The sequence below is a fragment of the Oncorhynchus gorbuscha genome, linkage group LG19, assembly GCF_021184085.1.
Source record: "Oncorhynchus gorbuscha isolate QuinsamMale2020 ecotype Even-year linkage group LG19, OgorEven_v1.0, whole genome shotgun sequence".
Lineage (NCBI taxonomy): Eukaryota > Metazoa > Chordata > Actinopteri > Salmoniformes > Salmonidae > Oncorhynchus > Oncorhynchus gorbuscha.
Genome location: NC_060191.1, coordinates 6,458,648 through 6,600,830, shown reverse-complemented (window position 1 = coordinate 6,600,830; position 142,183 = coordinate 6,458,648). Strand labels below are relative to the sequence as shown.

General features: G+C 44.8%; 8 protein-coding genes and 1 long non-coding RNA gene across 11 annotated transcripts in view; 4 read left to right on the top strand and 5 right to left on the bottom strand.

Annotated features, from left to right (window-relative positions):
- The window catches only part of LOC124004738 (polyhomeotic-like protein 1), a 9,524-nt gene extending 7,242 nt beyond the window's left edge, over nt 1-2,282 (bottom strand). Inside the window, exons 1-4 of the mRNA XM_046313466.1 lie at nt 2,105-2,282; nt 1,360-1,481; nt 828-941; nt 35-100 (exon numbers count right to left, since the gene is read on the bottom strand). Of these exons, the coding sequence (XP_046169422.1) occupies nt 35-100; nt 828-941; nt 1,360-1,476 (297 nt within the window). The 5' untranslated portion in view covers nt 1,477-1,481; nt 2,105-2,282. The remainder of the gene's footprint in view (nt 1-34; nt 101-827; nt 942-1,359; nt 1,482-2,104) is intronic.
- Nucleotides 2,283-3,370: 1,088 nt separating this feature from the next.
- Nucleotides 3,371-9,606, top strand: LOC124004744. Its single transcript, XR_006833520.1, has 3 exons — nt 3,371-3,624; nt 4,094-4,233; nt 8,606-9,606. It is a non-coding gene; the product is annotated as an uncharacterized LOC124004744 (long non-coding RNA).
- m6pr (mannose-6-phosphate receptor (cation dependent)) lies at nt 5,293-14,094 on the bottom strand. The gene is made up of 7 exons (XM_046313475.1): nt 13,714-14,094; nt 11,422-11,600; nt 10,886-11,052; nt 9,520-9,629; nt 9,229-9,359; nt 8,704-8,830; nt 5,293-7,668 (listed from the first exon to the last, which is right to left on the bottom strand). The coding sequence occupies exons 1-7, from the start codon at nt 13,717-13,719 to the stop codon at nt 7,546-7,548; spliced, it is 843 nt and encodes a 280-aa protein (XP_046169431.1). The 5' UTR covers nt 13,720-14,094; the 3' UTR covers nt 5,293-7,545.
- A 10,564-nt stretch (nt 14,095-24,658) lies between these two features.
- LOC124004737 (trichohyalin-like) lies at nt 24,659-47,528 on the top strand. 3 transcript variants are annotated; one of them, XM_046313462.1, is made up of 16 exons: nt 24,659-24,936; nt 25,135-25,251; nt 26,420-30,819; nt 32,647-32,695; nt 33,002-33,051; nt 43,594-43,994; nt 44,165-44,325; nt 44,469-44,621; nt 44,748-44,877; nt 45,008-45,082; nt 45,179-45,268; nt 45,395-45,537; nt 45,695-45,838; nt 45,952-46,022; nt 46,125-46,229; nt 46,419-47,528. In XM_046313462.1, exons 3-16 carry the CDS (start codon nt 26,442-26,444, stop codon nt 46,559-46,561), a joined length of 6,093 nt encoding a protein of 2,030 aa, XP_046169418.1. In that variant the 5' UTR covers nt 24,659-24,936; nt 25,135-25,251; nt 26,420-26,441; the 3' UTR covers nt 46,562-47,528. The 3 variants fall into 3 exon arrangements, with proteins under 3 accessions (XP_046169418.1, XP_046169419.1, XP_046169420.1); XM_046313463.1 differs by having other exon boundaries at nt 25,132-25,251; XM_046313464.1 differs by having other exon boundaries at nt 24,664-24,936; nt 26,420-30,030.
- Nucleotides 47,529-50,513: 2,985 nt separating this feature from the next.
- LOC124004743 (gamma-aminobutyric acid receptor-associated protein-like 1) lies at nt 50,514-53,344 on the top strand. Its single transcript, XM_046313476.1, has 5 exons — nt 50,514-50,733; nt 51,784-51,873; nt 52,192-52,270; nt 52,494-52,612; nt 52,879-53,344. Exons 2-5 carry the CDS (start codon nt 51,784-51,786, stop codon nt 52,942-52,944), a joined length of 354 nt encoding a protein of 117 aa, XP_046169432.1. The 5' UTR covers nt 50,514-50,733; the 3' UTR covers nt 52,945-53,344.
- A 3,435-nt stretch (nt 53,345-56,779) lies between these two features.
- si:dkey-26c10.5 (uncharacterized protein LOC563797 homolog) lies at nt 56,780-61,837 on the top strand. Its single transcript, XM_046315108.1, has 6 exons — nt 56,780-56,938; nt 59,674-59,778; nt 60,153-60,281; nt 60,501-60,652; nt 60,822-60,919; nt 61,050-61,837. The coding sequence occupies exons 1-6, from the start codon at nt 56,833-56,835 to the stop codon at nt 61,174-61,176; spliced, it is 717 nt and encodes a 238-aa protein (XP_046171064.1). The 5' UTR covers nt 56,780-56,832; the 3' UTR covers nt 61,177-61,837.
- Nucleotides 61,838-64,807: 2,970 nt separating this feature from the next.
- On the bottom strand, nt 64,808-78,464 carry LOC124006333 (transient receptor potential cation channel subfamily V member 6-like). The gene is made up of 16 exons (XM_046316296.1): nt 78,378-78,464; nt 73,442-73,488; nt 70,461-70,681; nt 67,938-68,078; nt 67,753-67,851; nt 67,485-67,660; nt 67,244-67,396; nt 67,084-67,163; nt 66,849-66,984; nt 66,652-66,738; nt 66,468-66,544; nt 66,187-66,352; nt 65,974-66,040; nt 65,455-65,720; nt 65,155-65,261; nt 64,808-65,018 (listed from the first exon to the last, which is right to left on the bottom strand). Exons 1-16 carry the CDS (start codon nt 78,462-78,464, stop codon nt 64,808-64,810), a joined length of 2,121 nt encoding a protein of 706 aa, XP_046172252.1.
- A 12,129-nt stretch (nt 78,465-90,593) lies between these two features.
- On the bottom strand, nt 90,594-98,484 carry LOC124006095 (transient receptor potential cation channel subfamily V member 6-like). Its single transcript, XM_046315867.1, has 16 exons — nt 98,400-98,484; nt 96,820-96,980; nt 96,080-96,300; nt 95,846-95,986; nt 95,660-95,758; nt 95,392-95,567; nt 95,025-95,177; nt 94,865-94,944; nt 94,630-94,765; nt 94,433-94,519; nt 94,249-94,325; nt 93,968-94,133; nt 93,761-93,827; nt 93,276-93,544; nt 91,396-91,502; nt 90,594-91,261 (listed from the first exon to the last, which is right to left on the bottom strand). Exons 2-16 carry the CDS (start codon nt 96,948-96,950, stop codon nt 90,988-90,990), a joined length of 2,184 nt encoding a protein of 727 aa, XP_046171823.1. The 5' UTR covers nt 96,951-96,980; nt 98,400-98,484; the 3' UTR covers nt 90,594-90,987.
- Nucleotides 98,485-112,601: 14,117 nt separating this feature from the next.
- LOC124005979 (ephrin type-B receptor 5-like) overlaps nt 112,602-142,183 on the bottom strand; it is an 88,149-nt gene continuing 58,567 nt past the window's right edge. Inside the window, exons 6-19 of the mRNA XM_046315627.1 lie at nt 127,316-127,471; nt 124,321-124,592; nt 124,012-124,093; nt 117,542-117,666; nt 117,285-117,447; nt 117,068-117,182; nt 116,768-116,823; nt 116,164-116,280; nt 115,761-116,008; nt 115,320-115,538; nt 115,013-115,162; nt 114,423-114,607; nt 114,089-114,244; nt 112,602-113,968 (exon numbers count right to left, since the gene is read on the bottom strand). Coding sequence (XP_046171583.1) covers nt 113,863-113,968; nt 114,089-114,244; nt 114,423-114,607; nt 115,013-115,162; nt 115,320-115,538; nt 115,761-116,008; nt 116,164-116,280; nt 116,768-116,823; nt 117,068-117,182; nt 117,285-117,447; nt 117,542-117,666; nt 124,012-124,093; nt 124,321-124,592; nt 127,316-127,471 — 2,150 coding nt within the window. The 3' untranslated portion in view covers nt 112,602-113,862. The remainder of the gene's footprint in view (nt 113,969-114,088; nt 114,245-114,422; nt 114,608-115,012; nt 115,163-115,319; nt 115,539-115,760; nt 116,009-116,163; nt 116,281-116,767; nt 116,824-117,067; nt 117,183-117,284; nt 117,448-117,541; nt 117,667-124,011; nt 124,094-124,320; nt 124,593-127,315; nt 127,472-142,183) is intronic.

Sequence of the window (142,183 nt, the reverse complement as noted above, 5' to 3'; positions counted from 1 at the left end):
ACGTTTTATTTGAATAATTGACTGTGAAACTTACAGTGGTGGTTGCTTGGGAGACACTGTGGTTGGGAGAGTTGGACTGGCGACTAGCAGCGAGGGTGGCCTGAGAGAGAAACACCAAATGAAAGAGGTCAAGAGAAAGTAAAAACTTTGAACGTTGTGGCAGTGCAGTGTATTCCTCTGCTTAGTGTTATTATTACCTGTTATTTAAGGGATAATTAACGAAGGGCTATGTGTTCTATGGAAAATAATGAATGGCGTGCAAGGTGTGTTCCACGACGCGCTAGCGAAGTGGAAGTGACGTTCCACGGGCGTTGCATTATTTTCCAGAGAACGTAAAGTGCCGAGTTGATTATCCCTTTTATAACATGGCTATAATTGAACACATTTTCCTCTAGAAATTTGTTAATTTGCCGGTAGAAAGGTGTTCAACATCTACTGAAGTGGCTAGCAAGTTTACTAGATAGCTACAGTCGTCTTAGTAAACAAACAGACTTGCAAGTTTAGCTAACCAAAACATCATGCCTAGCTTGCTGCTATGAACATCGAATTCAACAATACCAACGTTTTCAATTCAACTTTTTCTTTCAAGAGAAGCTCAAACAGAACATGTAAGAATGAACTATAGCCATTGAATTCTACCGTGTGTTATAGGGATATAATGCATGCTTTAGAATGCCATTCAAGCCAATCAGAAACAAGTATTTAACAATGCCATGGTATAATAGTGTTATTACATGTTGTGTCACCTGCAATTGTGTTATTACCTGTTCTGTTACCTTTCATTACGTTATTAGCTGTTGTGCTACCCGTTATTATTGTGTTATTACCTGTTGCACGGCAGCCAGGTTGTGAAGCTGCTGGGCACTGTTGATTTGCTGCTGCAGCATTAGCTGCTGGAAGTACTGGGCTGCGTTCGGCTGTCTCTGCAGCGCCTGAAGGGCCTAGAGAGTACAAATCACCAACATCATCCTCAACATCATATTCATTAAGATTATTATTATTATTAACATCACTTCATTGTTCAAATACACACAAGGTCCAAGCTAAATCTGACTTCCACTTTTAACCCAACCACTACAAAAGACACACATACAGGTATTTTTTGGAGAGGTGCGGGGGGCTGCGATACTGGGCGCCCGGGGAGCTGTTGTTGTGGGGGGGGTTAAGTGCCTTGCTCCAGGGCACAACTGCAGGCAATGGCATCTAGGATTTGATACCAGCAACCCTCCAGTATGCACATGCTCTTCTTGACTGGTCATTCCTAGGCAAGGCTAGTAGTTCAACATTCAGTGCAGACATTCGCCCTATTGTCAAAGATAATGATTCATGCAGCAGACTTAAAAATAATAAAATAATCACCTGCACAGCTTGCCTCTCATACAGAGACATGTGGGCTATCTGGGGAGGGCGGGAGTTCCCAGCAGACGGCGCATTCCCATTGGTAGAGCCCGTGTTCTGGTCATCCCCTGCATCCATGCTCTCTGCACAAAACACAGATATCAATCAAATCATGGACTGTAATATCTTACAGTACTGTCAAATAATACTTTTTTCTTTCTTATATGAAAATATATACCATAACAATTGCAAAGCAATTTTATTACCTAGAAATCTCTCTTCTCAGTAGCAGACATTTGACCTCAATAGACCCCTACCCAGTTATCACGTTCTAATCTAATCTATAAATTAACTGGCCATAACTGCTAAAGCTATATCTTGCTGTATGTTGTTGCAGTTCTTAGCTGTTCTTAGCTAGCAAGTGCAATGGGTGAAATTGTCATTGGCGGTAGGAGGCCGGCTGGCTGTCAACAACATGATCGATGACCGAAAGGGAAGCAGCCAGGAGGGAACATGGGCGGACAAGTGTGCTCTTCCAAACGTTTAAAACGTCCAATTAGACATTCAAAATTAAGGACAGACAATTGCGTTTGATATTAGATAGCTACTTTCAATGACTGGCAATGTTGAATTAGAACAATGTTGAATTAGAACAAAACCTAGGCGAGATCATTGCAGCAATAGTGCATCTGGCTAACGTTAGCATCTATCAAGATAGTGCTAGATCATAAGTTAATTGCTAGGCTTTGTGACATTTCTCTCTTACCTCAATCTCCTGGACCTTTATTTTCTTTAACCTTTTAAATATAAAATCCAGCTTTTATCCGTAAACGTTTTACGCAGTTGCTTTTGGAAGGAATCTTTGATGTTTTTCTGATTATTGCGTGAAGCAAACAACGGTGAGCCAGATGAGAGAAATCCCGCCCCCTCTCATTCTTTACCATTCCTTTTCCGGCGCCAAAAAATACGTCATTGAGACGCATCAGAGAGGGAACAGTAGCCCAATCTAAAATCGACCCCTAGACCCTACACCCCATGCACTTGTGGAGATTTAAGACGATTTGACAGGTGTTAGTAATATGGCAATAGCTCCACATTGCCCTCTGATAGTCGGGGTAGAGTTATTAATTATCTCTTATACATTAATAAGGCGGATGCTACCAGGATAGTCTTGAATGAATCGTGAATAATGATGAGTAAGAAGTTACAGACGCACAAATAGCATACCCCCAAGACATGCTAACTTCTCACATCATGACAATAAGGGGGAGGTTAGCATTTTTTGGGGGGGTATGATATTTGTGCGTCTGTAACTTTCTAAATCATCCTTATTCACGATTCATTCAGGAATATCCTTAATCATGGTAGTATCCACATTAATGTAGAAGTGTTGAGACATATTATATCATTATTTACAACAAAAGTGACTCCAAAATGACACATTACATTATTTAGCATTAATTTCAATTGGGCACAAAATGATCAGAAACACAACCAAAACAAACAGCAAATGCATCCAACAAGTTTGAAGAGTCACAAGCTTGATGTAATCATTGCGTGCTAGGAATATGGGACCAAATACTACACTTTTGACTACTTTAATACACATAAGTAAATTTGTCCCAATACTTTAGGTCTCCTAAAATGGGGAGACTATGAACAAAAAGTGTGGTAATTTCTAAACGGTTCACCCGATATGGATGAAAATACCCTCAAATTAAACCGGACAGTCTGCACTTTATTGTATCATTTCAAATCCAAATCCCCCCCCCCCCCCCACACTGTCCCAATACTTTTGAAACTCACTCTTTTATACTTGTGTGTCATTAAAGTTTGCCTACCTATTTCAGGGATTTAGAAGAATGTCTACTATTTGTTTCCTATTTTATTTCCTATTGCTATTTTATACAAAATAGAAGGGAAAATGTGTAATCTTCATCATTTAAAGAAACAGAGGGAGAATAAGAGGACTCACATGCTATAAAGTTCATGCACACCTGAAGACAACTCCAAATACAGGGCTGACATGAGAGCGAGCGAGAGCGAGAGTGTGTGACGTGCTCTCACACCAAACAGGACAATCCAGTTCAGGATGACACACAGCAGTGGAAACTAAGGTGGAGACTCCAGCAACAACAGTATCTGCCATTGACAAAGGCTAAATTGTACAGTACAACATATCACAACGACCTATCAACAGTAGTACATTTCAGAAAGGCTACTGTTCTCAGCAAGGGTCCAAATAAAAAGCCTGGAAGACTTGACTGAAGCCACTTGAAAACGACAGTAAGCCCATCTAATTATTTGTTGTAGAATAACAGATGCGTAATAAAGATTTTGTATAATTTCAGCCAGTAGTTTTGAAAGTAGAGCTCACAGGCCAAAACAGGTCCCCGAAAATTGTGCACAATTGTGTATAACTTCATCCATTTCGTATGATATTCTACGTCCTGCAAAAATATATTTTCCTGCAATTTGTGTGATGTTACACATACCAATTTCTACAATATGTTGCTAATTTGTAACTGCTTTGGGGCCTTTTCAATATCTTTAACTTTTAGGCATATGCCAATGATTACACCACTATCATGGAGAAAATAAACTGACAAGAATGAGAGAGGATATTGTGAAATAGTGGGCTGGCAGATCCCAGTCTTTTCTACTTTGAGGCATGTCTGATTGTGAGTCACTTCAACAAAGCACCAAACCACCCAACTGGTCTTTCTTTTCACTTTTCCATTTCCATCCACTACAGAGGCTAGATTCTCTGACCGCAACTCTGGACAACATGACAGGCTTTCACATGAGATCGTAGCTTTGGCAGAGGAGGAAGAACGGGAAACAGAGGATTGAAGGAGCGACAGACAAGGGGAAAAGGAGGTAGTACCGAAGGAGGTGAGGAATTAAGACCTCCAGCTCTAGGTCAGGAACATATTGGAGGAAAGGTTGCAAAGACCGGTGTTGGAAAGGGGGGAGGCAGAGTAGGAGCAGCATGGAGTAAATACAGAGGAAGGGGGTTGCAGGCGGAAGTACAGAGCTAGTAATCAAATCAGTTATAAGTGTCACAAATGTCAAAGGAACAAATGGAAAGGGGAATATTAGAGAGAATGGAAAGGGGAATATTAGAGAGAATGGAAAGGGGAATATTAGAGAGAATGGAAAGGGGAATATTAGAGAGAATGGAAAGGGGAATATTAGAGAGAATGGAAAGGGGAATATTAGAGAGAATGGAAAGGGGAATATTAGAGAGAATGGAAAGGGGAATATTAGAGAGAATGGAAAGGGGAATATTAGAGAGAATGGAAAGGGGAATATTAGAGAGAATGGAAAGGTCGAAGGGATAGAAAATGGAGGTCCAGGGAGACGAGGGAGAGGAAGGGGGGGAGGGGGGGGGCTGCAAATAGAGACGGTCTAGGCCAGGGAGATGTAGAACCAGTAGAACTGAAGATAGAGAAAAGAGGAAGAGTGAACAGAGGGGTGGGTGGGAGAGGTAATGGAAGTTTGGGTGTAAGAGGTGAAGGGGGAGCTGGATTGGGAAGAGGGGTGAGGATGAGGTAGGACAGAGAGGAGATGTTGAAGCAGGAGATAGCGCTGTGGTTGGTGGAAGACCAGGAGAAGACTCACATCTAACCCAGCAGGACTACCTCCAGCTGATGAAATCACTGAGCGTCAGGCTCCCTGAAGGTGTCCTAACCTCACAGATGATTGAGCTGGCTAACACAGAGAGCAGAATCCAGGATATCATCCCTGACCTGGAACACTTTAACATCCGGTTCAAAGCAGTTCCTCGACTGGGCTGCCGGGAGGTTCAAACTTTCTGGCCATGAAAAGGGATGGTCAGATCCTTCAAATCATAAAACTCCTCTTCTTTGACCAAGAGGATAATAAAGAGCAGAGTAGGAAACACTGGAGGGAGAACAAGACCAAAACAGGCCGAGGGTTCAGGCTGAGGAATAGGAATTTGTTTTAAAAATATATTTATTATGTTTTACATCGTGTTGCTTAGGGAGTTAATTGCCCCTGCTAACACGCCAGCACACTAAAACGTGTCATACATGACAGATTCAGAACTGTAATCAAACACTTTATTCATATTTAATTGATGCAAAAGCGCAAAACAAACTAAACAAATTATCTTTTACTCTTCCCCTCATTTGCAAGTACAAATAGCATCACAAACTAATTTCAAAGTCCGAACTGGCCAAAACCATCGAACCCAGACCTGGTTTGGTTCTGATCCATTTCGCCACATCTCATTGGGGCCTGTTGTCCTGGGCCGGGTCAAACTAATGCCATCTTTCAGGTCTTGATTGAACTAAGTTTTTTTGTTTTAAAAACACCACAAACAAGCAAAAACAAAATTAAAAAACAACATTCACCCACATGTCACAGATAGTACATGTGTATTTTTCTTGATTATATAAATTACTTAAGTTCCTCCATTTTACTGTTGAACACAAAGTGCCTTCTGTTGCCTTATGAAGGGAAGGACCTGTTCAATCAAAGCATGACATTAGAAAATCATCATCAATGTCCTCAGTATCATTAATGCTGCATTCATAACCAAGTGGGAAGGTGGTATTTACCACATATGACTGAGATTTATCCACTTGAACACCCTTCCAACTGGTAATTACTAGTGGGAAAATTGTCTATGATCCCTGTGCTCCGACTTCCCCCTCATGGAGACCTCTGACATCACCTATAAGAAAATTACCTCGATAACAGCATTTGTTGGCTGTTAAATGCAACAAAACATAATTTATAAAAATCCATTAATATGGTTTTTTAACACTATAATCTGTTTACAAGTGTGAAAGCTGTACTTTTAATTTACAGTTGACGCTGCATGTTGGCCATTAGCCAATCAGTGTTTCTCAACGATTTCAAAGAACGTAAAATGCATCCAACTGGTATTAACAACTTCACAACTGGTAATTACCACTTTCCCACTTGGTTATGAACACAGCATAACAGTAGGCTACTACTCAGTACCATGGTTTGGGTCAATGCCATTTCAATTTTGTCAACATAGGAAGTGAACTGATGGGAACAGAATTAAAATGGAATAGGTTCCAACCCTACTCTTCAAATAGCTAAGGAAAAGGTAGAACGGGTCAGAAGTACATTTTGGTCAAGGCCCAGTCAGCATCCTACTCTAAAACAGCAACACAGACTAAATGTGTGTCTAGCAGTGCATTGGTTGGAATGGCTCTGTACTATATTGTGGTCCAACTTAATTTGAAGGTCGTTATTAAATGTTTTTACCCATTCAAAAACTTTAGGCTAAGAGTGTTTATTATTTCTTAACAATCGTAAATATATCTAACCATTTTAAATGTATAAACCACTTAATTACAATGACCTGTAAGCATATAAATCATGAACAAAAGCCTGCTTATTCACTTACTGTAATATTACCATGGAAAAATTATTCTAAGCAGTGTATAAGCAGACCTTCAAATAAAGTGTGACCTACGAGTCAGTACACAGCCATCAGCTACTGAAACAAACTGGATGGGAGTCACATGTTAGAAGCTGTTCCTATGGTTGCATTGTGTCAGCACTAACACGTCGGAAAGTCCTTACGGTTTCCACTAGATTAGACAGCCACAAAGTCTAAATTGGCTCAATCATGAAAATGAATGAAATTTTATTTAAAAGTCAGGCTTAGGCATCAGGTTCAGTGTGGTTAAGGTTAGTTAGGTTTAAAAATCAGATTTTAAATTGTAGAAATAGATGGGGTTCATGACTTTGTGGCAGTGTTAACTAGTAACGACACCTATTGTGCCAGATGAACCAGATGTAACAGAGTGTCTGAGACGTCACTCTCTGTCCAGAGGTGGCCACTCCAGTTCATGAAAAAAAAAGGGTATCCAGGTTTTTGTTGCCACCTCCAAATAAGGACGCCTGGACCATGCAAACCAGGGCAGGTGACTTACCATCTAATATAACAAACTAAGTGTTTAGGAGTCATAGATCCTCCAGCCTTCCATAAACTAGTGTGCCCACCTCTAAACTCATCCCTGAAACTGTCAAAATGAACTAGGATGAAGTTGCGCCTAGACACTGAACTGAGGTCAGTTTTATGTTTCTCCGGACTTGGAGAGAGTAAGTGATGATCCTAGATCTCTGCCTAAGGGCAATATCTATCCGAAGTGTCAAAAGCTTCACACGGGATAGATCCCTCCCACTACTGACATCAGATCACATGGGAAGCAAGTGGTCATCCCTCTCTTCTGGCTGCTCCTTTGGCTCTGTGGACACACCCCTGTATGTGGGAGGTTCCTCTTCGGGGCCCTGTGTCCTACACACAAAATTACATCCATCCTGAGGGTGAGAGAGTGAGAAGAATTATGACTGACCAGCCAATCCCAGCCCTCAAAAGAACAGCGAAATGCCCTCAAGTAATGCATAAATGTGGCCTTCAACATAGACACAATCCCAAATCAACCCATTTAACCTCCCAACATTTTATTTTTATTTAAAATGTATTTAACTAGGCAAGTCAGTTAAGAACTCATTCTTATTTACAATGACGGCCTAGGAACTGCCTTGTTCAGGAGCAGAACGACAGTTTTTTTTTATCGTGTCAGCTCAGGGATTCGAGCCAGCAACCTTTCTGGCCCAATGCTCTAATCACTAGGCTACCTGCCACCCCAAACATAGACACTAAAATACCAAATCAACCCATATACCCTCCTTCAACAGACCCTGAATCCCAAATCAACCCATATAACCTCTTCCAACCTAAAACACTCGTAGGGGATAGGGTTTGGTATCAATCCATATGAAATGAAAGGCAGGAATGTTAATAATGCCAGTTCACACACTCCATGCTGAATACTCCCTCTAGCTAGCTAGTGTAGTGAAGTTCCAGCTAATGGACAAATGAGTTTATGATATCTGTTCTGCCGTGATTAGCAGCAGAGTTCTAAGGCACAGATGACTGCTCTCTGGGACATTATCACGTTGGCCAAATGTTCCAAAGTAGCGAAGCACAGTGCTATCTGTCCAAGTCAGATACACGCTGATTTCTGAGAACAGTCCCAGAACTTTGCTGCCGTACCTCATCAATAAGCTGACAAATTAGCTACTGTATCGCCATTCAAACACCTTGCACTGGGCAGCTAGCTGGAGCAAGTTTGCTCAACTGAGCGAGCAGGATATGCCGTAGTAGCCAGTACGTCATAGCTACCAAGAGAGGAGCGATTATCGGAATTAGTGTTAGGCGGATGAACAAAAACTAGATTTTTTTCCCGATTAGGTCCTCGTCCTACAAGACAGAATGGTTGAGGGACGAGCTTCACGTAGTAGTGACGCCGCCTGACGTGAGACAGTGATGTGACTTCTACAAACACTCACCGCTGCCAGGTTGCCAACCTGCGTCCAGAAGACATAGTTGGGGAACTGCTGCAACCCTTTGGCCCCGACAATCAACCGCTGGTAGAGGAATCCACAAATGAGGTACACTGACAAGAGGACGAACCCACTGGGACAGAGGAATGAATAAACATTTTAAAAAGGTGTCGAATCCCCAGTTGGAAACCCATCCCATTAATTGACACATGAACAAACATCACAATGATTCACAGTGATAATTATTCTGCTGTTCTGTTTTGTTAAGCGTTGAGGAAATAAGAGACCATTATCATAATTGAATACCAATAAATATGTAAATATGATCTGTTTTGCTTGGTCTTGTAGGTTTGTTTGCTGTGCGCAAATGACAAGTCCATTTCATAGGGTATTGGGTATTTGTTGGAGAGAGAAATGGAGAGCTTTGGTTGCTACCCTGCGTTCCAGCCAGCAGGTTGGGGATAAGTCTGAGTATTTCTGTAGTCACCGGAATGTGTGTAATCAGGAAGGATGCATAATCTTAGTACTAACATGATGAGTATTATGGAGCCTGCACTGAGCTGGGATGGCAGAGCGGGACAGACCGCACTGGAGTCCAGTTCAAACAGATAGAAACAGTCCCTGTCCCTCTCCCTCTCCTCCAACACCACTTCCAGCTTCCCCTAAGAGACACATGGGGAGAGAGAGAGAAAGAGAGAGGTTTGAGCAAGAGGGAGGACGATAGGAGGGGATGTAGAGAGGTGTGCGTCAATGTGTGACAGGGAGAGAGGCATGTCAAATCACCACACCACAGTGATCCAAACCCTCCCTTCCCTCTCTCACCATTTCCACTCCTCTGTTGCAGGAGATCATGACAATGGCTTTCCTCATCTCCTTGGAACAGTGGCCATCATACTTGGTGCCATTGCTGTAGATCAACATCACCCAGTCACCTGTAGGGGGTGATGGGTAGCAGAGAGCGAGAGAGAAAGAGTGAGAGAGAGAGAGATGGAAGGGGAGAGAGAAAGTGAGAGAGAGAGATGGAAGGGGAGAGAGAAAGTGAGAGAGAGAGAGAGTGAGAGAGAAAGTGAGAGAGAGAGAGAGAGAGAGAGAGAGAGAGAGTGAGAGAGAGAGAGAGAGAGAGAGTGAGAGAGCAAGAGATGGAAGGGGAGAGAGAAAGTGAGAGAGAGAGAGAGAGATGGAAGGGGAGAGAGAAAGTGAGAGAGAGAGAGAGAGATGGAAGGGGAGAGAGAAAGTGAGAGAGAGAGAGAGAGATGGAAGGGGAGAGAGAAAGTGAGAGAGAGAGAGAGATGGAAGGGGAGAGAGAAAGTGAGAGAGAGAGAGAGAGAGATGGAAGGAGAGAGAGATGGAAGGGGAGAGAGAAAGATGGAAGGGGAGAGAGAAAGATGGAAGGGGAGAGAGAAAGATGGAAGGGGAGAGAGAAATAGTGAGAGAGAGAGAGAGATGGAAGGGGAGAGAGAAATAGTGAGAGAGAGAGAGAGATGGAAGGGGAGAGAGAAATAGTGAGAGAGAGAGAGAGATGGAAGGGGAGAGAGAAATAGTGAGAGAGAGAGAGAGATGGAAGGGGAGAGAGAAATAGTGAGAGAGAGAGAGATGGAAGGGGAGAGAGAAATAGTGAGAGAGATGGAAGGGGAGAGAGAAATAGTGAGAGAGATGGAAGGGGAGAGAGAAATAGTGAGAGAGATGGAAGGGGAGAGAGAAATAGTGAGAGAGAGAGAGATGGAAGGGGAGAGAGAAATAGTGAGAGAGAGAGATGGAAGGGGAGAGAGAAATAGTGAGAGAGAGAGATGGAAGGGGAGAGAGAAATAGTGAGAGAGAGAGATGGAAGGGGAGAGAGAAATAGTGAGAGAGAGAGATGGAAGGGGAGAGAGAAATAGTGAGAGAGAGAGAGATGGAAGGGGAGAGAGAAATAGTGAGAGAGAGAGAGATGGAAGGGGAGAGAGAAATAGTGAGAGAGAGAGAGATGGAAGGGGAGAGAGAAAGATGGAAGGGGAGAGAGAAATAGTGAGAGAGAGAGAGAGAGAGATGGAAGGGGAGAGAGAAAGATGGAAGGGGAGAGAGAAAGGGCATCACTATATCTGGTCACACTAGAGCTGACTTACAAAGATACTATAATATACCGTAACACACTGATAAGACCGGCACATGACATTCTCAAAGGAAAAGAGAAAGAACCGGACATTCTTACTTCCTCCGATAGCCTGTGTTGCAGTGTACAGGCCAAGCACGGTCTCACTTTCTTTTTCCGTATGGTCGATCTGAACGAGTCCCGCTCCTACCGTTTTCCCTGCATCCCCACACACCTGGAACTGGTACGTGTAGCTCTCCTTGCCGCTTGTCGTCGCCACAGAGAAACTGTAACCAAGGGAACCGTGGAAAAAAAACTGTGGTAACGTTACCTTGTATAAGTGTTACGTGTGATGTTACATGAGTGATGAAGACTAAAATGAACAATCTCTGGAAAATTAAAACTAAGGGATTTTCCAAGCTTAATGTGGCCTCCTGACTGCTGAACAATAACCTTCTTATACCATCATGCAAAGCTAATTTCTGTGACAGCTGACAAAGTGTAATTTCACCTCCCCATGCAATGGACGTCAGTGTGTGTGGAGTCTTACTTTTTGGCTGATAAACAGATTGCTTTGATACCCCTCACCTGGTAAAGCAATAGGATATACCACAGATATTTTTATGTTTTCCATTTCTAAAACGGTAATTCCTTACGTCTTGTTAGTGAGCGGTTCTAGAAGACTGAGGACCTTCCGTTCTGCCGGGGACTCAGAGAACAGCTTACACCTCTTGGTGTCGTCACTGGCCTGGCTTCCACACACCAACAGGACCAGCTGAACAGCCAGAACTAACAGCCGCCCAGACGTCGCTGTGTGTGGGGTGGACATGGACACCTGGGGAAAATATATAATGGAAAACGATTAAAATACTATACTTTGTAAGGCTTATTTGGTCTGTTTCACTGCATGACTGATTCATTGCCTAACCAATTGATTGGACACAATGACACGGATAAAAAGCAGTAAACGAGTGCTGCTCTTTTAACGCTGTAGTAGAGTCCTGTCAGTGTGTAGAGTCCTGTCAGTGTGTAGAGTCCTGTGAGTGTGTAGAGTCCTGTGAGTGTGTAGAGTCCTGTGAGTGTGTAGAGTCCTGTCAGTGTGTAGAGTCCTGTCAGTGTGTAGAGTCCTGTCAGTGTGTAGAGTCCTGTCAGTGTGTAGAGTCCTGTCAGTGTGTAGAGTCCTGTCAGTGTGTAGAGTCCTGTCAGTGTGTAGAGTCCTGTCAGGACTACTGAGAAAAAACACCTGCCTTGTGATATTTACAATGATTGTACAAAACATTAGGAACACGCGCTCTTTCCATTACATACTGACCAGGTGAAAGCTATGATCCCTTATTGATGTCATCTGTTAAATCCACTTCAATTAATATAGATGAAGGGGATAAGACAGGTTAAAGAAGGATTTTTAAGCACATTTTATTTTATTTCACCTTTATTTAACCAGGTAGGCTAGTTGAGAACAAGTTCTCATTTGCAACTGCGACCTTGCCAAGATAAAGCATAGCAGTGTGAACAGACAACAACACAGAGTTACACATGGAGTAAACAATTAACAAGTCAATAACACAGTAGAAAAAAAAGAGAGTCTATATACATTGTGTGCAAAAGGCATGAGGAGGTAGGCGAATAATTACAATTTTGCAGATTAATGTACAGGTAGAGATGTACAGGTAGAGATATTGGTGTGCAAAAGAGCAGAAAAGTAAATAAATATAAACAATATGGGGAAGATGGATTGTATGAGTGCGCCATTCAGATTGTATGTGTGCGCCATTCAGAGAGTAAATGGGCAAGACAAAAGATTTAAGTGCCTTTGAAGGAGGTATGGTAGTAAGTGCCCAGGCGCAACGGTTTGAATGTCAACAACTGCAGCGCTGCTGGCTTTTTCCAAGCTCAACAGTTTCCTGTGTGTATCATGAATGGTCCATCACCCAAAAGGACATCCAGCCAACTTGACACAACTGCAGGAAGCATTGAAGTCAACATGGGCCAGCATCCCCGTGGAAAGCTTTAGAGTCCATGCCCCAATGAATTGAGGCTGTTCTGAGGGGAAAGCAGGGTGCAACTCAATATTAGGAAGGTGTTCCTAATGTTTGTACACCGTCACCATTTGTGATTCCCAAGACACGAGATACATATCAGACAAAACTCTGCTACAACAGCGAGTCAGACAATATGAAAGTAAAATTACGCAGCAAAGCGGTTTACAAGAATGGTGCGTTCAAGAGAACTCGGAAAAATACGAGGTCAAATCATGACGTCACTGATTTATAGCTCGGAAAGTCGGAGCTCTCGAGGCCGGCGTTAGAATTAGGAGTAGGACTTATTTTAATGATCGGAGCTCGTTTCTTCGAGTTTCGTATTGTCTTGAACACTCGGAAGTTTAATTATTATTTTTTTTACCTTTAACTAGGCAAGTCAGTTAAGAACAAATGCTTATTTTCAATGACGACCTAGGAACAGTGAGTTTAACTGCCTGTTCAAGGGCAGAACGACAGATTTGTACCATGTCAGCTCGGGGATATGAATTTGCAACCTTTCGGTTACTAGTCCAACGCTCTAACCACTAGGCTACGCTGCCGAGATTTCTGAGGTCAGTTATTTTGTACGCGGCATAACATCTCTGTTTGCAGAAGGAAATTAAACTATCCCGCCATCTTGACTTGCACACCCCTGACCTAAAGTGCATTCATGATGGTTGCTGCAACGTTCCGTGAGTGCTCAAGGCAAAACTGTCGAACATAAACTGTGTTGAATTGAACGTTCAATTACAGAAACGAGCTTGACATGAACACCGTGGTAGATGTCGTATGTCATTGCGAAATAGGTAAGGCCGTAATTAACAAAGCAGCTGTCATGCAATTTTTGAAACGTTGTAGAACGTTACGCATCCTGAATACACCCCTAGCCTCAGCTGATACTGTAACATAAACAACTTTTAGACATACCTTCATTCTGAAAATATGTAGCCAGCTATTCCGTTAGCGTAGTGTAGGTTGTAGTGTAGGTTGAAGTGGCTACAATCTATCTAGCTGGTCTGGTCAAGTAGCTAGCAAAAGCAAGCTAAGCTAGCTAAATAGCACACCGTGTCTCCTGTTTTGTCATGCAAATGCAACAGACTACGCACAATTACAAAACCATGTTCGTTAACAGTCCGCTATAAAATGTACTTTAATACAATCTATTTATGCTATAAAATCATTATACAGCGTCTAGCGTTACTTTATGTCAGATGCGGAAGTGGAATTAAATAAGGAAACGCATTTGACTGTAGCAAAGATTTAACTAAATCAAGACACACCACAAGCTTGTCGTTTCCAATGGTATCAAATGAGTCGTAGAGGGCAGAGCTAAGCACGTGCTAGCGATATCCTATTGGCGCGTTCTAGTATACATGTGCATATTTACGTTAGGGCACGCCTACTATTTACGTTAGGGCACGCCTACTCTGTGAAGTGTGTGCAATAACTAAATTCTCATTTGCACTCCTAAACAGCGCGATTAAAAAAATAAAACAAAATTATGACATAGGGTGAAGTCTACAAAACTTAGTCCATTCTGTTCATAACAGATTCTAGTTTTGGGAACAGAAAAATGTATTGAGATCAAATGTTTAATTGATGATAATATTTGCAGGATCTCGGCAAAAATCCATATCGTTCCATCTTCTCTCAGTGGGTTTCCTCTCACCGAGAGGAAGCGGATTTTTCACATTTACACAGCCAGTGAAATAACTGTCTCATTGTTCTAACCATTCAATTCATGGGGAATTATTGGCATGGGAAACATTTATTATTTTATTTTTTATCAACAACAAATCAATACATGAAGTACATGTGGGAACACAAGTATATATAAATAATATCCAATAGACAATTGAGCTGGGGGCGGGGCTAGAGGGTACAATATCACATTACACAAGGACGTTAAGGGACAAGCATACACTTATAATTCTAACAGCTTTTTTGTTAGTAGAGTATTTCATTGTCTTAAAATACAGTTTAGTTTCTTTTTGTAAGGTAAGAAAATGTGGTGTTTTGTTTTGTAAATTTACATTTGTGAATATGAAATAATGAAATGAATTACATTAAAATGTTTCAGGTTATTTTATTTCTATCGTAGGTAAAGAATCCAAGCAGTACATCTCTCCACAATAGTGTAAGCTCTTCATAAATGTGTTCAAATATAAATCTACTGATGTTTTGCCACAATTTTCTTACATGAATACAATGCCCAAAAAGATGCAACAGTGTTTCTGGGTGGTCATTACAAAAGGAACAATTTGAGCTGATGTTTTCCTTAAACTTCTTCATATAGTGGTTGGCAGGATAATATTTATGAATAATTTTAAAGGAAACTTCCTTAATTTTGTTAACTAGTAGGTATGTGTGTGGCAACATCCAAACTTTTTCCCAACAGATATTATCAATAAATCCATTCCAATAAGGCATGACATAAGGTATAGATACAACATCCTGCTGAAACAAGGATCGTATCGCTCTGTTGTTGAATGGACCAAAAGAGAAAAATCTTTCCTACTGATGAGTCAACAGGGTCAATGGAAGGTAGGCTAAGGGTCAGGTCTTGACACGTTCCTGAATAATAAAGCAACTACTGAGAGAATGGCTTCTAAAACAATTGCGAAATCTTTAGGTGTTACAGGGACCTTGTAAAGTGATAAGAATTCCTTATAACTAAGTAAAAGACCCTCTGCATTTACCAGTTGGCTCACCAATAGGATATTATTTCAGAAACCAATATTCTAAAAACAAAAGTATTTTTATACAATATATCATGATTATTCCATATATAATATCTGCGTGAAGAAAAATGATATATAGAAATTAAGGACCATGACAAGAAAACCTGCTGATGAAAAGCAGAAAGTTTCACTGGAACTTTGTCAATATTATAATTGCAAACCAACATGAAGTTAAGGCCACCAAAAGTAGAGAAGATATGACGAGGAATACAATTCCAGATAGAAGTGGGTCTTCTTAGGAATTGTTTTATCCAATTGATCTTATAAGTATTATTTAGGGTAGTAACGTCCAGAAAATTCAGCCCACCATTCTCATAAGTGTTCATTACAACAGTTTTCCTAATGTAATGGTACGGATTCTCCACAGAAAGTTGAAAAGCATCTGGTCTATCTCCTTGCTTATTTTACCATCACGATATAAAGATAGAGCACCATATGTTAGTCTATAGATACCTTCAGCCTTGCTTATTAGGACTTTTTCTTCCTTTTAAAGATAAGTCCCTCTGTAGCCGTTGATTTAGCTTCTTCTGTTTTGTTTTTTTTAAATAAGAGTTCAAATTTAGTAAGCCTCTAGACTTCTGATCCTTGGTAATGGTTATGCGTAAATATGTAAGTTCTGCTTTTACTGAAATACCATAATATAAAGGTGTCACACAATCTTTGACATCTATGAGTTCACATTTATTCATGTTAAAATATAGACCAGATGCTTTGGAAAAGGATTGCATCACATTGATCGATATGGGAATATGGTTAGCGTCTTTCAGAAAAAGTGTAGTATCGCCAGCCTACTGGCTTATAATAATTTCTTTACCAGCTATGGAAATACCTTGTACAGGACTATTGTTTAAAGAATTTGTACGAAGTTGGGTGATTAATAAAAACAGGTACGGAGAGATAGGACAACCTTGCCTAATTCCTCCCTTTAACTCAAATCTCGGTGAGGTGCCCTTATAGAGCTGTTACCATTTGTATAGAGAGTCTTAATAGACTTACAGGAAAAAATCCCCAAAGCCAAGTCGTTCAAGGGAGTGGAAGATGAACTGATGCTCTGTGTCAAATGCTTCATAAAAATCTAAAAAATAATATGAATCTATCCTCAGTTATTAGGTCTGAGTAGTCAAGTATGTCTAATACTAGTCTGACATTGTTAGAAATATGTCTGTTCCTCATAAAGCCAGACTGTGTTTCATCAATGATTGCATCCAGGACTTCTTTAATTATTTTTGCAAGTAGGCTAATATCTTATAGTCATTACTAAGAAGACAAATTGGACGCCAGTTATCGATGAGCAGCATTTCTTTTTTAGGCTCAGTGTTATTAACACCTGACTCGTTGTAGGAGGGAGAACATTGTTTTTAATACTCTCTGAACACACTTCAAATAGGAAGGGAGCTACTTGTTCAGAAAATAATTTGTAAAATGCTGATGTAATTCCATCAACACCTGGTGATTTATTGTTCTTTAGATGTTTGATAGACTCTATAATCTCTTCAACTTTGATGGGTTCATCACACTGTTTAGATTCTATATCACCGATAGTGAACATTATTCAGTGAGTTAAAAAAACATATCTGTGGATTCCTGACAGTACGTAGAGCAATACAATTTTCAGTAAAAATTGCTACAGTATTTAGCGATACATTTTTGCTAATCTGTATTAACACCATCAATGTTTAACTTATGGATAGTGTTATTTTTAGAGTGAAATTTCACAAGTCTAAAGAAATAGGATGAATTCTGTTCTCCCTCCTCAATCCATTTTCCCAAGATCTAATAAAGGCTCCTTCTGTTTTAATCTATATATATAGATTAATGGAACTGATTGAGTTATTTTGTAACTCAATCAGTTCCATCTTCTCCCCGAAAGGCTGGCTGGGGACCTCTGAGAAAGGGAAGTTATCTTAATGAATCACCTTTTCCTCCTCAGCTCTTCTGGTCTCAGCAAGATTACTACCATATTTTCTAAGGTATTTGGACACCTCAAATTTAAAGAGCTCCCAGTTCTTTTTTTATAATATTTTTTTTAAACCCTTTTTCTCCCCAATTTCATGGTATCCAATTGTTTTAGTGGCTACTATCTTTTCTCATCGCTACAACTCCCGTACGGGCTCTGGAGAGACGAAGGTTGAAAGTCATGCGTCCTCCCGATACACAACCCAACCAAGCCGCACTGCTTCTTAACACAGCGCCCTCCAACCCGGAAGCCAGCCGCACCAATGTGTCGGTGGAAACACCATGCATCTGGCAACCTTGGTTAGCGTGCACTGCACCCGGCCCGCCACAGGAGTCGCTGGTGCGCGATGAGACAAGGACAAGGATTTCCCTACCAGCCAAACCCTCCCTAAACCGGACGACGCTAGGCCAATTGTGCGTCGCCCCCACGGACCTCCCGGTCGTGGCCGGTTACGACAGAGCCTGGGCGAGAACCCAGAGTCTCTGGTGGCGCAGCTGGCACTGCAGTACAGCGCCCTTAACCACTGCGCCACCCGGGAGGCAGCTCCCAGTTCTTGAAATAAGATTTTTCTTCACAAGCCCTTTCCCAAAAGTGTGAAAGCAGATCTTTAAACTCAAACTTAACTATATCATTATTTAATAACGAGCTATTTAGCTTCCAGTAGGATGCTCTACCAAGGTTAGTATCAGGGGTAAATATTTTGATATCAGTGTAAATGGCCCTATGGTCTCTGAGGGGAGTAGTACAAATATTTCTCCTAACACACTCACTATCAATACATTTGGATATAAGCCAAAAATCTATTCTGGATTGTCTGGAACCTGTTTTGTTACGCCAAGTGAATGATCTGTCGGCCGGAAACCTCTCTCTCCGTATATCAGTAAGATCAAACATTTCCATAAAAATAATTAAACCCAAATTCTGATTGGTTGGCCTACCTGGGGGCCATCTATCAGTTGAATTATCTATAGTAATGTTAAAGTCCCCTCCTATCAATAATAACGAATTCAGAAATTTAGATAACCAATGAAGTCTATGTTTCTCTATAGATCCAAGCAACTCATCATTCTCATGTTTGGTGTTGTACCCGTAGAGGTTTACAGTAATGAGTGTAATGTCATTGTAACTGATCATTCTCATGTTTGGTGTTGTACCTGTAGAAGTTTACAGTAAAGAGTGTAATGTCATTGTAACTGATCATTCTCATGTTTGGTGTTGTACCTGTGGAAGTTTACAGTAAAGAGTGTAATGTCATTGTAACTGATCATTCTCATGTTTGGTGTTGTACCCGTAGAGGTTTACAGTAATGAGTGTAATGTCATTGTAACTGATCACAAGACAAATAAAGTGACCAAAGGGGTCACATTCCAAGTGTAGAATATTACCACCAAAAGGTATTTTTCAATGTAGTGACACCAGCGGAGCATTCAGATCCATGGGAAAGCCAAATATCGTTGCCCCACTGTGACCTCCAGAAGTTGGCATCAGCCGAAATCGAGTGAGACTCTTGAAAAAAGCAGAAATCTGTTTGAAACTGTTTAGAAAATAAAAATAAGGCCTTGCGCTTCACATTGTTTCATAACCCCCTAGCATTAAGAGAAACTATAGACAAAGACAAAACAACAAAGATGATATAAAACTATAAACTGTAGTAGGATGAGAAATAAAATACAAAATAATAATTTAAATAAAAGGGTACCTACTAATTTAGCGCATGTGAAAACTGATAATTTAAAAAATGAATAAAAAATGTTACATGTTCCTAAGACATTTTTCACTTGGAAATAAGTATTAATAACTAAATAGAACAATAACTGTGTAAAGTCAGAGCAGACCTGTATGCCCTTCAAAACAGAATCTTAGTTACTGTATACATACAAAATAAATACAACTTTCAGTCGTCTTCGTAAGTTACTAAACAAAATAGGCCTTCTGGCCATACAAGAACAAGCTAATACAAATAGTCACCTGATGCTTGTTAGGTAACGTCAATCAATACAAGGCAAATTAGAATACCATGGCCGAAACCATCAATCTGTTCCTTCTGGTGAGATTCTAGGGAGGAATATGGATTTCTGAACCGTTGATGAAGCCTCGTCCTCCGACGAAGTAAGCAGCCTTTCCCTCATTTCGTGCTATCTTGATCATTGGCCACAACTTGTTCCTTCTTTCTATGTCCTCCGGGCTGAGATGCTCGGCGAAACGCATACCATGGCTCTGAAGGAAGAAGTTCTTCCTAGCAGCTTTCCAGACAGCATCCCTGTAGAATCTGGCAGTGAAGAGGATGATGATACCCCTGGGTCTTGAATCGTTTTGCTGTTGCTTCTTGCCGAGGCGATGCACAACGTCGATGGCATCACCAACTTTGTTCTTCTCTGCATAACTTCTTGGCAGATGCGGATAACCACTCCTCACACATCTTCATTCTCCACCTCTGGCAAGCCGTAGAGTCTCAGGTTCCATCTTCTTGTGTATTGTTCCAGATTAGTGAGACGTCTATGGTAGACATTGTTATTATTTTTCTACACTTTTTTCAACTTTTGTCACTCTCGTTTTCACATCCTTGATTTCACCACATGCAAACTCCAGTCTTTTTCAAGCCTTCGATAACCATGGTGTTCGCGCCTACCATTTTCTCAATGGTGTCAGGCCTGGAGTTGATGAGTAAGGAGATTGTAGCCACGATGTCAGAGTTCATGTTGGGTTTTTTGGAGGGTGAAGGTTTGCATGGAGTAACTGGTAAACGGGAATTCGTCATCTTCAACAGCATGATATTATCCATAGGCCAAGTGTAGTTATGGCAGTTGTCTATAAGCACGTTTCTCTTGTTGATTAGCAATAGAACGGCTAACTTCTTCCTTTCTTTTTTTGTCACGATTTCACATGGACATGCCAAAATAAATGATCCAATTCTTATTCCAGTCACAGGAAAGTTTGTATATCTTGAACAAATAAAAACAGTAATAGTAGTGACTGTAAACTTTTTTTATTTATTTTTACAATCTTTTTGAAGTCTGGTGCGGAGCTCTGTAAAAAAGCGTCTGTACAAAGCCACCATCTTGGCCTTCGTCGGCATGGGAAATATAAGTTAACATTGCCAAAGCAAGTGACTGTAGTTGTAACGAGCGGAACTAGTTGATTCTTCACTACCCTGTTCTTCATCGATTAAGTTTAACAGCGGTTGGCATCCAATAAATGTTGCATTTCTGCCATCTACTACACTGGAGTATAAACTCCTTTATACTTTGCCTGGGGAAAAAAAAAACCTACCATCTAACATTAAACTCACAAAAAAAAGTACTACATTTTTTCTCTAAAAATTCCATTCTCCACTATTTAAATATATTTAGTCATACTTCAAGCCAACAGCCTGAAAGGATGGGACACCAACACTTAACACACCCTGTAACTATTCTGACATCAAACCTTGCACACCCAAATAGCTCTCTGCAGCTGCCACCACAACCTCAATTTTCTGCGATATACATCCCATCCCTGCAGTACAGTTGATAACCATTGCTGTAAAATCACCAACATCCAATCTTACTGAAACATATCACTTGTTGGTTTATCCCTCTGTACAGGTACAGATCTTCTACTCAGAACCACTCCTCTTAGGATCCCTCCCACTTGACCCATCTTCCTCTACAGTACTTTCTTCACTGCCTCAGCATATAACAACATGACATTTCTTATTCCCAGCCCCATGGGCACCCCTACAATTAACACATACCACTACTTTCCCCAATGTTACACATTCCTTTGTCTCATGCCCTTCTGCACTCTTCTCACACCTAGGAACCTTCCTCCTACACAATGTTGTCACATGCCCATAAGCTTGATACCTGTAACAACGTAATGTATTTCAAATAAAAGCTCGTACAGGATAACTTATATATCCTAACGTCACTTTGTCGGGCAAAGACTCAACATCAAAACAAAATAAGTTTACACCATTTTTAACCGACTCAAGCTCACCATCTTTCTCCCTCCCTCTCTTAGACCTCCTCTACCTCTCTTTTTCCCTCCATTCCTCCTCTGTATTCCAAGTATAAGTCTCCTTACGGTGACGCAATCTCAATCGCACTCCACACTGCCCATCCCCACCTGGACAAAAGGAACACCTATGTGAGAATACTGTTCATGACTACATCTCAGCGTTCAACACCACAGTGCCCTCAAAGCTCATCACTAAGCTAAGTACCCTGGGACTAAACACCTCTCTCTGCAACTGGATCCTGGAGTTCCTGACAGGCCACCCCCAGGTGGTAAGGGTAGGCAATAACACATCTGCCACACTGATCCTCAACACCGGGGCCCCTTAAGGGTGCGTGCTTAGGCCCCTCCTGTACTCCCACGACTGCGTGGCCAAGCACGACTCCAACACCATCATTAAGTTTGCTGATGACACAACAGTAGACCTGATCACCAACAATGATGAGACAGCCTATAGGGAGGTCAGAGGCCTGGCAGTGTGATACCAGGACAACAACCTCTTCCTCAATGTGAGCAAAACAAAGGAGATGATCATGTATTACAGGAAATATCGACGGGGCTGTAGTGGAGCGTGTTGAGAGTTTCAAGTTCCTTGGTGTCCACATCACCAACACACTATCATGGTCCAAACACACCAAGGCAGTCATGAAGAGGGCACGACAACACCTTTTCCCCCTCAGGAGACTGAAAAGATTTGGCATGGGACCCAGATCCATCTAGGACCTATATACTAGGCGGTGTCAGAGGAAGGCAGAAAAAAATTGTCAAAGACTCCAGCCACCCAAGTCAGACTGTTCTCTCTGCTACCACACAGCAAGCAGTAGCAGAGTGCCAAGTCTAGGTCCAAAAGGATTCTACCCCCAAGCCATAAGACTGCTGAACAATTAATCAAAGGCCACCTGGACTATTTACATGGACCCCATCTGTTTTTACACTGCTGCTACTAGCTGTCTATTATGAAACTATCTTGACGAACTGTACCCCTGCACATTGACTCGGTACTGGTACCCCCTGTATATAGCCTCGTTATTGTTGTGTACTTTTATTGTCCTACTATTTACTGAAGTTAATTTAGTAAATATTTTCTAAGCTCTATTTCTTGAACTGCATTGTTGGTTAAGGGCTTTTAAGTAAGCATTTCACGGCAAGGTAACAGCTGTTGTATTCGGCCCATGTGACAAATGATTGATTTGATTCGATAATACTACACTTCTGACATACATCTTGTTCTTGCCTTGTCGAGGTACGCCATTTAACTGTCTGTAACGATCTCTGAACATTCAGCACAACCCCCTCTGGATGTAGCACTCAACAGTGCCTCCCGCTTTGTGAAGCAGCTGTTTTGTCTTGCTGTTCTTCTTTATCAAAGCTACCGCAACGCTTTTCCATTTCAAACAAACACGCTCTCTTTCTCCCGATTCCTTGTTTCGCTTGCTGTGAAACAGCACAGTAGTGGTCATGTTCCTCCCTTGACGGCTTCACAACCCTGTCAGCTGATTTGGGAATTTGTAGTTGGGAAGTGCTTGGTAAGGGTGGCAAGAACGAACGAACATCACGCAGTAAGTGATGTTCTGAATTGAAACCCTCGCCATTCTCTCGTGTTTTCCCATGACTTTAGCCAGTGTAAATCAGTGAAACGACATTGATGGCTTCAGCAATGCACAGCTTTCAAATCAAATCACATTGTATTTGTCAAATGCGCCGAATACAACAGGTGTAGACCTTACAGTGAAATGCTTACTTACAAGCCCTTCACCAACAATGCAGTTTTAAGAAGAATAGGTGTTAAGTAAAAAATAGATAAGTAAAAAATAAATGTAGCAAATAATTAAAGCGCAGCAGTAAAATAACAATAGCGAGGCGATATAAAGGGGGCACTTGCACAGAGTCAATGTGAGGGGCACCGGTTAGTCGAGGTAATTGAGGTAATATTTACATGTAGGTAGAGTTAAAGTGACCAAGCATAGATAATAAACAAGAGTAGCAGACGCTTAAAAGATGATATAGGTGTAGGATGATATAGTTGATATAGGATCTAAAATACAATAAGGCTGTCTGTCTGTATTTATAAATAATATGTTTAAGGCCTGAATGGACCAGTCATGTGCATCATCACGCAGATCAGAGGTCTGATACCAAACACACAGTTTAAAACAGGAGAGATGTTTGATGTAGGGGGAAGTCACATGGATGTCTACCATAGCTGAATGTGTCACTAAATTCATCATGATGACCATTCTTCCCACTCTTCAGAGGAAACTCAACTCAGCTGACAGTGAAATAACTACATCAAGCTCACAATGATATAGACAAAAGTATGTTTGAGGATCAACAATGTTTCTTCACTGATCACTGTGTGGAGTGGTGATGGAGATATAGACCAAACCTGTTTTCTCTGTCTGATTGTCACTAACCTAATTGGCATCCTCCTTCATGCATTTACGTGAAAGGGTTAGAGGTAGCCCACCACTTCATTTATTGGTTTAAACAGAGTGCATGCACTCCAGGTATGTTTGATCCTGGGATGAGGGTACAATTGGATTATCTACAGGTGGAACGGACAGATGTGAAAATACAGTTTTTCATCATTCAATTGCCATTGATTGCTGTCTCCCATCCGGAGGGGTGTAGCTTCCCTCCACTCTGACACCCCACCCTCGTTGAACCCCAGGCCTGAAAATACCAGAGGAAAGGAGCATTACAATACATCTATCTGACACGTTTTCTTATGGATTTACATGATTTAGTAATCTTATAGATTCCAGTAATTCCTCATGGTTAATAAAAATACTCTGTTTACATACTTAAATCATTGGTATTTGTAATGACTCGGGCTCCAAGGTTTCCTAATTAGGTCACATGGTCAGGGTAAACTCCTGGCCCTAGCAGCGCTGACGGTACAGCTGACATATATATAAGTCCTTCTTCCTTTTCTGTCATTGCCCAATCCTGTTACTGTGATCTGAAGAACTAGCTTTCCTTTCCCAATTTACTACTTCTCCAGGAAATGTTAGGGAAGTGTTTATAAGCCTGCTGTCGGCTGTGTTGGTGGTTTGTTTGCTGAATCACTGTGTGAGTGTGTTCTCACTCCTCTTTGCCTCCCCTCCCCCTTCCTTGATTCTAGAATCTACAACCCTTACCTGCCTTAAGTGTGCTATGCAGACACACCCGGCAATCCTGCATCAACCAATCACAGACAAGGGAGAGACACCCAGGAGGTGTACTTCCTGTATTTGGTGAGAGAGGAATGGAGCAGGAGAGTGAGAGGGATAGTGATAGTGAGTCAGCGAGCTTTATCTCGGGGTCAACAGTAACTGATCACGTCAGTGTTGGAGGAAGGAGAACAGATTGATTTGTGAGATACAGTCCGCAGCCTTTCATTTGCTTTGTCCAGATTCCTCTGTTCATTAACAGTGGCTGTGATGACAAGACAGAGACAAAAAGAGGAGGGGGAAGGTAAGTGTCAATCTGTTCAGACTTGTTAGGGAATTTGAGCAGGGAAGGAGGGAGGAGGGGTGAAACAGCAAGAGGGAGAAGAGCAGAGGGGAGAGGTTGACAGACAGACCAAGAAGGAAACAGAGAGAGACAGAGGGTCAGGATTGGATTAAAGTTTAAATAGAACTTTGTTCGCCATTCTGACCCCCCCCCCAGCAGATCTGGAGAGGAAGGAGGATTGCTTGTGTTGTGCAATCGTTGTTAGTTCACACTACTAAACTAACTGAGAGCTGCAGAGAGAAGGGAGACTGGACATCTCTAGCGTTCTAAACTCAGGTGAGACCCTTAGATCTCTTTACTGTGTTTCTCTGCTGATCTACCAGTCATTCTACAGTTCTAACATTGATTCATGGCTAATTTGTCTAGTGGTTTATGTGTCACATGTGTTTTCATTGTGTGTAAGAGTCCTGTTTTAGGGTTAGTTGGTGTGTTGAGCGTTGTTATGTGGACTGTGCTATGCAGACGTGTGTTGAGCGTTGTTATGTGGACTGTGCTATGCAGACGTGTGCTGAGCGATGTTATGTGGACTGTGCTATGCAGACGTGTGTTGAGCGTTGTTATGTGGACTGTGCTATGCAGACGTGTGTTGAGCGTTGTTATGTGGACTGTGCTATGCAGACGTGTGCTGAGCGATGTTATGTGGACTGTGCTATGCAGACGTGTGCTGAGCGATGTTATGTGGACTGTGCTATGCAGACGTGTGCTGAGCTTTGTTATGTGGACTGTGCTATGCAGACGTGTGCTGAGCTTTGTTATGTGGACTGTGCTATGCAGACGTGTGCTGAGCGTTGTTATGTGGACTGTGCTATGCAGACGTGTGCTGAGTGTTCCCAGGTGTCACATAATCTGCTAGGCTGTTTCTGTCATTATCTACAACACTTTACTGTTGGCTCTATTGTTGTATATATACTTGGTGCTTATTAAAGGGAAAAGATTGTTTTTGAGTGGATCTTCCCTTTAAATGAACTCAAGCAGTTAGCAGTAGAATCCATTGAGTTAAAGTGTATTGAATTACAGGGTTGGCTATTAATTGTTGTCTGACTATAGGTTGTGATGCTGTGGTCTCAAACTGATTGTTTGATTGTTGCCTGTGATTCTTATCATCATAATACCTACAGTTATAACACATTGGACTTGTGTTGTATTATAGTTAGTATTTTCACCTTTTTGTAATTTACATTTGTTTTACTACCTATTTGAATAAATGAATAGTGAAGCATTGGTCAGGGCTGGTAAAGACACTATTCAGCTTCAGTGTTTGAGGACCACAATAGACCTAATGCTGTTGTTAACCTTCCATTTTCATTGATCTCAACATTCCTTTATCTCCATTTCGTGATTGAAAGTGTTTCTACTTCAAGTGATTCTATTGGTTGTGGCAGTATCCTTGCAGAATGTCCAGATTGTGATGAATTATACATTAATGAATATTACCGTCTTTCAGGTTCTGAAAAAAGTATGTTACCATGGGGACCAAACGTCCCAGTCTGACTCCCTTTGACACATCTGATCCATCCAATCAAAGCGCTTCCTACCAGAACCCTCAGCCAATCAGCCAGATCTGCCGCGAAACAAGTCCCAGACCTGGAACTGTGGCCCGGACCGACAGAGAGAGGGAGAGGATCCGAGAGGAGGAATGGAGGAGAGAAAGAGAAATGGAGAGACTGAAGGACAAAACAAGAAATAGAAGAAAAGAGATGGAATCCGGACCAAGAGAGAGGAACAGAGAGAAGGACTGTTCCCCCATATCCAGAGGGAGGGAGGAGGAAAGGGAATGGAGAGAGAGAGAAAGGGGGGGAGCGGGAGAGAGACGTGCCAATGGAAGACCTACTTCAAATCTAGAGATCAGGAACCACAGAGACAGAGAAAAGGAGAGAAGGAAAGGAGACACGTTTCCTAGAATGGTAAAACATAGCGAAGAGAGAGACAGAAGAATGAGTGCATTTGTGGAGGAAGATGTGGGGAAAGAAGGAATGAGACAATTGGAGAGACCGAAGGGAACAGAGATGGACGACTGGGAGAGAGAACGAGAGACAGCAGCAAAGATACAGCGGTATCGAGATGCAGAGAGGGACTTCCAAAGCCACAGAGAGAGGGAGAGGGAGAAGGAGAGAATCAGGGCACAGGAGGACAGAGAGAAGAATGGAGGAAAGCCCATGGAGGATAAGACCGTGAGACGGAGGGAGAGAGCGAGGGAAGCGGAGCCAGATTTCAGAGAGAGGAGAAGAGAGAGGGATTCAAAGGGTGATGACCTATGGAGCAAAAGAGAGAGGTATATGGATGGAGAGAGAGAGAGGTCAAAACTCCGGCAGGGAGAAAGAGAGGATGGAAGAAGAGAGGGAGATTCACAGAACTATTCGGATAGAGAGGGCAGGGGTGGAAGGAAGGAAGGAAATACCGAGGGACAGAGGGACACTAGGAGTGAGGGAGACAGTGATGGAGAGAAGAGGAACGAGAGAGTGAGAGATGACAACAGAAGAGAACTGAAACATCTGCATAGTAAAAGTGAGGGGGACACTGAGGGGAACGCAGCATGGGATAGAGTGAGGGAGAAAGAGAAGGAGAGACAGAAATGGAGAGGGGGGGAGATATACAGAGAGAGGGATGGAAGGAGAGATGCTTATAGACAGAGAGTTAGAGAAGGGGACAGGGATGGAAGGAGAGATGCTTATAGACAGAGAGTTAGGGAAGGGGACAGGGATGGAAGGAGAGATGCTTATAGACAGAGAGTTAGGGAAAGGGACAGGGATGGAAAGAGTGACATGGAGAGATACAGAGAGAGAGACAGGAGAAAAGTGAGGGAAGTGGAGAGAGAGAGGGATGAGGTGAGAGAAGGGGGCAGGCGAGAGGACAGACCAAGGGAAAGGAGGGACCTAGAGAAAGTGAGGGTGGGAACACAGCCCAATGTAACAGGAGAGAGAGGGAAGCGGATGGATGGAGAGAGATTCAGAGAGAGGGAGAGATATTCCAAGGGGGAGGATGAAGAGAGGAGGTGCAGGGAGAAGAGGGACAGAGAGACAGATCCCAAAAGGGAGGGAGGAGCAGACGGAGCTAGTCGTTCGCTGAGCGAAACAGATCCCAAAAGGGAGGGAGAAGCAGATGGAGCTAGTCGTTCGCTGAGCGAGACAGCCCCAAGGGTGCCACCACGAGTCCAGAGCAGCGGAGAATGGAGCAGTGACATAGAGAGGGAAAGACAATGGAGAAGAGGAAGAGAAAGTCATGAAGAGAAGGAGTCAGAGGGAGATGTGGACAGGGGGCAGAGAGAGTGTAGTGAAAGAGAGAGACCAGATAGAGTGAGGGGGAGAGAAGAAGGAAAGGAAGAGACGATACCAAAGCGCCCTGAGCAGAGGAAGATGTGGTTATTACCACAGAAGGTCAGATATAACAAAGACTCCTCTTTAGAGGATGATGTTATAGAGCGAGAAAGAGATAGGCACACTAACAGATGGAGAGAGAGAAGTGAAGAAGAGGACAGATCCGTGGAACAAAGGACAGTCAGAGATAAAGAGAGGAAGACAGAGGGAGAAGGACAAGAGGATAGGTCAGTGGAACAAAGAAAGTCCATAGGCGAAGAGAGAGAAGCTGAGAGGGAGGGAGGGAGGGAGAGGTATTTGGAGAGAGGGTTAAATGTAGATGAAGACGATGAGACAGAAGACTGGAGGAGTTATAGCAGAGGAGAGGAACACCAGACTTACAGCGATGGAGAGAGAGAGGAACGCTGGCAGAGGGACAGGGAGACGGAGAGAGAGAATGTGACAGATAAGACAGAAGGTGACAGAGAGGAAGAAGGAGGAAGTGATAGATATACACTCTTCGAGAGCGATGGAGGAAGTGATAGAGAGTGGGAAGGAGGGAGGGATAGAATCCCTTCCTCTGAGGACGGCTTTATCACTGTGTCCAGTGGTGGAGAAGAGGAGTTTGAGGACTGCAAGGAATTCTTGGAAGTTGGGGTTGCTATTCATGTTACCAGGCAACCTGTTAGCTTTCAGGGGAGCGAGGGAGAGACGAAGAGAGGTGGAGGGAGAAGACATGAAAGAGAGAGAGAAAGAGCAGAAGAGCGGACAGAGCAAAAAGATGATGCATTGGAGGGAGAGGTGAATGATGGAAAGGGGAAGAAGCAACCCACCTATGTATTCTGTGTGATTGGACAAACACTGCCCAGGTCAAAACCCAATCAGACAGCAGTCTTGGGTGACATGGAATCAGAGCGGACCAATCAAAATCCTGGATATGGTCATAGGGACAGTGATGACATCACACACCTCCTTCATGAGAACCCTTCCAGAGATGGAGACCAAGGGGCAGAGGATGAGAGAAAAATAGTGAGGGATGAGATCCATGTGCCAAAGGAGGAGAGAACAGACACAGAAGAGAGCTCCATTGTGGATGTCAGTCACACCACCCTAGAACGAGAGAGCGGAGAACGACTGAAGGTCATGGAGGAGAACCCATACGCTGAGATAGAGCGAAGAAGGAACTCTGAGACTGAAAAACTCCTCAAAGAGTGGAGAGAAAGACATGAAGAGTACACAGAAACAAGAGAGAGGGACCCAACAGACAGGAGGAGGACAGAACCAGAGATCGGTCCATCTTCACATCCCAGTGGAGAGTACCACCACCATGGGATCCCTGTAGTTGACCAAGCCACCTCTGACCAGAATAACCCTGTAGTGATGAGCCCAGAGGAAGCTGTGGACATCCAAATCTGTATAAGGGGAGCCTGGAGCACAGAAGAGGAGGCCAAGCGCCACTCCCAGGCCTCACACATGAAGTGGGCCAAGAACGTATTGAGCGAGATCCTTGGCAGCTCGGAGGAACCAGCCCTCGGCAACCCCCAGCCAGAGTCACAGGGAGGTCAAGTGGTCAGCCAGACTACGAGAGGGACCGAGAGGGTAGAAGAGGAGCTAGAGGAAGAAAAGGATGAGACGCTAGAGGGGGGAGGAGCCTCACCCGTCTACGCCACGGTTCAGAAGAGGAAGAAGCGTGGGAGGAAGTCGGTGGAGGAGAGGTTGGCTGAACTGGAGGCAGAGCCAGGGAAGCTGGAGGATGAGAGAGGTACAGGGGAGAAACTAACAGACGTGCATGCTGAGGCTTTCACAACTATGCTTGGTGTTGGCAAACCCATAGACATGCATGCTGCCCTGACCCTACACAATACTCATGGTGACACACCTACAGACACACAGGGAGAGGAGGTGGAGGGTAACAATGTGTGTGCGGACAGACAAACAGACAGTCATATACATATCCAGGTAGAGATGGTGACAGAGGATGAGGGTGAGATGGAGAAAGGGGTCGAAGTTGGGGACGAGGTTCATATACTGGATGCAGAGAAAGAAGTGAATGCCCAGAAAGAGGAAGATCTGTTTCTCTCTGTGAGCAACACCCTGTACAAACCAACCAGCTGCCCCAGCCTTATATACAACCCTGATTCAGAACAACCTATCACCACCATAGAGGAAAAGACAGAGGAAGAAGGGGAGAAAGAGAGGACTGTGGGAGAGGGGGAAGAGAATAGTGTGGTAGAGAGGAAGCAGGAAAGGAGCATAGAAGATGGGACCATGGACAGGGGTAAAGTGGGAGAGGCGACTGAGGAGAGGAAAGTGGAAAGGGAGGAGGAGAAGAGGGTAGGAGGGGAAGAGGAGAGGATGAGGGAGGGCAAGGAAGAGAGTAAAAAAACGGGGGAAGGGGGGGTGAAGAGCACTTGTAGCTTCCAAGATTTGGGCACCGATGTTCGGTATAGGAGGCGGGGGTTCCGCAAGACAACCGAAAGAAGAAACGAGGAAGAAGAAGAAGGAAGAGGAGATGCGAGGGATCGCAGAACAAGAATATTCCAGGTGTCAGGTGAGACAGACAGAAAGAGAAGGAGGAATAAATCAAGAGAAAAGCAGCTCAACACCTCACACAGATTAACATTAGAACATCCTAATTATGATCTTAATACTCAACACCTCACACAGATTAACATTAGAACATCCTAATTATGATCTTAATACTCAACACCTCACACAGATTAACATTAGAACATCCTAATTATGATCTTAATACTCAACACCTCACACAGATTAACATTAGAACATCCTAATTATGATCTTAATACTCAACACCTCACACAGATTAACATTAGAATATCCTAATTATGATCTTAATACTCAACACCTCACACAGATTAACATTAGAATATCCTAATTATGATCTTAATACTCAACACCTCACACAGATTAACATTAGAATATCCTAATTATGATCTTAATACTGAACACCTCACACAGATTAACATTAGAACAGCCTAATTATGATCTTATTACTCAACACCTCACACAGATTAACATTAGAACATCCTAATTATGATCTTATTACTCAACACCTCACACAGATTAACATTAGAACATCCTAATTATGATCTTATTACACAACTAATTTCATGATCATCTCAAATCATCTCATTTTGTCAACCTAACCAAACCTTTTAGAACGCCAGACAGTTATATAAACAAATGTTAATTATTAGTTATTGATGCCCACATGAAAAAATACTATAGTATACTATTGTATAAATACTATATTATAAACCAGGTGCTTCGAGCCCTGAACGCTGATTGTCTGAAAGACGTGGTATAACAGACTGTCTAACACTGGTATGACAAAACAGTACTTTTTACTGTTCTAATTACGTTGGTTACCAGTTTATAATAGCAATAAGGTACCTCAGGGGTTTGTGGTATATGGCCAATATACCACAGCTAAGGATTGTATCCAGGCACTCCTCGATGCGTTGTACATAAGAACAGCCCTTAGCCGTGGTATATTAGCCATATACCACTACCCATCGGGCCTATTTGCTTAAGTATTCGCTGTATTGTTTTTGCAGAATACTGTAATATTTACGGTAGTATACTGTAGTATTTACAGTTAACTCTAGTATAAATACTGTAGTAAAATAACTGTAGTATATACAAAAGTAATTAATGTAGTGTTTTTGCGAATTGTAATATACTGTAGTATTTACTGGAGTGTTTTTGCTGACTGTAGTGTTTTTGTGGACATTACTGTAGTATTTACTGTAGTATGTTACAGTATATTACAACATTGTAATATTCTATAGTAAACTGTAGTATTTTTTTCATATGGGATCTCACAAAAATCTTAATGAGATCCAACCTCTGATGCTAACTAACCCAACCTTACCACAACTGTGGAATTCTGTTTTGCTGTTTAAATGTCCTTATCTTGAGGTGTGAATTTCATCATCAGTTCATTGAAGATATTTTATACGGATACTTACAAGAAACTGCCATCAGCTGAGTCACTGAAATGGGGGAAGGAGGTGGGGGAAATGGAGGATGACAGTGGAGGTGGGGACAGAGTGGCAATCACAGAATCTCACAATAAATAGGCAGGGTTAGACTGTCTGGAACCAGAACTCATTCCTGCTCCATGACTCTTCTAGCCATTCTATCCCAGCTCTGTTGTCAGTTCAGTAGTTCTGTTTAGAGAACAGCACCTAGAGTTGAGCACAGCCAGGGGAGTTCTGCAAACAACCCCAAACAGCTCTGCCTGTTCTGTAGGCCATATTGGGCTGAGCTGTTCTCAGCCACAGTATATTACATTATTGGGTTAAGTTGCTCTACCTCTCTGGACGACACTGGAACCAATATGTTCTGCTTCCAGATGAGGAGGAGGAGGAGGTGAGCTTCAACTGGGGAGACATGGACCTGAGGTGAGTAGAAGATAGCAGGGGGAAGGAGGGGGCACATGTAATGTAGGTGCACTGGGCTACCACAGTGACTGCGTGTTTTTATTACATTGTCATATTTTATGGCCACTTGCCATGTAGAGTGTCAGTCTTTTGATGTCATGCATGCAATAAGTACAGTTAGATCTGTTGCCTGCAATTTAACCCTAACACTAGGCTGTGTTAGTTAGTGCCTGAGTTAAAATAGTAGAGATAAAATGTACCACACTACTTCTGTAGATGAAGTGGGAACGATTCCCTGACTTGACTCCTTTCTCTCCCTCTGTCCAGGAATGTCACGGATACCATCAGAATGGCTAGGAGGAACTCCAAATTTTACAGTGAGTATCTCTGCTCTACCTCTACTGCACTACTTCAACTGCTCTGCCTCTACTGCTCTACCTCTACTGCACTACTTCTACTGCACTACCTCTACTGCACTACTTCTACTGCTCTACTTCTACTGCACTACCTCTACTGCACTACTTCTACTGCACTACCTCTACTGCACTACTTCTACTGCTCTACCTCTACTGCACTACTTCTACTGCTCTACCTCTACTGCACTACTTCTACTGCTCTACCTCTACTGCACTACTTCTACTGCTCTACTTCTACTGCACTACCTCTACTGCACCACTTCTACTGCTCTGCCTCTACTGCACTACCTCTACTGCTCTACTTCTACTGCACTACCTCTACTGCACTACCTCTACTGCACTACCTCTACTGCACTACTTCTACTGCACTGCCTCTCCTGCACTACCTCTACTGCTCTACTTCTACTGCACTACCTCTACTGCACTACCTCTACTGCACTACTTCTACTGCTCTGCCTCTACTGCACTACCTCTACTGCACTACTTCTACTGCTCTGCCTCTACTGCACTACCTCTACTGCACTACTTCTACTGCACTAATTCTACTGCTCTACTTCTACTGCACTACTTCTACTGCTCTGCCTCTACTGCACTACTTCTACTGCACTACTTCTACTGCTCTGCCTCTACTGCACTACTTCTACTGCTCTGCCTCTAATGCACTACCTCAACTGCACTACTTCTACTGCTCTGCCTCTACTGCTCTGCCTCTACTGCACTACCTCTACTGCACTACTTCTACTGCTCTATCTCTACTGCACTACTTCTACTGCACTACCTCTACTGCACTACCTCTATTGCACTACTTCTACTGCTCTACTTCTACTGCACTACCTCTACTGCACTACTTCTACTGCTCTGCCTCTACTGCACTACCTCTACTGCTCTACTTCTACTGCACTACCTCTACTGCACTACCTCTACTGCACTACTTCTACTGCTCTGCCTCTACTGCACTACTTCTACTGCTCTGCCTCTACTGCACTACCTCTACTGCACTACTTCTACTGCTCTGCCTCTACTGCACTACTTCTACTGCTCTACTTCTACTGCACTACCTCTACTGCACTACCTCTACTGCACTACCTCTACTGCTCTGCCTCTACTGCACTACCTCTACTGCACTACTTCTACTGCTCTGCCTCTACTGCACTACCTCTACTGCACTACTTCTACTGCTCTACTTCTACTGCACTACCTCTACTGCACTACCTCTACTGCACTACTTCTACCGCTCTACTTCTACTGCACTACCTCTACTGCACTACTTCTACTGCACTACCTCTACTGCACTACCTCTACTGCACTACTTCTACTGCTCTGCCTCTACTGCACTACTTCTACTGCTCTACTTCTACTGCACTACCTCTACTGCACTACTTCTACTGCACTACCTCTACTGCACTACCTCTACTGCACTACTTCTACTGCTCTACTTCTACTGCACTACCTCTACTGCACTACTTCTACTGCTCTACCTCTACTGCACTACTTCTACTGCTCTACTTCTACTGCACTACCTCTACTGCACCACTTCTACTGCTCTGCCTCTACTGCACTACCTCTACTGCTCTACTTCTACTGCACTACCTCTACTGCACTACTTCTACTGCACTACCTCTACTGCACTAATTCTACTGCTCTACCTCTACTGCACTACCTCTACTGCACTACCTCTACTGCACTACTTCTACTGCTCTACTTCTACTGCACTACCTCTACTGCACTACTTCTACTGCTCTGCCTCTACTGCACTACCTCTACTGCTCTACTTCTACTGCACTACCTCTACTGCACTACCTCTACTGCACTACTTCTACTGCTCTGCCTCTACTGCACTACTTCTACTGCTCTGCCTCTACTGCACTACCTCTACTGCACTACTTCTACTGCTCTGCCTCTACTGCACTACTTCTACTGCTCTACTTCTACTGCACTACTCATACTGCTCTGCCTCTACTGCACTACTTCTACTGCTCTGCCTCTACTGCACTACCTCTACTGCACTACTTCTACTGCTCTGCCTCTACTGCTCTGCCTCTACTGCACTACCTCTACTGCACTACTTCTACTGCTCTACTTCTACTGCACTACCTCTACTGCACTACCTCTACTGCACTACTTCTACTGCTCTACTTCTACTGCACTACCTCTACTGCACTACTTCTACTGCACTACCTCTACTGCACTACCTCTACTGCACTACTTCTACTGCTCTGCCTCTACTGCACTACTTCTACTGCTCTGCCTCTACTGCACTACCTCTACTGCACTACTTCTACTGCTCTGCCTCTACTGCACTACCTCTACTGCACTACTTCTACTGCTCTACTTCTACTGCACTACCTCTACTGCACTACCTCTACTGCACTACTTCTACTGCTCTACTTCTACTGCACTACCTCTACTGCACTACTTCTACTGCACTACCTCTACTGCACTACCTCTACTGCACTACTTCTACTGCTCTGCCTCTACTGCACTACTTCTACTGCTCTACTTCTACTGCACTACCTCTACTGCACTACTTCTACTGCACTACCTCTACTGCACTACCTCTACTGCACTACCTCTACTGCACTACTTCTACTGCTCTACTTCTACTGCACTACCTCTACTGCACTACTTCTACTGCTCTACCTCTACTGCACTACTTCTACTGCACTACCTCTACTGCACCACTTCTACTGCTCTGCCTCTACTGCACTACCTCTACTGCTCTACTTCTACTGCACTACCTCTACTGCACTACTTCTACTGCACTACCTCTACTGCACTAATTCTACTGCTCTACCTCTACTGCACTACCTCTACTGCACTACCTCTACTGCACTACATCTACTGCTCTACTTCTACTGCACTACCTCTACTGCACTACTTCTACTGCTCTGCCTCTACTGCACTACCTCTACTGCTCTACTTCTACTGCACTACCTCTACTGCACTACCTCTACTGCACTACTTCTACTGCTCTGCCTCTACTGCACTACTTCTACTGCTCTGCCTCTACTGCACTACCTCTACTGCACTACTTCTACTGCTCTGCCTCTACTGCACTACTTCTACTGCTCTACTTCTACTGCACTACTCATACTGCTCTGCCTCTACTGCACTACTTCTACTGCTCTGCCTCTACTGCACTACCTCTACTGCACTACTTCTACTGCTCTGCCTCTACTGCTCTGCCTCTACTGCACTACCTCTACTGCACTACTTCTACTGCTCTACTTCTACTGCACTACCTCTACTGCACTACCTCTACTGCACTACTTCTACTGCTCTACTTCTACTGCACTACCTCTACTGCACTACCTCTACTGCACTACTTCTACTGCTCTGCCTCTACTGCACTACTTCTACTGCTCTACTTCTACTGCACTACCTCTACTGCACTACCTCTACTGCACTACTTCTACTGCACTACCTCTACTGCACTACCTCTACTGCACTACCTCTACTGCACTACTTCTACTGCTCTACCTCTACTGCACTACCTCTACTGCACTACTTCTACTGCTCTACCTCTACTGCACTACTTCTACTGCACTACCTCTACTGCACTACCTCTACTGCACTACTTCTACTGCTCTACCTCTACTGCACTACCTCTACTGCTCTACCTCTACTGCTCTACCTCTACTGCACTACCTCTACTGCACTACTTCTACTGCACTACTTCTACTGCACTACTTCTACTGCTCTGCCTCTACTGCACTACTTCTACTGCTCTGCCTCTACTGCACTACTTCTACTGCTCTACTTCTACTGCACTACCTCTACTGCACTACCTCTACTGCACTACTTCTACTGCACTACCTCTACTGCACTACCTCTACTGCACTACCTCTACTGCACTACTTCTACTGCTCTACTTCTACTGCACTACCTCTACTGCACTACTTCTACTGCTCTACCTCTACTGCTCTACCTCTACTGCACTACTTCTACTGCTCTACTTCTACTGCACTACCTCTACTGCACTACTTCTACTGCACTACCTCTACTGCACCACTTCTACTGCTCTGCCTCTACTGCACTACCTCTACTGCTCTACTTCTACTGCACTACCTCTACTGCACTACTTCTACTGCACTACCTCTACTGCACTAATTCTACTGCTCTACCTCTACTGCACTACCTCTACTGCACTACCTCTACTGCACTACTTCTACTGCTCTACTTCTACTGCACTACCTCTACTGCACTACTTCTACTGCTCTGCCTCTACTGCACTACCTCTACTGCTCTACTTCTACTGCACTACCTCTACTGCACTACCTCTACTGCACTACTTCTACTGCTCTGTCTCTACTGCACTACTTCTACTGCTCTGCCTCTACTGCACTACTTCTACTGCTCTGCCTCTACTGCACTACTTCTACTGCACTACTCATACTGCTCTGCCTCTACTGCACTACTTCTACTGCTCTGCCTCTACTGCACTACCTCTACTGCACTACTTCTACTGCTCTGCCTCTACTGCACTACCTCTACTGCACTACTTCTACTGCTCTACTTCTACTGCACTACCTCTACTGCACTACCTCTACTGCACTACTTCTACTGCTCTACTTCTACTGCACTACCTCTACTGCACTACTTCTACTGCACTACCTCTACTGCACTACTTCTACTGCTCTGCCTCTACTGCACTACTTCTACTGCTCTACTTCTACTGCACTACCTCTACTGCACTACCTCTACTGCACTACCTCTACTGCACTACCTCTACTGCACTACCTCTACTGCACTACCTCTACTGCACTACTTCTACTGCACTACTCATACTGCTCTGCCTCTACTGCACTACTTCTACTGCTCTACCTCTACTGCACTACCTCTACTGCACTACTTCTACTGCTCTACCTCTACTGCACTACCTCTACTGCACTACCTCTACTGCACTACCTCTACTGCACTACCTCTACTGCACTACCTCTACTGCACTACTTCTACTGCTCTACCTCTACTGCACTACCTCTACTGCTCTACCTCTACTGCACTACCTCTACTGCACTACCTCTACTGCACTACCTCTACTGCTCTACCATCCTGAGACAAGGCTGAGTATAGCCCACAATGATCTCCGCCACGGCACAACCCAAGGGGGGCCGCCAACCCAGACAGGATGACCACAACAGTGAATCAACCCACTCAGGTGACGCACCCCCTCCAGGGACGGCATGAGAGAGCCCCAGTATAAGCCAGTGACTCAGCCCCTGTAATAGGGTTAGAGGCAGAGAATCCCGGTGGAAAGAGGGGAACCGGCCAGGCAGAGACAGCAAGGGCGGTTCGTTGCTCCAGAGCCTTTCCGTTCACCTTCCCACTCCTGGGCCAGACTACACTCAATCATATGACCCACTGAAGAGATGAGTCTTCAGTAAAGACTTAAAGGTTGAGACCGAGTTTGCGTCTCTGACATGGGTAGGCAGACCGTTCCATAAAAATTGAGCTCTATAGGAGAAAGCCCCGTCTCCAGCTGTTTGCTTAGAAATTCTAGGGACAATTAGGAGGCCTGCGTCTTGTGACCGTAGCGTATGTGTAGGTATGTACGGCAGGACCTCTACTGCATTACTTCTACTGCTCTACTTCTACTGCACTACCTCTACTGCTCTACCTCTACTGCTCTACCTCTACTGCTCTACCTCTACTGCTCTACCTCTACTGCTCTACCTCTACTGCACTACCTCTTCCTCTACTGCACTACCTCTTCCTCTACTGCACTACCTCTACTGCACTACCTCTACTGCTCTACCTCTACTGCTCTACCTCTACTTCTCTACCTCTACTGCACTACCTCTACGTCTTCCTCTACTGCTCTACCTCTTCCTCTACTGCTCTACCTCTTCCTCTACTGCTCTACCTCTTCCTCTACTGCACTACTTCTACTGCTCTGCCTCTACTGCACTACTTCTACTGCTCTGCCTCTACTGCACTACTTCTACTGCTCTACTTCTACTGCTCTACCTCTACTGCACTACTTGTACTGTATTACCTCTACTGCACTACTTCTACTGCTCTACCTCTACTGCACTACTTGTACTGTATTACCTCTTCCTCTACTGCTCTACCTCTTCCTCTACTGCACAACTTCTACTGCACTACCTCTACTGCACTACTTCTACTGCACTACCTCTACTGCACAACTTCTACTGCACTACCTCTACTGCACAACTTCTACTGCACTACCTCTACTGCACTACTTCTACTGCACTACTTCTACTGCTCTACCTCTACTGCACTACCTCTACTGCTCAACCTCTACTGCACTACCTCTACTGCTCTACCTCTACTGCTCTACCTCTACTGCTCTACCTCTACTGCACTACCTCTACTGCATTACCTCTTCCTCTACTGCTCTACCTCTACTGCACTACCTCTACTGCATGACCTCTTCCTCTACTGCTCTACCTCTACTGCATTACCTCTTCCTCTACTGCTCTACCTCTACTGCACTACCTCTACTGCTCTACCTCTACTGCACTACCTCTACTGCATTACCTCTTCCTCTACTGCTCTACCTCTTCCTCTACTGCACAACTTCTACTGCACTACCTATACTGCACAACTTCTACTGCACTACCTCTACTGCGCTACCTCAACTGCACTACCTCTACTACTCTACCTCTACTGCACTACCTCTACTGCTCTACCTCTACTGCACTACCTCTACTGCTCTACCTCTACTGCACTACCTCTACTGCACTACCTCTACGTCTTCCTCTACTGCACTACTTCCACTGCACTACCTCTACTGCTCTACCTCTACTGCTCTACCTCTACCTCTACTGCACTACCTCTACGTCTTCCTCTACTGCACTACCTCTTCAAATCAAATCAAATCAAATGTATTTATATAGCCTTTCGTACATCAGCTGATATCTCAAAGTGCTGTACAGATACCCAGCCTGAAACCCCAAACAGCAAGCAATGCAGGTGTAGAAGCACGGTGGCTAGGAAAAACTCCCTAGAAAGGCCAAAACCTAGGAAGAAACCTAGAGAGGAACCAGGCTATGTGGGGTGGCCAGTCCTCTTCTGGCTGTGCTGGGTGGAGATTGTAACAGAACATGGCCAAGATGTTCAAATGTTCATAAATGACCAGCATGGTCGAATAATAATAAGGCAGAACAGTTGAAACTGGAGCAGCAGCACAGTCAGGTGGACTGGGGACGAGCAAGGAGTCATCATGTCAGGTAGTTCTGGGACATGGTCCTAGGGCTTAGGTCAGTTGAAACTGGAGCAGCAGCATGGCCAGGTGGACTGGGGACAGCAAGGGGTCATCATGTCAGGTAGTCCTGGGGCATGGTCCTAGGGCTCAGGTCCTCCGAGAGAGAGAAGGAAAGAGAAAAGGAGAGAATTAGAGAACGCACACTTAGATTCACACAGGACACCGAATAGGACAGGAGAGGTACTCCAGATATAACAAACTGACCCTAGCCCCCCGACACATAAACTACTGCAGCATAAATACTGGAGGCTGAGACAGGAGGGGTCAGGAGACACACTGTGGCTCCATCCGAGGACACCCCCGGACAGGGCCAAACAGGAAGGATATAACCCCACCCACTTTGCCAAAGCACAGCCCCCACACCACGAGAGGGATATTCAACCACCAACTTACCATCCTGAGACAAGGCTGAGTGTAGCCCACAATGATCTCCGCCACGGCACAACCCAAGGTGGGGGGCGCCAACCCAGACAGGATGACCACAACAGTGAATCAACCCACTCAGGTGACGCACCCCCTCCAGGGACGGCATGAGAGAGCCCCAGTAAGACAGTGACTCAGCCCCTGTAATAGGGTTAGAGGCAGAGAGTCCCAGTGGAAAGAGGGGAACTGGCCAGGCAGAGACAGCAAGGGCGGTTCGTTGCTCCAGAGCCTTTCCGTTCACCTTCCCACTCCTGGGCCAGACTACACTCAATCATATGACCCACTGAAGAGATGAGTCTTCAGTAAAGACTTAAAGGTTGAGACCGAGTTTGCGTCTCTGACATGGGTAGGCAGACCGTTCCATAAAAATGGAGCTCTATAGGAGAAAGCCCTGCTTCCAGCTGTTTGCTTAGAAATTCTAGGGACAATTAGGAGGCCTACGTCTTGTGACCGTAGCGTACGTGTAGGTATGTACGGCAGGACCAAATCAGAGAGACACACTTTGACAGGAAGCCAGTGTAGAGATGCTCGCACTACTCTACTGCTCTACCTCTTCCTCTACTGCCCTACCTCTACTGCTCTACCGCACTACTTTTACTGCTCTACCTCTTCCTCTACTGCACTACTTCTATTGCTCTACCTCTTCCTCTACTGCACTACCTCTTCCTCTACTGCTCTACCTCTTCTTCTACTGCTCTACCTCTTCCTCTACTGCACTACCTCTTCCTCTACTGCTCTACCTCTTCCTCTACTGCACTACCTCTTCCTCTACTGCTCTACCTCTTCCTCTACTGCACTACCTCTTCCTCTACTGCTCTACCTCTTCCTCTACTGCACTACTTCGACTGTTCTACCTCTTCTGCACTACCTCTTCGTCTACTGCTCTACCTCTACTGCACTACTTCTACTGCTCTACCTCTTCCTCTACTGCACTACTTCTAGTGCTCTACCTCTTCTACACTACCTCTTCCTCTAGTGCTCTACCTCTTCCTCTACTGCACTACCTCTACTGCACTACTTCTACTGCTCTACCTCTTCTGCACTACCTCTTTCTCTACTGCTCTACCTCTTCCTCTACTGCACTACCTCTACTTCTACTGCACTACCTCTACCTCTACTGCTCTGCCACTTCCTCTACTGCACTACCTCTTCCTCTATGGCTCTACCTCTACTTCTACTGCACTACCTCTACCTCTACTGCACTTCTTCTACTGCTCTGCCACTTCCTCTACTGCTCTGCCTCTACTGCACTTCTTCTACTGCTCTGCCTCTACCTCTACTGCTCTACCTCTACTGCTCTGCCTCTACTGCTCTACCTCTACTGCTCTACCTCTACTGCTCTACCTCTACTGCACTACGTCTATTGCTCTGCCACTTCCTCTACTGCTCTGCCTCTACTGCACTACGTCTACTGCTCTGCCACTTCCTCTACTGCTCTGCCTCTTCCTCTACTGCTCTGCCACTTCCTCTACTGCTCTGCCTCTACTGCTCTACCTCTACTGCACTACGTCTACTGCTCTGCCACTTCCTCTACTGCTCTGCCTCTACTGCTCTACCTCTACTGCTCTACCTCTACTGCACTACGTCTACTGCTCTACCTCTACTGCACTACGTCTACTGCTCTGCCACTTCCTCTACTGCTCTACCTCTACTGCACTACGTCTACTGCTCTGCCACTTCCTCTACTGCTCTGCCACTTCCTCTACTGCTCTGCCTCTTCCTCTACTGCTCTTCCTCTACTGCTCTGCCACTTCCTCTACTGCTCTGCCTCTACTGCTCTACCTCTACTGCACTACGTCTACTGCTCTGCCACTTCCTCTACTGCTCTACCTCTACTGCTTTGCCTCTATTTTCACTCCTTCATCCCTGAGGCACTCACATCCACTTCTCTGAAATGTATTTTTATGTAATAATATGATAGTAATGTTAGTTCAATAGCACCTTTTATGCTACAATGAGCAGAGAGAGCTAGTCTTGTGTTTATGGCTATGTAGGTATGGAATCTGTGAAGGCACATGTATTTCTAGGTTGACTACGCTCCTTGTAATTTGAAATTAAAAAGTCACTAAAATCATTCAAGATATTTCCACAGACAGATATCATCTGCCAGTGAAGGTACTGTTAAACAAACGTGTCCACAGACAGATTGAATCTGAGACTAGATATGACTGTATAGCAGTGTACTATGAGTCCCAAGACAGACTTCTTCCTGTGGATGGCTTAATCATGTATACAGTGTGTGCTTGATCCCTTTATGTATTTTCCCAGATTGTTTTCCAGCTCAAACATGTTGTAGGTTTCTTCCACGGAACCTATAAACTGTAGGATTTGATTTTCAGTTCTACTTTCCAACCCAATCGTTTAAACATACCAATATGGCAGCAGGTTTGCAGGTCTATGAGTCATGGTGAAATTGCATGAAATGGGGAAGTCGTGCGTGTGTGTGTGTGTGTGTGTGCGCTCCAGGGCCACAGGCAGGTTTGTGCAGGTATTCATATTCATATCTCTTAACGCCAATTAATATCAACTGTTGCTGCTACATCATGGCATTCCAAGAAGTGTAAAATGCAAAACATACACTCTGGCTAACCCACTTCTCTGTCTCTCTCTACCTTTCCCTCTCTTGATATTTCTCCCCCAAACTTTTTCTTCTCACTGTCCTCTTACTGTCTTCCACTTTCTCCTTTGCTTTCTTTCTCTGCCTCTCTCTCACTTGTCTTCTTCATCAACACCCATTCTGTCCCTGTCTAACTTTTCTCTCTCTCTTACTCTACTCATCTCTCTCGTCACCTCTTTGCCTCCCCTCGTTTCTCTCTCTTCCATCTCCCCTCCTCTCCCTCACCACCTCTCAGATTCCCAGCTCTACCAGCAGTACAGTGAGACGGCTCAGAACAGGGAGATCCTCAGTCAGTCTTGCTCTGACGCCCTCTCCATCTACGAGGAGCTCCCTGTCCCCCTGTCCCCCGTACCCTCCTCTCTGGCCCCCTCGCTCCCTCCGGCTCGCAGGCCCTTACCCTGTCTCCCCCCAGTCATCCACCCCCACTCTCTGTCCCACTCTGGCTCTACCTCCAGTGGCACCAGTGCCAAGTTCCTTTCCGTACCACAGCCGCCCCAGCCCCCCCCGGCCAGGCCTTCCTCTCCCCGCCTCTCCATCTCCCTCACCCAGTCCCCCAGCCTGTGGCAGGAGATCCCTGAGGTCAGGAACAGTGCTGCGTTTGGGGAGCTGACTAACGACCAGAGACGCCTGCAGGAGGTAAACAAAAACAAACAGTTGACCCTTCAACCAGCGATGTCGATGATGACATTTGCCAGGGGCCTAGTAGCTAATGTTGATTTCCTAGAGCCTGGATCTATGGGTCCTTGGGGTAGTTGGAACAGTGCCTGTAATCTCCCCCTCTCCTCTTCCTTTCTTCTTCCTGTCAGGTGCAGTTTGAGGTTGTAACTTCAGAAGCGTCGTACTGTCGTAGTCTGGATATTGTGGTGGATCACTTTGTCAAGTCTAAGCAGCTTGGGGAGCTGTTGACTACTCAGGACAGGAGCTGGCTGTTCTCCAGGCTGGCTGATGTCCGAGCCATCAGCCACAGGTGAGAGGACTGGGACTTATTTGTTTGTTCCTCAAACTAGCAAACCCACAGGCTGAATGTCACGGGCCTCTCTATGCCCCTCTTTATCTTGTTTCTGTCAACGTTTAGCACATAGTCCTTCTCTGTATTTGTTGTTCTCGTAGTTTTCTGTCGAAGCTGGAAGAGAGGGTAGAATCTGATATGATGCACTTCACCGTGTGTGACATCATCGCTCGCCACTGTCAACGCTTCAAGAAGGTCTACGTGCCCTACCTCACCAACCAATCATATCAGGATGCCACTTACCAGAGACTCATGTGAGTCCTCCCCCAGGGTTCACTGACTGGACAGACTCTTTCTGACACTTTTTGTATTACTGCACATTTATATGTGTTTACGTTGACTTACAAACAGCATCTTCTTTCTCTCTGTCTGCCTTGCAGGGATGAGAACCAAGGGTTCAGGCGGGTAGTGGAGAAGTTGGAACGCAGTCCAGTGTGTCAGCGCCTTCCTCTTCGCTCCTTCCTCATCCTCCCCTTCCAGAGGATCACACGAATCAAACTCCTTGTGCAGGTGTGTTTGTGTGACTGTGTGTATGTTTTAAGTGCACAATCAAAGTATGCGACTCCTTATAATCCTCTCTTCGACTCGATCTCACTCTCCCCTTCTCATTCTCCCCATTTCTCTGTTTTTTTTGCCTCAGAACATTGTGAAGAGAACAGCCCAAGGAACAGAAGAGGAGGTCCAGGCCATCAAAGCTATGAAGCTACTGGAGAGGGTATGTTACACCCCCCTCCTTCTGGTGGTGCACTGTTACGTGATGTAGCCAAGAGATAACTGTTAACCATCTCTCTTCTCTCCCTCTGTCCTTCAGTTGATCCAGGAGAGCAATGACAGTATTACTCAGATGAAGAGCATTGAGTCGCTTGTCTCTCTCAGTGCCAGAGTGGACTTTGAATGCAGGGTGTGTAATAAACTACATCTCCCACGATCCCCTGCTTTACATGCTGTCCCTTGAACATGTGTTGAACTGATCACAATAAAAAGATACAATACAAGTACAAGTTTAACCTATGTGTGTGTGTTGTAGACTCTCCCCCTGGTCAGTCAGTCTCGTAGACTGGTGAGAGAGGGACCGGTGACTGAGATGATGGATTTCTCTCTGAAGGAGACAGAGAGGAGTGTCTACCTTCACCTCTTCAATGACTACCTGCTGCTGTCGCTGAACAAAGAGTGAGTCCCTTCAGACAAATACACTCACACAACGAACCAAAGCGAACCAAGCATTAGGAAATCTAGACCGATAGGACTTTCTATTGACGTTGAAGTTGTTTAATGTTCTCATCATTGGGCATTATTTACTCTCCACTCTTCTCCTCCCTCGCTCTAGAGGGGGCAGGTTCACGGTGATAGACCATGCTCCGGTGTCAGAACTGCGAGCTGAGAACTGTCGGGTCAAACTGCACTCTCTAGAGAAGAACCTTTTCCGCCTCCACCTTAACAAGAAAGCCCTGCTACTTAGCACCGACACACAGTAAGACAGAGAGGGTTGTGTGCCTGTGTGTGTGTTACAAAGAATGAGAGTAGTTTAATCCACAGGTGTGTGTTATTGTGTGTAAAAAAGTGTGTTTTCTTGTGATCTTTCAGAGGTGATAAACTGCGTTGGATCTCAGCTGTCTCCAGGCCCCATCCTGTTATTGACTACTCTGCAGAACAAGGTGGGTTGAAAATTGCTATATTGCCATCCAGCCTAGCAAGGCCAGACAATGGGGACATCTTGACCCTGTTGTATTTGACCTCTGACCCTCTCCCATTCACAGACTTCACACAGATGCAGTGCGTCCGAGCCTTCGTTGCCCACCAACCAGATGAGCTGTCCCTGGAGAAGGCTGAGGTCATTTTCGTCCACCAGCAGAGCAGCGACGGTAAGGAAGACAGAACCACCCACTTCCTGATTGGTTGTGGGAATACACAACATCTCCATACCTCAGCATTATTGAGTGCTTAAAATGTGTTGCTTTTTTAGTTGCTTTTTGTTAAAACTCTTTCCCTTCTGTCCCTCTTTCCTCTCCCCCTCCCTGCTTCTCTCTCCCTCTACCTCTGTCATTCCTCAGGTTGGGTGGAGGGGACCAGGCTGTCAGACAGACACAGAGGATGGACTCCTGAGTCCCATTTGGAAACCATAGCCAGCCTCAGGGTCCGACAGCGCAACCTGCAGGATGCTCTAAAGATTACCACAGCCACGGCTGCAGTATGACAAGCCAACCACTGCCTGACTGCGCTGGGGGAATCCTAGTCACTGTGTATCAATGTGGTGGAGTTACTGTGGACCTGTGGATTTGGACAGTGGATGAAACATAGTGTTTCAGACTGGAGTTGTCCTTCCCGGCCTCAGCCTGCTTATTGGGGATGAATGGCTTTAGGGGGAGTGCCTTAGAGAGAGGCACTGGACTGACATGAATACCTGTAACACTTACAGGAGTGTCAACGTGAATTATTGGAAGGGTTTTGGAGGTGTCTGGGAGTGTCTAGGGTAGCCTTGTAAATCCAACCTTGCGAATGAATGCCGATGGACTGTTACAGGATGTATTGGAAATCAGCCATCTAAGAACATCAGTGGATTGAGGACCTGTGGCCCCGGAGAAGGACAGAAGTTTCTCCATAACTACTTTACTTGGGGACTTTAAAAAGACATGGTTTGGGGCCTCCTGAGTGGCGCAGCGGTCTAAGGCCGCTACAGGTCACTACAGACCTGGGTTCGATCCAGGCTCTGTCACAGCCGGCCGCGACCCGGGAGACCCATGAGGCGGCATACAATTGGCCCAGCGTCGTCCGGGTTAGGGGAAGGTTTGGCCGGCTGGGATGTCCTCGTCCCATTGTGCTCTAGTGACTCCTGCACGCTGACTTTGTTTGCCAATTGTACAGTGTTTCCTCCACATTGGCTGGCTTCTGGGTTAAGCAAGCAGTTTTGGAAGACGCCTGGCTCTCGACCTTCGCCTCTCCCGAGTCCGTACAGGAGTTGCAGCGATGAGACAAGACTGTAACTACCAATTGGATATCACAAAAAAAGGGGTAAAAAGTACAAAAACTAAACATGGTATGATACACCTTGGCAGAGTTTTGCAATAGAGGTTATTGTATTTGAACAAAATGTTTCTACATATTCAGGGAAATGTATTATTTGTGTATATTAGAAATATTTAATAAATGACTTATGGGGAGTACTTATTGGTTGACGGCTCAAATTGAATAGTTCCGCTGCTCTATGTTCACTACATACTTCAGGATAAGACTGCCATCGTTGAAGTCGTTTGTGGTCTAAATGAGGGGTGTTGTACAAAACAAATTAATCAGCGACTTGATCATCTTTAACCAATCAGAGTATCAAAGCCAATGACAAATGTTTTAAACGCCCCTTTACTGACGTGTCCTCTGGATCTGGCCCAACCCATTGGTTTCTGGGACCAATCAGAATGGTTAGAATGTGTTTGCTTTCTAGAAATCGTCAGGGAGGTACTCAGATTCAGATCCGGAGAAGAGACTAATGTCTGTGGGCATGGCCTAGCATTTGGCTGGAGAAAAGAGTTTGAGTAGCCTGGCAAGGATACTTAATCCCATTTGAGATACAGAAGACTATGAGATAAAGAGAGTTTGCATGCACATTGTTAAGAATGTTGAAAGGGCTGTAAGTGCAATACATTTCCAGGACTGTGTATGTAGCCTACACAATTAGATTTTATGAAAAAGAGGTGCAATGATCAAAATAAGCAGTTCTGTCTGTGTTGAGGAGACTGAGAAAGTATGCTATGGAAATAAATGACGATACTCATGAATATTACTTGTCCTCCACCTGTAAATCAATGTAGGCTTATGTGAAATACATTTATCCTTTTCTGACTTTTGTTTTTGATAGCAAATAGTGAAATTGGAACAGCAGGAGAACTTGGCCTACGCCACAGACTTTAGGGCTAAAATCAATCGTAGACCCTGGTCAAAGGACTGAACACAACTACGTTTACAACCCTTCTTCTATGAGGCTTAACGGCGGGGGGCATCCAATTTGTTGCATTACCGCCACCTACTAGACTGGAGTACAACTCCCTTATACTTTGCTTGAAAAATACAAATTTACTAATTAAATCTAACACTACACTCCCTAACAACTCACTAATTTCAAAAGTATAAATTGTGTTGGACCTCAGCTGTCTCCGGGCCCCATCCTGTTATTGACTACTCTGCAGAACAAGGTGGGTTGAAAATTGCTATATTGCCATCCAGCCTAGCATGGCCAGACAATGGGGACATCTTGACCCTGCTGTATTTGACCTCTGACCCTCTCTCCCACTCAGACGCAGTGCATCCGAGCCTTCGTTGCCCACCAACCAGATGAGCTGTCCCTGGAGAAGGCTGAGGTCATTCTCGTCCACCAGCAGAGCAGCGACGGTAAGGAAGACAGAACCACCCACTTCCTGATTGGTTGTGGGAATACACAACATACCTTAGTCTTATTGTGTTGCTTTTTCCCCCAACACTACACACTAACAGTTCACTAATTTCAAAATGATATCAAATAAAATTGACACCCACCTACTTCACTAATTATATTTATTAATTCCTACCTCATGCCATTGTCATGAAAGGATGGGGCATTACCACTTAACACACCCTGTAACTCTTCTGATGTCAAACCTTGCACACCCAATTACCTCTCTCCAGCTGCCACCACAACCTCAATTTTCTGTGACTTACATTCCATCCCTGCAGTACAGTTGATAACCATTGCTATAAATGCTAAAAATCCAATCTTACTGAAATGTATTTAACTTTTTGGTCTATCCCCCTGTACTGGTATGTCTCTAGTACTCTCACCATTCCTCCCCCTTAACCCATCTTCCTCTACTTTCTTCACTGCCTCAGCATATGACAACTTCTGCACTACTCTAACCCTGGAAACCTCAACCTGCCTCTATCGCACGGGGCATTTCTGATTCCCAGGCCCATGGGCACCCCTTCAATTAACACATACCACTACTTTCCCCAATGTTACACATTCCTTTGTCTCATGCCCTTTGGCTCATTTTTCCACACCTTGGACCCACCCTCCTACACACTGCTGCCACATGCCCATAAGCTTGACACCTGTAACATTGTAATGTATTAGGCACATACGCTTGCACAGGATAACTAACTTAACCTTTTCGAGCGAAGACTCGTCTTCAAAACGCAAAAGAACAGAAAATGACTCCCCACTCTTGCCAACCTGTCTGCTTCGCATCAAATGACGAGCATCACATACACCGGAAATCTTTCCCCTCAGCTGGTCAACTTTTACTGCTACCCCAGGAATCACTCCTTTCATTGGTGCCCTTTTCTTGAGAGTTAAACTATTCACTTTTCTTGCTCTCATTTGTTTTATTCCAAGCGCATTTCCCCTCTGACCAACAGAAACACAAACAATTATCACTAGACCACTTCTGGTTCCCCTCACCGATTCCACATTACCCAACTCTTTTTTTTCAACCACTGTTAAACCACAAATGGAACTGCCAAAAGGAAAGAGTCCACTTTTTCCATAAACTTCACTCCTGTACCAAACTCCTCTTTTTCCTGATCCTTTGTGCATACTTCGGTCTCTGATAACTTCACCACACCTACAACCTCCGATACTTCATCCTCATTCACTTCCATTTCTCCTCCTGTCTTCAGCTCCCTCTGCTTACACTTTCTACCATTCTTTAACAAACAATCTCCCTTTTCCCCACCATTTTTATCCGACTCAAGCTCACCCTCCTCTCCCTCTCTTTATCCCTCCATTCCTCCGCCGTATTCCAAGTATACGTCTCCTTATGATAATACTGCACTACTCCTGACAACCATGTTGTTCTTGCTTTCTCTAGGGACTCCATTTCAACTGAAAGAGTTCGCTTCGATCCGTTTACAGCTCTGATTTAAGGTGTACTTTTTACAGGACAAGTTGAATGCATCGTCTGGCACGTAGAGGAAACAGCTCCTGGCCCAGTTTTCCAACAATTTAATTGGTTGACTAAAACGTAATTCAAGCAAAAACCGAGTCAGGGAGGCGGGAAACAGCACTATTACTCCAATGGGAGCATTGTAAACAAACTTAAACGCCGTCCCCCTACTCAGCCCAAGTGGTTAAAAACGTTGTCCATCAACGCGAAGGACGTTCGTTGGTCTAAATAACTCAAATTGGGCGTGACTGTATTTGTTGTTGTTTCTGGGTCAAGAAGTAGCTAGCTAGTTAGAACAGTCGGCTATTTAAGAATATATTTCGTTTAAATAATTTAATACAAAAGTAATGTTCGTCGTACTCATTATATGAAAACGTTGATTACGTGAAGAGTCGGCGGGAAAGATCGGTGTGGAATTTTCACTTGTATTTGTTTTTATTACGTTTTTCCAAAGAAGGTGAGTGTCTTGACTGTTTACTATTCCTTGTATTCGCTTTGACATCGTGCAGCATATTCCTCAATCTCGCAAAAATATCTCATTGGCTTCGAAAGATTTGTTGGCAGGTATTGGCTCTCTTTTGGATGCCATTGTGAATACGTTTTTCACCCAGCGATAAGGATTCGCCATAACATCCGCTTGCAACGTAAACTAGCTACTGGAGGCAGCTGACGTTACCCTTCGCCTACTCAGCTGACCAAGCCCAAAACTGTAAATAATGACGTGGCCACCTTGCCATTGTCTGAAAAACCACAACAGTAGGCTACTGTAGTTGGCTGTGATTGAAACAGGGCTATGCAGAATTCAACCTGTAGCTATTATGATAATACATTTTTAGCTAACGTTACCTTGTTTGTAAATAAGCTGTGTAGCTAATTAATGTATCCACTAGAAAGCAAGCCAGTGCGTTCACGTAATGTAGACTAAATTGTACAATTTCATATCTAATCTCAATATTTAGTTTACCAACAAGAGCAAATATAAGCCTATATATGGATATCACATTTATAAAGTTGAAAGAAAATAGAGAAACGTTATAAACATTGTAGGCCCGTCTACATACAATACATTATTTAAATGATTGAGTTGTCAAGACCTAATAAAATAGCCTATCTGACTCTCCCTGACGAGTTTGCTTTTGTGTACCTGATCCATTATCTCATCATGGTCATGTGTACCTTCATATCAAGACAGGGTGGTGTTTACAGCTGATAGGTGGCTCCAGTCTTCACACATACAGTCAGAGCTGGCTAGGCTATATTATACTTTTTAATTGACTATACACATTAGAATAGGTGTTGTTTTAAGAACATTTAAGTCATTTAGCAGACGCTCTTATCCAGAGCGACTTACAGAACATCAATTAACATATTTTATATGGCATTATTATATGCACAACTGCAAATAACAACAATATACAGATACAGTGTTGTTGCAATGATATAACGGTGCTTATGATGTATTATCAAATGTTAACCACTGTTGACCCGTCCCTGTGTGTCTCTGTAGATGGACAGTCAGTACCAGCGCTCTGTACCACTGGAGGTGAGGAGGGCAGAGGGTGAGAGGGTGCGAGCCAAGCATCCTGACAAGATACCGGTGAGTGTGAACAGAATAAATGCCAGTAGTGTTGAATAGCTTCCTCTCCTTAACTCCTTTCTCTTATGACCATTCGCCACTGATCTTAAAGGACATCACACTCATGTGATTGTGAATTAATTTTCAGGGCCTAAAAACCCTGTCCATCCTTTTTATCAGCTGATAAGTGATCCTGGCATAGGATGAAGGGAAATGAAGCTAGTAAGGTATTATTAAGGTCAGATAGGTTACATGCCAAGATTCTTGGCTCCAGTTGAATGGGACATGATGGTGCAGTGTGTAATTACTGATCAAGTACTGTGTTCCCTCCTAAACCAGATCATTGTGGAGAGGGCTGCCAGGTCAAGAGCTCCTGACCTGGACAAGAAGAAGTACCTCGTACCCTCTGACCTCACAGGTGAAACTGACGAGATGTCTGTCTTTCTCACAATTATTAACTCTCTCCCAACTCATGACCTTGTTCTCACCCTCTTCCCTTCCCTCTCTTCCTTCTCTCCACCTTCCCTATTTTCTCCACTATAGCGCCACTCTTCCTCTTCTTTTGAAATGAAAGTCTATATAATGTGTTAGTTTTGTTCTGTAAGTGTCTGCCTGAGCATCTCTCTATTTTTCTCTCTCAGTGGGTCAACTGTGCTTCCTGATCCGACAGCGTGTGTCTATGAGACCTGAGGAGGCTCTCTTCTTTTTCGTCAACAACTCCCTTCCCCCATCCAGTTCTCCTCTCTCCGCTGTCTATGAGGTAAACACACATGCACACTGACACAACCTTGTATCCTATCCCCATGGCCCCCTAACGCCAGATCCAGATGCCAGGCATTCCCTCACTATCAGTGACACAACTCCATTACATTGAGATTGTGTTGCGTGGGTTTTGCCTATGTTATAAACGATTACAATATCATGTTTTATTCAGTGTACATACTTCAGTTATTATCAACAGTTCTGCTTTTGCCATTTTAAATCCTTACTTCTCTCCCTGTCCGTGTCCTCCCTGGTCCCTCACAGGAGCACCATGAAGAGGACCTGTTCCTATACATGACCTACAGTAACGAGAGTGTCTACGGTGCCTGAGACGGGACAAAAAGGAGGAAAGAGAGAGAAAGACAGGAGATGAAGAGAGCTCTTTGTAATATTTCACCACTTATTCTTAACTATTTAGGAGATGGCTGTGGGGAGGACAGTTAGTGGGTAAGGTTTTTATAAATTTTGTCAGTATTTTTGGGGTGATTACATTCTGTGTCAGTATACTCTAAACCATGGTAAGCCATTCTGAATTTGAAAAATAACGGGGTAGTTGGAAATAGGGGGAGTGAAAAAGATTTCAGTAAAAGAAGAGTGTTAAGTGGAAAGCTCTTGATTTCCATATTTTTTTTCTCAGCCAGTCATCTGTATTTAATGCAAATTGTATTTTTTTGTAAATTAATATCATGAGTTTTTGTGGAAAATAAAATAAAAAATGCATGGTTTGCTAGTTCTGCAGTTTGTCATTTAATTTTTTTTGTTTTATTCGAGCAAGTTTGTGTGCGCATATGTGTTTTCACATCACAATATCACTTCACAAACTGTCCCCATCTCATCCCATCTCAAGTTGTGAATGTAAGACATGTATTTCTAAGTTTTCTAAATGTAATATGTTACATTTGGATATACTGTGCAATTAATTTTGTCAATCTCATTTCCCATAAATATCCCAATTAAAATCAATTGCTGACACTCAGTAATGGCGAATGGGAATGACGAATCATCTTTTATAAAAAAAAAAAGAGTGAGTGAGCCAAATATAAATCAGTGAGGAAGTGTAACCTTTAAATGACAGGAGGGATCACTTTGCACATGGTTTATTTTGTATTCAAGTGACACTAGCTACAGAGACTAAGGGAGATAATTTAAATAGACATATTTGGTTTGTGTGTGGGAGACTTGCTACACAAGTAACTTTCTGGAGTTTTTGCTGAACAGGCTTATAGGCTTTCCAGGGAAATAGAAAGTTCTAGACCCAGACAGAAAACGAGAGAATCATGGAGATACAAGAAAACCCAGAGAGAAGGAAAGAGTCGTGGAAGTGGACGAGAGTCAGACAGAAAACGAGAGAATCATGGAGATACAAGAAGGCCCCGAGAGGAGGAAAGAGTCGTGGAAGTGGACGAGAGTCAGACAGAAAACGAGAGAATCATGGAGATACAAGAAGGCCCCGAGAGGAGGAAAGAGTCGTGGAAGTGGACGAGAGTCAGACAGAAAACGAGAGAATCATGGAGATACAAGAAGGCCCCGAGAGGAGGAAAGAGTCGTGGAAGTGGACGAGAGTCAGACAGAAAACGAGAGAATCATGGAGATACAAGAAGCCCCCGAGAGGAGGAAAGAGTCGTGGAAGTGGACGAGAGTCAGACAGAAAACGAGAGAATCATGGAGATACAAGAAGGCCCCGAGAGGAGGAAAGAGTCGTGGAAGTGGACGAGAGTCAGACAGAAAACGAGAGAATCATGGAGATACAAGAAGGCCCCGAGAGGAGGAAAGAGTCGTGGAAGTGGACGAGAGTCAGACAGAAAACGAGAGAATCATGGAGATACAAGAAGGCCCCGAGAGGAGGAAAGAGTCGTGGAAGTGGACGAGAGTCAGAGAATTCTGGAGACCTCAGGTAAAGAAAGAGAACATTTTCAGCACCAAACTTCAGCTACTGGGGTAAACCACTTTCCTCTGAATACATCAGCATATTTTAATTTCTCTTACTGTAGGTTTAATCCTTTAAAAAAAATGTCTTAGGCTATATGCAATTTTTGGTTGTGTTCTGAGATGATTAATTTGGTCCTAAGCTTCCACATATTTGTATGTCTGCATGTCTGTCAGTCGAGGAAGCTGAATCTACAGTCTACTCCAAACTGAAGAGTTCATCTGAGGACATTTATGCTGAAGCTTCTCCTGGCCAGCCCTGTGCCAAAGACAGACCAGGTACATCAGATACAGGTGGCTACAGCACAGTTATTATATTATTCATCAAATTTGATCAATTAAATACATTTTATAAATCCCTTTATTACATAAGCAAATGTCACAAAGTGCTTTACAGATGCCTGGCCTAAACCCCAAATATTATTATAATTAATAGCGAAAACTGTTCGCTGCTCTAGCCCCCCAATGGTGGAACAAACTCCCTCACGACGCCAGGACAGCGGAGTCAATCACCACCTTCCGGAGACACCTGAAACCCCACCTCTTTAAGGAATACCTAGGATAGGATAAGTAATCCCTCTCACCCCCCCCCCTTTAAGATTTAGATGCACTATTGTAAAGTGACTGTTCCACTGGATGTCATAAGGTGAATGCACCAATTTGTAAGTCGCTCTGGATAAGAGCGTCTGCTAAATGACTTAAATGTAAATGTAAAAATGTAATTACATGATTATTACATATGTCTGAACTAATCCTAAATAAATGGAGGTCTTAAATGTCCTATTAAAGTGAAATACATTATTTCTACTTTTAATACGCAAGAGAGGAAGAATAGAGGAACACGAGGAATATAGAGAGACTGAAAGATTGTGTGTGAGTGAGAAAAATAGTGGTCAGTACTACAGTGAAAGTACAGTTTTCGCATTTCCAAATTTTGATTGACACATTTCCTTGGTCTAGCCTACTATTAATGTTGGGTGTGGAGTGCAGCTTGCAGTTTGCATGTTACAGGTGAGGTTGTTATAACAAAAACAGAATGTCAATGTTCCAAAATGTCTCATTTTAGGGGAGAATATTATCTAGCTTGTAACATAATGAAAGCCATCTGGCAGGGAAGGACCTGTTTGTCTGTCTGACAATCAAGGCTGAGACATGATAATAGCAGACCTCCAAGCAGAAGCCCAATCTATTGTTGAGAAACACTGCAGGGCTGAATGGACATCTCTCCAAGGAATGGATATCTCTCCAAGGACTAGATATCTCTCCAAGGACTAGATATCTCTCCAAGGACTAGATATCTCTCCAAGGACTAGATATCTCTCCAAGAACTGGATATCTCTCCAAGGACTAGATATCTCTCCAAGGACTGGATATCTCTCCAAGGACTAGATATCGCTCCAAGGACTAGATATCTCTCCAAGGACTAGATATCTCTCCAAGGACTAGATATCTCTCCAAGGACTAGATATCTCTCCAAGGACTAGATATCTCTCCAAGGACTGGATATCTCTCCAAGGACTAGATATCTCTCCAAGGACTAGATATCTCTCCAAGGACTGGATATCTCTCCAAGGACTAGATATCTCTCCAAGGACTGGATATCTCTCCAAGGATTAGATATCTCTCCAAGGACTGGATATCTCTCCAAGGACTGGATATCTCTCCAAGGACTAGATATCTCTCCAAGGACTAGATATCTCTCCAAGGACTAGATATCTCTCCAAGGACTGGATATCTCTCCAAGGACTAGATATCTCTCCAAGGACTAGATATCTCTCCAAGGACTGGATATCTCTCCAAGGACTAGATATCTCTCCAAGGACTGGATATCTCTCCAAGGACTAGATATCTCTCCAAGGACTGGATATCTCTCCAAGGACTGGATATCTCTCCAAGGACTAGATATCTCTCCAAGGACTAGATATCTCTCCAAGGACTAGATATCTCTCCAAGGACTAGATATCTCTACAAGGACTAGCTATCTCTCCAAGGACTAGCTATCTCTCCAAGGACTAGCTATCTCTCCAAGGACTAGATATCTCTCCAAGGACTAGATATCTCTCCAAGGACTAGATATCTCTCCAGACAGTTGTTCAGAACTCTGTCTTATCACACACACAGCAGAGATAGAGAGTAGCAGCAGCAGCAAACAGATTTTGGGACAGACTGAGTATTGTGTTACAGGAATTAATTATAAATCTAAAAGGGGCACGTTGCTATAGAGACGGAGAGGGAGGTTTTTTAAAGCCACAGTGCTTTATAGTCACAGTCGGTGGGTCAGGAACAGCAGCAATGTATATCAAGTTTTGCCGTATTGTAGGAAGTGGAGGGAATCACAAATTACCAGATGAGGCAAACGCAAAGTTTTCGGTTGAAGTGAAGAAGCAGCAAGGGGAAGGTAAGCAGGATTTCAATTGTTGCTCGTAGTGATTGCTTATAAAATGTCTGATTGTGCCATATGCCACATAACAAAGCCAGGGCCGTCCAAGAACGATACCGATAACGAACTATAACATCAAACAATTAAAATCGTTCTAATTCAAGTGAACAGGAGCGTTCACACTACAACGATAACTACAAAAGCAGTGGATAACGAGATCTATCGTTAGCGGTCACTTTCAGAGCGATTTCCCCCTGTCCCCTGACGATAAAACATCAACAAACAATCAACAATGCGTTCTTGGTTCTAGCTGCGTGAGGCTGCTCATAGAGGAGGGAACAGATAACTTGCCTTAAGAAAATAATTAACTTTTTACTTCGTACATTTTCGTGACACCCAAAAGTACTCGTTACATTTTGACAGGAAAATGGTCCAAGTCAAGCACTTATCAAGAGAACATCCCGGGTCATCCCTACTGCCTCTGATCTGGCGGACTACCTAAACACAAATGCTTCATTTGTAAATTCATGTTGGTGTGTGCCTCTGGCTATCCGTAAATAAAAAATGTAATACAAATTGTGCCGTCTGGTTTGATTAATTTAAGGAATTAGGCATTATTAATACTTTTAATTTGATACTTAAGTACGTTTATAACAATACTATTTGACTTTTACTCAGGTAGTATTTTACTGGATTAACTTTCACTTTTAATTGAGTCATTTTCTATTAAGGTATCTTTACTTTTATTCAAGTATGATATTTCAGTACTTTTTTCACCACTGCTGATATAGGACGACTTGGGAGAATGATGATCCATGACAAACAGCCCATATCATTATAAGGCCATATTTTCACACCTTCTCATTCAAGGGTTTTTCTTTATGTTTTACTATTTTCTATATTGTATAATAATAGTGAAGACATCAATTATGAAATAACACATATGGAATCATGTAGTAACCAAAAAAGGTTTAAAAAAATCTAAATATATTTGATATTTGAGATTCTTCAAAGTAGCCACCCTTTGCCTTGATGACAGCTTTGCACACTCTTGGCATTCTCTCAGCCAGCTTCATGAGGAATGCTTTTCCAACAGTTTTGAACGAGTTCCCACATATGCTGAGCACCTTTTGGCTGGAGGTGTGTTGGGTCACTATTCTAAAATGTGGAAAATAGTACAAATAAAGAAAAACCCTTGAATGAGTAGGTGTGTCCAAACTTTTGACAGGTACTGTATATGTTAATGCCAATACATCCGGACAAATAAACACTCTGACTGGCCTGCTAATGTGCCTTTTGGGAACCTTGTAAACTGTCGAGAAAATATCCATTACTGATTAAAATGGCCTAGACTAGATTATTATTATTTCAAAATGAAACTGGCATTCAAAATGCAAGGCTTAATAGCGGTTATTGAAGTTATATATACATTTTTATACACAGCGTACAAAACATTAGGAACACCTGCTCTTTCCAAATCGGGCACTAGAATTACTTAAAACATATGTATGCTTACATGACTTATTTTATTGATTTCCCATAGTTTTATAAGTCAGAAGACAAAGCTTCATATGACCTTGTCAACATCTTCTGTCGAATAAACTGGTATTTGCCTCCCTCTTGTGTTTGGCTGCATCATTACATCAATTTATATCACTACGCTGCAACATTAGGTCAAAGGGGCGGTCCTTAGGAAAACATTTATCCAGTTTGACTGCTTCATGGCACAGACATGGCAAAGCAATCGCTGAATTTGTCTTGAGTAGGCGGATCTAAATACATAGCTTTATGTACTTTACTTTCATAGCTTTATGATAAATATTGCAACCTACACACTTCCTTAAACCTAAAATAAGTAAAGAAGTAATTTTGTGTGGAAGTCAAAAATTTAGTATTGGAGGCAGACACATTGCATATGTTCAGAATGACAAAATCGAGCCCTTTACATGGCTCTTCTCCCCTTGTCTATAGGAGAGACGCAAGCTGTTTAAATGGCCCAAATGTTGATTTAGACGTTCACAAATTTACCATATTTAGACTATCATTAATGTAACAAAGAAGGTGAAATGTTTTGGGTAGATGTTTCTAAAACAGATTATAACTATATATTGACATATTATAAAATATAAAAGGCTTATTCAATTCCAGGTGAAAGCCAAAGATCATAGATTTCTAGGGGGAGAAACACTACTACATTAATAAAATATTGACCTCTTGCTAGATTGATGACTAAAACCACAGTGAAACAGTGCAGAACGGCTGTCAGCTTTGAAAGGTTTTTAAGCTTTGAGACAATTGAGACATGGATTGTGTATGTGTGTCATTCAGAGGGTGAATGGGCAAGACAAAACATTTAAGTGTCTTTGATCGGGGTATGGTAGGTAGTAGATGCCAGGCGTCCCAGTTTGAGTGTGTCTGGAACTGCAACGCTGCTGAGTTTTTCACGCTCAACAGTTTCCTTTGTGTGTCAAGAATGGTCCAGCACCCAAAGGACATCCAGCTAACTTGACACAACTGTGGGAAGCATTGGAGTCAACATGGGCCAGCATCCCAGTGGAATCTTTTCAACACCTTGTAGAGTCCATGTCCTGACGAATTCAGGCCCTTCACAAAGGGGGGTTTAAAGGGGGTCCAACTCAATATTAGGAAGGTGTTCCTAATGCTTTGTACACTCAGTGTATAATGTTATTGTTATCGTTATAGTTATCGTCTTTGGTGTGGATGGCCCTTAAGACTATTCTTTCCTTGTCTAGACCCGCAGGTCCTGGGGAACGTTGGTCTGTACCGCGCAGTGTGTTTACTACTGTCTGTCATCTGTCTGGTTCTACTGCTCGTCATCATCATCCTCTGTGTCAAATGTGAGTATCATATACATTCTATTCTAGAATAGTGATTTAGAAACAGGCAATACTCCTTTTAGGGATGGCAGGTAGCCTAGTGGTTAGAGCGTTGGGCCAGTAACCAAAAAGTTGCTCGATCAATTCCCCGAGCTGACAAGGTAAAAATCTGTTGTTCTGCCCTTGAACAAGGCAGTTAACCCACTGTTCCTAGGCCGTCATTGTAAATAAGAATTTGTTCTTAACTGACTTGCCTGGTTAAATAAAATTGTTTTATTTTATTTTGATAGAATATCCAGCATGTTGGTTTAAACTTCCTTCTATGCAAGAAAGAACAAAACAAATGTGTAATATGATTCCATTCTCTTATTCTTTCTTTCTTCATTATTCTCTAGTTCCATCCCAGCCTCAGGTCTGTCATGGGACTGAAAAAGGGATTGAGGCTAAAGAGGGGGGGTTCCAGTCCACTGAGGTGTGCAGCCTGCAGACATGCCAAGCACAATACTTCCAACAACAGAGCCAGGGTGAGTCCACTACTGTGGTGTGTTAGTCTAATGTAACCTATTCAACTATATCGCTCTACATATTGTCGATGTATCGATCTAATGCTTTGAGATGTATTGTACCACTACAATGTTTTCTCTTTGACTTCATACCATGCTAATAATAATAATAATTGAACCTACATGTATTAATTGAACTGCATGTTGTACTTGAAGAGTAATTTCCCTCCTTTCCTCCAGTCCCGGCCTGCCACATGTGTGATGAAGGCTGGCTGCACTTTGAGAGCTCCTGCTACTTCCTCTCCAGAGACAGAATGAACTGGGACGAGAGCAGGGACGAGTGTAAGAAGAGAGGGGCAGATCTGGCTGTCATAACAAACAGAACAGTGCAGGTGGTTCTACTACAATTGTTACTCCTCTCTACCTCTTGTTTCTCGTCTTTGTATACCAGTGACCATACAGTGATGATAGCAACGCACCAGTGATTGTATGACAACCATACATAACAGTTGGATTGACGAAGGTTACTAATAGTCCAATAAAAACTGTGCATTCTCCCAGACCTTTCTAACGAAGAAGGGGAACCTGATGTACTGGATCGGCCTGAGACAGAGAACCAGGAACTGGGTTTGGGTCAACAACACTGCACTGGGACAGAGGTGAGACAACCGATGATGATGTTTATTGGCCTTCAAGATGGCAAACAGACTTTGTTATACAGAAATTAAAACAAGTAATATTTTAGTATGGACAGTACTGAGCTGTTGTTCCCTTTCCTCTCATTGGTAGTTACTGGTCAGGATCCAACAGACAAGGGGATTGTGGGTTACTGACAGGAAGGGATCCTCCTGAGAGAAGCTGGAGCTCCACATCATGTGACCAGTACAGCTTCTACATCTGCCAAAGGGGGCGCTAAAGGACAGACTTCACCATCTGCCAGTAGTCACCAACCCTGATCCTGGAGAGCTATACGATGTACAGGCTTTTGTTCCAGCCCAGCAGTAAGACACATGATTTAGCTAGTCAATGAATCACCTTGATTAGCTGAATCATTTAAGTGTTGTACACCATGTAGGTCAGCAGGGTTTAGTGGCCACTGCCATATTCCAACTAAGAAACCTGTCAATACGGATTCTCTTTAGACTTCTATCATTCAGTCCTATTCCATAGCCTTTTGTCCCATGATTACACATCTATATCAACAGCCTTTTAAACCTTAATTATACACTGTATGACCTAAGTCTATGTTATAATTCATTCATTAGACATCCAGGTATAACCAATGATGGTAAATAAAATCACATTACAGTTAGTTATGCCTTGTGAAGAACAATCAAGTCGGCCTGCCAGTTTCAGTTAGAATCTGCACTAATGTAAAAGATTAACACTGTATATTGCACTCATTTGCTTGTTCTGCTGAGATGTTTTCTATATGTGTTCTCAATGCCTTTGAATGTGATAATGAGCGACATGATTATGTGCATTAATCAATCATTAGGTTTTAAGTACTGATTCACAATCCTGAAAGAAACAAACGTTTAATATCATTTGTCCATGTAATAAAGAATCAGTTATTATACTGTCTCATCAAATCTTTCATAAAACGTGTTCATGTGCTTTACTTGGAATGATAAAGTAACATATATGGTCCAAGAAAATTGAAAATGGATCTAGTCTACATTTCAACCCAGTCATACCCATGTACAAATATTTTGTTTTTGACATGTAAAACTGCATAAACACAGTACCTGTCAAAAGTTTGGACACACCTACTCATCCAAGGGTTTTTCTTTATTCTTACTCTTTTCTACATTGTAGAATAGTAGAGAAGACGTCAAAACTATGAAATAACACATATGGAATCATGTAGTAACCTAAAAAGTGTTAAACAAATCAAAATAGATTTTATATTCTTCAAAGTAGCCACCCTTTGCCTTTATGACAGCTTTGCACACTCTTGGCATTTCTCAAACAGCAACATGAGGAATGCTTTTCCAACTGTCTCGAATGAGTTCCCACATATGCTGAGCACTTGTTGGCTGCTTTTCTTTCAATCTGCAGTCCAAATCATCCCAAACCATCTCAATTGGGTTGAGGTCGGGTGATTGTGGAGCCGAGATCATGTGATGCAGCACTCCATCACTTTCCTCCTTGGTCAAATAGCCCTTACACATCCTGGAGGTGTGTTGGGTCATTGTCCTGTTGAAAAACAAATGATAGTCCCACTAAGCGCAAACCAGATGGAATGGCATATCGCTGCAGAATGCTGTGGTAGCCATGCTGGTTAAGGGTGCCTTGAATTCTAAATAAATCACAGACAGTGTCACCAGCAAAGCACCATCACACCTTCACCATGCTTCACGGTGGGAACCACACATGTGGAGATCATCTGTTCACCTACTCTGCGTCTCACAAAGAAAAGGCGGTTGGAACCAATAATCTCAAATATGGACTCATCAGACCAAGGACAGATTTCCTCCTGTTTGTGTTTCTTGGCCCAAGCAAGTCTCTTCTTCTTATTGGTGTCCTTTAGTCTCCTCTGATCAGTTGATGTTGAGATGTGTCTGTTACTTGAACCCTGTGAAGCATTTATTTGGGCTGCAATTTCTGAGGCTGGTAACTCTAATGAACTTATCCTTTGCAGCAGTGGTAACTCTTGGTCTTCATTTCTTGTGACGGTCCTCATGAGAGACAGTTTCATATCGCGCTTGATTGCTTTTGTGATTGCACTTGAAGAAGCTTTCAAAGTTCTTGAAATTTTCCGGATTGACCAACCTTCATATCTTCAACTAATGATGGATTGTAATTTCTCTTTGCTTATTTGAGCTGTTCTTGCCATAATATGGACTTGGTCTTTTACCAAATAGGGCTATCTTCTGTATACCACCCCTACCTTAACACAACACAACTGATAGGCTCATACGCATTAAGAAGTAAAGAAATTCCAAATAAAAATTTTCAACAAGGCACACCTGTTAATTGAAATGCATTGCAGGTGACTATCTCATGAAGCTGGATGAGAAAATGACAAGAGTGTGCAATGCTGTCATCAAGGCAAAGGGTGAATACTTGAAAAATCTCAAACAGATATTTTGATTTGAACACCTTTTTGGTTACTACATGATTCCATATGTGTTATTTCATATTTTTGATGTCTTCACTATCATTATACAATGTATAAAATAGTAAAAATAAAGAAAAACCCTTGAATGAGTAGGTGTATCCAAACCTTTGAATGGTACTGTACAGTGCCTTGCGAAAGTATTCGGCCCCCTTGAACTTTGCGTTAGCGACCTTTTGCCACATTTCAGGCTTCAAACATAAAGATCATTAGTCATTTAGGTCAACATTGGATCATTCAGAGATCCTCACTGAACTTCTGGAGAGAGTTTGCTGCACTGAAAGTAAAGGGGCTGAATAATTTTGCACGCCCAATTTTTCAGTTTTTGATTTGTTAAAAAAGTTTGAAATATCCAATAAATGTCGTTCCACTTCATGATTGTGTCCCACTTGTTGTTGATTCTTCACAAACAAATACAGTTTTATATCTTTATGTTTGTGGATTCTTCATCGATCTTTTATACTTTTCGGAACATGAAATGTGTTCTTACCTCAAGTTCTGTGAGGTGGAAGGATTTCCTTTGTCCTCTATGAAAATTTACTCTCTCTATACTTGTTACTGTAATTTAGTTATTCCAATATGTTTTCATTAATTGAATTCCCTTAATCTATTTTATGAGAATTTGTAAGATTCGTATTTGCATAAAATAGACGGAGACCAGTCTTTTCAATAATAGGTAACAGAATTTATTCTCGGAGCACGCTGCCACGTTACCACGAGCAACAGTTTATATACAACAACATGACGTCATTTCATTGCTTAAAAAATGAATCTCCTCCTCCAGCCCGGGACAAAGGGAACTTTAAAAGTTCATTCAAAGTTCATTCTGACCCCCTAGCACATACACAGGACACACAACAAAACTTAATTAACTTTTGACTCCTCACCATTATCGATCACCACTTAGCTGACAGTTCTAATTAACAGAAAACCTAGGAATGCATTCACTGCCTTATCTAAAACACCCCAGAGCTCAGTTTCGTAGGTTCAACCATAGGTTAACTACCTTATCTGTTTACTTAATCCACAAACCATTCCTTTCTTCCTAGTTGGAATGGTGTTCATTAACTTTAATTACTCCTTGTCCGTGTCACACAATCCCTTCTTATGAAATCATATTGTTAATCAGATATAATAAAACTGAGTATAAGTTTACTTAGTTACAGTTCCATTTAAAATGATTTGTTCATTTAATTAATCATTTAATCATAATTCTCCTAACAATACTGTTTGTCCATGAGGAGATCCTTAGGAATTTACAAAGTCTCTCTGACCACAGCAACCTAGTTGAAAGAGGAAAGGGGGAAACAGGGAGAGGGGGATGGGGCTTGCTATACCCAAAGAGGCCAACGTCATGACACTTGCATCACACATACTCTATATAATAACAATATAATGATCTGTTTTACTGTCTTAAACCTCAGATCTATCTTACTACCTGGTCATCCACTTCCTGTTCCATGTCTAAACCCAGAGAGTTGTGGTGAATCATCTGCCAGAATGCCAGGTTTCCAGGTCCTTTTGACATGTCAGTGTTCTCCATCTCCTCCCGCTCCTTGCTCTGGTCCTCATCCTTAGAGAAGGCTTGCACGTAGCGACGCATCTTTTGCACCAGTGGGTCGTTGCGATCCTCAACCCTGCAATGGAGACATTAAGAAAGCCATTATAATACAAAGCCTGTATATGACGGGATGGGGAAACACTGTTAACACCACCACACCTAAGACAGAGAGTACAGTAGTAGGCCAGTTAGATGACGTGTTGTTGTCTTACCGGAGGTACCAACGCTCCCCCAGGCCATAGAGCAGTCCACACACCCCCAGCCGGGGCCACAGGCAGCGGGGCAACCTCCTCTCCAACATCAGGGTAGTGGCCACCACCTACACACAGTGAGCAGGGACAAAGGATGTAAGGATCATTAGAATGGCACTGATTGGGATGCTGTATACACTTTCATCATGGTTTTAAGCTATTTTTATGGAGTATGTCCATTTTTTATTTGATATAGGAGAGACTGTGTGTGTGTGTTCCTGAGTCTGTGTGTGTGTCAAAATGTGTGTGTGTGTGGCACACCTGTATCCTCCAGAGCTCATCCCTCTCCTGGGCAACGCTCCGTTGTGTATCAATCATCATGGCTATGAGCAGGTTGAGCAGCAGCATGCAGGCCACAGAGAAGGTACAGTGCAGCACATGGACAATAGGGGGCGTTGTGATGGTGTGGTCCACTGGCAGGTCTATCAGACCCACACTCAGCTCAAACTGGGAGAACAGAGTGATGGGGAAGGAGCGGTACGCAGGTAGAGAGTCTGGGTCCTGAGTCATGTAAACCATCCACAGGGCTGGGAGGGAGGGAGGGAGGGAGAGAGGGAGGGAGGGAGGGAGGCCAGTTAGAGGGAGGGAGGGAGGGAGGGAGGAGGGAGGGAGGGAGGCCAGTTAGAGGGAGGGAGGGAGGGAGGGAGGGAGGGAGGGAGGGAGGGACAACAACAACCAGGGTATAAAAATAGGATTTTTATTTATACACTTGTTGGAAATTTGCTTATTTGAAACGTCAAGATCTGCTAATGCAGTTTCTCTTAAACAGAATGTACTTACAGGTAGAAAACCCCATGAGCACGATGAAGCTCAGCCACATGAACTTGGTCAGGTCTCCAAATATAATCTAGGAGGAAATTAGACAAAACACCACAACAGTTTAATATGGGAATCAAAACAGCAAAACCATACGTTCTACAGTAACGTCATGCTAATGCTTGTGTGTGTGTGTGTGTGTGCATTCACATGTGTGTGTCTGCTTCCCTTACATACCTTCTGTATCATGATGACGTAAGGCCCCAGCATCTGAAAGCCTCGGGCGAAGAACATGACATTGCTCCAGCCCAGCACCAGACACACAGCCATGACAACTGCCTCCCCCTGCACCCCACTGACCCTGAACACACACAGCAGCACCACCAGGAACGCATAGGCAATACTGGGGAGGAAACATAGGTTGTTACACAGATTATAAATGCTACATAGACATGACATAACACAACAACATCACTAGGCAGGTAATAAAGGCTACATAGGCACCAAGGTTGACTTACAGAATGACATGGAAGGGTCCCCCCAGGGCCGTCTGTCCAAAGTACTGCTTGGCCCCCACTCTCAGCATATCTGGGATCTTAGGGATTGGGAAGAACACAGATTATATTGACAGCCAATAATGTGATCTAATCTACAGTGTAAATATAAGTGACATGTAAAACTATTGGGTGATGTATGTTTTACCTCCAGTAGCAGAATAACCAGGGCACCCAGGACACTGATCATCTCTCCTGCCAGACGCAAGTTGTCCCCATAGGTCACATAACTCTCCTACAGGGACAGAGAACAGGGCACGTGGATCACAAAGGGTTCATATGAACACCTCTGATTGAGGTTTGCACACAGGCTGTCATATGAAGATGCCTTCATGTCTCCCGCACCTTCAGAGTTTTCTGCACGCGGATGGTTTTGTCCATGTCAGATACAGTGTAATTCTCGGGAGCGTCCTTTAGAGGGCGATACACACAACACAGTGTGAAGGTCCCAATGTACAGGAGGTACAGCAGCAGCAACAATCTGTACACAACACAATAATAAAATTACAATAGTAGACATAAACAAATGACAGCATCTCAAACACAACATCAGAACATGATCCACTGTATGTGTGGTTACCTAAAGTAGTATTTTCCATAGAGGTTCCACTTGAGACTGACAAATTGCCTAACAGGAGTCACTTCCAGTATCCTTCTTGCCTGAGAGAAGAGATCACCCTCATCATCAGTTTCCCTGTAGTGTATATTAGACCGTATCATGTTTGTGTTCTGTAATGTACCTCTCTCCTCTGGCTGCCCACGATGAGCTCCAGCACAGAGAGGTTGTCGTCGGCGACCAAGGAGTCGATCTCTGTGAGGTCATAAAGGTTAGAGGTCAAGAGTCCCAGGTTCCACTGGACGACTCGCCTCCGGTTGACCAGGTGCTGGAAGGCCTGGGAGAGACAGATTATTATTTTGTATTTTTTACTGTTCCCATGTCTCCCACTGTCCCCTTCGTTCTATCCCTCTATCCATCCTCACCACAAGGTTGCCCTCCTTGGCAGCCAGTTTGAAGGGCGTTAAGCCACGATAGTTGGGCACCATGTCCAGTGGCACAGTCTGGTCCAGCTCAACGTCGTGGGCCAACAACAGATCCAACGCCAGGCATGCTAAAGTCTTATTGGGCTGCAGGACCAGAATATGGAGCACTGTGTTACCTAGGGGAGAGAGATGGAGATATTAAACTGCTGAAAACGGGAGAAGTGAGAAGAGGGGGAGCGGGAGGAGATGAAAGAGGAATGTTTCATACCAATGGAGTCCTGGGCCCTGGTGCTGGCTCCTGCGTTGATCACCATGGAGATGATGTCCTGATTCCCCACACAGGCCGCAAATGCCAGGATGTGCTCACCTAAAGTAAAGCAAACGGAATAAAATACCCACATCTCCCAGAATGCATTTTTCTACACCTTACAGACCACAAACAGTCATAGTTACCATAGTAGAGCAGCCCTCCTCTTCTCTTCCTGAAGTACAGGCCTGTGACTCTGGGCGTGGCCACATCCGCCCCTTTACCAATCAGACTGCGGATCAGGTTAATGTTCTGATTCACCACAGCAATGTGGAGAGGTGTCATGCCTGATTGAGAGTGAGTAAGAGAGAGAATATATTATTATGTGATTAAATATCTGTGTGAGTTTTATGATATTATAGTGTATTTGTCCATTGTGAGTGAGACTATATGTACTGGAGGTCGACCGATTAATCGGAATGGCCGATTAATTAGGGCCGATTTCAAGTTTTCATAACAATCGGAAATTTGTAATTTTGGACGCCGATTTTGCTAATTTTTTAATTTAAAAAAAATCTTTATTTAACTAGGCAAGTCAGTTAAGAACACATTCTTATTTTCAATGACGGCCTAGGAACGGTTGGTTAACTGCCTTGTTCAGGGGCAGAACGACAGATTTTTACCTTGTCAGCTCAGGGATTCAATCTTGCAACCTTACGGTTAACTAGTCCAACGCTCTAACCACCTGCCTCACGAGGAGCCTGCCTGTTACGCGAATGCAGTAAGAAGCCAAGGTAAGTTGCTAGCTAGCATTAAACTTAATCAATCATAATCACTAGTTACACATGGTTGAGGATATTACTAGTTTATCTAACGTGTCCTGCGTTGCATATAATCGATGCAGTGCGCATTCTCGTAAAAGGACAGTCGTTGCTCCAACGTGTACCTAACCATAAACACCCATGCCGTTCTTAAATACACAGAAGTATATATTTTTAAACCTGCATATTTAGCTTAATGAAATCCAGGTTAGCAGGCAATATTAACCAGGTGAAATTGTATCACTTCTCTTGCGTTCATTGCACGCAGAGTCAGGGTATATGCAACAGTTTGGGCTGTCTGGCTCATTGCGAACTAATTTGCCAGAATTTTACGTAATTATGACATAACATTGAAGGTTGTGCAATGTAACAGCAATATTTAGACTGATGGATGCCACCCGTTAGATAAAATACGGAACGGTTCCGTATTTCACTGAAATAATAAACGTCTTGTTTTCGAGATGATAGTTTCCGGATTCGACCATATTAATGACCCAAGGCTCGCATTTCTGTGTGTTATTATGTTATAATTAAGTCTATGATTTGATAGAGCAGTCTGACTGATCAATGGTAGGCACCAGCAGGCTCATATGTCAGGATTTGGCCAGGGTTGTTCCGGTTTTTGGTCACTAGATGCACCCATTGTGCCTTTTGACATTTTGTTTTCCCTTGATCCCCATTATTATTTGCACCTGTGCCTCGTTTCCCCTGATTGTATTTAAACCCTTTGTTTTCCTCTGTTCTTTGCTCTGTGTTTGTATGTTAGCACCCAGCCCTAGTACTCTGAGAACTCTTGTTGATCCCGGTGGACTCTCTTGTGGAATTCTGTTTTTTGTTCTTGTTTGTTTGTTTTTTGAGTATCTTTTGAGGCTTTTTGTGCTTTTCCTTCCACATTGTGGATTTACCATTTTTTGTCTTGGAGGATTTCCTTTGTTCTTGTAGGATTCCTTTTGAGGTTGTGGAGTTACATGTTTTCCTGAAGAACTTCATTTTTTACTTCATTAAATACACCGTCTCAAGTACTGCTGTGCCTGCCTCATCTTCTGGATTCTGCCGACTATTCGTGGCTCAGTTGGTTAAGTGACTGTTTCTCACTCCGGAGACCCGGGTTCGTAACCGGGTCCTGACATCATAAGCATTCATTCAAACAGCACTTTCGTGCATTTCGCCAGCAGCTCTGCTGTTTATGATTTCAAGCCTATCAACTCAAGGGGATTAGGCTGGTGCAACGATGCGATGTGAAATGGCTAGCTAGTTAGCGGGGTGCGCACCAATAGCATTTCAAACGTCACTCGCTCTGAGACTTAGAGTAGTTGTTCCCCTTGTTCTGCATGGGTAACGCTGCTTCGAGGGTGGCTGTTGTCGTTGTGTTCCTGTTTCGAGCCCAGGGAGGAGCGAGGAGAGGGATGGAAGCTATACTGTTACACTGGCAATAGTAAAGTGCCTATAAGAACATCCAGTAGTATATGAAATACAAATGGTATAGAGGGAAATAGTCCTGTAATTCCTATAATAATTACAACCTAAAACTTCCTACCTGGAAATATTGAAGACTCATGTTAAAAGGAACCACCAGCTTTCATATGTTGTCATGTTCTGAGCAAGGAACTGAAACGTTAGCTTTCTTACATGGCACATATTGCACTTTTACTTTGTTCTCCATCACTTTGTTTTTGCATTATTTAAACCAAATTAAACATGATTCATTATTTATTTGAGGCTAAATTGATTTTATTGATGTATTATATTAAGTTAAAATAAGTGTTCATTCATATTGTTGTAATTGTCATTATTACAAATACATTGTAAAAATTGGCCGATTAATCGGTATTGGCTTTTTTTGTCCTCCAATAATCAGTATCGGTATCAGCGTTGAAAAATCCTAATCGGGCGACCTCTAATATGTACCAAGGAAGAGGTCAGAGGTCATGGGCTCATTGATGAGTTCAGGTGCTCCATCCATCAGAGCTATGGCAGCATTCATGTTATCATTCAGAACTGCCACATGCAGCGCTGTCTCCCCCAGAGCACCTCTCTCAAAGATGTTAGTGGATGCACAGTCCAGAAGTTTCTTAATGCAACCTGCACTGTTCTCTTTGGCCGCAAAGAAGAGAGGGATGTCATTTGTCCTATGGGAGAGAGAGTGTGTTTGCAAGTTAGAATTCAAACACTGCATTCATAAAATATATCACTAGCCACTTTAAACAATGCTACTGTCACGTTCTGACCTCAGTTCTTTTGTTATGTCTTTGTTTTAGTATGGTCAGGGCGTGAGTTGGGTGGGTTGTCTATGTTTGTTTTTATATGATTTGTTATTTCTGTGTTTGGCCTGGTATGGTTCTCAATCAGAGGCAGCTGTCAATCATGTTCCCTGATTGAGAACCATGTTTAGGTAACCTGTTTTCTATTGTGTTTCGTGGGTGATTGTTTTCTGTTTTGTGTCTACAGCAGATAGGACTGTTTCGTTTCGTTCATTCTCCTTTGTTATTTTGTTTAGTGTTCTCGTGATAATAAATTATGGACACTTACCACGCTGCGCATTGGTCCGATCTCTCCTACTCCTCCTCAGAGGAAGAAGACGAGCGTTACAGAATCACCCACCACCAAAGGACCAAGCAGCAGCAGCAGTGATCTCCAGACTCCTGGACATGGGAGGAGGTCTTGGATGGCAAGGGACCCTGGGCACAGCTGGGAGAATATCGCCGCTGGAGGCAGCGAAAGCCGAGAGGCGGTGGTATGAGGAGGCAGCACGGCAGCGCGGTTGGAAGCCCGAGAGGCAGCCCCAAACATTTCTTGAGGGGGGCACACGGGAAGTGTGGCTAAGTCAGGTAGGAGACCTGAGCCAACTCCCCCGTGCTTACCGTGGAGAGAGGGGGGCCGGGCAGGCACCGTGTTATGCCGTGAGGTCCACGGTGTCCCCGGTGCGCAGGCATAGCCCGGGACCTCGTATTGGCCGGGCTTGAGTGGGCATCGAGCCAGGTGCCATGAAGCCGGCTCAGCGCATCTGGTCTCCAGTGTGTCTCCTCGGGCCAGGGTACATTGCACCAGCCCTACGCATGGTGTCCCCGGTTCGCCAGCACAGCCCGGTACGGGCTATTCCACCTCGCCGCACTGGCCTGGCTACGGGGAGCATCAAGCCAGGTAGGGTTGGGCAGGCTCAGTGCTCGAGACCTCCAGTGCGCCTTCACGGTCCGGTCTATCCGGTGCTATCTCCACGCACCAGCCCTCCAGTGGCAGCCCCCCGCACCAGGCTGTCTCTCCGTCTCCTCCCTACAGGTGCTCCCGCCTGTCCAGCGCTGCCAGAGTCTTCCTCCTGCCCAGCGCTGCCAGAGTCTCCCGTCTGTCCTGAGCTGCCAGAGTCTCCCGTCTGTCCTGAGCTGCCAGAGTCTCCCATCTGTCCTGAGCAGCCAGAGTCTCCCGTCTGTCCTGAGCTTCCAGAGTCGCCCGTCTGTCCTGAGCAGCCAGAGTCTCCCGTCTGTCCTGAGCTTCCAGAGTCGCCCGTCTGTCCTGAGCTGCCAGAGTCGCCCGTCTGTCCTGAGCTGCCAGAGTTGCCCATCTGTCCTGAGCTGCCAGAGTCGCTCGTCTGTCCTGAGCTGCCAGAGTCGCCCATCTGTCCTGAGCTGCCGGAATCGCCCTTCACTCCGGAGCTACCGGAGTCTCCCGCCTGTCCTGTGCTGCCGGAATCTCCCGTTTGTTCGGTGCTGCTGGAATCTCGCGTCCATTTGGGACCCATTGCTAGGGTCCCCAGTCCGGCTCGAAAGAGGCCACGGAGGCGGTTGAGGAGGCGGACAAAGACTATGGTGGAGTGGGGTCCACGTCTCGCGCCATAGCCGCCACCGCGGACAGACACCCACCCAGACCCACCCCTACAGGTTCAGGTTTTGCGGCCGGAGTCCGCACCTTTGGGGGGGAGGGGGGGGGGGGGGTACTGTCACGTTCTGACCTCAGTTCTTTTGTGATGTCTTTGTTTTAGTATGGTCAGGGCGTGAGTTGGGTGGGTTGTCTATGTTAGTTTTTTTATGATTTGTTATTTCTGTGTTTGGCCTGGTATGGTTCTCAATCAGAGGCAGCTGTCAATCATGTTCCCTGATTGAGAACCATGTTTAGGTAACCTGTTTTCTATTGTGTTTCGTGGGTGATTGTTTTCTGTTTTGTGTCTACACCAGATAGGACTGTTTCATTTCGTTCATTCTCCTTTGTTATTTTGTTTAGTGTTCTCGTGATAATAAATTATCAATATGGACACTTACCATGCTGCACATTGGTCCGATCTCTCCTACTCCTCCTCAGAGGAAGAAGATGAGCGTTACAGCTACTTAATATAATGTTTACATACCCTACATTACTCATCTCATATGTATATGTATATACTGTACTCTATATCATCTACATGTAATACATGTATCACTAGCCACTTTAAACTATGCCACTTTATTTACATACCTACATTGTCGGAACTAGAAGCACAAGCATTTCGCTACACTCGCATTAACATCTGCTAACCAGGTGTATGTGACAAATACATTTGATTTGATTTGATGTCGTAATTATCAGCATACGACTGGGAAAAATCCACTTGAACGCCCCTCCAGCTGGTAATTACTACATGCTGAGCTCTGATGTCACATTCCAGTGGGCACAGACATCAGTTCAAAGTCTAATTTTGATTTACATTTGGTTTAGTTGTCAACTATTGTGAATTCAACAGGAAATCAACAAGAAATGTTGCCATGTCATTGGATTTAGTTAGGTTAAAAGACGAAAGGCCCTTATGTTGATGACTTTTTCCCAATCCAATAAGTTTTTCATGTGGATTCAATGTCATCACATAGATTTATTGGGTTGAAATGAAGTGGAACCTATAGGAAACTCACCCATAGGAAACTCACCTTTTGTTCTGCAACAAAAAAGTTTCATCCAGCGTCTCGTTCCACCCCTTTGTCATGTTTGTCATTTATTATCATGTCTTGTCCCTGTGCTCCCCATTCTATTCGTTTCCCTCTGCTGGTCTTATTAGGTTCTTTCCCTCTTTCTATCCCTCTCTCTCCCCCTCCCTCTCTCACTCTCTCGCTCTCTCTTCTCTCTATCGTTCCGTTCCTGCTCCCAGCTGTTCCTATTCCCCTAATCATCATTTAGTCTTCCCACACCTGTTCCCGATCCTTTCCCCTGATTAGAGTCCCTATTTCTTCCTTTGTGTTCCGTTCCTGTCCTGTCGGTTCCTTGTTTAGAATTCACCGTGCTGTGATTGTGTATCGCCCTGTCCTGTCGTGTTTTTGCCTTCATCAGATGCTGCGTGTGAGCAGGTGTCTCTGTCAGCTACGGCCTGCGCCTACCCGAAGCGACCTGCAGTCTGTGGCCGCTTCTCCTGTTATTCCCCTCTACAGACTAGAGGATTTCTGTTATTCCCTGTTTGGACATTTCCTGTTAAGGATTCAGGATTTGTCGTTTTCTGTTTGGACTTGAATAAACTCTGTTTCTGTTAAGTCGCTTTTGGGTCCTCTTTCACCTGCATGACAGAAGGAACCGACCAAGGAATGGACCCAGCGACTTCAGACGCTCGTTACACTGCCGTCGAGATCCAAGGAGCCATGCTCGGCAGACACGAGCAGGAATTGTCTGCTGCTCGCCATGCCGTGGAGAACCTGGCCGCTCAGGTTTCCGACCTCTCTGGACAGTTCCAGAGTCTACGTCTCGTGCCACCTGTTACTTCCTGGCCTGCCGAGCCTCCAGAACCTAGGGTTAATAACCCACCTTGCTACTCCGGGCAGCCCACTGAGTGCCGCTCCTTTCTCACGCAGTGTGAGATTGTGTTCTCTCTCCAACCCAACACATACTCTAGAGAGAGAGCTCGGGTTGCTTACGTCATTTCACTCCTTACTGGCCGGGCTCGAGAATGGGGCACAGCTATCTGGGAGGCAAGGGCTGATTGCTCTAACAAGTTCCAGAACTTTAAAGAGGAGATGATTCGGGTTTTTGACCGTTCAGTTTTTGGTAGGGAGGCTTCTAGGGCCCTGGCTTCCTTATGCCAAGGTGAACGGTCCATAACGGATTATTCTATTGAGTTTCGCACTCTTGCTGCCTCTAGTGAGTGGAACGAGCCGGCGCTGCTCGCTCGTTTTCTGGAGGGACTCCACGCAGTGGTTAAGGATGAGATTCTCTCCCGGGAGGTTCCTTCAGATGTGGACTCTTTGATTGCTCTCGCCATCCGCATAGAACGACGGGTAGATCTTCGTCACCGGGCTCGTGGAAGAGAGCTCGCATCAACGGTGTTTCCCTGCTCCGCATCGCAACCATCTCCCTCCTCTGGCTTTGAGACTGAGCCCATGCAGCTGGGAGGGATTCGCATCTCGACTAAGGAGAGGGAACGGAGGATCACCAACCGCCTGTGCCTCTATTGCGGAGTTGCTGGACATTTTGTTAATTCATGTCCAGTAAGAGGCCAGAGCCCATCAGTAAGCGGAGGGCTACTGGTGAGCGCTACTACTCAGGTCTCTTCATCTAGATCTTGTACTACTATGTCGGTCCATCTACGCTGGACCGGTTCGGGTGCTACATGCAGTGCCTTGATTGACTCTGGGGCTGAGGGTTGTTTCATGGACGAAGCATGGGTTCGGAAACATAACATTCCTTTCAGACCGTTAGACAAGCCTACGCCCATGTTTGCCTTAGATGGTAGTCATCTTCCCAGTATCAAATTTGAGACACTACCTTTAACTCTCACAGTATCTGGTAACCACAGTGAGACTATTTCTTTTTGATTTTCCGTTCACCGTTTACACCTGTTGTTTTGGGTCATCCCTGGCTAGTATGTCATAATCCTTCTATTAATTGGTCTAGTAATTCTATCCTATCCTGGAACGTTTCTTGTCATGTGAAGTGTTTAATGTCTGCCATCCCTCCCGTTTCTTCTGTCCCTACTTCTCAGGAGGAACCTGGCGATTTGACAGGAGTGCCGGAGGAATATCATGATCTGCGCACGGTCTTCAGTCGGTCCCGAGCCAACTCCCTTCCTCCTCACCGGTCGTATGATTGTAGTATTGATCTCCTTCCGGGGACCACTCCTCCTCGAGGTAGACTATACTCTCTGTCGGCTCCCGAACGTAAGGCTCTCGAGGATTATTTGTCTGTGTCTCTTGACGCCGGTACCATAGTGCCTTCTTCTTCTCCGGCCGGGGCGGGGTTCTTTTTGTTAAGAAGAAGGACGGTACTCTGCGCCCCTGCGTGGATTATCGAGGGCTGAATGACATAACGGTTAAGAATCGTTATCCGCTTCCCCTTATGTCATCAGCCTTCGAGATTCTGCAGGGAGCCAGGTGCTTTACTAAGTTGGACCTTCGTAACGCTTACCATCTCGTGCGCATCAGAGAGGGGGACGAGTGGAAAACGGCGTTTAACACTCCGTTAGGGCATTTTGAGTACCGGGTTCTGCCGTTCGGTCTCGCCAATGCGCCAGCTGTTTTTCAGGCATTAGTTAATGATGTTCTGAGAGACATGCTGAACATCTTTGTTTTTGTCTATCTTGACGATATCCTGATTTTTTCTCCGTCACTCGAGATTCATGTTCAGCACGTTCGACGTGTTCTACAGCGCCTTTTAGAGAATTGTCTCTACGTAAAGGCTGAGAAGTGCTCTTTTCATGTCTCCTCCGTTACTTTTCTCGGTTCCGTTATTTCCGCTGAAGGCATTCAGATGGATTCCGCTAAGGTCCAAGCTGTCAGTGATTGGCCCGTTCAAGGTCACGTGTCGAGTTGCAGCGCTTTTTAGGTTTCGCTAATTTCTATCGGCGTTTCATTCGTAATTTCGGTCAAGTTGCTGCCCCTCTCACAGCTCTTACTTCTGTCAAGACGTGTTTTAAGTGGTCCGGTTCCGCCCAGGGAGCTTTTGATCTTCTAAAAGAACGTTTTACGTCCGCTCCTATCCTCGTTACTCCTGACGTCACTAGACAATTCATTGTCGAGGTTGACGCTTCAGAGGTAGGCGTGGGAGCCATTCTATCCCAGCGCTTCCAGTCTGACGATAAGGTTCATCCTTGCGCTTATTTTTCTCATCGCCTGTCGCCATCTGAGCGCAACTATGATGTGGGTAACCGTGAACTGCTCGCCATCCGCTTAGCCCTAGGCGAATGGCGACAGTGGTTGGAGGGGGCGACCGTTCCTTTTGTCGTTTGGACAGACCATAAGAACCTTGAGTACATCCGTTCTGCCAAACGACTTAATGCCCGTCAAGCTCGTTGGGCGTTGTTTTTCGCTCGTTTCGAGTTTGTGATTTCTTACCGTCCGGGTAGCAAGAACACCAAGCCTGATGCCTTATCCCGTCTGTTTAGTTCTTCTGTGGCTTCTACTGATCCCGAGGGGATTCTTCCTTATGGGCGTGTTGTCGGGTTAACAGTCTGGGGAATTGAAAGACAGGTTAAGCAAGCACTCACGCACACTGCGTCGCCGCGCGCTTGTCCTAGTAACCTCCTTTTCGTTCCTGTTTCCACTCGTCTGGCTGTTCTTCAGTGGGCTCACTCTGCCAAGTTAGCTGGTCATCCCGGTGTTCGAGGCACTCTTGCGTCTATTCGCCAGCGTTTTGGTGGCCGACTCAGGAGCGTGACACGCGCCGTTTCGTGGCTGCTTGTTCGGACTGCGCGCAGACTAAGTCGGGTAACTCTCCTCCTGCCGGTCGTCTCAGACCGCTCCCATTCCTTCTCGACCATGGTCTCACATCGCCTTAGACTTCATTACCGGTCTGCCTTTGTCTGCGGGGAAGACTGTGAGAGCCGCCAATAAACGCAGGATTAAGAGTCCAAGGTATTGTTGCGGCCAGAGAGTGTGGCTTTCCACTCGCAACCTTCCTCTTACGACAGCTTCTCGTAAGTTGACTCCGCGGTTCATTGGTCCGTTCCGTGTCTCCCAGGTCGTCAATCCTGTCGCTGTGCGACTGCTTCTTCCGCGACATCTTCGTCGCGTCCATCCTGTCTTCCATGTCTCCTGTGTTAAGCCCTTTCTTCGCACCCCCGTTCGTCTTCCCTCCCCCTCCCGTCCTTGTCGAGAGCGCACCTATTTACAAGGTACATAAGATCATGGACATGCGTTCTCGGGGACGGGGTCACCAATACTTAGTGGATTGGGAGGGTTACGGTCCTGAGGAGAGGAGTTGGGTTCCGTCTCGGGACGTGCTGGACCGTTCACTCATCGATGATTTCCTCCGTTGCCGCCAGGATTCCTCCTCGAGTGCGCCAGGAGGCGCTCGGTGAGTGGGGGGTACTGTCATGTTTGTCATTTATTATCATGTCTTGTCCCTGTGCTCCCCATTCTATTCGTTTCCCTCTGCTGGTCTTATTAGGTTCTTTCCCTCTTTCTATCCCTCTCTCTCCCCCTCCCTCTCTCACTCTCTCGCTCTCTCTTCTCTCTATCGTTCCGTTCCTGCTCCCAGCTGTTCCTATTCCCCTAATCATCATTTAGTCTTCCCACACCTGTTCCCGATCCTTTCCCCTGATTAGAGTCCCTATTTCTTCCTTTGTGTTCCGTTCCTGTCCTGTCGGTTCCTTGTTTAGAATTCACCGTGCTGTGATTGTGTATCGCCCTGTCCTGTCGTGTTTTTGCCTTCATCAGATGCTGCGTGTGAGCAGGTGTCTCTGTCAGCTACGGCCTGCGCCTACCCGAAGCGACCTGCAGTCTGTGGCCGCTTCTCCTGTTATTCCCCTCTACAGACTAGAGGATTTCTGTTATTCCCTGTTTGGACATTTCCTGTTAAGGATTCAGGATTTGTCGTTTTCTGTTTGGACTTGAATAAACTCTGTTTCTGTTAAGTCGCTTTTGGGTCCTCTTTCACCTGCATGACACCCTTCCTGTTCTGGTGGCGGAACCTAAGCTGGCTCCACCAATGGTTGAGCTCACCTGGAGCAGATCTTGCCAAAGGTGGGGCCATCCTCTCAGATGGTGAGTCTATTTGAAACGGCTGGGAGGAGAGAGACGTGCATGTGTGTGAGAGAAATTTATTGTCAGAAACAGAGATATGTTCTACCGTCAGACTTAACGCATAAATAAATATATCCTTCTCCTTATGTACTCGGGACTCAAATCAAATCTGGAATGTGAGAGTCAGCAAACTAACTGACAAATTGTTCAGGTCAGCACCATCCCACAGACCAGAGCTGAACCAGATACAGACCTACACATTCCAGTCAGGTCCACAATAATGTGGTTTTTCTCTATTCTATCCTGTTCTAGACAGTTCTGTAAAACGTAAAAGGTAAATACTTATCGTTCCACAAAAAGAGCCTTTTGCGTCCCTTCGACATTTCAAGTAGAAATTGTGCACCAATATTGCATTTTAAGAGCCTGTTATATTAAATGAAGTGCCTTTGACATCTAAAAACATGTTTTTTAAAACATTTTATTCGTTTTAGCAGACACTTTTATCCAGAGCAAATTAAAGTAGTCATTTTGTACTGAATTCCCCCCATGGGAATCGAACCCACAGCAACCCTGACGTTGCAAGCGCCATGTACTACCAACTGAGCAACACACAAAATTAACTGACACACTTCGAGAAAACAACCGCTCACATATCCAAGATTGTGTCCCAAATGTCACCCCATAGCCTATGTAATACACGACTCCTGACCAGAGCCCTATGGCCCCTGGTCTAAAGTGGTGCTCTTTAACAGGGAATAGGGTGCCATCTGGGACACAGCCTTAGAAAGGCCATTCTCTCCTTCTCTTATCGCTTTAATACATACCACATGGAGAATTCAATAAATCAGATTTTTTATATGAACAAAGACTTGCTAAAGTGCCCAAATTCACTATTTTGACATGTCCCTCTGTGGCCCCCTATGTGACTTGTAGTTAGTAGCTACCCACTTAACCCAAACATTTCTCTACGTTTTCGCCATGACTGCAGTCATGACAAAGTCATTTCTGAAAATGATTATTTATTTAATGTCTGTCCCTCATTTTAAGGTCCACCCTGTTGTGTGAACTGAATTCAAAATTGTGAACTGTTCCTTTTAAATATTTTTTTTTTCTGAAGAAACATTGTACATCTAATAGCCAAATCATAGTGTAATAGCAGGTGAGCTGGTTCTACTCTTTTTGGCCATTTTATGTTGTTTTGTGGTGGAACACTAAGCGGGTCAAGCTCAACACACCAACACTATTACCCCTAGGTAGACAGGCTAGAAATGTTTGAACAATTACACTTTTATTGTGAAGCTTGTATTCAATTGCAACTCCCTGTTGCAAATAACAAGCTTCAATTATGCCTGTCACAAGGGGATTCATGGCTGATTTAAGATGAAATCATCAACCCTGTTACTTTATTTGACACTTAGTGTAGTATTTTTTATTTAATATTACCACCTGAGATGGGAAAAAAATACTATGACAGAATGTTAACATTTTGTGAAATATATATTGTTTTTATCAAGTTACACTTCTCAAAAGACACCGAATTGGTGGAACGACCTACTTACCTTTATGAAAGAAAACAGTTAGTCCTTTACTCCTAATTGACAGTCAGGTACTACGACAACATGTTGATTTGAGAAAGAGAAGGGGGATTCACAGGTGGGGATCTATATATATGCAGACAAGACAGATAAGAGAGGGTGGAGATAAAGGAGAGGAGGTCAAGAGGAGGATGGATGGATGAGAGAGGAGGGAGGAGAGAGGACGGGACAAATGGTGGAAAGGAGTAGTAGTTCAATTGAGCATTATCTTTTGGAAAGATCCATAATTTTATTGGAATAATTTACTGCAGTATACCAAGGCCATTTGACATTTTGCTAAAACGTCTGGAACACTAAAGAGTGCTCTGGCCTTGCGCTTGACCGCCACACTCAGTTTATGTCATGTTTGTCATTTATTATCATGTCTTGTCCCTGTGCTCCCCATGCTATTCGTTTCCCTCTGCTGGTCTTATTTGGTTCTTTCCCTCCTTCTATCCCTCTCTCTCCCCCTCCCTCTCTCACTCTCTCGCTCTCTCTTCTCTCTATCGTTCCGTTCCTGCTCCCAGCTGTTCCTATTCCCCTAATCATCATTTAGTCTTCCCACACCTGTTCCCGATCCTTTCCCCTGATTAGAGTCCCTATTTATTCCTTTGTGATCCGTTCCTGTCCCGTCGGTTCCTTGTATTGTATTCACCATGCTGTGATTGCGTTTCGCCCTGTCCTGTCGTGTTTTTGCTGTGATTGTGTATCGCCCTGTCCTGTCGTGTTTTTTTGCCTTCATCAGATGCTGCGTGTGAGCAGGTGTCTCTGTCGACTACGGCCTGCGCCTACCCGAAGCGACCTGCAGTCTGTGGCCGCTTCTCCAGTTGTTTCCCCTCTACAAGTCTAGAGGATTTCTGTTATTCCGTTTTGGACTTAAATAAACTCTGTTTCTGTTAAGTCGCTTTTGGGTCCTCTTTCACCTGCATGACAGAAGGAACCGACCAAGGAATGGACCCAGCGACTTCAGACGCTCGTTACACTGCCGTCGAGATCCAAGGAGCCATGCTCGGCAGACACGAGCAGGAATTGTCCGCTGCTCGCCATGCCGTGGAGAACCTGGCCGCTCAGGTTTCCGACCTCTCTGGACAGTTCCAGAGTCTACGTCTCGTGCCACCTGTTACTTCCTGGCCTGCCGAGCCTCCAGAACCTAGGGTTAATAACCCACCTTGCTACTCCGGGCAGCCCACTGAGTGCCGCTCCTTTCTCACGCAGTGTGAGATTGTGTTCTCTCTCCAACCCAACACATACTCTAGAGAGAGAGCTCGGGTTGCTTACGTCATTTCACTCCTTACTGGCCGGGCTCGAGAATGGGGCACAGCTATCTGGGAGGCAAGGGCTGATTGCTCTAACAAATTCCAGAACTTTAAAGAGGAGATGATTCGGGTTTTTGACCGTTCAGTTTTTGGTGGGGAGGCTTCTAGGGCCCTGGCTTCCTTATGCCAAGGTGAACGGTCCATAACGGATTATTCCATTGAGTTTCGCACTCTTGCTGCCTCTAGTGAGTGGAACGAGCCGGCGCTGCTCGCTCGTTTTCTGGAGGGACTCCACGCAGTGGTTAAGGATGAGATTCTCTCCCGGGAGGTTCCTTCAGATGTGGACTCTTTGATTGCTCTCGCCATCCGCATAGAACGACGGGTAGATCTTCGTCACCGGGCTCGTGGAAGAGAGCTCGCATCAACGGTGTTTCCCTGCTCCGCATCGCAACCATCTCCCTCCTCTGGCTTTGAGACTGAGCCCATGCAGCTGGGAGGGATTCGCATCTCGAATAAGGAGAGGGAACGGAGGATCACCAACCGCCTGTGCCTCTATTGCGGAGTTGCTGGACATTTTGTTAATTCATGTCCAGTAAAAGCCAGAGCTCATCTGTAAGCGGAGGGCTACAGGTGAGCGCAACTACTCAAGTCTCTCCATCAAGGTCCTGTACTACTTTGTCGGTCCACCTACGCTGGACCGGTTCGGGTGCTACATGTAGTGCCTTGATAGACTCTGGGGCTGAGGGTTGTTTCATGGACGAAGCATGGGTTCGGAAACATGACATTCCTTTCAGAGAGTTAGATAAGCCTACGCCCATGTTCGCCTTAGATGGTAGTCATCTTCCCAGTATCAGATTTGAGACACTACCTTTAACCCTCACAGTATCTGGTAACCACAGTGAGACTATTTCTTTTTTGATTTTCCGTTCACCGTTTACACCTGTTGTTTTGGGTCATCCCTGGCTAGTATGTCATAATCCTTCTATTAATTGGTCTAGTAATTCTATCCTATCCTGGAACGTTTCTTGTCATGTGAAGTGTTTAATGTCTGCCATCCCTCCCGTTTCTTCTGTCCCTACTTCTCAGGAGGAACCTGGCGATTTGACAGGAGTGCCGGAGGAATATCATGATCTGCGCACGGTCTTCAGTCGGTCCCGAGCCAACTCCCTTCCTCCTCACCGGTCGTATGATTGTAGTATTGATCTCCTTCCGGGGACCACTCCTCCTCGAGGTAGACTATACTCTCTGTCGGCTCCCGAACGTAAGGCTCTCGAGGATTATTTGTCTGTGTCTCTTGACGCCGGTACCATAGTGCCTTCTTCTTCTCCGGCCGGGGCGGGGTTCTTTTTGTTAAGAAGAAGGACGGTACTCTGCGCCCTGCGTGGATTATCGAGGGCTGAATGACATAACGGTTAAGAATCGTTATCCGCTTCCCCTTATGTCATCAGCCTTCGAGATTCTGCAGGGAGCCAGGTGCTTTACTAAGTTGGACCTTCGTAACGCTTACCATCTCGTGCGCATCAGAGAGGGGGACGAGTGGAAAACGGCGTTTAACACTCCGTTAGGGCATTTTGAGTACCGGGTTCTGCCGTTCGGTCTCGCCAATGCGCCAGCTGTTTTTCAGGCATTAGTTAATGATGTTCTGAGAGACATGCTGAACATTTTTGTTTTTGTCTATCTTGACGATATCCTGATTTTTTCTCCGTCACTCGAGATTCATGTTCAGCACGTTCGACGTGTTCTACAGCGCCTTTTAGAGAATTGTCTCTACGTAAAGGCTGAGAAGTGCTCTTTTCATGTCTCCTCCGTTACTTTTCTCGGTTCCGTTATTTCCGCTGAAGGCATTCAGATGGATTCCGCTAAGGTCCAAGCTGTCAGTGATTGGCCCGTTCCAAGGTCACGTGTCGAGTTGCAGCGCTTTTTAGGTTTCGCTAATTTCTATCGGCGTTTCATTCGTAATTTCGGTCAAGTTGCTGCCCCTCTCACAGCTCTTACTTCTGTCAAGACGTGTTTTAAGTGGTCCGGTTCCGCCCAGGGAGCTTTTGATCTTCTAAAAGAACGTTTTACGTCCGCTCCTATCCTCGTTACTCCTGACGTCACTAGACAATTCATTGTCGAGGTTGACGCTTCAGAGGTAGGCGTGGGAGCCATTCTATCCCAGCGCTTCCAGTCTGACGATAAGGTTCATCCTTGCGCTTATTTTTCTCATCGCCTGTCGCCATCTGAGCGCAACTATGATGTGGGTAACCGTGAACTGCTCGCCATCCGCTTAGCCCTAGGCGAATGGCGACAGTGGTTGGAGGGGGCGACCGTTCCTTTTGTCGTTTGGACAGACCATAAGAACCTTGAGTACATCCGTTCTGCCAAACGACTTAATGCCCGTCAAGCTCGTTGGGCGTTGTTTTTCGCTCGTTTCGAGTTTGTGATTTCTTACCGTCCGGGTAGCAAGAACACCAAGCCTGATGCCTTATCCCGTCTGTTTAGTTCTTCTGTGGCTTCTACTGATCCCGAGGGGATTCTTCCTTATGGGCGTGTTGTCGGGTTAACAGTCTGGGGAATTGAAAGACAGGTTAAGCAAGCACTCACGCACACTGCGTCGCCGCGCGCTTGTCCTAGTAACCTCCTTTTCGTTCCTGTTTCCACTCGTCTGGCTGTTCTTCAGTGGGCTCACTCTGCCAAGTTAGCTGGTCATCCCGGTGTTCGAGGCACTCTTGCGTCTATTCGCCAGCGCTTTTGGTGGCCGACTCAGGAGCGTGACACGCGCCGTTTCGTGGCTGCTTGTTCGGACTGCGCGCAGACTAAGTCGGGTAACTCTCCTCCTGCCGGTCGTCTCAGACCGCTCCCCATTCCTTCTCGACCATGGTCTCACATTGCCTTAGACTTCATTACCGGTCTGCCTTTGTCTGCGGGGAAGACTGTGATTCTGACGGTTGTCGATAGGTTCTCTAAGGCGGCACATTTCATTCCCCTCGCTAAACTTCCTTCCGCTAAGGAGACGGCACAAATCATTATTGAGAATGTATTCAGAATTCATGGCCTCCCGTTAGACGCCGTTTCAGACAGAGGCCCGCAATTCACGTCACAGTTTTGGAGGGAGTTCTGTCGTTTGATTGGTGCGTCCGTCAGTCTCTCTTCCGGGTTTCATCCCCAGTCTAACGGTCAAGCAGAGAGGGCCAATCAGACGATTGGTCGCATACTACGCAGCCTTTCTTTCAGAAACCCTGCGTCTTGGGCAGAACAGCTCCCCTGGGCAGAATACGCTCACAATTCGCTTCCTTCGTCTGCTACCGGGTTATCTCCGTTTCAGAGTAGTCTGGGTTACCAGCCTCCTCTGTTCTCATCCCAGCTTGCCGAGTCCAGCGTTCCCTCCGCTCAAGCGTTTGTCCAACGTTGTGAGCGCACCTGGAGGAGGGTGAGGTCTGCACTTTGCCGTTACAGGGCACAGACGGTGAGAGCCGCCAATAAACGCAGGATTAAGAGTCCAAGGTATTGTTGCGGCCAGAGAGTGTGGCTTTCCACTCGCAACCTTCCTCTTACGACAGCTTCTCGTAAGTTGACTCCGCGGTTCATTGGTCCGTTCCGTGTCTCCCAGGTCGTCAATCCTGTCGCTGTGCGACTGCTTCTTCCGCGACATCTTCGTCGCGTCCATCCTGTCTTCCATGTCTCCTGTGTTAAGCCCTTTCTTCGCACCCCCGTTCGTCTTCCCTCCCCCTCCCGTCCTTGTCGAGAGCGCACCTATTTACAAGGTACATAAGATCATGGACATGCGTTCTCGGGGACGGGGTCACCAATACCTAGTGGATTGGGAGGGTTACGGTCCTGAGGAGAGGAGTTGGGTTCCGTCTCGGGACGTGCTGGACCGTTCACTCATCGATGATTTCCTCCGTTGCCGCCAGGATTCCTCCTCGAGTGCGCCAGGAGGCGCTCGGTGAGTGGGGGTACTGTCATGTTTGTCATTTATTATCATGTCTTGTCCCTGTGCTCCCCATGCTATTCGTTTCCCTCTGCTGGTCTTATTTGGTTCTTTCCCTCCTTCTATCCCTCTCTCTCCCCCTCCCTCTCTCACTCTCTCGCTCTCTCTTCTCTCTATCGTTCCGTTCCTGCTCCCAGCTGTTCCTATTCCCCTAATCATCATTTAGTCTTCCCACACCTGTTCCCGATCCTTTCCCCTGATTAGAGTCCCTATTTATTCCTTTGTGATCCGTTCCTGTCCCGTCGGTTCCTTGTATTGTATTCACCATGCTGTGATTGCGTTTCGCCCTGTCCTGTCGTGTTTTTGCTGTGATTGTGTATCGCCCTGTCCTGTCGTGTTTTTTTGCCTTCATCAGATGCTGCGTGTGAGCAGGTGTCTCTGTCGACTACGGCCTGCGCCTACCCGAAGCGACCTGCAGTCTGTGGCCGCTTCTCCAGTTGTTTCCCCTCTACAAGTCTAGAGGATTTCTGTTATTCCGTTTTGGACTTAAATAAACTCTGTTTCTGTTAAGTCGCTTTTGGGTCCTCTTTCACCTGCATGACAGTTTACCTGGCAGATGTCCTGAGACTGGTCCACGGTCCATAGGTCTCCCCCTTGGCTCATTTTCAGCCCCTGCATCACCCCCATGTAAAAATGTCAACATCATGACAGTCAACACTTTTTGGTCTTTATTCTCAGTGAACCGTTCAGATAACTGGTTCAAAAGTCGCCTACCTTTCAATTGTCTCAATGCTGGTGTGTAATCAAAAATCTCATATTGAGGTGAGCTTGTCTACCTGGACAAGTATCTGCTGATTCCGCTCTACGATCCTATAGACACCTTACCTGTCAAGTCTATAGAAACTACTTTTGACTGGCTGTGATCTAGTTCAATCTACACTGAAACAAATAAATGTTCTTAAATGGTTCTTCTTTAGCTCCTAAGGTTCCTTAGAGAACTCTTGCCCGATAAAGAATCTTTGAGTTAAGTGTGGGGTTCTTGACATGGCATCTACAGTTCTTCAGAATTCTAAAAGGTTCTTGAAATGTATGGAAACCTGCAGATGTGTCCCTTTCATAGCACACAGCAAATTGGCCAGTGTTAACTAGTGTTGATTGTTCAGTGTCACATTTCTAGTGTTGATTCAAAAGTTAACATAACATTGTAAAGAGTAGAGTTAAATTAACACTCAGTTGTGTAAAAGAGCCCCAGTGTTTGTGTTAATAACCAGAGTTGAACCATAACCACGCCCATCATTATCATATTTTCCAGCATGCTCTATTGAAGGTGGATTTAATTTTAATAGTTTTTTCAAAATGTATGTTTTTCACATACATTGATTGATTAATTCATCTTATGCTACTCAAATATAAATAACATACATTTTTCTAAATGATTCCAATCTGTTACTTGGATTTATTGCACCCATTACTGAAATTGTTGTCCCAGTTTAGATGTCTAAGGTAGTCTCATATCTTAGTCTTCCCAACCCTAGCACTGTCAGTCATTCTGAATGCAGGTTGTGGGTGACTAAAATATTCCAATTGTTGTATATCCCCACTCTGGCTGGATTTCAATAGGAATTACACATCACTTTGCAAGCCAGCATAATGTGAGTTTCAGGCCTTATGAAATATGTCATGTATTTTCTTAAACAATGACAACATATTTAGAATCTCACTTGGTGTAGGCCACAGAACTGAACATGAATGAATGCAACAACCATGTCTCGGTCACCAGCAAACACGGCCCTGGGCGGTACTGGTAAGTAGTGATGTTACGTTTAAAACTGGAGCTCTGAGGCAAGCTTCAAAATCGCTAAGCAGCTACCTTCAAAGCGGTGTACCGATGCTTGTATCACTTTATCAGAAGTACTTTATCAAAGACACCCGAAGCTTTGTTTGGTCACGTGTTTTTTCAACCCATGCGAGATCCCACTGATTTCTCGGTGGTTTGGGCGCTTTCTTTGATTCCAAGCTGCTTTCAAACACTGACCTCTTCTGGACACCGTACTTGCAAATATAGTTAGGATTTTGTACCAAAATGTTCAGCTAATCGGTAGCTTAGCAAGTAGAGTAGGGAACTATGGAACATTCATGGATGTGAGGATATGAGGTTGAATCCTGTTGTAGGCACCTTACTTAGAAAATAGTTTTATTTATGTGAAACCACACTTTCTGCACTGTTATTCAAATCATGTTCAAAATGTGTTTTATTAATATATATAAGCTTCTGTCTTAATCATTCTAAATAAAGCCTTAGATTCAGTTTGTTTTTATTTTTTAGATTCAGTTTTTGAAAACAGGGAACCATAATGTTAGATGCAGACCAACTCAATTGATTATAGGCTACTAACGCCAATGACTTACCGCTAGGGTGGCTGCTTTGAAGAGAATGCCAAGAGTGTGCAAAGCTGCCATCAAGGTAAAGGGTGGCTACTTTGAAGAATCTCAAATATAACATATATTTTGATATGTTTAACAGTATATTGGTTACTACATGATTCCATATGTGTTATTTCACAGTTTGACCACCTGACTGTGCTGCTGCTCCAGTTTCAACTGTTCTGCCTTATTATTATTTGACCATGCTGGTCATTTATGAACATTTGAACATCTTGGTCATGTTCTGTTATAATCTCTACCCGGCACAGCCAGAAGAGGACTGGCCACCCCACATAGCCCGGTTCCTCTCTAGGTTTCTTCCTAGGTTTTGGCCTTTCTAGGGAGTTTTTCCTAGCCACCGTGCTTTTACACCTGCATTGTTTGCTGTTTGGGGTTTTAGGCTGGGTTTCTGTACAGCACTTTGAGATATCAGCTGATGTACGAAGGGCTATATAAATAAATTTGATTTGATTTGATTTGATGTCTTCACTATTATTTTACAATATAGAAAATAGTAAAAATAAAGAAAAACACAGAAATGAGTAAGTATGTTCAAACTTTTGACTGGTACATTTGGTGATGTTTTTGTTCGTTTTGGACTTTGGTGAGTTTATTTTTAGCAGTTCGGGCACGCCAAACATTTCTGAAGGCAAGTTGAAGTCCGGAGCCGAAGTTTACGCCCTTTCATTGGTGATTGGTCCACAGTAGGGATTCTTTAATAAAGTCTTGGTTGCCATTCAACATGAACCTTTAGCTCCCACTTCCCTATTGTGTGATAGTTATTTGTAATGGCTGTCAATGGTTTTACATTTGTTGTCTTAGGTCTGTTAGGTCTTAGGTCCCTCTGTATGTAGTGTTGTGTTGTCTCTCTTGTCGTGATGTGTGTTTTGTCCTATATTTTTATTTAATTTATTGACATTTTTAATCTCAGCCCCCATCCCCGCAGGAGGCCTTTTGGCTTTTGGTAGGCCGTCATTGAAAATAAGAATTTGTTTTTAACTGACTTGCCTAGTTAAAGAAAGGTTAAATAAAAAATAAACAAATTAAATAAAACATGCCTACATGCCTCCCCCACATATATTTTTTATTCTAAAATACTTAGAATAATAAAGAAACATTTTAATAGTAAAATGTTTAGCCCCCAAATGTAGGAGTGTAGGGGGGTAAAAAATAAAACAAACACAAATATACTGTAGACTGAAACAACCTCATCTGAGGGCTGAGAGCATGTCACGACTTCTACCAAAGTCGATGCCTCTCCTTGTTCGGGCGATGCTCGGCGGTCGACGTCACCGGTCTTCAAGCCATCATTGATCCATTTTTCATTTTCCATTGGTTTTGTCTTGTCTTCCTACACACCTGGTTTCAATCCCATTCATTACCTGTTGTGTATTTAACCCTCTGTTTCCCCTCATGTCCTTGTCAGATATTGTTTGTTGTTCAGTATTCGTGTTGTTTGTATTGGTGCGCGACGGGTCCTCGTATGCACTTTGTTTTTTTGTATTCATAGTTTGAGTTATGTTTGTTTTGAAGTTATTAAACAACTCCATTCCACTCAGTTTGATTCTCCTGCGCCTAACTTCCCTGCCACCTATACACATGACTCTGACAGAGCATTTGATGTAAAATAGGAATTAGAACAAGTAGTGAATAATTGAGAATACACTGTTACAATCAGTGGAGTTAAATAAAAATACTTTAAAGAACTACTTAAGTTGTTTTTGGGGGTGTCTGTACTTTACTTAACTATTTATATTTTTGACAACTTTTACTTTTACTTCACTACATTCCTAAAGAAAATAATGTACTTTTTACTCCATACATTTTCTCTGACACCCAAAAGTACTCGTTACATTTTGAATGCTTAGCAGGACAGGAAAATGGTCCAATTCATTTACATTTACATTTAAGTCATTTAGCAGACGCTCTTATCCAGAGCGACTTACAAATTGGTGCATTCACCTTATGACATCCAGTGGAACAGTCACTTTACACACACTTATCAAGAGAACATCCCTGCCTCTGATCTGGTGGACTCACTAAAAACACATGCTTTGTTTGTAAATGATGTCTGAGTGTTGCAGTCTGCCCCTGGCTATCCATTAATTTTTTTAAATATATAATGATGCCGTCGGGTTTTGTAACGATCGTCGTAGGTGGAAGAAGAGGAGGACCAAACGAACAGTCCTGTGTGGTGCTGAAAAATCACTGAACAGAAAATAATCACCCACAACTCAAGGGTGAAAACAGGCTGCCTAAGTATAGTTCTCAATCAGGGACAACGATTGACAGCTGCCTCTGATTGGGAACCATACCAGGCCAAACACAGAAATACCAAATCATAGAAAAAATAACCTAGACAACCCACCCCAACTCACGCCCTGACCAAACTAAAACAAATACAAAAAAACAAAGGAACTAAGGTCAGAACGTGACAGGTTTGCTTTGTTGGCAAATTTTTTGTCGGCAGATTTTGTCAAAGTTCTCTGGATTTAAGGTGCTTTCAAAACAACTGGGAACTTGGAAAAAAACAAGGTTGAATCATGGTGGCGTCATTGATCTTCAGGCCGTAGCTCTAGAAAGAGGCTGAATTTACAATCCGAGTTGGATGACCGTTGAAAACATATTTTCCCATTCAGAGCTCATTTATTCCTGCCTCCGAGTTAACAGTTGTCAATCAATTAAAATCAGGCTTCATTGACAGCATGGCCAATGTTGAATGTTTATCATTTTAAACTGGGAAAAGAGCCTCTTAAACTATGATTACACATCTATATCAATAGCCTTTTAAATCAGTATTATACACTGTATGACCTAATTCTATTTGATAATTCATTAGACATCCAGGTATAACCAATGATGGTAAATAAAATCACATTACAGATAGTTATGCCTTGTGAAGAACAATCAAGTCGGCCTGCCAGTTTCAGTTAGAATCTGCACTAATGTAAAAGATTCATAATATCTTGCACTTATTTGCTTGTTTTGGTGAGATATTTTTTTAATGACTTTGAATGTAATAATGATCTACATTATTATTTGCATTAACCAATCATTTGGTTTTCTGTTTGGATTTACAATCCTGAACAAAAAGGTTCCAGTAAAAAGTAAAGTTTATTATACTGTCTTGTAAAATCTTTAATACAAAAATATTGATGTGCTTTACTTGGAATGGTAAAGTGACATACATGGTCCAAAAACACTGAACATGAATCGAGTCTACATTTCAACCCAGTCTTGTCCATATACACTTGCTACTACAATACAATCATTTGTTTTCGACAAATAATACTGCATACATACATAATTGCATCACACATATATTATATAATAACAATATAATGATCTGTTTTTCTGTCTTAAACCTCAGACGTATCTTACTTCCTGGTCATCCTCAGGCTCTTCCTGTTCCACATCTAAACCCAGAGCGCTGTGGCGAATCATCTGCCAGCATGCGAGGGACTTCCTGTTGCCATCTATCCCACCCCTGTGTTTGGGTCTGATCAGAGGGCTTCCAGGTCCTTTTGACATGTCAGTGTTCTCCATCTCCTCCCGCTCCTTGCTCTGGTCCTCATCCTTAGAGAAGGCTTGCACGTAGCGACGCATCTTTTGCACCAGTGGGTCGTTGCGATCCTCAACCCTGCAATGGAGACATTAAGATAGCCATTATAATACAAAGCCTGTATATGACGGGATGGGGACACTGTTAACACCACCACACCCAAGACAGAGAGTACAGTAATAGGCCAGTTAGATGACGTGTTGTTGTCTTACCGGAGGTACCAACGCTCCCCCAGGCCATAGAGCAGTCCACACACCCCCAGCCGGGGCCACAGGCAGCGGGGCAATCTTCTCTCCAACATCAGGGTAGTGGCCACCACCTACACACAGTGAGCAGGGACAAAGGATGTAAGGATCATTAGAATGGCACTGATTGGGATTCTGTATACGCTTTCATCATGGTTTTAAGCTATTTTTATGGAGTATTCACAGTGCCTTCAGAAAGTAGTCACACCCCTTAACTTATTCCACATTGTGTCGTGTTACACCCTAAATACAAAATTGATTAAATATATTTTATTTCTTAGCCAACTACACACAATACCCCATAATGACAAAGTGAAAACATGTTTTTAGAAATGCATATTTATTGAAAATGATAAACAGAAATATCTAGTTTACATAAGTATTCACACCCCTGAGTCAATACTTTCTATAAGCACCTTTGGCAGAGATTCCAGCTGTGATTCTTTCTGGGTAAGTCTCTAAGAGCTCCCCACTCCTGGATTGTGCAACATTTGCCCATTATTCTTTTCAAAATTCTTCAAGTGATGTCAAATTGGATGTTGATCATTGACAGATAAACATTTTCAGGTATTGCCATACATTTTCAAGTAGATTTAAGTCAAAACTTTAAATCGGCCACTCAGGAAAATTCACTGTCTTCTTGGTAAACAACTCCAGTATATTTGGCTTTGTGTTTTAGGTTATTGTCCTGCTGAAAGGTGAATTCATCTCCCAGTTTCTGGTGGAAAGCAGACTGAACCAAGTTTTCTTCTAGGATTTTGCCTGTGCTTAGCTCCAGTCCGTTTTTCTTTTAATTCTGAAAAACTCCCCAGTCCTTAACGCTTGCAAGCATACCCATAACATGATGCAGCCAGCAACATGATTGAAAATATGGAGAGTGGTACTCAGTAATGTGTTGTATTGGATTTGCCCCAAACATAACACTTTGTATTTAGGACAAAAAGTGAATTGCAGTATTACTTTAGTGCAAACATGTTTTGGAATATTTGTATTCTGTACAGGCTTCCTTCAATTAGGTTAGTATTGTGGAGTACCTACAATGTTGTTGATCCATCCTCAGTTCTCCTATCACAGCCATTAAACTCTGTAACTGTTTTAAAGTCGCCATTGGCCTCATGGTGAAATCCCTGAACGGTTTCCTTCCTATCCGGCAACTGAGCACCTGTATTTTTGGAGTGACTGGGTGTAATGATACACCATCCAAAACATAATGAATAACTTCACCATGCTCAAAAGGATATTCAATATCTGATTTTTGTATTTTTACCCATCTACCAATAGGTCCCCTTCCTGGCAAGGCATTGTAAAACCTCCCTGGTCTTTGTGGATGAATCAGTGTTAGAAATTCACTACTCGACTGAAGGACTTTACAGATAATTGGGGTGCAGGGATGAGGTAGTCATTCAGAAATCATGTTAAACACTATTATTGCACAAAATAAAAATCTGAAATGTCTAGAGTCAATAAGTATTCAACCCCTGTGTTATGACAAGCTTAAATAAGTCCATGCAACTCATTATGTAACTTCTTAAGAACATTTTTACTCCTGAACTTATTTAGGCTTGCCATAACAGGGGTTGAATACTTATTGACTCAAGACATTTCAGATTTTAATTTTTAATTCATTTGTAAACATTTCGAGAAACATAATTCCACTTTCACATTATGGGATATTGTGTGTAGGCCAGTGACAACAAATCTCAAATTAATCAACTTTAAATTCAGGCTGTAACACAACAAAATGTTGAAAAAGTCAAGGGGTGTGAATACTTTCTGAAGGCACTGTAATAGAAAATGTGTGCTTGTGTGTGTGTGTGTGTGCATGTGTGTGTCACACTGATGCACACCTGTGTCCTCCAGAGCTCATCCCTCTCCTGGGCAACTCTCCAGTGTGTATCACTCATCATGGCTATGAGCAGGTTGAGCAGCAGTATGTAGGAGACCACAGAGAAGGTGCAGTGCAGCACATGGACAATAGGGGGCGTTGTGATGGTGTGGTCCACTGGCAGGTCTATCAGACCCACACTCAGCTCAAACTGGGAGAACAGAGTGATGGGGAAGGAGCGGTACGCAGGTAGAGAGTCTGGGTCCTGAGTCATGTACACCATCCACAGGGCTGGGAGGGAGGGAGAGAGGGAGAGAGGGAGGGAGGGAGGGAGGGAGGGAGGGAGGGAGGGAGGGAGGGAGGGAGGGAGGGAGGGAGGGAGGGAGGGAGGGACAACAACAACCAGGGTATAAAAATAGGATTTTTATTTATACACTTGTTGGCAATTTGCTTATTTGAAACGTCAAGATCTGCTAATGCAGTTTCTCTTAAACAGAATGTACTTACAGGTAGAAAACCCCATGAGCACGATGAAGCTCAGCCACATGAACTTGGTCAGGTCTCCAAATATAATCTAGGAGGAAATTAGACAAAACACCACAACAGTTTAACATGGGAATCAAAACAGCAAAACCATACGTTCTACAGTAACGTCATGCCAATGCTTGTGTGTGTGTGTGCATTCACATGTGTGTGTCTGCTTCCCTTACACACCTTCTGTATCATGATGACGTAAGGCCCCAGCATCTGAAAGCCTCGGGCGAAGAACATGACATTGCTCCAGCCCAGCACCAGACACACAGCCATGACAACTGCCTCCCCCTGCACCCCACTGACCCTGAACACACACAGCAGCACCACCAGGAACGCATAGGCAATACTGGGGAGGAAACATAGGTTGTTACACAGGTTATAAATGCTACATAGACATGACATAACACAACAACATCACTAGGCAGGTAATAAAGGCTACATAGGCACCAAGGTTGACTTACAGAATGACATGGAAGGGTCCCCCCAGGGCCGTCTGTCCAAAGTACTGCTTGGCCCCCACTCTCAGCATATCTGGGATCTTAGGGATTGGGAATAAAACAGATTATATTGACAGCCAATAATGTGATCTAATCTACAGTGTAAATATAAGTGACATGTAAAACTATTGGGTGATGTATGTTTTACCTCCAGTAGCAGAATAACCAGGGCACCCAGGACACTGATCATCTCTCCTGCCAGACGCAAGTTGTCCCCATAGGTCACATAACTCTCCTACAGGGACAGAGAACAGGGCACGTGGATCACAAAGGGTTCATATGAACACCTCTGATTGAGGTTTGCACACAGGCTGTCATATGAAGATGCCTTCATGTCTCCCGCACCTTCAGAGTTTTCTGCACGCGGATGGTTTTGTCCATGTCAGATACAGTGTAATTCTCGGGAGCGTCCTTTAGAGGGCGATACACGCAACACAGTGTGAAGGTCCCAATGTACAGGAGGTACAGCAGCAGCAACAATCTGTACACAACACAATAATAAAATTACAATAGTAGACGTAAACAAATGACAGCATCTCAAACACAACATCAGAACATGATCCACTGTATGTGTGGTTACCTAAAGTAGTGTTTTCCATAGAGGTTCCACTTGAGACTGACCAATTGCCTAACAGGAGTCACTTCCAGTATCCTTCTTGCCTGAGAGAAGAGATCATCCTCATCATCAGTTTCCCTGTAGTGTATATTAGACCGTATCATGTTTGTGTTCGGTAATGTACCTCTCTCCTCTGGCTGCCCACGATGAGCTCCAGCACAGAGTGGTCGTCGTCGGCGACCAAGGAGTCGATCTCTGAGAGGTCATAGAGGTTAGAGCTCAGTGGTCCCAGGTTCCACTGGACGACTCGCCTCCGGTTGACCAGGTGCTGGAAGGCCTGGGAGAGAGATAGAAAAACCTTAGAAACCTAGAAATGCAGCACAATTAATTTGTAGGTTAAATACATTCTCATAACAACATATGCTGTATAAAGAATATTACGGAGGCGAAGGTTATGACTACAGGTTAAAGATAATAGGGGAAACATTATCCCTCTTCTCCTCTCATACATTGTCTCCTGATTCTTTCTCTATCCCTCTATCCATCCTCACCACAAGGTTGCCCTCCTTGGCAGCCAGTTTGAAGGGCGTTAAGCCACGATAGTTGGGCACCATGTCCAGTGGCACAGTCTGGTCCAGCTCAACGTCGTGGGCCAACAACAGATCCAACGCCAGGCATGCTAAAGTCTTATTGGGCTGCAGGACCAGAATATGGAGCACTGTGTTACCTAGGGGAGAGAGATGGAGATATTAAACTGCTGAAAATGGGAGAAGAGAGAAGAGGAGGAGGGGGAGGAGATGAAGGAGGAATGTTTCATACCAATGGAGTCCTGGGCCCTGGTGCTGGCTCCTGCGTTGATCACCATGGAGATGATGTCCTGATTCCCCACACAGGCCGCAAATGCCAGGATGTGCTCACCTAAAGTAAAGCAAACGGAATAAACATTTCCCACATTTCCCAGAATGCATTTTTATACTCCTTACAGACCACAAACAGTCATCTTACCATAGTAGAGCAGCCCTCCTCTTCTCTTCCTGAAGTACAGGCCTGTGACTCTGGGCGTGGCCACATCCGCCCCTTTACCAATCAGACTGCGGACCAGGTTAAAGTTCTGATTCACCACAGCAATGTGGAGAGGTGTCATGCCTGATTGAGAGCGAGTAAGAGAGAGAATATATTATTGTGTGAGCTTTTTGATATTATAGTGTATTTGTCCATTGTGTGTGAGACTATATGTACCAAGAAAGAGGTCAGAGGTCATGGGCTCATTGATGAGTTCAGGTGCTCCGTCCATCAGAGCTACGGCAGCATCCATGTTATCATTCAGAACTGCCACATGCAGCGCTGTCTCCCCCAGAGCACCTCTCTCAAAGATGTTAGTGGATGCACAGTCCAGAAGTTTCTTAATGCAACCTGCACTGTTCTCTTTGGCCGCAAAGAAGAGAGGGATGTCATTTGTCCTATGGGAGAGAGAGTGTGTTTGCAAGTTAGAATTCAAACACTGCATTCATAACATGTTGTAATCAGCATATCAGCATACGACTGGGAAAAATCAACTTGAACGCCCCTCCAGCTGGTAATTACTAGTGGGAAACGGTCCTTAATCTCTGAGCTCAGACTTCCCCCACATACTGAGCTCTGATATCACATATTTATGAAACGACCTCGATTACACCATTTGCAGCAGTTAAATCCAACAACAAAACAATTTTCATAAGAACCAAATTGTTCAAAGGGTTTTTGAACACTACATTTAGTTTTCAAGTATGATAGCTGTACTTTTAGTTTATGGTTGATGCAGCTTGTTTGTCATCAGCCAATCTGCATTCTCAATTAGTTAAAAGCATGTGAACACACACAAGTGATGCTCCCAGATTACAAGTAGTATTTTCTGAGTTTCTCACTTGTTATGAACGCAGCATAATAACAACCAATACTTGTCAGTAGCTGTTTTTTTTTTCTACCAATAGGAGTCTCACCTTTTGTTCTGCAGCAAAAATGTTTCATCAAGCATCTCGTTCCACCCCTTCCTGTTCTGGAGGCGGAACCTGAGCTGGCTCCACCAATGGTTGAGTTCACCTGGAGCAGATCTTGCCAGGGGTGGGGCCATCCTCTCATAGGGTGAGTCTATTTGAAACGGCTGAGATGAGAAAGAAATTTGCATGTGTGTGAGAAATTAAGTGTCAGAAACCGTGAGCTATCCTGCAACATGGTCTCAGAGCATTTAGTTTTATTCTGTAAGTAAATCCGAGACACTCCATTTAATGCAATATGTTACATTCCGAATGGCATGTATTTTAATTTATTGATCTCTATCACCCATTTCGTATGCTATATTACGAATTACAATTTGAATTATATGTTACTAATTTCCAAAACGCACAATATATTACGAATTTGGAAACGTACTCTATGTTATGGTTTAGCAAAACTGTTACTTTATTGGGCATTTAATAGGCACTTACTATAGTCTTTTTAAATTTTTTTATTTAACCTCTTGATATGGGAAAACATATTTTTTTTATGACAGAATGTTAATATTAGGTGGCGTACAATATGTTCCGAATTGCAAAACGTATTATATGTTACAGTTTTGCAAAACGTATGAAATGGTAAAAATTCTAGCTAGACGGCAAACGTTAGCTAGCTGGGTAATGTTAGCTAGGCTAGGTTTTAGGGTTAGGGGTTAGGGTTAAGGTTAGGGGAAGGGTTAGCTAAAAGGTTTATGGTTAGGGTTAGGGGTTGGGTTAACTAAAAGGGTTAAGGTTAGGGTTAGGGATTGGGTTAGCTAATATTCTAAGTAGTTGCAAAGTAGATCAAAAGTAGTAAGTAGTTGAAAAGTAGCTAATTACCTAAAATGCTAACGTTGTCCATGATCAGATTCAAACTCTCAACCTTTGGATTGCTAGATGTTGGCGTTATAAGCCACCCCTTCCACCCCAACCAATTAAACATTTGTCTTATGTAACCATACCAAATGTAACATATCATACTCATTTGAGGAGCCTGGATTTAAATGTATTATGTTACTAGTCTATGAGACCAGACTGTACCATCAGACGCAGCTCATAAAAATGGTACTAAAATCAAAACTAGAACGGGTGAGCTGTTCAGGTCAGCACAATCCCACAGACCAAACATTTTCTGGTGTTTTGTGGTGGAAAACTGAACGGGTCGAGCATAACACGTCAACACGATTACCCATAGATAACAATGCATTTGTTTTTGTGAAGCTTGCATTCAGTTGCCACTCCCTGTTGCACACAACAAGCTTACATTCTACCTGTCACAAGAGAATTCATGGCCGATTTAAGATGAAATTGTCAACCCTGTTAAGGTCAACACTGTTACGATCAACACTGTTATGGTCAACCCTGTTACTTTATTTGGCACTTAATAGGCACTTAATATAGTCTTTTTTTCTTATTTAACCTCTAGAGGTGGAAACATTTTTTAAATTTTTTATGACGGAATGCTAATATTAGGTGAAATCTCCCCAAACAATTAGACCAAGTTACACTTTTCAACAGGCACTGAATTGGTGGAGTGACCCACTTACCTTTATGAAAGAAAACAGTTAGTCCTTTACTTCTAATTGACAGTCAGGTACTACGACAACATGTGACACCAAGCTGATTTGAGAAACAGGAGGATTCACAGGTGGGGATCTATATATATATGCAGACAAGACAGATAAGAGAGGGAGGAGATAAAGGAGAGGAGGTCAAGAGGAGGATGGATGGATGAGAGAGGAGGGAGGAGAGAGGGAGGGGACAAATGGTGGAAAGGAGTAGTAGTTAAATTGAGCATTATCTTTTGGAAAGATCCATAATTTACTGCAGTATACCAAGGCCGTTTGACATTTTGCTAAAACATCTCGAACACTAAAGAGTGCTCTGGCCTTGCGCTTGACCGCCACACTCAGTTTACCTGGCAGATGTCCTGAGACTGGTTCACGGTCCATAGGTCTCCCCCTTGGCTCATTTTCAGCCCCTGCATCACCCCCATGTAAAAATGTCAACATCATGACAGTCAACACTTTTTGGTCTTTATTCTCAGTGAACCGTTCAGATAACTGGTTCAAAAGTCGCCTACCTTTCAATTGTCTCAATGCTGGTGTGTAATCAAAAAGCTCATATTGAGGTGAGCTTGTCTACCTGGACAAGTATCTGCTGATTCCGCTGTACGATCCTATAGACACCTTACCTGTCAGGTCTATAGAAACTACTTTTGACTGGCTGTGATCTAGAAGTACATTCTAGTCCGACACCAGTCAACACCTACAGTACATGCTAATCTAAGGGTTCTTGTTCAACCAATTAGTTGGGGTAAAGCATGTTTTCACAATGTGTGTTTGACTGAACTGTCAACAGCATTGCTCACGAACATGATAATTGTTACTATACAAAGACTATAATACTTGAGTACTTAGTGTAATCCTATGAGCATTATGTTTTTCCTTTTGACAAAAAGACTTGATGGTACATTTGATTTCTTACGAACCAAACCTCTTCTGCAGTAAAGCAAATAGTCTAAACTGATATACAGTATTTTAATTTCCACATATTTGATGACCATCTATTATATATAACAACCCAGACACCCAAAACACTTTCCAAATGCCATGGTTTGGTGTGTGTATTCAGGTGTTTGTGTTTACCATGCATAGGTCATGAGTAACATGTTGGTTACCCACAGCGTGTTAAAGGGTTTCAATGCAGGTTTATATCAGACAGGCCTGGGTAATGGTTCTGACTGAGCCAGTCATCTTGTGTTGTCTTGATAATAGCTATTTACAGCGCCTTGCAGTGAGACACCGGAGAGCTGCCATATAGACCAGTGGTTTCAATTGTCAGAATGTCTTTATTTAGGCACAATAACAAGGTTCCATTGCAGTGTGTGTGTGTGTGTGTGTGTGTGTGTGTGTGTGTGTGTGTGTGTGTGTGTGTGTGTGTGTGTGTGTGTGTGTGTGTGTGTGTGTGTGTGTGTGTGTGTGTGTGTGTGTGTGTGTGTGTGTGTGTGTGTGTGTGTGTGTGTGTGTGTGTGTGTGTGTGTGTGTGTGGTTTTGTACTGGCTCTCCTTATAAGCTCAGTAGTGGAGACCTGGGTTGGTTGTCTCATGGGTTAGCTGTCACAACTGGTCAATTCATGTCAGCACGACAAAACATTGAGGTGAGGGGAATGTGTGTGATTTTCATAGGTGAAAGTAAAAAAATGATATATATTGGTATTTTCTTTGTAAATGTTTGAATTATGGGAGTATCCATAAATAATTATGTTTGTTGAAAAGGGAGAGCTATGTTTCAAACCTATTTCTGAGTTCCTAGGTCAAGCCATGTGGTAAGTAATATCTTAACTAGCATTAGTGTTGCCTCTCTCTGACACATATTCTTCCTGTCACGCACCCACACACGCACATACATGCATACACACACAGGCACGCATACACACAAAAATGTACTCAAATTGTCATAAAATGCTGTATTTTGTTCTATTAAAGAAAGGCTTAGCTATTTCTAAGGCTGTTTGTTATTTTTCTTCATTTCCTGATACAAAAGGAATAAGTTACTAGTGAACATTGTGACAACCAACCCAGCGATTGGGCTGGTTGTCACAAGTGGACAGTGTGTTTGATGATTTATAACTCCATGTTGGAGTTAAAAAGAGTAAAAACTTTCCTCATTTTAATCCAAGATCTTAGTCTTTATCCTAATATTGAAAAGAGTCTTGTAAGATATACTGGTGCTGAGAAATAGACATGAGAGTAAGAAGTGCGACAACCAACTCTGGTCTCCCCTACACATGATAACCTTGGAACTATTTTGCAGAACAGGAACAAGGGGTTGAGACTGAGAGGAGTTTTTCTTTTTTACTTTAAGTCTCTAGTTTAGTCATTTATATTCAGATATTGGATCTTAATTTGATGATCAGGTGAAATGGACATGGTGGTTGTGTAAGAGGCCCTCAGGTCAGATCCTATCTGATGCCACCAGATCTGGGAGTCAGGTGTCTTGTCCTCTCTCTAATGCTGATGCCACCAGATCCGGGAGTCAGGTGTCTTGTCCTCTCTCTAATGCTGATGCCACCAGATCCGGGAGACAGGTGTCTTGTCCTCTCTCTAATGCTGAAGTCAACAGATCTCCAACAGATTCAGGTGAAATGTGCTGATCTGTCTATTCCTATCAGACATGGGAGAATATGAAGTTCATTCTGTTTGATGGAAAGGTTATAGTGTGGATACTTTTCTGTTCTATGTCAAATTGGGTTACCTTAACCCTAACCCTGGATTGGTAATACATTGCACTTAAAGGGATTCATTGCCAGCATTCCGAAGTGTTCCTTTATTTACTTTCCAAGAGTCAGATGAGCTCATTGATACCATTGTTATGTCTCTGCATCCAGTATGAAGGAAGTTAGAGGGAGCTTCGTGAGCCCAATGCTAACTAGTGCTAGCGCTATTAGCATGCTAGCTGTTACCATAGACTTCCAGTCATAGCGCTGATGCTAATTAGCAATTGCACTAATGTTAGTTAGTTTGACTTTGGGGAAGTAGATAAAGGACTTTTTTTTGCCAAAATCCCAAAGTATCCTTTTAAGGCCAGGCACCACAGACTGAAATGACATTTTTGCATCTGCTTATCAATTATGAGATATTGGGGTATTTTGGTTAAAATTGGTATAAAAAAAGGGTAAAAAGTTAATGAAAATGTACTTTAGTTTATCATGCTACCGTCATCAACATTTCATGAATTGTAACCACTTTTAAATGGACATAAAGTACCAGTAAAACATTTGGACACACCTACTTATTCAAGGGTTCTTCTTTATTTTTTACTATTTTCTACATAATAGTGAAGACATAAAAACTATGAAATAACACATGTGGAATCATGTAGTAACCAAAAAAGTCTGAAACAAATCCAAATATATTTTAGATTCTTTAAAGTAGCCACCCTTCACTTTGATGACATCTTTGCACACTTTTGGCATTCTCTCAACCAGCTTCACCAGGAATGCTTTTCCAACAGTCTTGAAGAAGTTCCCACATATGCTGAGCACTTGTTGGCTGCTTTTCCTTCACTCTGTGGTCCAACTCATCCCAAACTATCTCAATTGGGTTTAGGTCAGGTGATTGTGGAGGCGAGGTCATCTGATGCAGCACTCCATCACTTTCCTCCTTGGTCAAATAGCTCTTACACAGCCTGGTAGTGTGTTGGGTCATTGTCCTGTTGAAAAACAAATGATAGTCCCACTAAGCGCAAACCCGATGGGATGGCGTATTGCTGCAGAATGCAATGGTAACCATGCTGGTTAAGTGTGCCTTGAATTCTAAATAAATCACAGACAGTGTCACCAGCAAAGCACCCCTACACCATCACACCTCCTCCTCCATGCTTCACGGTGGGAACAATACATGCGGAGATCATCCGTTCACCTACTTTGTGTCTCACAAAGACACGGCGGTTGGAACCAAAAATCTCAAATTTGGACTCATCAGACCAAAGGACAGATTTCCACCGGTCTAATGTCCATTGCTCGTGTGTCTTGGCCCAAGCAAGTCTCTTCTTCTTATTGGTGTCCATTAGTAGTGGTTTCTTTGCAGCAATTCACACAGTCTCCTCTGATCAGTTGATGTTGAGATATGTCTGTTACTTGAACTCTGTGAAGCATTTATTTGAGGCTGGTAACTTCAATGAACTTATCCTCTGCAGCAGTGGTAACTCTGGGTCTTCCTTTCCTGTCTTAAAGTAATGATGGACTGTAATTTCTCTTTGAGTATTTGAGCTGTTCTTGCCATAATATGGACTTGGTCTTTTACCAAACAGGGCTATCTTTTGTATACCACCCCTACCTTGTCACAACACAACTGATTGGCTCAAATGCATTAGGAATAAAAATAAATTCCACCAATTAACTTTGAACTTCTTCAGGATTGGTGGATCCCCTGTGGGATGATTGAGCTAACGTAGGCTAATGTGATTAGCATGAGGTTGTAAGTAACAAGAATATTTCCCAGAACATAGACTTATCTGATATTGGCAGAAAGCTTAAATTGTTAATCTAACTGCACTGTCCAATTTACAGTAGTTATTAAAGTGAAGTAATACCATGCTATTGTTTGAGGAGAGTGCACAGTTTTGAACATGAAAAGTTATTAATAAACATATTAGGGACATTTGGGCAGTCTTGATACATCATTTTGAAAAGATATGCAATGGTTCATTGGATCAGTCTAAAACGTTGCACAACGTTGTCAAAATATAAATTGCACCTGGGCTGGAATAATACATTATGGCCTTTCTCTTGCATTTCAAAGATGATGGTACCATTTTCTTTTCTTTGTATTATCTTTTATCAGATCTAATGTGTTATATTCTCCTATATTCCTTTAACATTTCCACAAACTTCAAAGTGTTTCCTTTCCAATGGTACCATGTATATGCATATCCTTGCATCAGGGCCTAAGCTACAGGCAGTTAGATTTGGGTATGTCATTTTAGGCAAAAATAGAAACAAAGGGGCCGATTCTTAAGAGGTTTTAACAAGGCACACCTGTTAGTTGAAATGCATTCCAGGTGACTACCTCAGCTGGTTGAGAGAATGCCAAGAGTGTGCAAAGCTGTCAAGGCAAAGGGTGACTGCTTTGAAGAATCTCAAATATAAAATATGTTTTGATTTGTTTAACACTGTAACGGCTCTCTTCTATCTCCTCCTCTGACGAAGAGGTGGAACAAGGATCGGACCAAAATGCAGCGTGATGATGATTCATGATATTTTTTAATAAAGAAAAAACTATACATGCAGAAACGACAAAATAATGAAATGTGAAAACCGAAACAGCCCTATCTGGTGCAGGTACAAAGACAGGAACAATCACCCACAAACACACAGTGAAACCCGGGCTACCTAAATATGGTTCCCAATCAGAGACAACGAGAATCACCTGACTCTGATTGAGAACCGCCCCAGGCAGCCATAGACTCTGCTAGAAAACCCCACTAAGCCACAATCCCAAAACCTATGAAAAAACCCCCATACATAAACACAACACAAAATAAACCCATGTCACACCCTGGCCTGACCAAATAAATATAGAAAACACAAAATACTAAGACCAGGGCGTGACAGAACCCCCCCCCCCAAGGTGCGGACTCCCGGCCGCACACTAAAACCCATAGGGGAGGGTCCAGGTGGGCGTCTGTCCACGGTGGCGGCTCCGGCTCGGGACGTGGACCCCACTACAACCAAGTCTTACCTTGGCTTAATAACCCTCACCAAGGACCCCACTGGACTGAGGGGCAGCTCGGGACTGAGGGGAAGCTCGGGACTGAGGGGAAGCTCGGCACTGAGGGGTAGCTCGGCACTGAGGGGTAGCTCGGCACTGAGGGGTAGCTCGGCACTGAGGGGTAGCTCGGCACTGAGAGGAAGCCCAGCACTGAGAGGAAGCTCAAGCAGGTAGTTGGATCCGGCAGATCCTGGCTGACTGGCGGATCTGGAAGAGTCTGGTTGACTGGCAGTCTGGAAGAGTCTGGCTGACTGGCAGATCTGGACTAGTCTGGCTGACTGGCAGATCTGGAAGAGTCTGGCTGACTGGTAGATCTGGAAGAGTCTGGCTGACTGGCAGATCTGGAAGAGTCTGGTTGACTGGCAGGTCTGGAAGAGTCTGGCTGACTGGCAGATCTGAGAGTCTGGCTGACTGGCAGATCTGGAAGAGTCTGGCTGACTGGCAGGTCTGGAAGAGTCTGGCTGACTGGCAGGTCTGGAAGAGTCTGGCTGACTGGCAGATCTGGAAGAGTCTGGCAGATCTGGAAGAGTCTGGCTGACTGGCAGATCTGGAAGAGTCTGGCTGACTGGCAGATCTGGCTGTTCCATGTAGACTGACAGCTCTGGCTGCTCCATGCAGACTGACAGCTCTGGCTGCTCCATGCAGAATGACAGCCCTGGCTGCTCCATGCAGACTGGCAGCCCTGGCTGCTCCATGCAGACTGACAGCCCTGGCTGCGCCATGCAGACTGACAGCCCTGGCTGCGCCATGCAGACTGACATCCCTGGCTGCACCATGCAGACTGACATCCCTGGCTGCACCATGCAGACTGACATCTCTGGCTGCTCCATGTAGACTGACAGCTCTGGCTGCACCATGCAGACTGACAGCTCTGGCTGCTCCATGCAGACTGACAGCTCTGGCTGCTCCATGTAGACTGACAGCTCAGGCTGCTCCATGCAGGCTGGCAGCTCAGGCTGCTCCATGCAGGCTGGCAGCTCAGGCTGCTCCATGCAGGCTGGCAGCTCAGGCTGCTCCATGCAGGCTGGCAGCTCTGGCTGCGTTGAACAGGCAGGAGACTCCAGCAGTGCTGTAGAGAAGGAAGGCTCTGGCAGCGCTGAACATGCGGGAGACTCCGGCAGTGCAGGAGAGGAGGAAAGCTCTGGCTGCGCTAAACAGGCGGGAGACTCCGGGAGCGCAGGAGAGGAGGAAAGCTCTGGCTGCGCTGAACAGGCGAGGCGCACTGAAGGCCTGGTGCGTGGTGCTGGAACTGGTGGTACTGGACCGAGGACACGCACAGGAAGCCTGGTGCGGGGAGCTGCCACTGGAGGACTGGTGTGTGAAGGTGGCACAGGATGGACCGGACCGTGAAGATGTACTGGAGAGCCTGAGAGCAGGGCTGGCACAGGACGTGCAAGGCTAGGTAGGTACACAGGAGGCCTAGTGCGTGAGGCTGGCACAATTTTCACCAGCCGACTAACACGCACCTCAGGACGAGTATGGAGCGCTGACCCAGGTGCCATCAAATCCCGACTCGCTCCGTCGGACGAATATCGTACCTAAAGCACCAAACTAGAAACTCCCTCATTACTCTCTCCTCCAATTTCCCCATTAACTCCTTCCCAGTTCCTGCTTCGCTCACCTCTAACACCAGCTCTGGTTCTGGTCTCCTCCTTGGCTCCTCACTATAAACAGGGAGAGTTGGCTCAGGTCTGACTCATGACTCTGCCACTCTCTCCCTGAGCCACCCCCCAATACATTTTTGGGGCTGACTCTCGGTCTTCCGTCCGCGCCGCCATGCCTGCTTCGCCAACTCCATTCTCCGATAACCTGCTTCGCACTGCTCCAGCGAATCCCAGGCGGGCTCCGGCACTCTCTCTGGGTCGACCGCCCACCTGTCTATTTCCTCCCAAGTAGTGTAGTCCCGATATTGTTGCTCCTGCTGCCGCTGTTGCTTCTCCTCATACCACCGCCTCTCAGCTCTTGCCGCCTCCAGTTCTTCTTTGGGGCGGTGATATTCTCCAGGCTGATCCCAGGGTCCTTCTCCGAACAATTCATCCTCCCATGTCCGTTCCTCCTTTCGCTGCTTCTGCTGTCGCTGCCTGTTGACACGCCGCTTGGTCCAGTTGTGGTGGGTGATTCTGTAACGGCTCTCTTCTATCTCCTCCTCTGACGAAGAGGTGGAACAAGGATCGGACCAAAATGCAGCGTGATGATGATTCATGATATATTTTAATAAAGAAAAAACTATACATGCAGAAACTACAAAATAATGAAATGTGAAAACCGAAACAGCGCTATCTGGTGCAAACACAAAGACAGGAACAATCACCCACAAAACATACAGTGAAACCAGGGCTACCTAAATATGGTTCCCAATCAGAGACGACCAGAATCACCTGACTCTGATTGAGAACCGCCTCAGGCAGCCATAGACTCTGCTAGAAAACCCCACTAAGCCACAATCCCAAAACCTACGGAAAAAAACCCATACATAAACACAACACAAAATAAACCCATGTCACACCCTGGCCTGACCAAATAAATATAGAAAACACAAAATACTAAGACCAGGGCGTGACAAACACGTTTTTGGTTACTACATGATTCCATATGTGTTATTTCATAGTTTTGATGTCTTTATTCTATAATGTAAAAATAAAGAAAAAACCTTTGAATGAGTAGGTGTGTCCAAACTCCTGACTGGTACTGTACATCCATAATTTCAAAGCTCACTTCATTAAACCACATGTCATTTCAAATATTTACAGATAGAGATTTATAAACTTGGCGCACACATACATAGCAAGTTTCCAGGTATTAATCAGACTCATCCTAAAAAACCTGTGTGCGCATGAATGAGCATTTAAAACGTCCTTATTTGCTGTACACTGTGAAAGTATTGGAATTAGGCCACTTTATAAAGGAAATAGCGAGAACAAACTTGACCATCTGTCTCTGGAAGTGTTGGCAGAATGTTTTCTTTTGAAGTGAAATTTGCTGTTGACCTATTTGACCATTTCTGAAAGACAAAAACAATTACAAATTGTTGTGGACCTGTAAACAGATCGTATAGAATTCAATATTGTTTTATATTTACTCAACCTAAATATGCTGCCCTGCCCGAGAATTCTGTAACATTGCCTACTCATTAAAAATACATCTCAACTATAGTAGGCCTATTTACAGTGTTAGCCTACACACTGTCTGTTCTCCAGTTAAATTCGACTGTATGTTATTCATTTTGCTCCCTTTCAGATATAATAGCCTAACTAATAGGCCCAATTAATGATGCGCATGGGAATTTGTTGTATTGATCGGGAATATGAACTGATGAGGAATTTATTCTGCAATGGTTATGATATATGTATAATGTATTTTGTTTCTAAATTGAAGAGTCTCCTGGAGAAATGTGACATTTCAGTTTTCAGATGTAGCCTATATAAGTCATCAGAAAAGGTGAACTGTCTGTTCTACCGTTAAACTGCGCTCAGTGTGCCGTTGCAGACTGGATCGCATATTGCATAGAGCAAAATATTTGTAATATCTTCTCTATTTACTGTGAACTGGGTCCAATTAAATGAGAGATGGGATGAATTGTAGCACATCCTAACTTGTTGTAGGCTTAGGCCCAGTGGTGTGTATTGACAGATGCCAAGGAAAGCCAGGCTTCCCCCAAAAATGTATAAAAAAAACAATAAAAACATGCTAAACAATTGATCTTTTGTCTCTCTGTGTTTCTGCATTTTCCTTCAATTTGCAAGAGGTTAAATGTACAGTTGAAGTCGAAAGTTTACATACACCTTAACCAAATACATTTAAACTCAGTTTATCACAATTCCTGACATTTAATCCTTGTAAAAATTCCCTGTCTTAGGTCAGTTAGGATCACCACTTCATTTTAAGAATGTGAAATGTCAGAGTAATAGTAGAGAGAATGAATTATTTCAGCTTTTATTTCTTTCATCACATTCCCAGAGTCAGAAGTGTGCACAAACGCAATTCGTATTTGGTAGCATTGCCTTTAAATATTTTAACTTGGGTCAAACGTTTCAGGTCTTACACAAGCTTCCCACAATAAGTCTTACACAAGGTTCCCACAATAAGTTGGGTGAATTTTGGCCCATTCCTCCAGACAGAGCTGGTGTAACTGACTTGTAGGCCTCCTTGCTCACATACACTTTTTCAGTTCTGCCTGCAAATTTTCTATAGGAAGGAGGTCAGGGCTTTGTGATGGTCACTCCAAAACCTTGACTTTGTTGTTCTTAAGCCATTTTGCCACAATTTTGGAAGTATGCTTGGGGTCCTTGTCCATTTGGAAGACCCATTTGTGACCAAGCTTTAACTTCCTGACTGATGTCTTGAGATGTTGCTTCAATATATCCACATAATTTTCCAACCTTGTGATGCCATCCATTTTGTGAAGTGCACCAGTCCCTCCTGCAGCAAAGCACCCCCACAGCATGATGCTGACACCCCCGTGCTTCACGGTTGGGATGGTGTTCTTCGGCTTGCAAGCGCCCCCCTTTTTCCTCCATTATGGCCAAACAGTTCTATTTTTGTTTCATCAGACCAGAGTACATTTCTCCAAAAATTACAATCTTTGTCCCCATATGCAATTGCAAACCATAGTCTGGCTTTATTATGGTGGTTTTGGAGCAGTGACTTCTTCTTCCTCGTGCAGCATTTCAGGTTATGTCTACACATTTTTTTGCGAGGTCTTGGCTGATTTATTTTAATTTGAAGGCAGGCCTTGAAATACATCCACAGGTTCAGCTCCAATTGACTCAAATGATGTCAATTAGCCTATCGGAAGCTTCAAAAGTCATAATTTTCTGGAATCTTCCAAGCTGTTTAAAGGCACAGTGAACTTAGTGTATGTAAACTTCTGACCCACTGGAATTGTGATACAGTGAATTATAAAGGAAATAATCTGTTTGTAAACAATTGTTGGAAAAATTACTTCTGTCATGCACAAAGTAGATGTCCTAACCGACCTGCCAAAACTATAGTTTGTTAACAAAACATTTCTGGAGTAGTTTGAAAACGAGTTTTAATGACTCCAACCTAAGTGTATGTAAACTGTATCTCACCGGAGAAAATTAGCGAGCGAAACAGCGCCCCTCTCTCTCTGTATGTGTAGCCCATCTATCTGATTCTGTTTGGTCAAAGGGAGTATGATATTTTTGCCACCCATAGCATTGAATGCAAGGGTACACAGCTAGCATTTGTCATCCCTATTTTAAATAAAATAATAGCCAATCGGCGTTGAGATAAACTGACAGAGCTCAACTGTGAATGGTCCTGGGCACATCAAAAGTAAAGTATCAAGGGAAGCCAGTTTGAATATTGCTTCACACCAATTACATCACATCTGAAGCCAAACGTCATTGACAGAAAAAAATGGAATTGTTGCATTTCGTTGTCCTTCAGTGGCTGGCTAGCTTGCTAGCTAAAATTGTCCCTTTCCTAAATTAGCCATGGATAGGGATAGGGATTTGGACTCGTAGTTTTACGTAATTCTCCGTTCTGGCCAATGATTATAGCAGAAATTCTGATCCAACCATAAATTCATACATTGTGCCCCTGGCCTGAGAGGATGGAAGTTCAATATGTAGCCAGATGTAGTAGGCTAATGTTAACTAGCCGGCTCATCGTTATCTATGAAAGGAAGTTAGGCTAGCGAGCAAGCATTTTAGCCAGGTAGCCTAGGACAGAAGAAACAAAAAGTGTGTACTGTATGACAGTCATAGACCGTTTTGACTCTCCCTGCAATTAGGGTGAGTCAACATGTGTTTTAAAACTTGCACACACACACACACACACACACACACACACACACACACACACACACACACACACACACACACACACACACACACACACACACACACACACACACACACACACACACACACACACACACACACACACACACACACACACACACACACACACACACACACACACACACACACACACACACACACACGTACAGGACGTACAGGACAGCCACATCACATTTAGCTTACATTGATTGGACTAATTTGTTCTTGGTATCTTTTAGTTGTTACTGTATTAGATTAAGCATAGGTGATTTGATGATGTTGAGATGTTTAGGTTGAAATGGTGCTGGTATAGTGGAGGCAGCTACTGTTTTATTTTCTTAAGGTAACTCTTCGTGGTCCCCCCCCCCCCCTCTCTGCTCTCACCTCTCCCAAGGTTCAGTTCACGTGGTCTCCAGCTGCTGACCAGGTGTTTTCGGATCTGAAGCATCGGATTAAACCTTCGTCTCATAGACCTTTGTCTCCTCCTGTGTCTGCATCTGGGTCATATCATGAGTCATGATACCATTTGCACAAGGCTACTAGGCTAGTTTAGCCCTCTTGCAATGCAATACTTCAACCACTAGAAACTGTGCATACGCATGATCTAAAGTTTGCGGGGGATATGCACATTCTCACCTCAATTTCAGTTTTTATAAATGCTAACTTTTGCGTAAAAATTGGCAAACGTGTTTTGGGCATATTTTGCGCATATGCAATGTTTATAGTTGAGGCCCCCTGGTCAGTGGCAACCCGTCATTCAGGGCAGGTGGGGCATATCAGTTTGCAAACAATGTAAAACATTTATTGAGTTAATAAAGTTGCATATTAACATGGTCTCTTTTTAGGTTTCTTGAGTAAGGCAGCTCCAAAACACAGGTGTTTCAGCTTAGCTCAGTTCTTTCTGTGCTGGCAGCTAGCAGACAATACAGAGCGTAGGGGTTGGTAATATTCTCTAGTTGCATCGTGATTGGCTCAGTGTTCTGTGACTGCGAAATCTACAGGGAGAGCTAGAAATGTCAAGCCCACTTGGGTGCTGCCATAGATTTACATTAGAAATGCCCATCCAAGAAGGCTCAAGGTCATTGGCCACAGGTAAAATGATGTCAAATCATGTTATATCTACTGTAGCTTTGATTGGACTGATTGATCATGTCAACATCATTACTTTCAAAATCTTAGCTAGCAAGCTGGACAAGCAGTCATCGTCATGAATCACGTTGACAGTTTACTGGCAAATCCTTGTCATATGAAGATAAATTATAGATTAAATGTATCAGTGAGCATTGGCCATTGGACATAAACATTACACAACATGTTCAACAATCGCAAATTCAACAATGAGTGTTTTGGAAGGAGTCAGTGGCTAACTGCAAGCAATCACTATTTTGCTCCCCTACCTGCTATTCGGTGGAGAGGGTGTGTGGTCCAAGTCTGGGTTTAAGCGTTTATTTTCCAAGCTTAAAAGGATAAACATTCACAAGCAACACCATGGGCCAGAGAATATTGAATACATTGGCCATGCTGTCAATCCAGCATGACTTCTGCCACGTTCAAAACAACTGGAAACTTGGAAATCTCCGACTTCAGTGAGTTCAACACAACTGGGAACTCCGGAGAAAAAAAAACATTTTGAGCAGTCATCTAACTGGGAATTCTGGCCTCTTTCTAGAGCTCCGACCTGAAGATCACTGACGTCATAATTCGACCTTGTTTTTTCCAAGTTCCCAGTTGTCTTGAAAGCACCATAAATCCAAAGAATGCCAGACTTTGATGACAAAGCTTCATGACAAAATTTGCCCACAAGAAGGACTGCCATGCCACCTTCCTGTTCAAGTGAGCACAGCACAACAGTGAGTCCAAAACTGTCTTGTATGCTGCTGCAATATGCCAGGGAGATATGTATACTGTAGATAAGATAGTAAAACTAAATGTATGTTGTGTAGTGAGCTGTTAGCAGCCTATGTGCCTCACCCTAATAATTTGGTCCCTTTCCCCCTCTAAACTTAGCCTACTGTTCTGACTTGGTGGTGCACATGTAGCCTATAGCCTGTTTTTAGAGAACTGTCATTTTCATTGTCTGCTTATATATATTGATCCTAGGGTCCTGACTTGGTGTACAGGGAGAATACTGTAAAAACGGCCCATGTTCTGAATTCTGTCGCTGTACATTTTAAAAGTGCTGAACAAATAGTTATATTGACTACGTCCGTCTTAGCTTGCTCATTAATGTCTTAATCAAAATTACGGCTAGCCCCTGATCCGCTCACCGTTCCCTTATGCCATAGTTTGTACATCTCAATTGTCAGTAGAAACCACATTTGTTTTAACAAGTCAGCCATATCAGCTATGTTTTTTATAAAGGCAGTAAATGAGGCTGAATGAACTGTTTGGCTGCCAGACAAGGCTCCGCTGATAGCCAGGTGTAGCGGTGGAAAGGATCCCCTGCATGGTGCTGAAAAGAAACGGTGCCACAACAGTTTGTGAGCACCGTTTTTCACAGTTATAGTGCAGTTCATGTATTGCTTAGTGTTGTGTAGTGGCTTTGCTGGCATGCATAACAACAAAAAAAATGAGTTTGCCTCACCAATATTTACATGCTAAAATCACCAGTGCCCCTGGTGATTAAACTGTTTTTATGTGTCAGACCCATAACAGGCTTAATGCAGTGATTTAAATAAAATCATATTCTTTATTTTACAAATTTGCACAATAGTGGAATAGTGTTGAACAAATACAAATTAACATACTTACTCATGTGGATACACTCATACACACACACAAGACTGAGAGAAGGTGAAACTCATTACTGGAGACTTGTAGGCGTCGAGGTTCATGAGTGATGACAAAATTCCAATTTATGACACTGTTTGGATGGCTGACCATCTGTGGGCTATCAAAGGGGTCGAACACACCTTATCTGAGGCTTTCTCCAGGGAGGGACGTTCCTCCAGAACCCTGGGAGTGTGGACACCATTGGAGGTGTGAAGATGGATGAAATGAATGTTACTGTGTGAATTAAACTGTCATGTTACAAATGTTTATGTTTTATTGTACTCTAAGTGTTATGGATTTATTGTTACAGGGAAACTGTGATTTTGTTAGCCGGACGACGGATAGTTCAAAGAGGAGTGACAAGGAATGGTGACCCTCCTCAGTTGATGGGGATTTCTTCACCCCCCCCCACACACACACACACTCCTCATACAACATACACACATGAACACAAACAGACACAGAATACTCACAACGCATAACATCGCCTTCCTTACTTCGATGGGCAATCAGATCACATAGTCCAGTTAAACCATTTCACATTCACAATGCTCAAATGGAGTGTGAACTGAAATATACACAGAGGAGGGTGCTGCTCAATGGTGGGTGACTCCATTCTGTCACAACATGAACTACACCCCCATTTCTTGAGTCTAATGGAATAATCCTCAGATGTGACCAGTCTAGTGACCGATGGGAGAAACCATTGGCTAATGTTTAGTCAACAGGGGTTGGCATTTTCTGATTTCAGTAAAGAGGTGTATCTTGACAAATAATCATGAACAATGTTCATGATATCAACATTAATCAGCAAAAACAGTATTTGATTGTCTATGCAATTGCTTGTGACGGGAGATCCCTGTGTTCGGGTAAAAAAATAATTTTCACTGTTTTAATTTATTGAGGGTAGTGAAACTTACGAGTGAAAGAGGGATAGTAGTGAGACAATTTGGGAGGAGTGAGAGAAAGAGAGGTAGAGACCGGCAAAGAGAAAGAGAATGTAAACAGCAAACAAGTGAAATAACACAGACTTTTCTCCCTCAAATCTCCCTGTTCCTTCTGAGCAACTTTCCTCCCAGATCTCGCTTTGCCTTGGACTACAGCTTCAATAGTGCACCTCTGTTACTTCCTGTGAAGCTCTCAGGTGATTGGTGGGTTCTAGACCTCCACCTGGCCCTGGGTGAGGTGGGTTCTGAGCTGCTGGGCCGCATTGGTAATCTTCCTCTGGTGTCCCAACAGGTTCACCCCCAGGTTCTGCACATCCCTGAGGGAAGGAGAGAATGAGAGAGAGAGAGTTCAGAAAAGTATCCATTGCTTCTAAAGGCACGATTTGCATCATATGAAAATAACTTTATTGATATTGAAATGGAAGCCCAGGACTCACTCCATGGTTAGCCTGCTGACTCGGTCCAGTGTGTCCAGATGTGCCCTCTCAAACTGGTCCTTATACCTGTCCATCCTCAATGCTGTCAGCCACTCACTGACCGTCGCCACCGACGACAGGTCTGTGGGGGTGGGGCTCAGCAGTGGCTGGGTGGAGCTTGAGTTGGAGAGGGAAAGATCGAGATCGAAAATTATTGGCCTAACATAGCAATGATTCAATACATTTACATGATAACGTAATACATGCTCTCCTAAGATCACTGTTTGGGAATGTGATCTGTTACGTCTGCTGTGTAAAATATGGAAGAAAAGGCAGATGGGAAGTGTAGTCTCACCGGGGTTGCTCTGCCTTGAGGGAGGCAGGGTGTCGTATGAGCCTGTCCAGGGAGGAGAGGAGGGAGTCGAAGCCTAGCCGGTCGCCCCTCTCAGCCTGCCAACACTGCAGCATCAGGGAGTGGAGCGCTGGAGGACAGTTATGGGGGGCTGGGAGACGGTACTGGTCTGCCACCGCCTTCATTACCTGTATTATAGGGAGGGAAGAGAGAGGAGGTAGGGGAGAAAGAAGAGGGACAGGGGCAGGGAGAGAGAGAGAGAGAGAGAGAGAGAGAGAGAGAGAGAGAGAGAGAGAGAGAGAGAGAGAGAGAGAGAGAGAGAGAGAGAGAGAGAGGCAAAGTGAGTGAGAGAGAAGCAAAGGGAGAGAGAGAGAGAGAGAGAGAGAGAGAGAGAGAGAGAGAGAGAGAGAGAGAGGAGAGAGAGAGAGAGAAGGAAGGAGGAAGGGTATTAGTAACCATCTGGATGTTAACAAGCTGCCCTATATAGAGAGGTCCCATCAGTACAGAGGGACTTAGAGATGATTAACCATTCTGTTCAGCTGTCAGTGTGTTTAGTCTCTGTTTGGCTCTCGCTTAACCCTCCCACAACTCACTTCCTGATTGCTCATGTCCCAGTATGGCCGCTCGCCATATGACATCACTTCCCACATGAGCACTCCGAAGCTCCAGACATCACTAGCTGAGCTGAACTTGCGATGCTGGAAGGCCTCCGGGGCTGTCCACCTTACAGGAATCTTACTGCCCTGAGAGGAGAGAGAGGGATGAGTGGTTGAGGACTGTGAATGTTGTGATCTTCTATTAACATAAGTAGTCTTTTAGAGTGGAAATACAAGACTAATAATCATTAAACAAACAAAGAAGCATATCAACAGGAAAACTCAATTTCCCAGCAGCATGTACCAGTGAGGCAGTGTAGGTGGGCATGTTATGGTCCAGACCCCTCATGAGGCGCGACAGCCCAAAGTCAGACACCTTACACACCAGGTTAGAGTTGACCAGCACGTTCCTGGCAGCCAGGTCCCGGTGGACAAAGTTCCTCTCAGAGAGGTACCTCATCCCAGCCCCAACACCCCTCACCATCCCTACAAGCTGGAGAACACTGAACTGGTCCTCATTCTCCTGGGGAGTGAGAGAGATGGAGAGAGATACATTATATTAAATTAACTGACCATAATCTACTGTTTTCTCAGTCTCACCCTGAGGAGTTAGTTACTGTGTAGATGGGAGTTGTAGTTCTTAGTCTAACATGGTGTAGATGGGAGTTGTAGTTCTTGGTCTAGCATGGTGTAGATGAGAGTTGTAGTTCTTTGTCTAACATGGTGTAGCTGTTGTAGCTCTCACCCTGAGGAAGGCATCCAGTGGTCCATTCTCCATGAACTCAGTGATGATCCTCTCTGGTGGGCTGTGGGTGACCACCCCCTCCAGCTTCAGCACGTTGGGGTGGTCAAACTGTCCCAGCACCCCCGCCTCGGTCATAAACACTGCCTTCTCTCTGTCTGTCACGCCCCAGCGCAGCGTCTTCACCGCCACCAGCACCTCCCTACGACCCAGGGGCCGGTAGCGCCCCCGAGACACCTCCCCAAACTGGGCTGGAGGGGGTGGGCGAAAGGGTGGGCGAGAGAGAGAGATATTATGAGTTGAGTTTGGACCCAGCTTGACTCCTGGCCCAACATATGAGCTATGAAAACACATTTTGTTTTTACAGAACTCTCCCTACAAGCATGAATCAAACCAGGACCCCTACCTGCACCAATCACCTCTTCTATCTTGAGGTGAGAGGGGTCGATCTCACGGGCAAATTCCTTGACCGCCTCACTGGGGTCCTCATAGGTGGAAGGGTCTACGTAGTACTTCACCCCCCCTGACAGAAGGAACACACAGAACAGGGATGGCTGTAGTGAACCAGTACAATTACAAAATAGGGCCTTTGGAGTGTGTTGATGAACAGTATTTGGCCCTAGACTTGGACATGTCTGGGTCAAGCCATGCTGCATGACATGCTGCGCGTTGGCAGAACACTGAGCCCAGAGGGATAATGACACCCTCATTAAATAAAAATAAAATGTATTTCGCCCTCTCCTCATCTTTTTCTCTCCTTATCCCTCTCATTGTCATGTCTTTTTCCCTCTGTCTCTCTACACATGTCTCATGCGGTCCCTATCTTCTTCTCTTTCTTTCCCTCTCCCTCTTTCTCCCACAAGCCCTTGGGGTTATGATGGTAATGGGCATTAGACACGTTCCTCTGCACCAACATGTCAACAACACCATAGAAGTAGCATATACTGTATGTGCAGCTGAGAATATGACAGACAGAATGGTAATAATAGCCATCATACACCCTGACTCACCTTTGTGGCTGATGTACCTCTGGAGTCTGTCACTGTAGGGGCTCTCCCTCCTCTTACTGAGTAAAGACAACAAACCAGTGTTTCAGAACATTGCACTGTGTGTGTGTGTGTGTGTGTGTGTGTGTGTGTGTGTGTGTGTGTGTGTGTGTGTGTGTGTGTGTGTGTGTGTGTGTGTGTGTGTGTGTGTGTGTGTGTGTGTGTGTGTGTGTGTGTGTGTGTGTGTGTGTGTGAGAGTTTTTGGCTACCTGTGTCAATGTGCATGATCATGTATGTGTGGATAGGAGTTAAGGACACACTCACCTGCGGAACACAAAAACGACGACTATCGCCACAACGACCAGGAGGAAGGCTGCCCCGCCCATCACAGAACCAACCAATAGAGGGAGCCGATTCTGGATCTGCTTAGAACTCTCCTCTGAGAAAGAAAAAGTGAAAAGCAGAGAGTGATTTAGAGGGTGTGTTTGACTGTGTGTATGTGAGTGTGTGTGTGGTGCGTGCATCCGTGTGTGTGAGTTACCCAGGGCCAATGTAGTGAAGTAGACAGTATGACTGTAGGGGCCATAGCCCCTCTCGTTGCGGGCCCTGATCTGGAAGGCATAGATGGAGCCAGGAGCAAGAGAGTTGACGGTCACTGTGTTGGTCTCACTGAACACACTCACTGCACTGTCCTCATCTGAACCCTGGGAGAGAGAGGGGGGGGGGGGTGGCTCAGTCTCTGGGTGTATGTACTTGTGTATGTACTTGTGTCTACATACATGTGTGTGTAGCCTGTACCTTGTCATAGTATCTGAGCTGGTACTCCAGTATGTCTCCATTGGGTCTGTCAGGCTGTGGCCAGGACAGGGTGATGGAGTCTGGGGCTCGACTCAACTGGTGCAGGCTAGGGACCAGAGAGGGTACTGGGAGAGAGAGAGATGGTGAGAGAGATATATAAGTTTTGTAAAGAAGAGGGAGGAAGAAAGACAAACAGGAGGAAAACATAAGCTGGTCTTGCCAGATCATGTAATGTCTGTACTGACCAGATGGGGGCAGCATGACACAGACTAGTGAATGAGCCAGCTCTGTAGAGTGCTGTATGGCATTTACATCATTTACATTTAAGTCATTTAGCAGACGCTCTTATCCAGAGCGACTTACAAATTGGTGCATTCACCTTATGACATACAGTGGAACAGTCACTTTACAATAGTGCATCTAAATCTTAAAGGGGGGGGGGGTGAGAGGGATTACTTATCCTATCCTAGGTATTCCTTAAAGAGGTGGGGTTTCAGGTGTCTCCGGAAGGTGGTGATTGACTCCGCTGTCCTGGCGTCGTGAGGGAGTTTGTTCCACCATTGGGGGGCCAGAGCAGCGAACAGTTTTGACTGGGCTGAGCGGGAGCTGTACTTCCTCAGTGGTAGGGAGGCGAGCAGGCCAGAGGTGGATGAACGCAGTGCCCTTGTTTGGGTGTAGGGCCTGATCAGAGCCTGGAGGTACTGAGGTGCCGTTCCCCTCACAGCTCCGTAGGCAAGCACCATGGTCTTGTAGCGGATGCGAGCTTCAACTGGAAGCCAGTGGAGAGAACGGAGGAGCGGGGTGACGTGAGAGAACTTGGGAAGGTTGAACACCAGACGGGCTGCGGCGTTCTGGATGAGTTGAAGGGGTTTAATGGCACAGGCAGGGAGCCCAGCCAACAGCGAGTTGCAGTAATCCAGACGGGAGATGACAAGTGCCTGGATTAGGACCTGCGCCGCTTCCTGTGTGAGGCAGGGTCGTACTCTGCGGATGTTGTAGAGCATGAACCTACAGGAACGGGCCACCGCCTTGATGTTGGTTGAGAACGACAGGGTGTTGTCCAGGATCACGCCAAGGTTCTTGGCGCTCTGGGAGGAGGACACAATGGAGTTGTCAACTGTGATGGCGAGATCATGGAACGGGCAGTCCTTCCCGGGAGGAAGAGCAGCTCCGTCTTGCCGAGGTTCAGCTTGAGGTGGTGATCCGTCATCCACACTGATATGTCTGCCAGACATGCAGAGATGCGATTCGCCACCTGGTCATCAGAAGGGGGAAAGGAGAAGATTAATTGTGTGTCGTCTGCATAGCAATGATAGGAGAGACCATGTGAGGTTATGACAGAGCCAAGTGACTTGGTGTATAGCGAGAATAGGAGAGGGCCAAGAACAGAGCCCTGGGGACACCAGTGGTGAGAGCGCGTGGTGAGGAGACAGATTCTCGCCACGCCACCTGGTAGGAGCGACCTGTCAGGTAGGACGCAATCCAAGCGTGGGCCGCGCCGGAGATGCCCAACTCAGAGAGGGTGGAGAGGAGGATCTGATGGTTCACAGTATCGAAGGCAGCCGATAGATCTAGAAGGATGAGAGCAGAGGAGAGAGAGTTAGCTTTAGCAGTGCGGAGCGCCTCCGTGATACAGAGGAGAGCAGTCTCAGTTGAATGACTAGTCTTGAAACCTGACTGATTTGGATCAAGAAGGTCATTCAGAGAGAGATAGCGGGAGAGCTGGCCAAGGACGGCACGTTCAAGAGTTTTGGAGAGAAAAGAAAGAAGGGATACTGGTCTGTAATTGTTGACATCGGAGGGATCGAGTGTAGGTTTTTTCAGAAGGGGTGCAACTCTCGCTCTCTTGAAGACGGAAGGGACGTAGCCAGCGGTCAGGGATGAGTTGATGAGCGAGGTGAGGTAAGGGAGAAGGTCTCCGGAAATGGTCTGGAGAAGAGAGGAGGGGATAGGGTCAAGCGGGCAGGTTGTTGGGCGGCCGGCCGTCACAAGACGCGAGATTTCATCTGGAGAGAGAGGGAGAAAGAGGTCAGAGCACAGGGTAGGGCAGTGTGAGCAGAACCAGCGGTGTCGTTTGACTTAGCAAACGAGGATCGGATGTCGTCGACCTTCTTTTCAAAATGGTTGACGAAGTCATCTGCAGAGAGGGAGGAGGGGGGGGAGGATTCAGGAGGGAGGAGAAGGTGGCAAAGAGCTTCCTAGGGTTAGAGGCAGATGCTTGGAATTTAGCGTGGTAGAAAGTGGCTTTAGCAGCAGAGACAGAGGAGGAAAATGTAGAGAGGAGGGAGTGAAAGGATGCCAGGTCCGCAGGGAGGCGAGTTTTCCTCCATTTCCGCTCGGCTGCCCGGAGCCCTGTTCTGTGAGCTCGCAATGAGTCATCGAGCCACGGAGCGGGAGGGGAGGACCGAGCCGGCCTGGAGGATAGGGGACATAGAGAGTCAAAGGATGCAGAGAGGGAGGAGAGGAGGGTTGAGGAGGCAGAATCAGGAGATAGGTTGGAGAAGGTTTGAGCAGAGGGAAGAGATGATAGGATGGAAGAGGAGAGAGTAGCGGGGGAGAGAGAGCGAAGGTTGGGACGGCGCGATACCATCCGAGTAGGGGCAGTGTGGGAGGTGTTGGATGAGAGCGAGAGGGAAAAGGATACAAGGTAGTGGTCGGAGACTTGGAGGGGAGTTGCAATGAGGTTAGTGGAAGAACAGCATCTAGTAAAGATGAGGTCGAGCGTATTGCCTGCCTTGTGAGTAGGGGGGGAAGGTGAGAGGGTGAGGTCAAAAGAAGAGAGGAGTGGAAAGAAGGAGGCAGAGAGGAATGAGTCAAAGGTAGACGTGGGGAGGTTAAAGTCGCCCAGAACTGTGAGAGGTGAGCTGTCCTCAGGAAAGGAGCTTATCAAGGCATCAAGCTCATTGATGAACTCTCCGAGGGAACCTGGAGGGCGATAAATGATAAGGATGTTAAGCTTGAAAGGGCTGGTAACTGTGACAGCATGGAATTCAAAGGAGGCGATAGACAGATGGGTAAGGGGAGAAAGAGAGAATGACCACTTGGGAGAGATGAGGATCCCGGTGCCACCACCCCGCTGACCAGAAGCTCTCGGGGTGTGCGAGATCACGTGGGCGGACGAAGAGAGAGCAGTAGGAGTAGCAGTGTTGTCTGTGGTGATCCATGTTTCCGTCAGTGCCAAGAAGTCGAGGGACTGGAGGGAGGCATAGGCTGAGATGAACTCTGCCTTGTTGACCGCAGATCGGCAGTTCCAGAGGCTACCGGAGACCTGGAACTCCACGTGGGTCGTGCGCGCTGGGACCACCAGATTAGGGTGGCCGCGGCCACGCGGTGTGGAGCGTTTGTATGGTCTGTGCAGAGAGGAGAGAACAGGGATAGACAGACACATAGTTGACAGGCTACGCTAATGCAAAGGAGATTGGAATGACAAGTTGACTACACGTCTCGAATGTTCAGAAAGTTAAGCTTAAGTAGCAAGAATCTTATTGACTAAAATGATTAAAATGATACAGTACTGCTGAAGTAGGCTAGCTGGCAGTGGGTGCGTTGTTGACACTACACTAATCAAGTCGTTCCGTTGAGTGTAATAGTTTCTGCAGTGCTGCTATTCGGGGGCTAGCTGGCCAAAGACTTGTATAACTAACCCAAGACAGACCAAGCCTGTCGTTTCCAATGGAGCAAATTGGTCATTGTAGGCAGAAATCCTATTGAAGCGTTCTAGCATTTATTTGCATATTTACGTTAGGGAACGCCTACTCTGAAGTGCCTGTCTGTAATATCTAAATTAGCCCTTGCACTCTTAATCAACGCAATTTTTTAGAAACGTTGGCAAAGGGTTGAGTCTACAAAACGCACTCCACTGTTACATATTATTGTTTTGGAAACGGAAAACTGTATGGAGATCAAATGTTTAATCGATGAGAAAATGAGCAGATTCTCAGCCACTGACCTTACTCAGATCACCATATTTGGTAGAGTTGCAAACGCCAACCAGATGCTTCCCATTTATACATTGAAATATCTGTCTCATTGTTCTATCTGTGGTATGGACTTGCCTGCCAGACTTAGCTGTGCCACCACGGCTGGGAACAGGCTCAGTGTGACTCTGTGGTTACAATGGTCATATCTATTAGAATTAATGTCATTTCACAACCCCAAATGCTTTCTCTAACTCACAGAAGGCAACACAAATAGAGGGTAATAATAATACCTTTATTAGCAGATCTCTGCCCGTATGGGGAATGAAAAACAATTGGCTATAAGACATTTTTTATTTTCAAAGGGAGGAAAATAGCTAATTAAAAGTCACAGGTTTCTCTCTGTCTGTCTATAAATTGTCTGTCTAAACTGTCTGTCTGTAAACTCTCTCCCTCTCTCCGTCCTATAAACTCTCTCCCTCTCTCCGTCCTGTAAACGCTCTCCCTCTCTCCGTCCTGTAAACTCTCTCCCTCTCACCGTCCTGTAAACTCTCTCCCTCTCTCCGTCCTGTAAACTCTCTCCCTCTCTCCGTCCTGTAAACTCTCTCCCTCTCTCCGTCTTGTAAACTCTCTCCCTCTCTCCGTCCTGTAAACTCTCTCCCTCTCTCCGTCCTGTAAACTCTCTCCCTCTCTCCGTCCTGTAAACTCTCTCCCTCTCTCCGTCCTGTAAACTCTCTCCCTCTCTCCGTCCTGTAAACTCTCTCCCTCTCTCCGTCCTGTAAACTCTCTCCCTCTCTCCGTCCTGTAAACTCTCTCCCTCTCTCCGTCCCTCTCTAGTCTTCTGAGCATAATGTGATATTGAGTTCAGAGAGCAGGACCGGAAAAGATGGAGAGCAGAAAAGAGAGAGAGATAGACACGCAGACACGCACGCACACACACACACACACACACACACACACACACACACACACACACACACACACACACACACACACACACACACACACACACACACACACACACACACACACACACACACACACACACACACACACAGTCTGCACCAGACTTGACAGTTCTTGCTGTGAGATGTTACCCCACTCTTCCACCAAGGCACCTGAAACTTCCAGGACATTTCTGGGGGTGGGGGGGGGGACAGCCCTAGCCCTAGCCCTCACCCTCCGATCCAACAGGTCCCAGACATGGTCAATGGAATTGAGATCCGGGCTCTTCGCTGGCCATGGCAGAACACAGACATTCCTGTCTTGCAGGAAATCACGCACAGAACGAGCAGTATGGCTGGTGGCATTGTCATGCTGGAGGGTCATGTCAGGATGAGCCTGCAGGAAGGGTACCACATGAGGGGGGAGGATGTCTTCCCTGTAACGCACAGCGTTGAGATTACCTGCAATGACAACAAGTTCAGTCCAATGATGCTGTGACACACTGCCCCAGACCATGACGGATCCTCCACCTCCAAATCGATCCCGCTCCAGAGTACAGAGCTCGGTGTAACGCTAATTCCTTCGACGATAAACCCAAATCCGACCATCACCACTGGTGAGACAAAACCGCGACTCGTCAATGAAGAGCACTTTTGTCAGTCCTGTCTGGTCCAGCGACGGTGGGTTTGTGCCCATAGGCGACGTTGTTGCCAGTGATGTCTGGTGAGGACCTGCTTTACAACAGGCCTACAAGCCCTCAGTCCAGCCTCTCTCAGCCTATTGTGGACAGTCTGAGCACTGATGGAGGGATTGTGTGTTCCTGGTGTAATTCGTGCAATTGTTGATGCCATCCTGTACCTGTCCCGCAGGTGTGATGTTCGGATGTACCGATCCTGTCCAGGTGTTGTTACACGTGGTCTGCCACTGTCCATCCTGTCTCCCTGTAGTGCTGTCTTAGGCGTCTCACAGTACGGACATTGCAATTTATTTCCCTGGCCACATCTGCAGTCCTCATTCCTCCTTGCAGCATGCCTAAGGCACGTTCACGCAGATGAGCAGAGACCCTGGGTATCTTTCTTTTGGTGTTTTTCAGAGTCAGTAGAAAGGCCTCTTTAAGTTTTCATAACTGTGACCTTAATTGCCTACCGTCTGTAAGCTGTTAGTGTCTTAACGACCGTTCCACAGGTGCATGTTTCATTAATTGTTTATGGTTCATTGAACAAGCATGGGAAACAGTGTGTAAACCCTTTACAATGAAGATCTGTGAAGTTATTAGTATTTTTACAAATTATCTTTGAAAGACAGTGTCCTGAGTTTGTGAAAACGGCGCATTTCTACATTTTGTTGAAAAAAATATGAAGCTAAAAAGTTAAAAAAATAAAATAAAAAGTGATTTTCAAACACTATGAGATTCACGGTGACGTGGGGAGCAAGATTAGAAACTTCTTGCAGGATTTGAAAATGACTTTTAATTCTACAGTGTAATGTAACAGAGAATCATTTTAACCACAGATCATAGAAATGCTGTTTTCATGTATGTAGACACTGGTTTGGTGCTGGAGATGAAAAGTGGCAGAAGGGCCCTTTAAGCCTGACTCATGCTCTCACCTGATTGGCTAGTAGTGAAATTGATGCTGGTGAATTGAGGTGGGAAAGGACTCAGAGCTGAGACATCATTGACCGCTTGCACCTGTCAATCAACAGCAGGAAAACATAAGACAAGGTTAGGTTAACTAAGTGGGTGTATATTTAATCCAGTATCTGTATGAGGTAGGTGACTCTATTGCACAAGTTTTATACCTGTATGAGGTAGGTGATGGGAAATGTAGTGTCTTTAGGGGGTAGACGATCAGGGAAGTTGTAGTTCTACCTGTATGAGATAGTTAACTCTAGTACTCATGGGAGTTGTAGTCATACCTGTATAAGGTAGGTGACTCTAGTGAGCAGGTTGTTGAGGGTGACCTTGGTCTGCTTGATGCCCGTCTGGGATGGGGCGAAGGTGACCGCCTCTCCACACCAGGAGCACGCCCCCGGGGCGGTGAAGGTGGCCGAGGGACAGATCCTACACACCACCCCATACCACACCTCGCTACGACCACCCATATCCAGTGGAGGGCGCCAGCGCAGAGACACCCCACCATCACCACTCTCATACTCCCAGGAGACAGAGGTCGGAGCAGAGGGAGAGCCTGGAGGGGGGAGAGAGATATAGAGATTAAACATTTTGAACCTCTTTGGGTCAGTACTAGTGCCAGAATCAACACATTAAAACAGCACTCATCAACTCCAGTTGACACATGATCATGTCTCAGGGACAGATAGAGAGAATGAGTGATGTCAGAGAGAGACAGAAAGAGAGGAGACAAATGGGGCTTAGAAAGTAAGGCACAATATATGTTAGTGAACAATAATCTAATAATAATCCTTAAATGTCATGTAGGAAGAGAGGAAGAGAGAGATGGATTAGAAGGGAAGGAAGGAGAGAGAGATGGATTAGAAGGGAAGGAAGGAGAGAGAGATGGATTAGAAGGGAAGGAAGGAGAGAGAGATGGATTAGAAGGGAAGGAAGGAGAGAGAGATGGATTAGAAGGGAAGGAAGGAGAGAGAGATGGATTAGAAGGGAAGGAAGGAGAGAGAGATGGATTAGAAGGGAAGGAAGGAGAGAGAGATGGATTAGAAGGGAAGGAAGGAGAGAGAGATGGATTAGAAGGGAAGGAAGGAGAGAGAGATGGATTAGAAGGGAAGGAAGGAGAGAGAGATGGATTAGAAGGGAAGGAAGGAGAGAGAGTAAGGGAGGGAGAAAGATGGAAGGAAGGAAAGAAAAGGGCAAATTAGAGGGATGAGTGCCTTCGGAAAGTTCACCCCTTGACCTTTTCAACATGTTCTTGTGTTTCAACCTGAATTTAAAATGGATACAATTTAGTCACTGGCCTATATGCTAATCCTAAATAAACTTTAGGAGTAAAATGCTGCTTAACAAGTCACATAAGTTGCATGGACTCTGTGAGCAATAATAGTGTTTATCATGATTTCTAAAATGACATACCTCATCACTGTACAGCTTACATACAATTATCTGTAAGGTCCCTCAGTCAAGCAGTGCATTTCAACCACAAAGACCAGGGAGATTTTCCAATGCCTCGTAAAGATATGCAGCTTTTGGTAGATGGGTAAAAAGCAGACATTGAATATCACAGTGGTCCTTCTATAGCTCAGTTGGTAGAGCATGGCGCTTGTAACGCCAAGGTAGTGGGTTCGATCCCCGGGACCACCCATACGTAAAATGTATGCACACATGACTGTAAGTCGCTTTGGATAAAAGCGTCTGCTAAATGGCATATATTATTATTATTATTATTATTACATTGAGCCTGGTGAAGTTATTCATTACACTTTGGGTGGTGTCTCAATACACCCAGTCACTACAAAGATACAGGCATCCTTCATAACTCAGTTTCCAGAGAAGAAGGAAACCACTCAGGGATTTTTTTTACCATGAGGCCAATGGTGACTTTACAACAGTTTAATGACAGGAAAAGAAACTGAGGATGGATCAACAACATTGTAGTTACTCCACAATACTAATCTAATTGACAGAGTGAAAAGACAGAAGCCTGTACAGAAAACACATATTCCAAAACATGCATCCTGTTTGCAACAAGGCACTAAAGTAATACTGCAAAAAAAGTACTTTATGTCCTGAATACAAAGTGTTATCTTTGGGGCAAACACAACACATCACAGATGTCACTTGTTAAATCCACTTCAATCAGTGTAAAGAAGGATTTTTAAGCCTTGAGATAATTGATGCATAGATTGTGAGAGTCCATTCAGAGAGTGAATGGGCAAGACAAAATATTTAAGTGTCTTTGAACGGGGTATGGTAGTAGGTGCCGAGCGCACCGGTTTTAGTGTTTCAAGAACTGCAACGCTGCTGCGTTTTTCCACACTTAACAGTTTCCTGTGTGTGGTCAAGAATGGTCCACCACCCAAGAACATCCAGCCAACATGACAACTGTGGGAAGCATTGGAGTCAACATGGGCCAGCATCCCAGTGGAAGACTTTCAACACCTTGTAGAGAGCATGACCCGCACGACTAATTGAGGCTGCTCTAAGGGCAAAAGGGGGGTGCAACTCAATATTAGGAAGGTGTTCCTAACACTGGAGTTGCTTACCAAGAACACAGTGAATGTTCCTGAGTGGTGTAGTTACAGTTTTGACTTAAATCGTCTTGAAAATCTAAGGCAAGACTTGAAAATGTCTGTCCAGCAATGATGAACAACAGACTTGACAGATCTTGAAGAATTTTAAAAAGAATAATGTGCAAATATTATAAGCCTCAAATATTGTGCAAAGACTCACAGCTGTAATCGCTGCCAAATGTTATTCCAACATGGATTGAGTCAGGGGTTTGAATACTTATGTAAATAACATATTTCTGTATTTACAAAAATTCACTGTCGTTATGGAGTACTGTGTATAGATGGGTGAGAGAAAAATCTATTGAATCCATTTTGAATTCAGGCTGTAACACAACAAAATGTGGAATATAAGTCAGGGGGTGTGAATACTTTCTGAAAGCACTGTGTATATTATATGTGCTGAAGTAGATACTTATCTCTGGGTAAAAGCATCGGCTAAATGACTAAATATATATGTTACATCTCAACAAAGGTGAAAGCTTTTCAATCAAACAGATCTATTTGTTACGTAATGCTGCCAGTGCATGTAGCTAATCTGTGTCGCACACACACACACACACACACACACACACACACACACACACACACACACACACACACACACACACACACACACACACACACACACACACACACACACACACACACACACACACACACACACACACACACACACACACACACACACACACACACACACACAGCTCACTTGTGCAGGCGGAAGAGTTGACGTCGGCTGGTGCTCTGTAGAAGCCACTGCGACACTCACACACACGCGATCCCTCCTGACTGGTTCTGCTGTTAGACGGACACACTGAACACGGAACCGAACCCAACACCGACTTAAAGTACCCCACTGGACATTCTGCAGAGAGAGAGAGAGACAGGGTGAGAGAGAGAGAGAGAGAGAGAGAGAGAGAGAGAGAGAGAGAGAGAGAGAGAGAGAGAGAGAGAGAGAGAGATTTGGGTCAGTACTAGTGCCAGGATCAACACATTAAAACAGCACTCATCAACTCCAGTTGACACATGATCATGTCTCAGGGACAGATAGAGAGAATGAGTGATGTCACAGAAAGACAGAGAAAGAGGGATGGGGACTGGGGAGACAAATGGGGCTTAGAAAGTAAGGCACAACATATGTTAGTGAACAAAAATCAATTAATTTAAATGTAATGTAATGTATTTATGCTGTACAGATCATACTCTACTTGTCTATTCCAAATATAACATTATTAGTTGCCGGCACTCTGAATAAGATTCAGCTGACTAAACGACTGCTTCAAAACCCCTAGACTTAATAAATCACAATTGTCATTTTGTGGCCTAGTTTCAGTCATATCAATGTGAGTGTTGTTTAATGAATATACCAGTGACTTGTGACCTCAACATTCCACTGTCTGCCCTTAATATTGTATAATAGACAGATAAAATCATTAAATTACTTGTTTATAATATGGTTGCCTTCCGAAGCAAAACCAAGCCAGCTAACCAAACCAAACAGATAGGAATGGGCTTCTCCTGAAATGAACTACCCTGACCATTCTCTGAGGGAACCAAGCATAGCAGACTAAGAAATAGGAATCCAATGTTTTCATCACATAGCCTCAGCAGTGATGGAGAGGTGCTGTAACCATTTGTAATTGTATTTGTATTCATTAGGGATCCTCATTTGCTGCTGCAATAGCATGGGTTGTTCTGTCATTTCACACACACACACACACACAGACACCAAACACAAGTGCAGACATAGACACACACACGCATAGACACCAAACACAAGTGCAGACATAGACACACACACGCATAGACACCAAACACAAGTGCAGACATAGACACACACACACACAGACACCAAACACAAGTGCAGACATAGACACACACACGCATAGACACCAAACACAAGTGCAGACATAGACACACACACACACAGACACCAAACACAAGTGCAGACATAGACACACACACACACAGACACCAAACACAAGTGCAGACATAGACACACACACGCATAGACACCAAACACAAGTGCAGACATAGACACACACACGCATAGACACCAAACACAAGTGCAGACATAGACACACACACGCATAGACACCAAACACAAGTGCAGACATAGACACACACACGCATAGACACCAAACACAAGTGCAGACATAGACACACACACGCATAGACACCAAACACAAGTGCAGACATAGACACACACACGCATAGACACCAAACACAAGTGCAGACATAGACACACACACACACTTAAAGAGTAATAGCATGTATGTAGCCCAGTGCACTTGAGATTACAGTAAAGTGTGAACGTGTGTTAATATGCCGTTAATGTAGTCCTGAATGTAGAATGTACTTACTGCCTATAATGTAACTCTCTCTGAACTTACTGTCATGCAGTGAGAGATTCTGCCTATTGTAATGAATTCTCAGGAGGAAAAGGTATAGATTCACGCGCAGAGCGCGGCAGGTGTTTATTTTGCCTTCACAGAAGGCAGGAATCGTGGTCACGGGCAGGCAATGGTCATATACAGGTAGGCAAAAAGGCAGGTGAATCAAAACTAGGACTGGCTAGTCCTCACAAACAAGCTAGGAAAAAGCTTAGTCGGGTCAAAACAAACAATACCTCACAAAGGCACAAACAGAATGAACTGAACTAAATAAGGAGCTGATGAGACCAGGTGAGTAACTAACACAGGTGAAATCAATGAACAAAAATGAAAGACAGAGCTACGTTCAAGAACACAAAGAAACAGGGCTACGTTCAAGAACACAATGAAACAGAACACAAGGTTGACTAAGAAAATAAATCCAGAACCTTACACCTATCCTGTAGCTCTCTCTGAACGTACTGTAATGCAGTGAGCTATTCTGCCTATACTGTAGCTCTCTCTGAACGTACTGTAATGCAGTGAGCTATTCTGCCTATACTGTAGCTCTCTCTGAACGTACTGTAATGCAGTGAGCTATTCTGCCTATACTGCAGCTCTCTCTGAACGTACTGTAATGCAGTGAGCTATTCTGCCTATACTGTAGCTCTCTCTGAACGTACTGTAATGCAGTGAGCTATTCTGCCTATACTGCAGCTCTCTCTGAACGTACTGTAATGCAGTGAGCTATTCTGCCTATACTGTAGCTCTCTCTGAACGTACTGTAATGCAGTGAGCTATTCTGTCTATACTGCAGCTCTCTCTGAACGTACTGTAATGCAGTGAGCTATTCTGCCTATACTGTAGCTCTCTCTGAACTTACTATAATTGTCAAGGCTGTGGGTAACTGGTGAAAGGAGTCAGGCGCAGGAGAGCTGAGATGCGTGGACAAGGTATTTAATACAAGACAACACCAGTATAAACACAATACTATGGTGCGGGAACAATACCGGTACCACGAAACTAAAAGGGCGTAACAACAAAACCCGGCAACAAAATACCAGCCGTCAGTAAACAATAAACCAAACACAAACATGGGGGAAACCAGAGGGTTAAATAATGAACATGTCATGGGGGGATTGAAACCAGGTGTCGAGAAAACAAAGACAAAACAAATGGAAAATTAAAAGTGGATCGGCGATGGCTAGAATGCCGGTGACGTCGACCGCCGAACGCAGCTGGAACAAGGAGAGGGACCGACTCCGGCGGAAGTCGTGACAGTAATGCAGTGAGAGATTGTGCCTATACTGTAGCTCTCTCTGAACTGAGAGATTCTGCCTTGTTTTCTAGAATGCACTTACTGTAAGGCCGTGTTTAAGTGTAGAGCTGGGCCCTGAGTGTTTGAGATCGCCTAGGACAGTGTCTGATTCTGCCTAGGAGTGTGCACACTGCACAGTGAACGACACGTCTTCTCAAGCAGAGTCAGGCCCTGAGTGTCTCTACGGTTCTGATTCAGTCTGTGTGTAGAGACAGAGTCTGTACGAGTCAGAGAGTAACAGAACACCTACAGTAAGTGTGTCTATGAATGCTGTTCCAGACTTGAAGAGTGCATGTCTCTGTCTAATAAGTGTCTGCTGTTGCAGAGAGCGTGAGAGAGAGAGAGAGAGAGAGAGAGAGAGAGAGAGATAGAGAGCGAGAGCGTGAGAGACATTGTGTTATGATTCATATGAGATCGTATAAAAAACGTTGTTTTTTCATTCTTGAAACTATTCCCCCGAACACTTTTAGCATGGTCTGTTCATTATGTTAGGTGATAACTACGGGGGTTTATGAGACAGACACAGAGCGAGATAAAGAGAGAGAAAGAAAAAGGGGTGTTTATCTGTCATTGTGTGTGTGTGTGTGTGTGTGTGTGTGTGTGTGTGTGTGTGTGTGTGTGTGTGTGTGTGTGTGTGTGTGTGTGTGTGTGTGTGTGTGTGTGTGTGTGTGTGTGTGTGTGTGTGTGTATCTGCCATTGTGTGCGTGTGTGTGTGTGTGTGTGTGTATCTGCCATTGTGTGTGTGTGTATATCTGCCATTGTGTGTGTGTGTGTATCTGCCATTGTGTGTGTGCGTGTGTGTGTGTTTGTGTGTGTGTGTGTATATCTGCCATTGTGTGTGTGTGTGTGTGTGTGTGTGTGTGTGTGTGTGTGTGTGTGTGTGTGTGTGTGTGTGTGTGTGTGTGTGTGTGTGTGTGTGTGTGTGTGTGTGTGTGTGTGTGTGTGTATATCTGCCATTGTGTGTGTGTGTGTGTATATATCTGCCATTGTGTGCGTGTGTGTGTGTATCTGCCATTGTGTGCGTGTGTGTGTGTGTGTATCTGCCATTGTGTGCGTGTGTGACGGTCATTGGACATGGTGGTCTGAGGGCTCTGCTGCGGTGAACACCTCTCACGTCCTGTGACCTTATTTAGATAACCTTTTCACCAGCATGTACCACCTCCAAAGGTTGACAAGAGGTGTGTGTGAGTGTGCGTCTGTGGGTGTGTTTGAGAGAATGCATGTGTACAGGGAGACAGTAAAAGAGAGAGAGGGAATAGAGGAGATGTGGAGAGACAGGGGAGATGTTTAAACAGATAAAAGGCTTCCTGTGTTCTCACTTGTCTGGAAGAGCACAGATCTACTCTCAGACACAGGCGTGAAGTCGGAGACGGGTGGGAAGATAGAGAGAGAGAGGGAGAGAGAGGGAGAAGGAGAGAGAGAGAGAGAGAGAGAGAGAGAGAGAGGGAGAGAGATGGAGAAAGAGAGAGAGAGAGAACTTGCTAGTGGAAAATAGGAAATAAGAAAAGGGACAGACAGAGGGCGGAGGAGAGAGTAGGAAAAGGGGGAAAGAGGAGGTGAGAGGATGAGAGAGTAGGAGAGAGGAGGAGAGAGTAGGAGAGAGGAGGAGAGAGGAGGAGAGAGGAGGAGAGAGGACGAGAGAGTATGAGAGAGGAGGAGAGAGTAGGAGAGAGGAGGAGAGAGGAGGAGAGAAGAGGAAAGAGGACGAGAGAGTAGGAGAGAGGAGGAGAGAGTAGGAGAGAGGAGGAAAGAGGACGAGAGAGGACGAGATTAGGAGAGAGGAGAGAGTAGGAGAGAGTAGGAGAGAGGACGAGAGAGGATGAGAGAGGAGAGAGGAGGAAAGAGGAGGAGAGAGGACGAGAGAGTAGGAGAGAGGAGGAGAGAGTAGGAGAGAGGAGGAGAGAGGAGGAGAGAGAAGGAAAGAGGACGAGAGAGGACGTGAGAGTAGGAGAGAGGAGGAGAGAGTAGGAGAGAGGAGGAAAGAGGACGAGAGAGGACGAGAGAGGAGCAGAGAGGAGGAGATAGGAGGAGAGAGGAGGAAAGAGGAGCAGGGAGGAGGAGAGAGGACAAGAGAGGAGAGAGGAGGAAAGAGAATCAGGGAGGAGGAGAGAGGGGGAGAGAGGAGCAGAGAAGAGGAGAGAGGAGGAGAGAGGAGCAGGGAGGAGAACAGAGGAGCGGGGAGGAGGAGAGAGGACGAGAGAGGAGGAGAGAGGAGCAGAGAAGAGGAGAGAGGAGGAGAGAGGATGAGAGAGGAGCAGAGAGGAGGAGATAGGAGGAGAGAGGAGGAAAGAGGAGCAGGGAGGAGGAGAGAGGACAAGAGAGGAGAGAGGAGGAAAGAGGAGCAGGGAGGAGGAGAGAGGAGGAGAGAGGATGAGAGAGGATGAGAGAGGAGCAGAGGGGAGGAGATAGGAGGAGAGAGGAGGAAAGAGGAGCAGGGAGGAGGAGAGAGGACAAGAGAGGAGAGAGGAGGAAAGAGGAGCAAGGAGGAGGAGAGAGGGGGAGAGAGGAGCAGAGAAGAGGAGAGAGGAGGAGAAAGGAGCAGGGAGGAGAAAAGAGGAGTAAGGAGGAGGAGAGAGGATGAGAGAGGAGGAGAGAGGAGCAGAGAAGGGGAGAGAGGAGGAGAGAGGAGCAGGGAGGAGAAAAGATGAGCAGGGAGGAGGAGAGAGGACGAGAGAGGAGCAGAGAGAAGGAGAGACGACGAGAGAGGAGCAGAGAGAAGGAGAGAGGAGCAGAGAGGAGGAGAAAGGAGGAAAGAGGAAAGAGAGGAGGAAAGGGGTTAGAAAGAGAGAGAAGAAGTACTGGTAGAGGAGTGGAGAGAAAAGGGAATTGTTCCATCCATCTTTCATGTCTCTGGCACACATTACCAGATGTGTTCTATAGGGCTGTGACACGGAACACGACTTCACTACAAAACTTCCCCGGCTGTTTCTATTGCCAACAATAACCCACACTTTCTATTTGCCCTCCCCTTCACCCCTCTCAGCCAATCACACAGCTTTTTTCTATTACTGCTCCCTCTCCTGCCCTCTGCCCCACAACACAACACAATGGACGGTTAATACAGCTTATGTCCATTATGAACTGGAGGCCTGTATGTCTTTACATTACCACTCACTATACTGAGGGAAGGAGGAGGCCAGCATGTCTTTACATTACCACTCACTATACTGAGGGAAGGAGGAGACCCGAATGTCTTTACATTACCACCTAATATACTGAGGGAAGGAGGAGACCAGCATGTCTTTACATTACCACCTAATATACTGAGGGAAGGAGGAGACCAGCATGTCTTTACATTACCACTCACTATACTGAGGGAAGGAGGAGGCCAGCATGTCTTTACATTACCACTCACTATACTGAGGGAAGGAGGAGACCCGAATGTCTTTACATTACCACCTAATATACTGAGGGAAGGAGGAGACCAGCATGTCTTTACATTACCACCTAATATACTGAGGGAAGGAGGAGACCAGCATGTCTTTACATTACCACCTAATATACTGAGGGAAGGAGGAGACCAGCATGTCTTTACATTACCACTCACTATACTGAGGGAAGGAGGAGGCCAGCATGTCTTTACATTACCACTCACTATACTGAGGGAAGGAGGAGACCCGAATGTCTTTACATTACCACCTAATATACTGAGGGAAGGAGGAGACCAGCATGTCTTTACATTACCACCTAATATACTGAGGGAAGGAGGAGACCAGCATGTCTTTACATTACCACTCACTATACTGAGGGAAGGAGGAGACCAGCATGTCTTTACATTACCACTCACTATACTGAGGGAAGGAGGAGGCCCGCATGTCTTTACATTACCACTCACTATACTGAGGGAAGGAGGAGGCCAGCATGTCTTTACATTACCACTCACTATACTGAGGGAAGGAGGAGGCCCGCATGTCTTTACATTACCACTCACTATACTGAGGGAAGGAGGAGACCAGCATGTCTTTACATTACCACTCACTATACTGAGGGAAGGAGGAGGCCCACATGTCTTTACATTACCACCTAATATACTGAGGGAAGGAGGAGGCCCACATGTCTTTACATTACCACTCTCTATACTGAGGGAAGGAGGAGACCAGCATGTCTTTACATTACCACTCTCTATACTGAGGGAAGGAGGAGACCAGCATGTCTTTACATTACCACTCTCTATACTGAGGGAAGGAGGAGGCCCGAATGTCTTTACATTACCACTCACTATACTGAGGGAAGGAGGAGACCAGCATGTCTTTACATTACCACTCTCTATACTGAGGGAAGGAGGAGGCCCGAATGTCTTTACATTACCACTCACTATACTGAGGGAAGGAGGAGGCCAGCATGTCTTTACATTACCACCTAATATACTGAGGGAAGGAGGAGACCAGCATGTCTTTACATTACCACCTAATATACTGAGGGAAGGAGGAGACCAGCATGTCTTTACATTACCACCTAATATACTGAGGGAAGGAGGAGACCAGCATGTCTTTACATTACCACTCACTATACTGAGGGAAGGAGGAGGCCAGCATGTCTTTACATTACCACTCACTATACTGAGGGAAGGAGGAAGGAAGGGAGAGGGAGGGTGAGGAAAGGAACAGGGAGGGAGAGAGAGGTAGGTACTGAAGTTATAGAGGATGGGGGAGGAGAATGAGTCAATAATAATCACACATTAACAAACAGCAGTGGACACTGCAATGCATTAACACTGACCAGGAGAGAGAGAGAGAGAGAGAGAGAGAGAGAGAGAGAGAGAGAGAGAGAGAGAGAGAGAGAGAGAGAGAGAGAGAGAGAGAGAGAGAGGGTAGAAAGGAAAGGGGGATGGGACTGAAATGGTGGCAGAGAAAAAGAGAGGGACACAATGAAAGAGAGATAAAGACAAGAAGAGAGAAAGATTGGAAAGAACCAAAGGGGAATAATAGGCATAAACAAAGGGAGAGAGAGAGAGAGAGAGAGAGAGAGAGAGAGAGAGAGAGAGAGAGAGAGAGAGAGAGAGACAGAGAGATGGATGGACGGATGGTAATGAAATGCAGTTGACATGGTACTTGGTATTTAGATCACTGACCCAATTTCTCCTTCTCTCTCTCTGCCCTCTCTCCCGCTATCTCTCTCTTATGTCCTCATTCTCTCTTTTGCTCCCAGCATTCTAATCTGACACACACACACGCACACACAGATTTGTCCTAGTGCAGATGAAGCTACAAATAGGAGACATGAACACACATGGTTCCATGAGCAAATGTCTTGTTCCCTTCTGTCTCTGTCTATCCTCTCCTCCCTCTCTCCCTTCTGTCTGTCTCTATCCTCACCTCCCTCTCTCCCGTCTGTCTCTCTCTATCCTCTCCTCCCTCTCTCCCTTCTGTCTCTTTCTATCCTCTCCTCCCTCTCTCCCTTCTGTGCCTCTCTATCCTCTCCTCCCTCTCCCCCTTCTGTCTCTTTCTATCCTCTCCTCCCTCTCTCCCTTCTGTGCCTCTCTATCCTCACCTCCCTTTCTCCCTTCTGTCTGTCTCCATCCTCTCCTCCCTCTCTCCCTTCTGTCTGTCTCCATTCTCTCCTCCCTCTCTCCCTTCTGTCTCTCTCTATCCTCTCCTCCCTCTCTGCCTTCTGTCTCTCTCTATCCTCTCCTCCCTCTCTCCCGTTTGACTCTCTCTATCCTCACCTCCCTCTCTCCCGTCTCTCTCGCTATCCTCTCCTCTCTCTCTCTCCCGCCTGTCTGTCTCTATCCTCTCCTCCCTCTCTCCCTTCTGTCTGTCTCTATCCTCTCCTCCCTCTCTCCCTTCTGTGTCTTTCTATCCTCTCCTCCCTCTCTCCCTTCTGTGCCTCTCTATCCTCTCCTCCCTCTCTCCCTTCTGTCTCTTTCTATCCTCTCCTCCCTTTCTCCCTTCTGTGCCTCTCTATCCTCTCCTCCCTCTCTCCCTTCTGTCTCTCTCTATCCTCTCCTCCCCCTCTCTCCCGACTCTCTCTCTATCCTCACCTCCCTTTCTCCCTTCTGTCTCTCTCTATCCTCTCCTCCCTCTCTCCCGTCTCTCTCTATCCTCTCCTGTCTCTCTCCCGTCTGTCTCTCTCTATCCTCACCTCCCTTTCTCCCTTCTGTCTGTCTCCATCCTCTCCTCCCTCTCTCCCTTCTGTCTCTCTCTATCCTCTCCTCTCTTTCTCCCGTCTGTCTCTCTCTATCCTCTCCTCCCTCTCTCCCTTCTGTCTCTCTCCATCCTCTCCTCCCTCTCTCCCTTCTGTATCTCTCAATCCTCTCCTCTCTCTCCCGTCTGTCTCTCTCCATCCTCTCCTCCCTCTCTCCCTTCTGTCTCTCTCTATCCTCTCCTCCCTCTCTCCCTTCTTACTCTCTCTATCTTCTCCTCCCTCTCTCCTGCATGTTTAACTCTATCCTCACCTCCCTCTCTCCCTTCTGTCTCTCTCTATCCTCTCCTCCCTCTCTCCCGCATGTTTAACTCTATCCTCACCTCCCTCTCTCCCTTCTGTCTCTCTCTATCCTCACCTCCCTCTCTCCCGTCTGTCTCTCTCTATCCTCACCTCCCTCTCTCCCGCCTGTCTCTCTCTCTCTATCCTCTCCTCCCTCTCTCCCTTCTGTCTCTCTCTATCCTCTCCTCGCTCTCTCCTGTCTGTCTCACTCTATCCTCACCTCCCTCTCTCCCTTCTGTCTCTCTCTATCCTCTCCTCCCTCTCTCCCGCATGTTTAACTCTATCCTCACCTCCCTCTCTCCCGCCTGTCTCTCTCTATCCTCACCTCCTTCTCTCCCTTCTGTCTTTCTATCCTCTCCTCCCTCTCTCCCGTCTGTCTCTCTTTCCTCTCCTCCGTCTCTCCTGTCTGTCTCTCTTTCCTCTCCTCCGTCTCTCCTGTCTGTCTCTCTCTATCCTCTCTTCCCTCTCTCCCGCCTGTCTCTCTTTCCTCTCCTCCATCTCTCCCGTCTGTCCCTCTCTTTCCTCTCCTCCATCTATCCCATCTGTCTCTCTCTATCCTCTCCTCCCTCTCTCCCTTCTGTCTCTCTCCATCCTCTCCTCCCTCTCTCCCTTCTGTATCTCTCTATCCTCTCCTCTCTCTCCCGTCTGTCTCTCTCCATCCTCTCCTCCCTCTCTCCCTTCTGTCTCTCTCTATCCTCTCCTCCCTCTCTACCTTCTTACTTTCTCTATCCTCTCCTCCCTCTCTCCCGCATGTTTAACTCTATCCTCACCTCCCTCTCTCCCTTCTGTCTCTCTCTATCCTCTCCTCCCTCTCTCCCGCATGTTTAACTCTATCCTCAACTCCCTCTCTCCCTTCTGTCTATCTCTATCCTCTCCTCCATCTCTCCCGTCTGTCTATCTCTATCCTCTCTTCCCTCTCTCACACCTGTCTCTCTATCCTCTCTTCCCTCTCTCCCGCCTTTCTCTCTTTCCTCTCCTCCGTCTCTCCCGTCTGTCTATCTCTATCCTCTCTTCCCTCTCTCCCGTCTGTCTATCTTTCCTCTCCTCTGTCTATCTTTCCTCTCCTCTGTCTCTCCCGTCTGTCTCTCTTTCCTCTCTTTCCTCTCTCCCGTCTGTCTCTCTTTCCTCTCCTCCGTCTCTCCCGTCTGTCTATCTCTATCCTCTCTTCCCTCTCTCCCGTCTGTCTATCTTTCCTCTCCTCTGTCTATCTTTCCTCTCCTCTGTCTCTCCCGTCTGTCTCTCTTTCCTCTCTTCCCTCTCTCCCGCCTGTCTCTCTATCCTCTCTTCCCTCTCCCGGGCCTGTCTCTCTTTCCTCTCTTCTCTCTCTCCCGTCTGTCTCTCTTTCCTCTCCTCCGTCTCTCCCTTCTGTATCTCTTTCCTCTCCTCCGTCTCTCCCGTCTGTCTGTCTCTAACCTCTCCTCCGTCTCTCTCTCCATCTCTCCACTGTATGTCTGTGACATTCTATAGTTAGTGACATAAGTGACATCCAGTAAATGCATATTAAATGGTAATACAATGTTCTAATCTGCTCCATGTCCCTTTAAGCCCTGCCCTGGTTACACTCATGCCTTAATGGATTGTCCCTCTCAGACAAACAGGTCTGAACATTTAACACTATATCGTTCATATCAGATAGCTGTCATAATATCTACATGGTGTTACATGACCTGGAGAAAGATATTTCCTAGACATTTTGGGCTCCCGAGTGGTGGTCTAAGGCACTACATCTCAGTGCAAGAGGCGTCACTTACAGACACCGGTTCGATTCCAGGCTGATTCACAACCGGCCGTGATTTGGGAGTCCCGTAGGGCGGCACACAATTGGCCCAGCGTCCTCCAGGTTACGGTTCGGCCGGGGTAGGGGAGGGTTTGGATGGGGTAGGGGAGGGTTTGGCCGGGGTAGGGTTTGGATGGGGTAGGGGAGGGTTTGGATGGGGTAGGGAAGGGTTTGGATGGGGTAGGGGAGGGTTTGGATAGGGTAGGGGAGGGTTTGGATAGGGTAGGGGAAGGTTTGGATGGGGTAGGGGAGGGTTTGGATAGGGTAGGGGAGGGTTTGGATGGGGTAGGGGAGGGTTTGGATGGGGTAGGGGAGGGTTTGGATGGGGTAGGGGAGGGTTTGGATAGGGTAGGGAGGGTTTGGATGGGGTAGGGGAGGGTTTGGATGGGGTAGGGGAGGGTTTGGATGGGGTAGGGGAGGGTTTGGATGGGGTAGGGAGGGTTTGGATAGGGTAGGGGAGGGTTTGGATAGGGTAGGGGAGGGTTTGGATGGGGTAGGGGAGGGTTTGGATAGGGTAGGGGAGGGTTTGGATAGGGTAGGGGAGGGTTTGGATAGGGTAGGGGAGGGTTTGGATAGGGTAGGGGAGGGTTTGGATGGGGTAGGGGAGGGTTTGGATGGGGTAGGGGAGGGTTTTGGATTGGGTAGGGGAGGGTTTGGATGGGGTAGGGGAGGGTTTGGATAGGGTAGGGGAGGGTTTGGATAGGGTAGGGGAGGGTTTGGATAGGGTAGGGGAGGGTTTGGATAGGGTAGGAGAGGGTTTGGATGGGGTAGGGGAGGGTTTGGATAGGGTAGGGGAGGGTTTGGATAGGGTAGGGGGGTTTGGATGGGGTAGGGGAGGGTTTGGATGGGGTAGGGGAGGGTTTGGATGGGGTAGGGGAGGGTTTGGATGGGGTAGGGGAGGGTTTGGATGGGGTAGGGGAGGGTTTGGATGGGGTAGGGGAGGGTTTGGATAGGGTAGGGGAGGGTTTGGATAGGGTAGGGGAGGGTTTGGATGGGGTAGGGGAGGGTTTGGATAGGGTAGGGGAGGGTTTGGATAGGGTAGGGGAGGGTTTGGATGGGGTAGGGGAGGGTTTGGATGGGGTAGGGGAGGGTTTGGATGGGGTAGGGGAGGGTTTGGATGGGGTAGGGGAGGGTTTGGATGGGGTAGGGGAGGGTTTGGATGGGGTAGGGGAGGGTTTGGATAGGGTAGGGGAGGGTTTGGATAGGGTAGGGGAGGGTTTGGATGGGGTAGGGAGGGTTTGGATAGGGTAGGGGAGGGTTTGGATAGGGTAGGGGAGGGTTTGGCCGGGGTAGGGTTTGGATGGGGTAGTGGAGGGTTTGGATGGGGTAGGGGAGGGTTTGGATGGGGTAGGGGAGGGTTTGGATAGGGTAGGGAGGGTTTGGATAGGGTAGGGGAGGGTTTGGATGGGGTAGGGGAGGGTTTGGATGGGGTAGGGGAGGGTTTGGATGGGGTAGGGGAGGGTTTGGATAGGGTAGGGGAGGGTTTGGATAGGGTAGGGAGGGTTTGGATGGGGTAGGGGAGGGTTTGGATAGGGTAGGGGAGGGTTTGGATAGGGTAGGGGAGGGTTTGGATGGGGTAGGGGAGGGTTTGGATGGGGTAGGGGAGGGTTTGGATGGGGTAGGGGAGGGTTTTGGATAGGGTAGGGGAGGGTTTGGATAGGGTAGGGGAGGGTTTGGATGGGGTAGGGGAGGGTTTGGATGGGGTAGGGGAGGGTTTGGATGGGGTAGGGGAGGGTTTGGATAGGGTAGGGAGGGTTTGGATAGGGTAGGGAGGGTTTGGATGGGGTAGGGGAGGGTTTGGATAGGGTAGGGGAGGGTTTGGATAGGGTAGGGGAGGGTTTGGATGGGGTAGGGGAGGGTTTGGATGGGGTAGGGGAGGGTTTGGCCGGGGTAGGGTTTGGATGGGGTAGGGGAGGGTTTGGATAGGGTAGGGGAGGGTTTGGATGGGGTAGGGGAGGGTTTGGATGGGGTAGGGGAGGGTTTGGATAGGGTAGGGGAGGGTTTGGATAGGGTAGGGTTTGGATGGGGTAGGGGAGGGTTTGGATAGGGTAGGGGAGGGTTTGGATAGGGTAGGGGAGGGTTTGGATGGGGTAGGCCGTCATTGTAAATAAGAATGTATTCTTAAACTGACTTGACTAGTTAAAGAAAGGTTCAATACAAATATATACATAACATAACGCAGATCAAACATCTAAGGTACACTCTTAGAAAAAAGGTTCCAAAATGGTTCTTCGGCTGTACCCATAGGGGAACCCTTTTTCGTTCCATGTAGAACCCTCCATGGAAAAGTGTTAAGGGATTTTTATGAATAATGACTAAATTATGTATACATTTAAATCAGAACTATGACTAAAACAGAATACTACTATGTTACTGTATGGATGTATGAATCTTATTATAATCATAATACTGAATGTAATGTGTGTAGTTTTCGTCCAGAATTAGAAGGACTGTCTGATCCTTGTTAGAAACGAATGGAGCTATCGTCAGACTGGCTGGAATGCTGTGTTCCTTACAGGACATCCTGTCTCTACACAGGGAGAGGAGAGATCTTGGTCTAGTAGTAGATTAGCTAAAAGGTAGTGGACAATGTGGGAAGGCTTGTGAACTATACTGCCATTGTATCGGAGTGGAGGAAGGACCGAATAAAACCTATGACGTCATTTTTAGTATAAAACCTGATGTAAATTGTACTATGATCAGTACTCTCGAGAATAAACACTATTGATTGATTTTGAGACTGGTCTCTGTCAATTTTATGCAAATAAGCATCTTACAAATTCTTAGAAATGGGCAGAGTGTTTTAATTGAATTGGTCGATGAACATATAGGAATGAAATTCCTTTAACAAAAAGGTTTTACATGGAACCAGAAATAGTTCTACCTGGATCAAAAGGGTTCTTCAAAGGGAGAGCCAAAGAACCCTTTAAGGTTCTTGATAGCACCTTTTTTCTAATAGTGTACACTAAGCCAAATGAAATGAAACATCAGGTTCTTAACGCTCACATGACACTCAATAGCAATTGGTTTTAAACCAATTGAGCAAGCAATGTAACACACTAATCAGACAGTATAGCAACATATACGTCTACGTATATGGCACAAACCAATGGTACACAAGCCATATGATGAGTCACTCCTAATAGTACTAGCAGCTGATCCAGAATCTCTGCAGTCACGTGTTCCCCATGATGAATACATCCTAGATCAATACATAAATCTATGGACATTCTCCTTGCATAAAGTGTCAAGCAAATCCAATATTCTACTATCCATAGTACACTCCTAACCAATAGTCCGCACTAGGGCACTCTCTCACCGTGTTTAAAATTCCCACAATATCTTGCCGCAGGGTTTGAATTAAATCAGGACAGCCCCATACACATTCAAATATATTCAATGGCACCGCTTAGCGAGCTCTAAATATTAGACCCATGTGAATGAATATTTACATATTTTTGTTAACAGGGACATTGCACAATAATTTACATCTCAAAAAACACTGTGCCGTAAATTCATCCATAGTCCTGGGCAAATGACATTCACCAGAACAACCACAGTCCTGGAGAGGTACTAAAGATACATGCATGTTCGTAAGAAAGTTTAGTGTTGAGGAACATATTTCATCAGTGTGAACTTGGGTACTGTCTTAAGGAATATATATCATCATTGTTAAGGGAACTGTCT

Excerpts from the sequence above, each read along its gene's own strand:
- m6pr (XM_046313475.1), bottom strand. Across the intron at positions 11,053-11,421 it reads GAACCGCTCACTAACAAGAC|TTTCTCTGTGGCGACGACAA; the intron begins GTAAGGAATTAC and ends CCTTGGTTACAG. Across the intron at positions 7,669-8,703 it reads AGGTTGGCAACCTGGCAGCG|GATGGATGTAATTTTGTGTG; the intron begins GTGAGTGTTTGT and ends TCTCACCCTCAG.
- LOC124004737 (XM_046313462.1), top strand. The coding sequence starts at position 26,442 with ATGGGGACCAAACGTCCCAGTCTGACTCCCTTTGACACATCTGATCCA. Across the intron at positions 44,622-44,747 it reads GCCACTTACCAGAGACTCAT|GGATGAGAACCAAGGGTTCA; the intron begins GTGAGTCCTCCC and ends TCTGCCTTGCAG. Across the intron at positions 46,230-46,418 it reads CCACCAGCAGAGCAGCGACG|GTTGGGTGGAGGGGACCAGG; the intron begins GTAAGGAAGACA and ends GTCATTCCTCAG.
- LOC124004743 (XM_046313476.1), top strand. The coding sequence starts at position 51,784 with ATGGACAGTCAGTACCAGCGCTCTGTACCACTGGAGGTGAGGAGGGCA. Across the intron at positions 51,874-52,191 it reads AGCATCCTGACAAGATACCG|ATCATTGTGGAGAGGGCTGC; the intron begins GTGAGTGTGAAC and ends CTCCTAAACCAG. Across the intron at positions 52,271-52,493 it reads CGTACCCTCTGACCTCACAG|TGGGTCAACTGTGCTTCCTG; the intron begins GTGAAACTGACG and ends TTTCTCTCTCAG.
- si:dkey-26c10.5 (XM_046315108.1), top strand. The coding sequence starts at position 56,833 with ATGTATATCAAGTTTTGCCGTATTGTAGGAAGTGGAGGGAATCACAAA. Across the intron at positions 59,779-60,152 it reads CATCATCCTCTGTGTCAAAT|TTCCATCCCAGCCTCAGGTC; the intron begins GTGAGTATCATA and ends ATTATTCTCTAG. Across the intron at positions 60,653-60,821 it reads TAACAAACAGAACAGTGCAG|ACCTTTCTAACGAAGAAGGG; the intron begins GTGGTTCTACTA and ends GCATTCTCCCAG.
- LOC124006333 (XM_046316296.1), bottom strand. The coding sequence starts at position 78,464 with ATGGCCCCACCTTTGGCAAGATCTGCTCCAGGTGAGCTCAACCATTGG. Across the intron at positions 66,353-66,467 it reads GGACCCTTCCATGTCATTCT|TATTGCCTATGCGTTCCTGG; the intron begins GTAAGTCAACCT and ends TTTCCTCCCCAG. Across the intron at positions 65,262-65,454 it reads ATGAGCTCTGGAGGATACAG|GTGGTGGCCACTACCCTGAT; the intron begins GTGTGCCACACA and ends CACTGTGTGTAG.
- LOC124006095 (XM_046315867.1), bottom strand. The coding sequence starts at position 96,950 with ATGGCCCCACCCCTGGCAAGATCTGCTCCAGGTGAACTCAACCATTGG. Across the intron at positions 94,945-95,024 it reads TGGGCAGCCAGAGGAGAGAG|GCAAGAAGGATACTGGAAGT; the intron begins GTACATTACCGA and ends CTCTTCTCTCAG. Across the intron at positions 91,262-91,395 it reads GGGGAGCGTTGGTACCTCCG|GGTTGAGGATCGCAACGACC; the intron begins GTAAGACAACAA and ends TCTCCATTGCAG.